This window comes from Uranotaenia lowii, chromosome 2 (assembly GCF_029784155.1).
Source record: "Uranotaenia lowii strain MFRU-FL chromosome 2, ASM2978415v1, whole genome shotgun sequence".
Lineage (NCBI taxonomy): Eukaryota > Metazoa > Arthropoda > Insecta > Diptera > Culicidae > Uranotaenia > Uranotaenia lowii.
Genome location: NC_073692.1, coordinates 154,895,422 through 155,009,436, shown reverse-complemented (window position 1 = coordinate 155,009,436; position 114,015 = coordinate 154,895,422). Strand labels below are relative to the sequence as shown.

Sequence of the window (114,015 nt, the reverse complement as noted above, 5' to 3'; positions counted from 1 at the left end):
AAGAATATGATCTAAATTACATCAGTTATATCTGTTACGTCAAGCGCAAAATTAGTGTATTTTCCTCATAATGGACAAGTATTCAGTACCTTCTATCTTTGGATTGGTAACAGAATTTTGTGGAGGTAAATGTCCGTTCATATAAAGATATTTAATTTTTAAAATTGCGTCATGGTTATTCAATCATTGAAGCCGTACAAATATCGATTCCGTGGAAAAAAAATTAAAAAAAAAAATTCTTTTAGGTTGCCAAAAGGCCTCAATATTCCCTATTAAATCAAGTTTTTGATCAAAACTGGTATCGCATGTCGACAGTCATATCTGTTTCACCTAATATATGTCACTTCTCTCGTATTGACTCATATTCCCTTAGCTTTAGAATGGTTATAGTGTGAAGAAGAGTCAAAGCTCCTTTAATATCGTACTCTGATATTTCGTATCATACGTCAATCCTGGTTCTGGAATCCACTGCTACAGCTTCGTGCAGTGTTAATATCGCTTGTTTCAAATTTGGCGTCACAGAAGCTCATTGTAGTCGTCTAACCAGAGCGCTAACTGGTCAGTTAAATAAAAATATATAAAATCAAGACTTTGTGTTCTGAATCTCCTGTATGGTTAAGCTATGATTTAGAGGTACTATTGTACCTATAGGGGAGAATGAGGATACTTGATCCCTGGGGATACTTGATTCCTTAGCTATATCTCGAAACTGGAATGTCTTACAAAGATCAAATGTTCTAGAAAAATGCGCCAAAATGAGCAAAATAACATTTCTTGTAGTTTAAAAAATTTTAACAAAATAATTGTTTGAGTAATTGAACTGAACTGAAAAATTTCATAAAATGTAACTTGAAGATCTTTTTTCATCACTTTAAAATGTTCCTTACATGGGAAAATCATGGAAAAAAATATTTGTTCCAATATATCAATCGTTCGAGCGTAAAATGAACTTCATAATGCCATATTTTCAAAGTAGTGGAAAACTCTCAACTTTTTTCAGAAAAAAGTTTTCTAAAATGTTGATTATGGGTACAATTGATCCCCTAGAGTTGGGTACAATTGATCCCCCCTTCCAAACGGCGTATTCTTCTTCTGAATTGATCGATATGATTGCTGATTACGAAATTGCTAATATTTATCCGAAAACTAATGTTTATCAAACAATTGTCTGAAGAAAAGAGCAAAAATAATTAATTTTCTCATAATTATATAAAATAGCGCCTTTAAGTATGCAATGTTATTAGCTTTGAGACAAAGTTATAGAATTTTCTTCTTATGTCTGGTATAAATTGTGAAATGAGAACAACATGACCAAAATAGTCAATTAACATTCTATCTTGGGGTTTTGTTTGATTTTTATACAAGGATTAGGGCTTCCTGAATAAAAGATCAAGTCTCCTTAAAAAGGGATCAAGTCTCCCATAACTTCAGAAAAATCGCATTTTTTTTACTCCCACGAAAATGCTTCTAGTTCATCAACGGGTTCAAGTATCGTTCTAATTTTTTGAGCATAGAAACTTGAAGTTACAAGCTGTCAGAAAATGTCAAAGTCGGCGAGTTGCAAAATTTTTCCAAAAAGATATGGTGAAAATAAGAAAAAGGGATCAAGTATCCCCACTCTCCCCTATTTATCTTCCACTTAGTGTGTACATGTCCCTCTTTTGCCCGACTTCATTTTTTTTAATGTATGTCAGAATTTACAAAGGAAGTTAAAAAAAAGTCCTTATTTCCAATATTTTGATTGAAAAAGTTTCATTGCTTAAAAATCCCTATGTGGACAGGCTAAATGCCAACTTTGCCATTATAAAATCGTTTATTTGCCCTCATTGTAGCATCCTGGTTAGAACATTTTCTGATCATTGTAAACTCAAATCTCCTGAATTTTGTAGTTGTAAATCGATAATGTATGATTCTTTTAGCTCATATATGCCTGTTTTTCGATTGCTAGAAAGCTTTTATGTACTCCCGCCTATCCTGATATAAGTGTATCTCATTCTAAGAATTTAAACTAAAATGACAATCTGTCATTTTTCACCCAACGTGGTTATAAGCTTCAATGCTTCAAAATTCCTACGTGGATCGGCTTTATGCCCTAAATATTTATTTTTTTTTCTAATCCTTTTATGGTTTTCAGGTTTCTCAGGTATATGATGAAATCTGTAAAAAAAAGGCTAGGCACAATTTTCCCGTTTGTTTGGATAACGTGCCGCTATCAAGCCTACCCCATTTCTGATACCTGATACCTGATACACAAACTTTACGCAACTGCATGGTAAGACAGAATGGGATTAGACAACAGGGGATTTTTTTTTATTATCTGACGGGTTTGCGCCGGGGGTCTTCAGATTTTCCCCAAAATTGAAAATTTGGTTCATTTTTGCGACTTAAAAACACATGTATTTTTTCAGATTTCTAACATTTTTATTTTTTGAGTTAGCTTCGGTTAGATTTTTTTGTAAATATAAAATAACCATTTTTCAAAGCTACATAACTCTGTTGTTTCTCAACGGAAATTATAAAATAGCACATCAAAATGCATTGAAATTTTATCAGCTTTCCAAATAGAATAGTTGAAAAAAATTAAATAATGACCTTCAACATGAAAAGTTGTAAATAAACTTTAAATGGCGTCTAAAAGTACCGGCTGCACCACCGAATATTTTGCAAAAAATACCATTGTATAGCTCGATTCATAATGCAACTTTCATCTGAAGACACCAAAGTGGGCCATTAACACCTTGAAGAGTTATGAAATAAATAATGACAATAAATCTCTTTTTTTGCATCGAAAACAAACAATGGTCGAACAACTGCACTCACATATGGAGATAGCAAACACTTCTAACAACATGGAAACAAAAGAACTTATCAAAGCAGGTAATAAACACTATTTTTTTATCCTTTTCAGACTGCCCCTACTCGCATAACAGTCCCATATGAATTTTCGTCATTTTAGGTCAACATAAGGCTTCAAAATAAAACACTAAAAAAAGAGGTTTTGTTCTACAAATTTCGAAAAAAAATATCAATTCGTGGCTGTCCTTTATGAAATATACCTGAATAACAGTCCCATATGTGAAATACCACGGATTTGGTTACTTTTCAATGGTTCTTTCGGCGAAATAGTCTTTGGTTTATTGCTTTGAATAATTTAAACATTTTTTAAAGTCACTTGATGTCGAATGATGCACACTAGTTTTCGAAGGCAGATCTGACTTTCTTAGGAATGACTTCCTGAGCGAAAAACTATCGGATGCAATCAAAAATCGTAAAAAGATTCAACTTACAATGTGGAATTCATGATATTTTTTTGCAAAAGTATGTTTCTTTTTCTGACAACTGCATTTAGAAGTTCAAAAATGATCAAATTTAAGTCTTAGAAAGTAGCTTGGTGAGAAAAATATATTTTGTATGGGACTGTTATGAAAGTAGATTCGAAAAAGGTTTCAAATATGGTCGATTAACAGTCCCATAATGAATAAAAATGGTGCTCTCGACCTTACCAATAACCCCATTTCGAAAATTTAAGGTCTAACGATTTATTATGACAACCTAGAAACGATTTTCGTCTATGCTGAAAGTGGTGGTCACAATTTAAAAATATATTCCAAAACAGAAAAAGCTGATTGTCTCGCTTGCTTATTTTTGTATATGGGACTGTTATGAAAGAAGGGGCGGTAGATTGTTGCAGCTTAACTGACTTCATGTTATATCCAAAAATCTAATAACGTATTCGTTTATACCCAGTTTTGCACCAGGTCACAACAAGTTATGCACATTTTACTGTCATTTTTAGAAGTTTATGCGCTAAGTTATGCATCCGTAATTCCCCAGATTTGATTTAAAATGGACGGTGGAATACTGAAGATTCGTGTGTGAGCGATCGAGGTAGCAAAACACTGACGACGAATTATGTTCGTTCTAGTATGGTAAACCTCAAAACTGGGCGAATGTAGAAAACAAATACGGTAAAAGTATCATATTTTCATCATTTTACAGCCTGGGCTGGCCATACTGAGCTCATTGATTATTTCTACAACATTTGTGCCACTTTCTCATACTTTTTTGATCAATGGGAAAGGATTTTGGTGTCCAGTGCTTAGCTCCCGATATAAAAACTATGTAAAGCACGTCATTTCATTTTTTTAATCACATTTTTGTGATCCCAAACACAGGGACTGAACCTTCTACTATTGGCATTGATTATGCTTCACAATGATCTTTGATTGAAAAATTAATAAGTTATATAGTATATGACCAGGTTGTAAAAGCAACATTCCCATTATTAGTAATATCACTTAAACAATACGATACTCAGAATTTTGGTTAAAATTTAAAGTCAGTTTTGCTGCAAACACTCTACAAAGCACGAAAAAGTAGTGTTTTTTACCAGCTTTGATAAGTTCTTTTGTTTCCATGTTGTTAGAAGTGCTTGCTATCTCCATATGTGAGTGCAGTTGTTCGACCATTGTTTGTTTTCGATGCAAAAATAGAGATTTATTGTCATTATTTCTTTCATAACTCTTCAAGGTGTTAATGGCCCACTTTGGTGTCTTCAGATGAAAGTTGCATCATGAATCGAGCTATACAATGGTATTTTTTGCAAAATATTCGGTGGTGCAGCCGGTACTTTTAGACGCCATTTAAAGTTTATTTACAACTTTTCATGTTGAAGGTCATTATTTAATTTTTTTCAATTATTCTATTTGGAAAGCTGATAAAATTTCAATGCATTTTGATGTGCTATTTTATAATTTCCGTTGAGAAACAACAGAGTTATGTAGCTTTGAAAAATGGTTATTTTATATTTACAAAAAAATCTAACCGAAGCTAACTCAAAAAATAAAAATGTTAGAAATCTGAAAAAATACATGTGTTTTTAAGTCGCAAAAATGAACCAAATTTTCAATTTTGGGGAAAATCTGAAGACCCCCGGCGCAAATTGTCAGATAATAAAAAAAAATCCCCAACAGTTAAGTTCGAATCCCCTACCGTTGGCAATGTTTTTTGGCTATTCCTATGAGATTTTTAATTAATATATGCTATCAGAATTGGTTATAATTTTGTTTAAATTATATCAACGCTTGACATGATTTAGTTATGATTGCATAGACTTTTTGATATAGTACTCATCAAGATAGGAAATAAAAAATATATAAATATCATCATGTATTGTTTTTTCTCCAATAACATTTTGTCAAACAATAAGAACGCTTTTAAGGTGCAGGGTTGGAAAAAATTAAATCTTTCAGTTAAAAAAAATGCTGCATCTGTAAAACATTAAGCTAACGCACGCATTAAAAAAAAGGAGTTATGGGTTATTTACCCTCAATTTTCTGAATTAATTTCAAAAACATTTTGGGAAATTGAGGGAATTACAGCCATAACTCCTGTTTTCAATGCGTGTGGTGGTTCAAATAGGCTTCGTTGGATTTCTCTGAAAAATCACACAAGATACGTACCATGTGGTTCAGAGTTTTCAAGTCCGAACATGCTTTTTACTGAAATAATTGAAAAATGTAGGAGAGTCGAGGGTAAAAACAGCTATAATTCCATTTTCCGAAGCGTGCGGTGGCTCATACAGCCTCTATTGGATTCCTTTGAATAAAATCGCATGAGATAAATCTCATTTAGTTCAAATTTTTTAAATCCGAGTATGTTTTTTCTGACTATTCGAAAAATGTAGGGAAATAGAGGGTTAAACAGCCATAACTCCTGTTTCCAATGCGTGCGATAGCTCAAATAGGCTTCGTTCGATTTCTCGGAAAAAATCACACAAGATACGTCCCATTTGGTTGAAAATTTTCAAGTCCGAACATGCGTTTTCTGAACTATTTGAAAAATGGAAGGGAATTGATGGTAAAATAGCCATAACGCCATTGATGGTTCAAACAGCCTCCATTGGATTTCTCTAAAAAAAAATTCGTCTATTTTTGTTCAAAATTGTTAAGTCTAAATAAGTTTTTTCTGAATACAAAATAACGGGGAATCGGGGGTTAAAAAAGTACTATAACTCCGTTCGCAAGCTTGTGTGCCGTCTGGAACTACGTCCAATCGATTTTCTGGAGATTTTCACTACAGGAAAGTACTTTTTCAAGGATTTGTTTCATGTACGAGGAAAAATATTGAATTTCTTCGCGGTTCATACAATTTTTTCCTCATTGTGCGATGACTTAATATATATGTATATTAGACTGCCCCAAATGACCCGACTTTTGAAAAAGTCATACGCTGCAGGCTAAAATTGATCCTGGGCCTAATACAAGATCTCATGCCAAATTTGGGCCAGATCGGACCACGGGAAGGGGTCGCTCAACGAGCCTGAAGTTTGTATGGGATTTTGAGACATTTTGTTCGAGAGGAACATGAAAAACCAGTTTTTCGTCAATAACTTTTGTCTCCTTCGACCGATTTCTTTCAAAAACGGGTTTTCTTAAAGCCTAAATTATGACAAACATTTCATACGAAGATTTTATTTCAATTGAAGTTTAGATAAAAAAGTTATTAAGCTTCAAAAATTGGCTAACTTTTTTAAGGGTGATATTCATCATTGTTTTAATGAGGCGGCTAAATGTCCGACCAGGACACTCAATGTGAAATGCATGCCGTTTCGTGAAATAATGACCGATTTTAACCATTGTTGTTGCGCCCGATTGCAACTTTTGATGTTTTTCTAATATTTGAGTTTGGATGATATTCACTTGATAGTTTGGAAAAAAATAAGGGCGGAAAAATGCTTGACAATTTAAAAAAAAATTGCATAACCACAGGGGCTTAGGAATATGACTGGACGATTTGTGAGTTATTGACGAAAAACTGGTTTTTCATGTTCCTCTCGAACAAAATGTCTCAAAATCCCATACAAACTTCAGGCTCGTTGAGCGACCCCTTCCCGTGGTCCGATCTGGCCCAAATTTGGCATGAGATCTTGTACTAGGCCCCGGATCAATTTTAGCCTGCAGCGTATAACATTTTACAGGTTTTAAATTTCCCATACAAATTTGGGGCAGTCTAATGTATATGTAGCATGTTGAGTTGTCTTATATGGAAAATGAATCTCGAATCGTTCCGAACGACATGTTAACCATTTTAATGTTTATGAAACACCATTCATATAATTTTTCACAAGGGTTTGCGATAGGTTGGTTATGAAATAATTCTAAAATAGAACAAACGACACAAATGTACAAAAAAAACAAAATTTAATTTTTTTGTTATTTTTTGTCATTTTTGTTATTTTGTCTAGTTTGTAATTTTTGAAAATTTTGGATTTTATTTACATTTTTTGTAGTTTTTTTTTTTCATTTTATTTATTATTATTTAGGTTATTTTGAGGATAAAGAATCGAAACTATGAGCTTTTTTAAGGCATCTTCAAATCAAATCCGATTGGTTTGAGCTAAAATTTTAAACAAGTCCGTTTTTCGGGCCAATCCAATTAATCAATTTAAAGAAACTTACCGAGGTTATCATCTTCCTCTGCAGTCCAAGCTGGTCACCCCAACTGCAAAACGTTAATCAGGCCCAGAAAAAAGCAAACGAACCCGGCCCATTATTTTATGTGCTAGGGTGTCATTATTATGGGCAACTGGCAGCATCTTAGGAGTGAGAGGGAGGCCATTTTGCGGAAAACGACCGCAGCTTAGTCTACATCCGTATAGGAACAACGAGCCGAATGACCGCACCACAATTTACACGTATGATGTGTTTATGTTGTTTTAAGATTCTTTATGGTGATATTAAATAGAAGTCCTATAATCATAAACGCGCACGCGGCCAGTCAGCCAAATTTCGGTGGAACATTGAACGGGAAAAATCCGACTGATCGCTGGATGTGGTTGTTTACTATTTACTCGGATGTGTGCTGTGAATTTCTTTGGGTATATGGCGACCATAATATTTTTTACTCATTTAGAGCCAATATTCTTGCTCCAGTCAGTCAGCCGCAGTCGTGACCCGCTCCATCGAACCCAATATCCATGGGCTGCGAGACACCCGAAAGGGCAAATTGGTTATTTTCCTGAGATTATTGGGGGCGCCTATTTAGTGCTAGAAATTGACCATTTATTTTGTCTCGTAAAAATATATGGGCGTCTAATGATTCAAATACGGTATGGCACTGATTGTGGATCATTAGTCAGTTTAGCGATTTTTTTATTGGAGGTAAATGATACATCCTGGGAATAACTGAACTAATCATACAAAATCACATGGGAAAACTCTTTTTCTGGTATATCGTATCCTAAATTATCAGTACTTATTTTAACGTTGATAAAGCATTCAACGAAATTTTCTAGCCTACAAAAACAGCAATTTGATTAATGGCGCTACTTTCGGTTAGGAAGATGCCTGTCAAGACTTAAACTTTTTTGAACAAAATCTTTTTAAAAAAAAATCTAGTTTGGTAGTTCGTTAAAAGCGGGTGTTGATTCACATGCCAACCAAATTCACAAACCTTTTTCAAACTTCATTGCTTTGAAAAAAATCATTGTGACGTTTTAACCGATTCACAGGATGTTTCTGTCGACCTATGGAAAAAAATAATTGTTTAAAAACATATAAATCACTCTTATTCTGCATCTACCAACTCAAACAAACCTCTGTTGTTTCTTTTCCAGACAACAATAAAATAAGCAATACTGACATTGTTGACATTCGCTATGCAAAAAATCACTTGAATTTTAAGTGATGGACAAGTGAATATTGGCTTAAGTGACCGGTCAAGTGAATTTCAAGTGAGCATCGAAGACATTCAATGCCGGATACTAAAAACTCAAGTGATGAGTAAGTGAATATTGATTCGGTCACGTAAAACTTAAGTGACAGACAAGTGAAATGTACATGAGCCACTTGAAATGAAGAAATTCACTGAGTTTTCACTTTTAAGTGAATCTTCTAGTGTTTTTTAAGTGTGATTTTGGGTTCAGTGTACACTTTTTTGAAGAAAAAAAACTCAGTAGAGTGTTACAAAGATATTAAAAATTAAGGGCGTTGGAAGGGCTCAAGGGGTCGGTGAGGTCGTAATCCACATTTTCACAAATCGCGAAACAACGAAGAGTTGAAATAACAACGAGTAAGTTCGATGCAAAACAATAAAATTACGTTACAGAACTAAACATTAGGTTTAAGACCAAAATATCTTTAACTTCACTGAGTTACAAGCACATTTTTGTTCCAGTATCTCATCTTTTTTTTTCTAAAAATGTATCTCAAAGATTTTTTTTAAATTGTCACAGATTAGAGCGTTTGCAAATTGTTGATCTTGTATTGTACAAATATTTTGGGTTGTACTAAAAAAGATTGATTTAAGATGGCAATCCTTGATAATCTTTAAAATGTACTGTCACAAAAATGTGTGATTTAGGGATAGATTTTTTGGATAGAAAATATGATTTTTTTTTGTCAGCGCATTTTTATTTTAAGTTCTTTTTGTTTATCTCTTTTCAATCGAATCAAAAATTAATTGTGATTTGCCATGGATGATCTTTTAATCTGTTCTGTTATCACTAACATTGCCGGAATTCAGTTATTAGAATCTAAAACATTGAGACCCGTGAATGCTGCATAACTTTGAACAGGACTCAAATTCAGATATCTAGAAGTAATACTATTTTTTACGTTATTTCACCGACTTGACAGTAATTAGTATTTATTCAATAATGTAAATTAATGGTGAAAATAGAATTTTGTTTACAAAAAATTAGGGTATTTGATTTGATATCTAAACAAACTAATTAATAAGTTTAAGTAATTGTCCAAGAAACTTTACATAGAATTAAGTGTTTACTGGAGGTTTGAAGCAATATGAGTTCCTCGGAGCCAAAAGGGTATAAATGCATAAAAGCTAGTTTGGGAAAAACATACTCTTAATTGTTATGTTGTTATATTTTTCGAAAATTTCATTTTTCATTTTCCTTTCGAACGAAGTAGTATGAAAATTAAATTCTAAAAATCTGAAAAATCACAAAACATAGTTTGAAATGTGAAGAATCGTTTAACATTATTAAATTTTAGCCGCCGACCGTGGCCTAGAGGATAGCGTTTAAGTCTTCTAAGCCAGATGTCATGAGATCGAGTCTCGGTCACGGCATACATAGTACTTTTTCTGTGGGCTGGTGGTGTTAGCATTAGTAATATGCTAGCCATTATATCCTTGAAAGATGTACGCTTTAGTCTTAAGTAGAATTTAGATCTCTTCAAAGAAACATGAAGTTTCACTGAGATCCTAAATGTGTGTGTTCTTTTTTTTAAATCAAAATCAAAATGTTATATTTGAAATACCTCCCACCCCTTTGGCTCTGAGGGTATCATATAAGTTTGTATGAATTTTGAGTTAAGTCTTACAACAACATAAAGCCAACAACATAAAAGGCAATGGTTTTTCAACGATCCAGATTATCGTTTTTTAAAGATTTTCTACAAATTTGCCCAGGGGGTGTTGGGCTCAAAAAGTTTGCAAAAGTAAGTGAGCAAAAAAAGTTTGAAAACCACTGATCTAGTTCATCAGGTGTAAATAATTGATTTCACTTCAAACGTATTGATTCAAATCAAGGCCGTGCGAACGGGGGGGGGGGGGGGGGTATTTAGGGGTTTAACCCCCCCCCCCATGAAGATTTTTTCCAAGTAAAATTTTCACCAAAGTAACAAAAATTACTTGATGTTAAAATGTATTTGAAAATAAGTGTTAACAAGGAATGCAGAAATTTTTCTCGCCTCCGGCGGAATTTAGTCTTAAATCACCCTTGGCTTCAGTCATTTCGATCTTTACGATCTCGACGTTTACGAATTGAAACTAACTTTTGTTCTAAATTGCAATTCAATTATTCTTTTGTATAGGAACTCAAAACTTGATATACAAAAACCCTACCTCGTCTTCAGAATTGGTTTTTATCAAGAAGTGTAACTAAATATGAACAGAGTTTGAAACGAACCATTTTAATATTTAAAAAAATCGTTATTTTAATTACAAATATTATGCTGATATGAAATATTCTTTAAGAAACCAATTTCGACTAAATTTTATTAGATGTTTTTTTTTTTAAATGCTCATCACAACACATAATTTACACAAGGCCACAAAATCTACATTTTTCGGAGGAGAAATGAATTAAAAAGATAATTTCGACTAATTTGGGTACCTTTAATCTTAATATGCAATATTTCTATCAGCTTTTGTTATTAAAATGACTTTTGAGAATAATTAAAAAGTGACCTCCTGAAATGTTTTAAATAGATTATCTTTTTATTTTCATATTTATATTTTGTTTAAATTTTCATATAATTTAACGGAAATTCAAGGTACAGTATTTTATTCCAATTCTTTTATTAACTTGCCGAATTTTTTAGTCGAAATTTTTGAATTTAGAAATAATTTTAACAAATTTGTTATTTTTAATTCTGAATTTTTGTGTACTTGACACATAAGCCCTTAAGTCTTAATTCAATTTAATAAGAAAACCAAAGTTTCAACCTTTTGTTCTTTCTAGGACCCAATATTTCAATCGAAAGTGAAAAAATACTCAAAGCTTGTAATTTTAAACTTTAAAACTTGTGATTGAAAATTTAAAAACTATTCATCATTTTTTTTAAGATAAAATCGTCTTTTTTTTAATCAATCATGATTTTTAAAATAATCTTCAAAAGTTTGAAACATGATTTGAAATAGGTAGCAATTTTAAACTTAATTTTAAAGCGAAATGTTAACTAACTTTGTATTTGCTTTGTTCATACGTTCGTTGTAACTTGGAGTTCCTTATCTTTCAAGTTTTCATTGATCATTCATGAAATTACGCATTTCCTAACATTTTCTTGTAAGTATAATTGAACATAAAGTTTTTATTTTGAACTTCAAAAATGCACTATTTAAGCCATTTATTTTTCTATAGATAGGTTTTTTCTCTGACTTTTTTCACTGGCACTTTTCAAATAATAATAAATACATCTATTCTTCTTTTTATCAAATTAATTTAAACCATCAATCTTTGAATAAATTCTCCAAAGTTCAAATTGGATTTTGCAGTTATCGAAAATTCACATTTTTAATCGCGATTGAATATTTTTTTGTTAAAATTGAAAATACTACAGCAGAATTTTTCAATCACCTTTTAGTTGGAAATAAAGAACAGAATTTTAATTAAGATGAATAAAAACTAACAATTATTATCATTTTCCTAAAACTAATCATGGTTCCTAAAACTAATCATGGTTAAATATCCTGATTGGATATTTATTTAAGAATCAAGATTTCTTTTAAGCTCTGTGTTTTGGAGACGTTTATTTTAAATTAGCTTAGAAATTCTTTTGAAACAAATTTCTAGTTCATAATAAAGAACATAATTTTGAAAAAAAAATCATCAATGACTTACCGAAAATTTAAAACTTTAATTCTGGTATGATTTGAAAATTTTGTTTTTTATTATCAGTCCAATTTATTTTTAGTTAGTGTGGTAATCATGAGTGAAAAACGGTGTTAGAAATTTCTTTCCTATTTTTTTTGCTTATTTTTGGTATTGCTATTATTTTTAGCTAAATTTGAAATTCGACCCCCCCCCCCCCCCCCCCCGCCCCTTCGCACGGGCCTGATTCAAATACTTCCAAACGCAATTTCATTAAAACAAGAGGGGATTGACAAAATCTGAGAAAATATTAAAATTCAGATCGCCCAAATGATGATGGTGAATCCGGAATTTAAGTATATCTATTTTAGAAGTCTAGGTCATCATTTTGTTAAACACATTGATTGAGGACCAAATGCGAAAGTTTTCGTGTTTCTTCTAGAATTTTAGATATTCATAAAATAAATTATTCATAACTACAAATTTGTAGCGGAAAAAAGTTTGGAAAAGTCAAAACAAACAAATTCATTCAACGTAATTTAACAAAGTAGACTTACTAAATCAAATTACATTACTAAATCGAAGTCAGTTATTTTTATTTTCAACTAGCTGATCCCATACGAACTCCGTTTCGCTTTCAACTTGGAATATGTCATGAACAGTTTGCATGAAAGTCAATTGCCAAGCATTTTCCAGATGCACTTTTGAATTCATTGTTAAGTAATAATTGCAAAAATATTGGACGATCATTTTGTCTGTCGTCTGCTACTAAATTTGAAATCAGGAATCAATTGACCGTGCCAAAAAACCCGTGTATAAATTTCGACTCAATCGTTGCATAACAACACAATTATTGCCAAAAAGTTAAACCCCTTTCCGAGGCTTTTTATACCATATTTGATATCTGAAATCGATTGCCCTTCCCTCAAAACTCCCGTGTGCCAATTTTCAAAGCAATCCGTTGCATAATAACGCCAATATTGCTAAAAACAGTGAACAATTAATCTATATGGACGACCCCTTTCGTCAACCCCTGGCAAAATATTTGACATCTGAAATCGATTGCCTGTCCCTGAAAACTACCGTGTGCAAATTTTCAGCCCAATCCGATGTATAATTATGACAATATTGCAAAAATATTGAAAGTTTAACATGGACGACCCCTTTTGCCGGACCCTTACACTGAATTTAGTACCTGAAATCGGTTGCTCGTCCCTCAAAACTCTCGTGTCCCAATTTTCATCTGAATACGATGTATATTAACAACAATATCGCATCAACAGTGAATAGTTAATATGGACGACCCCTTTGGCCGACCCCTGATTTTAGTTTGGATAAGTGAAATCAGTTGTTTGTCCCTAATAACACCTACGTGCAAATTTTCATCCCAATCCGATGTATAAAAACGTCAATATTACTAAGATACTGAAAATTCAATATGGACGACCCCTTTCGCCGGCCCCTTACACTGAATTTGATACCTTAAATCGATTGCACGTCACTCAAAACTATCGTGTACCAATTTTCATCTGAATACGATGTATAATAACGTAAATATCGCAAAAACAGCGAACAGTTAATATGGACGACCCCTTTGGACGATCCCTTGCACATAATTTGACATCTGAAATCGATTTCTCGTCTTTCAAAACCAGGGGTGCCAGGTGGTTTCATCCAAAATCAGGACAACGCAATGTCAAAAATCAGGATTTTTCAGGACACCTCTTGATTCATGAAAATAATAAGGATTTCTGCTTAGATTGCATAATTAAAGGCGCAATACAGGTGCTGTAAACACCTCAATTTATGCAACAACAGTGCTTGTTGGCTTGCCGATTGTTCATATCGAAAAACACCATATAAATATCATCTGTACCGAAGATTACCATCTGATAAATGGTTTTAACTATTTTATGACCTATTTGTTCGATTTTCTTATAGTTTTATATAGTTTTTTATGAAAATCAGGACAAATCAGGACATTTTAGGGGCAAATTTTCATAAATCAGGACAACTCAAGAGTTTTAGAAAAATCAGGACGGGCACTCGAAAATCAGGACAAATCCTGATAAATCAGGACACCTGGCACCTCTGTTCAAAACACTCATGTGCAAATTTTCAACACGATCCGACAAAAAATAACGTCAATATCGCGAAAACAATATTTGTCTTGTATGGACGACCCCCTTCAGAAGGGGTCATCCGAAAATCTGAAACCATTTTTCATCCTTCCTGGTCCTAATGAGCATCCATGCCAAATTTCAGCTCTCTAGCTCTTAAGACGGCTGAGTCTATAGAGGACAAACAAACAAACAAACAAACAAACATACAGAAATTGCTTTTTATATATATAGATTAGATAATTTGAAATTTTTTGCACCTCTCTGCTGGAAGAGCAAGTTTGACCCGTATCCTAAGAAAAATCTATTTTTATTCGACTCGGTGCACCGGTTGGTACTAATCTTCATCACTTCCATTCGAAAGCCTTTTGGAGCTATTTATATAACATTAAAACTAAAAAAACGAGAGTTTTTTCGCAACCGCTTTTAAACTCTAGACGTTAAATCGTTGTTAGAATTCATTGATCAGCATTTCTAGTTTCTGTGTGTGTTCTCAGAAATTTTTCCAAAATTAAAATTTAAAAAAAGTGGAGGAGAATGAGAATACTTGATCCCTGGGGATACTCGATTCCTTCGCTATATCTCGAAGCCGAATTGACTTACAAATACCAAATGTTCTAGAAAAATGTGCCAATTAGAACGAAACAACAATGCTGTTATCTCAACATATTTAGAAAATTTTAATTTTCGAGGTATTGAACTTTGTTTGAGAAATTTATCAAAATGCAAATTGAAGATCTTTTTTTATCACTTTAAAATGTTACTTACTTACTTACTTAATGATCCCGCGCCGATCCTCCGGTGCATAGGGCCGTGGTAAAAGACCTCCACTGTTGACGATCCGGAGCCAGCGTCTTCACCTGGTCCCAGTCAAGATTCTCGTCGACAGTTCGGATTTCAGCGGCTAGGCTTCGCCGCCACGAGTTTCTGGGCCTGCCTCTTCTTCGATGACCTTCTGGATTCCAGTCAAGCGCCTCTCTGCAAATCTCGTCTTCATCTTTTCGCAGCGTGTGCCCAATCCATCTCCACTTACGTTCCCGAATCTCGATTTCTAGCGCCCTTTGATGACACCGGCGATGTAGTTCCTCATTCGAGATCCAGTTGCCAGGCCACCAAGCGCGGATGATGTTCCGCAGGCAGCGGTTTACAAATACTTGCAGTTTTTGCGTCGTCACCGCATATGTGCACCAAGTTTCGCACCCGTACAGCAATACGGATTTGACGTTTGAGTTGAAGATTCGGATTTTTGTTCGTAGAGAGATCTGGCGTGACCGCCAGATGTTTCGGAGATTCGCAAACGCAAATCGGGCCTTTCTGATCCGGGTTTCGATGTCTTTCCTGGTACCACCATCAGGCGTTATCTGGCTACCAAGATACTGGAAGCACTCCACTTTCTCAACTTGTTGCCCAGCTACCATGAAACTGGAGGGATTTCCTGTGTTGATTTTCATCGACTTGGTCTTTCCGACATTGACTTTGAGACCTGCTGCCTTTGAGCTTTCGGTGAGGTCGTCGAGTTTGCTCTGCATGTCCGGTTGTGTTTGGGCGAGCAAAACAATATCGTCAGCCAGGTCAAGGTCGTTCAGTTGCTCAATTGTTAAAGGATTCCACGGCAATCCTCGGTTCGGTGCACAGTCGATCGATCCAGTCAGAATCTCATCCATTACGATAGGAAAAGTAGCGGTGATAAGATACATCCTTGTCTCACTCCAGCAGTTACCGGGATTGGTTCGGACAAGACACCATCGTGCAAGACCTTGCACGAAAATGCCTCGTATTGTGCTTCGATGAGATGGACTAGTTTCTCTGGGACCCCTCGTCGCCTTAGAGCCGCCCAGATGTTTTCATGATTAAGTCGGTCGAATGCTTTTTCGAAATCAACGAACACCAGCAGAAGAGAGTCCTGGAATTCGTTGATTTGTTCCAGTATGATTCGTAGCGTTGTGATGTGGTCCACACATGATCGTCCGGATCGGAATCCAGCTTGTTGCCGTCGGAGTGTAGCGTCGATTTTCTCCTGGATCCTGTTCAGGATCACTTTGCAGAGTACTTTGAGGGTTGTACAGATCAACGTTATGCCTCGCCAGTTACCGCACTCTGTCAGGTCTCCTTTCTTCGGGACCTTTACGAGGATACCCTGCATCCAGTTGGCCGGGAATGTTGCAGTATCCCAGATGTCAGCGAAAAGACGGTGCAACATTTGTGCTGATAGGGCAGGGTCGGCTTTCAGCATTTCAGCAGGGATGCAATCGATCCCAGGTGTTATGTTACGCACCTGAAAAAAAAACAATGAAAATAGTTATTCCAATATGTCAATCGTTTGAGTATGAAATGAATTTCATAATGCCATATTTTCAAAGCAATATTTAGTAAACTTTTATTTTTTTTTACAAATTTTCCAAAAATGTTGTTATGGGTTTAATTGATCCCTAGAGTCCAAAAAGATGTATTTTTCATCTGAATGGATCATTGGTTGTCACAAAATTACTAATATTTGTCCAATAACTAATGTTTATCCAGTAACTTTCTGTAAAATAGGACTCGAAATACTGTGTTTATCTAAAAACTAGAAAATTGCGCCATAAAGTTTTAGAATTCTCTTTGTCTGATACTTACAAACTGTAAAATGAGAACCAATATGGCCAAAAATAGTCAACGAACCTTTTATGTTTGAATTTTGCACGATTTTGCCTAGGGTCAGGGCATCCTGAATTAAAGATCAAGTCTCCTTTAGTAAAGGATACTAAAGAAGACTTGATCTTTAATTCAGGATGCCCTGATCCTAGGCAAAATCGTGCAAGTCTCCATTAACTTAAAAAATACCACAATTTTTTTTTGGTCTTACAAAAATGCTTCTAGTTCATCTACGGGTTCATGTATCGTTATAACTTTTGGAGCATATAAACTAGGATTGGTCGATCTTGGATCGATCTTTGCAAGATCGATCTTTTGAATTCAAATTTCCGATATTTTGGATCGATTCTTTAGCTTGGAAAATCGATAAAATTGGTTTATTTTCGATCCGATCTTTCGATTTTTTGAAGTTTTTTTTCTATTCATCCCGGATATTTTCAGAATCAGTTTCGTGCAGAAATTTGATACCTGGCAGGCACCATCCAAAAGACTACTTTCCCTAATTGGTGCTACCATGCTTCTAATAGATTCGAGACTAACTTAAAATATGACGTTTTTTACCTTTATTTCATTTCATATTGAACGGTCTCTCGATTAAATTTTAGAGACAAGTCCGGACCGGCTCGGATGCCCAGATATTATAAAAAATACCCGAATTTCGCTCGGTTTTATTAATGTTTTTTTTTTTTTAACATGGAACAAAAAACTAAAAAAAAAACCGGTTTGTTTGATTCTTCAAAGTATCAAAATAAACCAAATATTTTTTTCGGATGCCTCTTACATGAATTGAACATTGCGCAGATTTGCTCGGTTTTTGTTATGGAATATTTTAAATAATTTGCCCGGTTTTTGCTACATTTTCAGATAAATTGCCTGTAATTTCTCGGCCCAGCTAGGTGCGAAAAGAACTCTGGAATGCTTATTTTATATTTTACTCAGGTCAAGAATAAAGTTCGTATCGAAACTTTTAAGTTTGATAGTTGAAGCTTGATAGAAGTCTTTTCAGCGTTTTGAATGAGACCACAATAAACAGTATTTATAGAAAAACTAAGCGTTTATTTTCTGTCTACATTTAAATTATTATGATTTTCAAAATAATATTTTAATATTGCCTCTTTTTCTTAATGAATATTTAACAAATGTTATACTTCCCGCTTAAAATTTTAAGTTTTTAGTATGTCGTATGAAGAAAAGCATAGGGGAGAGTGGGGATACTTGATCCCTTTTTCTTATTTTCACCATATCATTTTGGAAAAATTTAGCAACTCGCCGTCTTTGACATTTTCTGACAGCTTGTAACTTCAAGTTTCTATGCTCCAAAAATTAGAACGATACTTGAACCCGTTGATGAACTAGAAGCATTTTCGTGGGAGTTAAAAAATTGCGATTTTTCTGAAGTTAGGGGAGACTTGATCCCCTATTGAAGGAGACTTGATCTTTTATTCAGGAAGCCCTAATCCTTGTATAAAAATCAAACAAAACCCGAAGATAGAATGTTAATTGACTATTTTCGTCATGTTTGTTCTCATTTCACAATTTATAGCAGACATAACAAGAAAATTCTATAACTTTGTCTCAGCGCTAAAACATTGCATACTTAAAGGCGCTATTTTTATAATTATGAGAAAATTAATTATTTTTGCTCTTTTCTTCAGACAATTGTTTGATAAATATTAGTTTTTGGATAAATATTAGTAATTTCGTAATCAGCAATCATAACGATCAATTCAGAAGAAGAATTTGTCGTTTGGAAGGGGGATCAATTGTAGGACCCAACTCTAGGGGATCAATTGTACCCATAATCAACATTTTAGAAAACTTTTTCTGAAAAAAGTTGAGAGTTTTCCATTGCTTGAAAATATGGCATTATGAAGTTCATTTTACGCTCGAACGATTGATGCATTGGAACAAATATGTTTTTCATAATTTTCCCATGTAAGGAACATTTTAAAGTGATGAAAAAAGATCTTCAAGTTACATTTTGTGAAATTTTTGAAACTAAGTTCAATTTCTCAAATAATTATTTTGTTAAAAAATTTTAAACTACAAGCATTGTTATTTTGCTCATTTTGGCACATTTTTCTAGAACATTTGATCTTTGTAAGACATTCCAGTTTCGAGATATAGCTAAGGAATCAAGTATCCCCAGGGATCAAGTATCCTCATTCTCCCCTATATATTTACTAGGGGGAACTTCTTTATGGCCGGACAACATTGATTCATCGAAAACGCATTATCCTAGTTAAGATTCATTTAACACCTTTGAAAGAAAGTAAATATTTCTAAATTAAAAATTTTTCAGAATCCTCATGAGGAGTCTGTTTTTATCTAGAATTTATTTTGAGTTTTTAATTTTGTATTATGTATTCTCGTTCTTCCGTTTCCCGTTTCTGAAGTTTTCAATTTTTTATAAACACTTCCATTTTCGATTTCAAGCTATTTGCGCTAGGTCGGTTAAATTGTTGTTAACTTTGAACCTTTTTTCCCCTAAAAAAAGCGCAAGCACTTGAAAGCATTTCTGGTTAGGACTAAATCTTGACTTCTGCACGTTTCAATTTAGATGTTTCGAGCTCATCTCTGTCAATTTAAAAGCTTGCATCGACCTTTAGCCAACGAAAAAAATGACACCATAAAACCGACCAATCCATATTGCCATATATTTTCCTACCGATTTTCCTGAAACGTTCTTTGGCGCGCAACTTTACTGTGCCGAGCAACTTGCACCATCGTCATCAATCCCATGTGGTATTGGCGCAAACATAACTAACCCATTCTGACGTGCGGACCCATTTAAGAATACATAAAATTCTCATTAAAAAAAATTCCCACCACCCAATAAAACGATAAATTCTTTCGGCATCAGGCAAACGTCCATCTCATACACAAACGGCAAGGAATTGAAAATAAAATATGAAACACGAACCCAATTCCATGGATGTGCCTGGAAGCAGCAGCGTTTGCCTTTATTTTTTCTGCCATCGTCGTCCGTCCGGAACACATGACCAGTTGAAAATTTTCCGACTTTTCATTTTTTTTCTTTATCGTTTCTCTAAAATTAACCCTCCTTCCGAAGAAATCACACTTCAATAAAATATTCTGGCTTAATCTTTCTGACGAATCATTATTTCAGCTGCTTTTTTTAATGTTTCGGCATGATTAGAAGCTTCAACCGATTGAAATAGCGCACGCTAGAAATTATTAAACCATTTAGGAATCAAAAATAACCATTTTTGACCTTTTCCCGGGAAATGCCATTTTATGAGTTCTCCATGAGAAGTCATAAAATGACTTCTAGGGGAGAAGTTCGGATATGGTTATTTTTCAACCGAATAAAATTTCTATGGAGATGTTGAAAAATGGTTAAAATTGAACCTCAATTGAAAGAGCCGTTTGTTTCGATGAACGAATTTAATGGAAATTCTGCAATATTTAAGAAAAACGCAGTAATTCGCAATAGTTTATTTTGTATATTGTGATGTACAATTTGTTGGGAGGTTGTGTTCGAGTTCAATTGATGCTGCCATCATCAGATGCATGTCCGGGATTGATTGATTGCGGGAAAATTTTTCTTCGAGGTGCAACCGAACTCTGTTTGAACATCTTTGCGTGCTTGTTGTTCCAATCCAACTGAGCACTAAAAAGCAAAATAAGGTGTTAAATTAAACTAAGAATCCTTTTTTGTTCTAACTTACTTGATGATATTGGAAAACGACAGGGCAAAAAATGATTCCCTAAACTGAATTTTAATGTTTCCGGAAACATACAACGAACGTAGTTTCGGATCCGCCAAATCAGTGGAGCTGAAAAGGAAGCAAATGGTCATGGTTCTACGGTCGATAAAAAATAGTAGAAAGACTTACTGGCAGATTGCTTCATGATGCCTTAAGAGTTGGTCTAGCCTCTTGAGAAAACATAACTCCGGATGCGGGAATTAGGATTTCGGTGTTCGCTGTGCACTCACACGGTATAATTCTGTTTGCTCTTGTCTGCTGGTATACATCCATCCATCCTGAACAGTTCCAAAGGTTGATTCGCCGGGTCGGATCCGGGAAATGCTGCTCGGCACCGGCTCGCCAAGTCTCTATTTGCTAGCTGGGTGGCTTGGCCGGATGATTGATTTCCTCCGGCTCCGAACTTCTTTCTTCTGCTCTGTTCTTCGCGTGATTGTTCATGACTTATAAGTTATCTTGTTATACTTTTTCAGAAAACACCACAAAAAACAAAATTTTGACTATTCAAATAATCGAATACAAAATAGGCCCAACAAGTTGAGGTTAAACTTTCAACCATTTTTTGGTTTACGCTCCGAAACTTCGAATATGGTTTAAATTTTAACCATATCGTTTCTTAAAAAATAACCATATTCACAGTTCTACAGCAAAACCCGAAAAATGGTTATTTTTCAACCAAATATGGTTATAAAAAAATGAGCGTGCGGAAACAAACGTGACGTGACCACCCGAATAGAATTGTACGATGAAAAAACCATGAATTCCATAATCACAAACCATAAGTTTTATGGTCTACACAATGCATATTATCGTCTCCGATACCGTGAATGTACATTGGAATTCATAGTTTCCGACCATACATTTCACTGTTTTGGCGAAAATAACCATGAAAAAGGGGTATTGTTATGCAGCGTGACCATGAAAAAAATGGCGATTTCCCATACATTTGGAAGCTCAAAAATATGAAGTTCATGGTGATAACAGCTTCCACTTTTTCACAATAAAACCATGAAAATCCGTTTATTTCCATTGTTTAAACGAAGATGGAAATCAAGGTTTTTCAATGGTATGTATGTATTGTTTCAACCATAATCTTTCATGGTTTACCATGAATAATTTATACTTTCATGGATTGGAATAGTTTGCTTAAGTTAATACTTATTTCAAGGAATTTTATTCATGATTAGTTATGCTTTGTAATAAACATGATAAACGTTTATTTAAAAGCACAACCAATCAGGAATATAATTCCTCAAAACAAGAATTAACTTAAGCAAACTGTTTAATTTAAAATAGAAATTCGAAATAATTTTATTTAATTTTAAAATTTTATGAATGCTCTATAATAATACTGTTTTTGCACTTTTCTAACACCAGGTGGAAAAACAAAACTCCTTAAATTGTCAAGAATCTATATATTGCAGCAAATCCGTCATCGTTCCCAATAACTCGCAAATGTCTGAGTTGCCGTCCATTCTCGGTTTTCTGTCGGGGTTTTTTTCCACCGTGGCTGGAAGCGGCGCATTCTCCGGTGTGCGTGATCCAGGTTTGAAGCAGTACGATACGGCGTGTGGTCATACCCGTTTCCGAGCCAAATTTACCGGAACTAAGTTGCCCGTCTTGGAATGTCCACTGTAAAACAAATTAATAATAAATATAAACAAATATTAAACAATTATTCTTGAAATGTACTCACCACCAAAGTTTTCGCTGTTCTTTCCGTTGACCAGGAGCTGAGCTGGGTTGAGCTAATACCAGGCAGTTTGGGACAAGGAATTCCATCAATCGTACCTTCCGATGGCATCTTCCCGATCTCACACTTCACCGAAAGCTTTTTCCGCTGCCCCAGGAACGGCGCCCAAAAGGAAGTACTATTTGTTTCACCTTTCAGAAAGAGAGTGAATACATTAATTTCAATAAACCTATAGCATATTCATAAAACGAACTTACCATACAGCATTTTCGCAAAAAATTATTTATCGAAAAATTGTAAGACAAAAATGGCGCGCGCTCGAAAAAAAGGTCTACACGATAAAATATATATGTGTAAAACTATCAAAATTTTACCAATGTTCACTTATGGTTTAGATTTTCATTTCACAATGAAGTACACTGTAACAATAATAATCACAAAAAAAATATTGTAATACCGTGTTTCTGTTTTTTTCGACAACTATGAAATATTTTATATTCACGATGAATTGTACGGTAACTTTAAAAATTATGGTGGTTTCATAATTAAAAGCGGTTGAAAAATATTTAGATACTACGATGAAATTCATTGTGAAATTGAAAATCATTGTACGTTTATTTTAATACCATGGTCTTTGCTATTCGGGCAGGGAGATGGCATCCCTATCCTTTGTCATTGAATTTGACAACCATCAAAATTACGGGCCCACGATTTTGTGGGCCCATAACAAACCTGACATTTTGCTGTCAAGGACCCGAACTAAATGTCAAATGCTAGAGAAGTATATGGTTGATAGCACACTAACACATCAATCATTCTGATTCCTCATTGGTTGAAATTTTGACTTTTTAGGCTTCGTACTGCTTTGAGAGGAAAACACCATAAACGTCTCTCCCGATGGATAGAAAAAAGAAGTAGATTCTTGTTCGAAAGAAGAACTAGATTGCCACCTCCCTGGACGTGACAGATTTCCTCAGTTTTTATTCACCTCATCACCTTTCCGTCCTTTGAATTTCAAATGGTCGACAGGTTTTAACCAGAACTAAATAATAGTTTATAAGAAGAGAAATCATCGTGAATTTGTTTTATGAAATTAATTCGCGGCTTTATCGATGAGGGTTAAAGAGTTGAAATGAAAGACGGATAGAAGATCATAAGAAAATTCTAAGGTGGTAAAAAGAGCGAAGAGCATTTGGAATAGAAGCTTGACCATGCACATACTAAACTCTTTGTCCCGCAGTTTTTAAGTTATACAAGAATGTTTCAGTAGATGTTCACGAACACACCTCCGTAAGATGTAATTAAATTCCAGACGTTGCTAATTCATTGAATAAGAAAATAATTAAATTATTGCCACATCAAACATAATAATTGAAATAACTATTTTTGAAATTCATTTCGGTTTTGATTCGAAAAGAAATATTTGATTCTGCATTTTGTATTATAATTCTCAATTCTGATTTTTTTTATCTGAATTTGTATTCTGAATTTCAGTTTTGAATGTGAACTCTGGATCTGAATCTGAAATCCAAATCTGAAACTTAAAACTGAATCTGAATGAATCTGATTCTGAATTCAGAATTTTAAATGCTGAATCTGAATTCTGATAAATTTTGTAAATTTTAGTTTCGGCAAGTCGGCGAAACTTTTACCGAAATGCCGGAATAATAGGAAATCTGAGTCTGAATTCTGAATCTGATTTCTGAATCTGGATCAGAATTCTGAATTCTAAAGCTGGATCTGAATTTTGATTTTTAAATATCAATTTGAATTTTGAATCTGAAATTCAAACTAAAGATCTAGATCTGACACCTTAATCTAAAATCTGAACCGAAAATATTATTTTGATATTGTGTGGGTCAAGCTCAATATGTGAACCGCAGTGCATATTGTATGGCACATCTACGGACACGGGCGCTCGTCATGAGTTCGTCGTTAGGTATCGCTATCATAATGGACCTCTCCCGTGCCTACACACAAAACTTTCGAGGCCGGAATTTAGCAAAATTTTGCTCAAATTTGACCAGCTAGAAACTTAGCAATCAATTTAGCAATATTTTTTAACTAAAATTTTAGCAAACAGGAAAAAAGTTAGCCGCCGCAGTTTTTACTCAAATTTCTAGCAAAAACCGGAGAAAAAGATTTCCCGGATCCGTAATTTAATGTTTTGTTATTTTTTCTCTGGAGAATCAGGGGAATGTTTGATTATTGAATAGAATACACAAATTTCATTCACTTATTATTTATTTTTCATATTTTTAAATTATATTTTCACACTTTTCGTAAAATGGAAGTTCCGATCCTGGGAACGCATGCCACCTTCATCAAAGAAAGCACCGGGGTGTTTGCCGGATGCAGCTTGTTGAAATTCCAGTTGTGGTTCTTCTTCATTGCCGGACTGTTGCGGGTTTCATGTTGCAGTTTTAACCTGGTAGAAAAAAAAAACAAACACACAAATTAGTAATTAAAAAATTGAAGAATCTGAACACATTAAGATCGGACCTTACCTGTAAGCATTCGGTGTTGATTCAGCTACAATTTCGTCGTGGAGTTGGCCACCACAAGAACCACCACCAACGAACATCCGGAACCGCACTTAATCGCGACAGCTTTTTGTTTTTCTCCCAACTGGCGCGGCGGCTGCTGTCTGTGAACAAAGCGGCTGAAAAACCTTCGTTTTACTAAAATAAAGTAAAATGACCTTTTTTATTACTAAAATGAAGTAAATGTAGCTTTTTGCTAACTGAACAGTAAAAAAATATTTTTGCTAACGGAAAGTAACAGCGAAATTTTGCTAAGTGGAGCCCCGAAAGTTTTGTGTGTATACACCGTGGACGTTCCATAATCGTCACTTTGGCATTATGTGGTTTCCACATTTGGCGATCCTTCCAGGAGCCGATTTTTGGGCCAAAATTGAGTTACAAATTTTTGTCATGTGGTTTAGTAACAAATATGATATTTTCAAATATCATTTGAATGAATTAAGCCATGTCATTGGCGGTAATGGATTGCGAGCCTAGAGAGCTGCGCCTGCGAGCAAACTGTGCTGCGCCCGAATTGCGAGCTGGAAAAGCTGCGCCTGCGAGCATACTGTGCTGCGCCGAATTGCGAGCTGGATAAGCTGCGCTTGCGAGCCGGATAGGGCTGCGCCAAATTGCGAGCTGGAAGAGCTGCGCCTGCGAGCATTCTTTGCTGCGCCGTATTGCGAGCTGGATAAGCTGCGCTTGCGAGACGAATTGGCTGCGCCAAATTGCGAGCTGGAAAAGCTGCGCCTGCGAGCAAACTGTGCTGCGCCGAATTGCGAGCTGGATAAGCTGCGCTTGCGAGCCGGATTGGCTGCGCCAAATCGCGAGCTGAAAAAGCTGCGCCTGCGAGCATTCTTTGCTGCGCCGTATTGCGAGCTGGATAAGCTGCGCTTGCGAGACGAATTGGCTGCGCCAAATTGCGAGCTGGAAAAGCTGCGCCTGCGAGCAAACTGTGCTGCGCCGAATTGCGAGCTGGATAAGCTGCGCTTGCGAGCCGGATAGGGCTGCGCCAAATTGCGAGCTGGAAGAGCTGCGCCTGCGAGCATCCTTTGCTGCACCTTATTGCGAGCTGGATAAGCTGCGCTTGCGAGCCGAATTAGCTGCGCCAAATTGCAAGCTGGAAAAGCTGCGCCTGCGATCATTCTATGCTACGCCGAATTGCGTGCTGGATGAGCTGCCTCTGCGTGCCGATAGGGCTGCGCTAAATTGCGAGCTGAAAGAGCTGCGCCAAATAGCAAAAGTTTTGCAACTGTGATCAAATTATACTTGCGAGCTAACTGAGCTGCGCTTAGTTGAAAGCTTAAGGGCTGTTCATAGATGTGGACGTATTGTGCCGCGCTTGAAAGCGAGCTACGTGTTGCGCCAAACGGGAGCCAAATAGGCTGCGCCTGAATGCGAGCTATGTGCTGCACCGTATGCGAGCCAATTGGGCTAAGTTTGAATGTGGGTTGTGGAATTGCCTGATAGCGAACTATACGCTGCGCATAAGCAATCCAAATGGGCTGCGCCTGAATGCGTGCTGTGAGCTGTACCTAGTTTATGCGTTGCTGTACTGTAAGTGCTGTGAGCTAAATGCACCTAATGCAAACTAAGTGTGCTGTGAAATAAAGCAGTCATAACAATTTATTGCGACTTCTCGGGAATGCGAATTCAATTATGTCGCGTCTGCTTAATTTTTACAAATTATACAAATAAAGTGTGTTGCGCAATGAAAGAGCTTTTGTTAACTGTTCAGATTTATATTTGTGGATTACGCTGCGCCTATGCAACCTTACCTGCCTGCGCCACGTGCTAGCACAGATTTGCTGTGACCGAAATTTCGCTTGGTTGATCAAGCACTAGTAGTTGCGTATGCAACCAAGCAGAAGTTGTTGCTCATCAATTCGAGTTTAACCAAAATGAAACAAAATCCCTAGCAAGGCAGGTAACATTTTGATTGGTGAACGTTGCCCAAATTATCGGCACAGAGAAATAAAAAAATCTGTAAAAAAAAATGCCAGAATTCAAAGTGAAATGAAAGTAAATGTTTTGCTTTTCGAAGAGAATATTTAAATCTTTTTAGGACGACAACATATGCCAACTGAAAATTGTTAGTTTGTGAATAATTGTTCATAACTTAACCGAATCGATCAAATTTTAAGAGAAATGGCAACTCTGAATGTCTGATTTCCATGGTGTCGTTTAGTTGAGGTGTAATTATTCTAGTTAGAAGACTAAAGCAGTGATAGTCATTCAATTTGAATGAACAATGCAACATACACATCTCATAAATCGCATATTTGAGCTTAAAACCCTATGCTCGAAAACCAGTGAAAATGCGTATAAAATATCTGTCTGATTTATTTTTTCTTCATTTTTTCCGGAGAGGAGGGTGAATGTGTGGGTCAAGCTCAATATGTGAACCGCAGTGCATATTGTATGGCACATCTACGGACACGGGCGCTCGTCATGAGTTCGTCGTTAGGTATCGCTATCATAATGGACCTCTCCCGTGCCTATACACCGTGGACGTTCCATAATCGTCACTTTGGCATTATGTGGTTTCCACAGATATCTAAATCTAAATCTTAAATCTGAAACTGTAATCATAAATAAGATACATACAGTGAGCGAAATAAAAATAGCACCACTATGTGTTTTGCTTGTTAAAATATGAATGTTTGAAAATCACCAAAATTTTCTTCTCTATATTGTTTTGCATTGTTTAACGGATAAATCAAGCATAAGTTTACTTTTTTTGGACTTTGCAATTGGCGTTGAGGACCAAAACTATGGAAAAAGGGTGCGAAATAAGAATAGCACCACTTGTGTTTTTCAACAAAAAACAAGATTATTTCTAAAAAATTACCGTGTAAAAGTGAATAATATTGCTTCTTATACTATACATACTATATAGATATAGATATACTATATATCTGCTCTCGTAGTCCCGCTCACGACTGAATCTTTCGCTTTTTCTGCCTAGCTTTCCTTGAAGCTTTACCGGTCGCGTAGGCTGTCTTGAGTTCTAATAGTTTCAACTTTTTTCGATAAAAAAAGTTTTTAAATCTAAGATATAAAATTTAGATTCAAAGATCACTAGAATCGTGATTCGAAGGAGTAGTATTTCTTTTTTGTGTCAACTTGGTACAAGTTTTTTCTGCGTGTAACATTTTTGAAAACCTGAACACGGAAAATAATAAATAGGTAAAATTTACCGAGATAGCCAAGGTAAACGATCGTGAAAGCCAAAAAGGTAGCTTCTACCTCTTCGAGGTGAAACTCACCTCACAGCGAGGTAAAATTTACCTGAATCGAGGTTGGAAAAAACGTACAATTCACCAAGGAAAAGGTAAAACCAAATAAGGTAAAACTTACCTCGTCGCGAGGTGAAGTTGACCTGGATTGAGCTTAACAAAACGGTACAATTCTTCTCGAAAAAAAGTGACTATTCGCCGAACCCGTTTATTGAGGTTAAGCTGTTTTGTCATTCAGGAACAAGTTATGCTTTGTGCATAATATGTGAAAATCGGAATAGAATGGTAAGTGTTTTCTTAGATATCATTTTGTTGTGCTGGTTCTCGTCATAATTCATTGCTTTTGTTTCAGATCGACCCATAGAGCTTATAGGTGTATTCCACGTCATCCTCCAGCCGGAAAAGCCGAACCTGACCGGATTAGCCGAACAGAGGATGTCATGAATGTACGCAACGGAGGAGTATTCAGCGGCCATGGCGGCTCGGAAGAACGCGAAGCCGAATTACCAGTCCCTTTTTATCTCCAATAAATATAATTTTTGATAGAATTTTGTATTTTTTTAATTCTTATTGAAGAAACCAATCAAACCAACCAGCATTTACCTTTTAAATCAGTAAATGGGAAAACGGTATTATTTACTATTTTGCTAGGTGAATGCGAAAAAGGTAAAATATACCTTTTTGCTAGGTGAATTGAAAAAAGGTATAATTTACCTTTTTGCTAGGTGAATGAAAAAAGGTAAAATTTACCTCGAAAGAGGGGTGGAAAAAATTCACCTCGCAAAAAGGTAAATTTTACCTTTTTTTTTATTTTCCGTGGAATAAAAAACAGTCAAAGATAGCTAAAAGTTTAAAAGCGTGTAGCCAAGCGTTCACGGTAAACAAAGTTACTCTGTTCTGTATAGAAATCCATACAGATTCGAGAAAAGTGTCTCCACTTAGTTTTATGTTTGGGCGCTTTACACAGAGCGTGAGCAAAAAGCTTTTATACATTCGAAAGCTTTCAGCCAGTTAGTCAATTCTGTATATTTTGACATGGGGATGTCCATGCATTTTGGAAATTTCTCTGCAAAAGTAAATTTGAAAAGAATTTCTTAGAAAAAAATTATTGTCGCAATAATTAAATCTTTATTTATATCATTTAAAGGTAATGAAAGAAACGATTTAAACGCATCCATAGCTTCGCTTCAGTAGATGCTTGTGAGTTTTTTTCTTCCGCCAGAAACTCTCAATCTTCTTTGACCGGGTACCGTTTGGATCATAAGCGGCCAACATCTGATGCAGAATTTCGGTCTGATCGAGAACCGCAGCGACCGTTCCAGGTTCGTTAACTCTGTTCAGCACCGGTTCCTGAAATCAAACCAATCAATTAGGTTCTGTCAATTGTTACAATAATTTTGGAAACAGATTAACTATCTTCTTACATTTTAGCCATAGCAGGTGTTTCTCTCCCGTTGACGGGTCCGAACACCAACTGTAACACAATTCGCCGATTCCGATGACAAAAGGAATAATGTACCTGAAATAGAAATCAAAACTTAATGATTGATTAAAATTAAAGCTTCAATTTGGTGAAAAATATTTATAATTTGAAACAATTTAATTGGTATAAACCTGTATAAACCATTCCAAGAAAATTAATTTTTAATAAAATGCGTTAATGTTTTCATGGTGGGTTTTAAATCTCGGTTTTGTTTAAAATGAACTAATTCTATTATCTATCTATTATGGGACTTGTTTAATTTACTAATACTCATATTTTTGTACGTATGGGAATGCGGTGCAGAGATCAATTTCTCGGTTCCAATTTGGCTCCCTTGTTTAGAATCCACCGCCGTCGCTCCCCGCCGCAGTCCCGTTCCGGGTAAACCTTAAGTAAGAGTTCCGAGAAGCCCAGATATTTATCGATGGTGCTTGGTGTAGTATGGATGATAAAATAAAATAAATTGTTAAATTCAGAAAAGTTCAGTTCATGAAAAAAATCTAAAAAAAAAACTGTATGGCAAATTATACAAGCTTTAAATCTTTTGGGTGTATCATCGGTTCAGTACCGTTTACACCGAGCGTCTAAAGTTAAATTCCAAGAGCATAAAAAGGTATAAAAGCAAACGTAGTTCCGGCAACAAGTCATTCGTTTACAGACAATGTTAGGAATAACAAGTCTTTCTCTTGAAGCGGTCTAGAAAGTCGTTTCTGGAGGTAAAGTGGAACACTCGGTAAACTCATCACATTTTGTGAAGAGTTTAGTGTGATGGGTTGCCGAGAGTTTTGGTATATGAACGAACGAAGAATACGACAATGGCGTAGCAGCTCCCAAGAACAATAATGTAAGGAAATGTAATACGCAAAAAGATAAGGTGCGAATTCCAACAGAAAAGAATGAGAATTTGGATTAAATCTACGCAAAAAAAAGTAAAGGTGCGTTCAATATTACGCAAAAACAAAATTAAGGTGCGTTTCAATGAACACGCAAAAAAAAATTAGAAAGGTGCGTTTTAGGTTAGACCGTTGATGTCTAGCTACATGCAACATATGGTCGAAAAGAACGGAATCCGGATTCGAAATATATACGAGATATTAAAGGAGGTACATATGTTGCTGTGAACTTGATAGGCCACGGCAAAGCGCTACCTCCAGGTCAAGTAAATTTGCATTGCGCGTCGGCAGTTGGAATGCAAACGGGCGGAACGGAACGGCAACGGCAAACGTCGGGTTGACCGACTGTGTACACAGTAAATTTTTGCCTCGATTTCCAGCAAAAAAAATTGCTGGAAATGTTCAGCAATCCAATTTTTTGCTGGAAACCAGCAATCGGTTTTCGAATTGCTGGATTTTTCAGCATTCGGTTGTGTTCTTGTCATTTTTGCTGAAAAACCAGCAATCGGTTTACAAATTGCTGGACTTTCCAGCAATTGATCTAGTTTGCTGGAAAATCAGCAATCGAATTGTCAAATTGGAGTCTGTTTGTTTTCGTACGCTGAAGCAAGGTGAGACTTTATTTCACGAACTTTGATAAGATTAATACAATTATTCTTCTTTTCTTCTATTTTCTATCAACCAGACATAGATAGATAGATATAGGTAGATATTTCATGAAAAAACTAATCAAAACTCTATTTCAGGTGACGGATGATGACCACCCCGGAGTTTGTAAATTAAAATAACATGTGATTTTGGGAATAAAAATGGAAGAAAATAATTCTTATTTATTTCTTGTCATACCACAGCCAGTATCCAATATTTAATTTCGAATTGAAATATAAATTTGGTACCAAATACAGCCGAATGTTCTGAAAGAAATAGCTGGTTTCCAGCAATCTGGATTGCTGATTTTCCAGCAATTTGAATTGCTGGAAACCAGCATTAACGTTTGCTGTTTTTTCCAGCAATTTAAATTGCTGGAAATTTTGCTGGAAAGTCAGCGGGACAAAAACCAGCAAAATTTAGCTGGTTTCCAGCAAAAAAAAATTTGCTGTGTAGGTTCGCGGGATTGGCCGTGAGCAAACGATGTAAATGCTGCGTGTATCTCAGCAACCAAGTGCGGTGGTCCGTTTGGGTTTTGCCACGTTGCTTTCCAGGAAACGCAACCGAGCAATTGGTAACACATCGAGATGCGGTGTAGTGTTGTAGTGGCCAATCTGTAACTACACAGCAATTTTTTTTTTGCTGGAAACCAGCAAAATTTTGCTGGTTTTTGTCCCGCTGACTTTCCAGCAAAATTTCCAGCAATTTCAATTGCTGGAAAAAACAGCAAACGTTAATGCTGGTTTCCAGCAATTCAAATTGCTGGAAAATCAGCAATCCAGATTGCTGGAAACCAGCTATTTCTTTCGACACAACCGGCAGTATTTAGTATGAAATTTATATTTCAATTCAAAATTAAAGATTAATATTGGCTGTGCATACAATAAGCAATAAAAACAATTATTTTCTCCCATTTTCAATAAGGGATTTATTCATTTAAAAAAAAAAAACTTTTTTTTCACCACTTTCTAACACCGGCTCTGGGGTGGCCGCTTTGTGCCAAAGTGTTGATCATCCGCCACCTGTAAAATAGTTTTGATTAGTATCTTCTATGGAATATCTACCTGTACAATAAAAACTTACCCTTGACTTGATGCCTGGTTGCTAGAATATAAGAGGAAAATAAAATAATTATATTAATTTAACCTAAATTCCTAAAATAGAATCTCACCTTACTTCAGCGTACGAAACAAAAACAAACTCCAAATTGACAACTCGATTGCTGATTTTCCAGCAAACTAGATCAATTGCTGAAAGTCCAGCAATTTGAAAACCGATTGCTGATTTTTCAGCAAAAATGACAAGCACATAACCGAATGCTGAAAAATCCAGCAATTCGAAAACCGATTGCTGGTTTCCAGCAAAAATTTGGATTGCTGAACGTTTCCAGCAATTTTTTTTGCTGGAAACCGAGGCAAAAATTTACAGTGAAGCAATCGCATAAACCACGATGTACGCGCAACAGAATGCGTGGATCTTTTCGTTCATGAAATATGCCTCATAAGTCGGATTTTTTTTTTAAAACATTCAAAAAAATAACATTTCTTCAAGTAAATCTTCAGGAGTAGAAGAGGGAGTGAATGTACACTGTAAATTTTTGCCTCGATTTCCAGCAAAAAAAATTGCTGGAAACATTCAGCAATCCAAATTTTTGCTGGAAACCAGCAATCGGTTTTCGATTTGCTGGATTTTTCAGCATTCAGTTGTGTTCTTGTCATTTTTGCTGAAAAATCAGCAATCGGTTTTCGAATTGCTGGACTTTCCAGCAATTGATCTAGTTTGCTGGAAAATCAGCAATCGAGTTGTCAATTTGGAGTTTGTTTTTCTTTCGTACGCTGAAGCAAGGTGAGATTCTATCTTACGAATTTTGGTTAAATTAATATAATTATTTTAATTTCCTCTATATTCTAGCAACCAGATAATAAGTTAAGGGTGAGTTTTTCTTGGACAGATAGATATTCTCTAAAATATTCTTATCAAAACTATTTTTACAGGTGGCGATCAACACTTTGGCACAAAGCTGCCAGCCCAGCCGGTGTTATAGAATATTTTTAAAAAATATCGTGTTTCTGGAAATAAATATATCCCTATTGAAAAGCGGGAGGAAATAATTGTTTTTATTGCTTATTATATGCACATCCAGTAATCAAAATTTAATTTTGAATTAAAATATAAATTTGATACTAAATACAGCCGGTTGTGTTGAAAGAAATAGCTGGTTTCCAGTAATCTGGATTGCTGATTTTTCAGCAATTTGAATTGCTGGAAACCAGCATTAACGTTTGCTGTTTTTTCCAGCAATTTAAATTGCTGGAAATTTTGCTGGAAAGTCAGCGGGACAAAAACCAGCAAAATTTTGCTGGTTTCCAGCAAAAAAAATTTGCTGTGTAGTATGGATGATAAAATAAAATAAATTGTTAAATTCAGAAAAGTTCAGTTCATGAAAAAAATCTAAAAAAAAAACTGTATGGCAAATTATACAAGCTTTAAATCTTTTGGGTGTATCATCGGTTCAGTACCGTTTACACCGAGCGTCTAAAGTTAAATTCCAAGAGCATAAAAAGGTATAAAAGCAAACGTATAGTTCCGGCAACAAGTCATTCGTTTACAGACAATGTTAGGAATAACAAGTCTTTCTCTTGAAGCGGTCTAGAAAGTCGTTTCTGGAGGTAAAGTGGAACACTCGGTAAACTCATCACATTTTGTGAAGAGTTTAGTGTGATGGGTTGCCGAGAGTTTTGGTATATGAACGAACGAAGAATACGACACTTGGTTTTTTCTAAAAAAAAAATTAAATTGATACCGAAATGTTCTAAATCTAAGATGACGAAATTGGGTCTCATCGAACTTATTTATTTTTACAGAACTGCTCGATGCACATCCAGCGAAAGTTCCGTCGGATGGCGATGTCCGGATAGGCTACGAAAATTTTCCAATCAGATCCATCATATCTTGTTCCAGCTCATTCACCAGCGTTTTCTGCAGAATCTGTCCCATGCCGTTCCTTTTTCTTGACGAGCGCTTTCTCGGCACTGGCTCGCATTTTCAGACGTTGTTTCTAACAGTTCGAAAAAAGTATATGGGAAAAATCTTAGTAAATTAAAGTTTCATGATGCAAGCAACATTACCTTTTTTAAATTTGGATTGACATTCCTTGCTCAGTCGAATTAGCTTCTGTGTCACCGGATTCGGTTGTTAAAATGATCCTCCGCGATCAAAAAGTTAAAATATTTTTTCTTTTTTCGCTTCGACATCCCTTCAAACTAAATTCCAACAACAGCAAACTTTTTATACAGAATTGACTAATCTAGTTTTAGTTCACATCTGCTTATTGGCAACCCAAAACTACTCAGATTTGAATAGGGGATACACAAATTTTGAACAATAACTGATTAGACATTATGAACGTGTAATTGCAACACATTTTATGAATAACTCTATTTTTCCGTGTTTATAAAACTACTGTTCAGTGACATCTATCCGTGAAGTTTGACCAACAAACGCTTCGAGTTTTCCACACACGGAAAATAATAAATAGGTAAAATTTACGGAGATAGCAAAGTGAACGCTCGTGAAAGCCAAAAAGGTAATTTCTATCTCTTCGGGGTGAAACTCACCTCACAGCGAGGTAAAATTTACCTGAATCGAGGTTGGAAAAAAGGTACAATCCACCAGGTAAATCTTACCTCTTAGCGAGGTGAAGTTCACCTGAATTGAGCTCAATAAAAAAGTATAATTCACCTAGAAAAATCCAAATAAGGTGAAACTTACCTCGTAGCGAGGTGAAATTGACCTGGATTGAGCTGAACAAAACGGTACAATTCATCTTGAAAAAAAGTAACTATTGTTTTGTTTCGTGCCAATTTGAGAAAATCGGAACAGAATGTTAAGTGTTTTCTTAGAAATCATTTAGTTGTGCTGGTTCTCGTCATAATACTTTGCTTTTGTTTCAGATCAGCCCAGCTTCGAGGTGTGTTCCACGTCATCCTCTAGATATTATTCCGGAAAAGTCGGGCCTGACCGGATTAATCGAACGGAGAAGGGCATGAATGCGTTAACACAGTGCAGGAGGATTCAGTGGCCATTATGGCGTGAAAGAACCGGAAGAACGCGAAGTCGAATTGCTACGAGCCTGGCGTAAAAAGGACTTACCTCAGTATTTTTTGTAAAACACGGTAATACAAATAAATCTAAATATCCCTGACCTGATACAATTTAATTTTACAAAAAGGTTATCGTCAATGAATAAAGAAACAATTACAATTACAAATAAATAAAATGAAAAGCCCCTATTTATTTCAAATTAATATAATTTTTTGAAAAAAAATTGTTTTCAATTTTATTGAAGGAACCAACAAACCAACTAGAATTTACCTTTTAAATCAGTTAATGAGATAACGGTATTTTTTACTACTTTGCTAGGTGAATGCTAAAAAGGTAATTTACCTTTTTGCTAGGTGAATTGAATAAAGGTAAAATTTATCTTTTTACAGAATGAATCAAAAAAAGGTAAAATTTACCTCGAAAGAGGGGGAAAAATCACCTCGCAATAAGGTAAATTTTACCTTTTTTTTATTTTCCGTGCAGAGATACCGATCTACACTCAGAAATAAATAAAATATCAAACAGTTATATTCTAGGTATTTTCACATATCTCCCTCTTTACGCACACGGATATTTCTCATGGTGTAATTACTGGGATATTTCTCACTGGGAAATATTTCTGCGATTAAAATTTATGCATTGAGAAATGTTATGGAACGACATCTGGTGGTCAGAAATAAAAGTTTGAGCCGTATGTAAAGGCAAACGCTTAAAGCAGAAATAAACAGAAAAACCACACGCTCGTTTTTGTTTAACCATTTTTGGTTCAAAAATAACCATTTTATGGCTTTGCCCCGAAAACTGCCAATATGGTTATTTTTTAAGAATTTTTCCTTCATAAATTTTAACCATTTTTGTAGTTCTAGGGCATTAACCATAAAATGTTATGTTTTTCATCGTAGCCATTTTAAAAATAATCGATGTGCAGACGAATGCGTTTTTTTTAATTCATAATACCGCGTAACTCGAGTTCTCATTTAAATCGGTCCCTTGTTATTCTGGAACATCAAATCTATTGACAATGATAAAAGGTAAACAATTTAATATAAATTATCTTCGAATAAAAATTCTAACCTAAACAAATATTTCAGGACACGGATTAGGAGGCTCCGCTTTAAATTGATCCGCTGGCAACCGGTTCATCGTAATCAGGCACAACAAACGAAAGCTGAAAAAGCATAGTCGTCGCACTATCTGGAAGCGGACTTCGCACAATTCCCCGGTAAGTTTTTATTTTCTCTCGAATATTTTTTAAAATAGAATTCAAAGGATAAATAAGGTTGGTTACTGAATGAAACATTCTTGTTTTAGGTTTTCTATCAATCGTTGCGAAATGCGAGATATTCTAACGACCAGTATTTTCACCATCCGGGAGGAGCTGGAACTGGCTGGACCGCCTGAAAAACATCATCCGCCGGTCATGAAGGAATCATTCAAACCTCCGTGAACGAACAGCAGTGGTGTTGTGATACTGATATGTTGGCCATTTGCTGAAGCTATACGGATCTACAAAATGTCACCGAGGCATATGGGATCACCACTTCCGGCTTTGTTCGGAACCGACATTAGGTTAGTTTTTTCATTTGAATCCGGTGGTAATCGTGGGGGGAATCAATTTTGCTGCTTCAAATGCTACCGGGTGTTTCGGCTGTCCTTATCACTTCCTGCTTCCGTCCATATATTTTCAAATATCATCTTTTGCCATCATTTCTATGGCAAATAGTACATACGGACAGAAATACAAGGAATAAAATAAACAACATACATATTTGTAAACCGTGTTTTGCTTAATTTTGTCGATAAGTCTATCATAACGTTCAATTCCGCAATATTGCTCTTTATATTTCGTTTAAAAAATAACCATTTTCTTACTTCTAGGATGCTACAATTTACGATTGAAAAATAACCATATTCAAACTTCTCCCCTAGAAGTCATTTTATGACTTCTCAAGGAGAACTCATAAAATGACATTTCCCGGGAAAAGGTAAAAAATGGTTATTTTTGAATCGTAAATGGTTTAATGATTTCTAGCGTGCAAACGAAAATCGTTTGATTTTCGTTCATGTTCTATCTATGGTCAATGTGCATAATTGACCATAGCATACAAACATGTGCATTTCGTTGGTACTTGCTGCAATTGAGTCCATCCTATTTAAATATGATTCAGTTAAATATTTAAAGAGAATGGAATCTGCATGCAGTCAAGTTGAAAGGCATTTAGCAACTGAAGAATCTAGCATGTGCTCATACCCGTTTAGTTGGGACTTAAACGCACAAAGCGTTTGTTTGAACAAAATAATATATAATTTCTCGGTTATTAAATTTTATGCATTGGATCATTACACGCCGAGAAATTATTCGGATGCATAAATTTAAATATCTGAAATATTTATTTTTTAATATTTCTGGATATTAATGTCAGAGAAATATCGGAGTTATTGAAATATAATAATTTTCATATTTTTTTCATTTCTGAGTGTATGCTTTGCCTGAAGATCTCGGTACAATTTGGAAAATTCAAACTAACTAAATAAAACATATACATTCAAATGTCAACAGATAAATTGCTTCTAGGGAATATTTAGAATTCATCAGTTTCTGGTTTGAAAACGTTTAAGGGGCTGTTCACTAATTACGTAAGCACATAGGGGGGGGTGGGGGGTTTCACATTTGCTTACGATCTCTTACTAGGGGGTAGGGGGGGTTTCCAAAAATCTTACGTAAGAAATATTACATTTTAAATTCATCACAGCCACAGCCATACGAAACCATATTACTCAGGATTTATTTTACTAACTACCTATTTATTGCTTAATTTTGATGTATGTTATTTATCTTTTAATGTCTTTTAGTTAATAAAAAAAAATTGCAGGTTCTAAGAAATGTATAAAGAATAAATTCAAACCAAAAACACTTAATCACATTTTTAAAAAGAATCGTCGCTTTTCGCTTTTCATCATAACAATCTCTCAATTGAGAAATTTATAAAAACAACAAGAAAAATGGCGCGTTGTGACACCAAGATTTTAATCCATCGTATTTCGAAAATGACTTCATTCATAAAAAATCTTTAAAAATCAATATAAGGCGCTTTAAATAGTGAATTTCTAGACTGTTTTTTCAGTGATAGTGACTATTAACCCTAAATTTTACAAAAGATTTACCAAAAAAAATCCTAAAACTTTATCACTGAATGAGTCTGAGCACTTAGGTAAGTTGAAACCGTGATTGTCGTTAAACATTTTTGCCCCAATTTTAGTAGTATAGATGATTTTTTTAAAAGGTTTTTATGATTTTCATAAAAATAAAAAGGCGCTAACCTGATCTTTCTTTTTGAAATCGGAATTTAGATTTTTTATCGTTTATTCGATTGTGGAAATTTATTGGAAATTATTGCTACCCCAAACATGTCTGGAATAATGTTTTCTTTAATCGTTTATGACATTTCATCTGTTGTTTTGTATAGATTGTGCTTTTCAAATACAGTTTTTTAATTTAACTTTAAAAGTGCTTTGCTTTGAAGTATGTGGTGAGCAGTGATTGATTATGAGAAAACTATGGTTTGTATAAACAGCCTTAACAAGACAACACTACGGGAATAGAGAACGATGGTTGGAAGGACAGGGAGAGTTACGTAAACAATGTTCAGAATAACATCGTGTACAGTGAGCGTTCGGGAGTTTGCTATAAGTGTTAAGTGGTTCCTTGGTGTCCGGACGGATCACTACTCGGGTACACACTGGAGGGTACCACAAATGGCGACGAGGATGGGATTCAGATGGCAACTGGATGGAATCAAGGTAAGATTAGAATAATGATTTGCGTGCTGATGTTGTAGCTTGTGAAAATGGCGCCGTAATTGATGACGGTAAGATTTGAAATAGCTGAGAAAAAAATAGGAACTTCTGAAATTGGCACGTAACGTGCATGATAGCTTTCGGTCTGCGTATCCGGTATAAAAAAAAAAAGAAGGAGGCAAATGAAATTGGCCAGTACTCCAGTACTGTGCAGGGAGCCAGGTTTAGGGTGTCTATCGAGTGAATTGGCCAGTATAATTTGAGTACTGTGGAGGGATACAGGAATCATCCTGTGAGAGATCTGGGCCCGACGCTAGTCCGGCAGATCAATTGGCCGGTACCGTGGGTACTGTGCAGGGTGACAGGAATTATCCTGTAAGAGATCTGGGGTTGGATTTAATCCGGCAGATCAATTGGCCGGTACCGTGGGTACCAGGGTGACAGGAATTATCCTGTAAGAGATCTGGGGTTGGATTTAATCCGGCAGATCAATTGGCCGGTACCGTGGGTACTGTGCAGGGTGGCAGGAATTATCCTGTGAGAGATCTGGGGTTGGATTTATTCCGGCAGATCTATTGGCCGGTATGTTGTACTGTGCAGGGCGATAGACACAACTGGCGAAAACACATTCTAGCATATGGTGGTGCTTAGAATTTTGGCCGATACGTTGCGGGTATCGTGCAGGGTACCGGTACGCAGAGTAAGCCTACAAAAGTGTTATTGAAAAAGAAGGAATAGAAAGAGAAGAATCAAGTTTCTTATTCTTGAGATGTTCAGAAATGTTGGCTTTTATAAAAAGGGAAAAAATAAATAAATTGGAACTTGGAACACATTCTTTTTGTGGTTTTATTTGCATTAAGAATCTAAAAAAAGTCGAGTAGATGCGATGATTAGTCTTAAGAATTGTAACAGTAAGAAAATCTTAAAAGGGTAGAAAGAAATTTAGGTTGAGTGTTTATTCGACTGGAGTCAAGGTGTGAATTCCGGTGTCCGAGGATTGTTTCTGTTAATTGACGTGTTAACAGCAACGAACCGCAAAGATATTCAAATATGACAGTTATGGACAAATATGGAGCTTCGAAATTCGCGGAACTTCTAGACCAATCTGTACCAATTTAAACTTATAGAATTTTTCCAAAGTGTCTCGTTTGATTTACATTACGCATTTGATATACAGTAACATTTCCATTTTTGAATTTAGAATTTCAAAGTTATTCTTGTTATAGGTAGTCGAAAAAAACCTACTTTGTTTTTTTTAATGTTATATTTTTATGAAACGGTACGATAGGATCTTTGATTGATAAACTGAAACGTGTTGGACAATGTTTCACAAAATTGGATGATAACTGATGGTATGCGGAGTTTTGGAAACGATTTCTAGTATACTCTATAGAGTGTAGAATAGGCAGATGATTATGTTCAATGAGTTGATTAAATCTATGGTGGTAGTTTATAGAACTGATGCTGTGAAGGATGATACCACTAAAGAAGGGTTCACATAAGGACGTCAACACGAAGCTCTTCATCACGAGTAAGAGAATTTTGGTCGCAAGAATTAAGCATGATGAGCTCGGGCCCAATATTGGTTTGGTCGTTGAGGCGAACTGGTATCTGGCAAGGGATGTGATTACAGAGCCACTGGCGCCAGTCCAGTCAGGATTTTTGTGCTAGAGTTGTCTAATGGGTAAAATACACTTGGTGTGGATAACCGTATGTATGGATGTATGTAGATGGCGGAGGTACTAATTAAGGAAAGAATTGTTATGCGCTTGGCTGTTTATAAGGTGGAGCCGAAAAAAACTTCGAAGGTCAATTTGACAGTAGAGTGTGTTACATGATTTTCTGACACGGTTCACGGGCTCATGTTTTTCATCGGTCTAACGTTAGAGAACCATTCTGATGAATGCAATTACGAAAAGCCTTGTGGAATGTTACAGTTATGTTGCGCATGAGGTTATTCGTTTGTCCAGTTTCTCACCGTTTTGTGCTCCGACATTAATATTTCTCAGTTTGATATTGTTTATATTTGAAACCATTTAATTTTTCAAACTCTTATGACACTTGTGTCGCTGCAAATGCTCGTCATCATTGTTGTTCTGTTTGTATTGAAATAGCTTTTGTTGCATGCGGAAGCAGTTTGAATCAAGTTCCAGTTTTTCTAAAGTCAGCGAATTTTTGAGGCTATCATCTGTGAAAGACAGACAGGACACGTTGGTTGTATCGACAAATGCCATAACCAGCAGGACATTACGTGCTACCATGGAACAAAGGGCAAACCAGAAGGATTGGTATCAGTTCCAGCTTAGCACTGGAATTAGGATGAAACAAGTGCGAACGGACTGTTCACAGATAGAAAAGAATAAGCTGCAGATGAGAAATCCTTCGAACGATGTACTTGAACGTGCTTGAACGACCATCGTTGACGCATATTTTGTTTTTTTTTGGAATAATCTTGATGAGTTTGCACCTGGTCAAACGATTGGCTGCTATTGCAAATGCCAACGTTTTTCAGAACAAATTGGCCGTTTTTTAATGTATTTATAGTGGTGCAAACGTTCTGCAGACTTGGATTCCTTTTAGCGACGACTTCATGTACCTACATCTTTGGTAGTTGATTTTATTATTAACACACGTACTATGCAGATGGAGTTTCTGCACAATTCGACTGATGCATAATTCACTCACTATGGGGATGAGGGCGGTGCATCCATGCATTCGTGGAAAAATTGGTGCAGGATATTGGTGACAGGTGATTTCCGAATACTTGATGGAGTATAGTAATAAAAAGATCTTAAAAAAAAAAAATAAATAAATAAAATTAAAAACCAAAGCCGCAGCAACAAAGGTCCTTAAACTAAACTTTTTTTTATGAGTTTTCAAAGGTGTGATCAATTTACAGAAGACAACATTATTTTTTATTATGAAAGTAGGTAAGTAGTAGATGTGTGTTTCTATTTAACAATGTAAAAGAAGTATCGGTTCATGGAAATGGAAGGATATGACCAGGAGCTTATAGAATCGCGGTTTTGGATCTATGTCAAAAGCGATCGACATGAGGAAAGAGTAAACTTTACATGACTGATTTATGCGAATCCGAATGGGCGTGAAGTCGTGGGACGAATGTGTTCTCTGTTGAGGCTTGTGGGTTTATGAGTTCTTCTAGATAACTTAAGCTCAGTACGAATTGGGTTGAGCTGGTAGCAGATTTATCGTTTAAGATAGCGTACATAACCACAGGACAATATAGTCTTGTAACTAGGCCTCCATTTAGAGCAATTCGACGGATTGCTCGAATATAAAAAGAAGAGGAAGAAGAAGAATCGTTTAAAATAGGGAGAAGGAAGATATAAAAACCCTGAGCATCAAGTCTTCATCATTGAAGGACAATCCGAAGTGTTTTCTATTTTGTTTTTGTTGTAATGAAAGTCAGAGCTGATAATTTTAAGCCTGGTTTATTTCAAGTCTGGCGGAAGAATGAAACTTTCGATAGAATGTATATTTGACAATGAATGATAGCAATCTTATCGATTGTTATGGTATCAGCTTCAGGCAGATAATGATGTTGCTGGAGTTTTCGATAGTGTAGCATGGGATTGAAAGTCTGATAGGCACACATTTCAATCTTTAGAGAAAAGGAGATGTGGTGAGCAGTGATTGATTATGAGAAAACTATGGTTTGTATAAACAGCCTTAACAAGACAACACTACGGGAATAGAGAACGATGGTTGGAAGGACAGGGAGAGTTACCCGCTTAACAAATTAAATGCTTGGAATGCTTGAAAGAATGCTTGGATTCCAAGCATTCTTCAAGCATTCCTCCCATTGAATTCAAGCATTAAATGGCCCAACCGATTCTACTTGGAATGGTTTTCCCGGTTCAAAATGACAGCTTACGCACACATATGCCATGCTCGGTTTGTTTTGATTATGTGCATATGTATTAGTGGACATGAAAAATGTACGTATGTATTTGTGAGTGCAGCTCAGCTCATAAATGGGAATTCTGAATAATAAAAAAAATCAAATTATTAAAAAAATAACAAACTTTATTTTACAATTTCACCCTAATTATACACATTTTCTCCACTTTTCCTTATCATGTTCTTCACAACTATCCGCTTGTTGCACTCCATTTTTATTTTCACATGTTAGGTACCACACTTAACTTTAATTCCCCGGACCACTACCACAGTTGTTATCCTTTGGCCAATCGTTCTTCCTGGATCAGGCCACCCGGAGTTTGTAGAATGTTTGATAACTCCGGAAAACAGAGCTTTTCGAAAGAAAGTTAAATTAAATAAATTGAGCTGCATAATTGCTCCGCGCTTTTGCAATCTCCTGTTGGGAATGCGATGAAAACCGCCTGGATGTTGTTGTTGCAGCAGCACTAGGCCACCATAACTGCAATAAACGAGAATTTAATTGACGATTTCTAGAACTATTACTTGGCTTACCTGTTTTTTTTTTTTTTTTGTTAATTCTTTATTTGAAACGGCTCATACCTTTAGGCTTTAAGGAGCCAAACTCTTTTTGTTTTTTTTTTACAATAGTTTGCTTACTTCTAGTTCACTTTTTTTTTTAAAGAAAAGAAAATAGATAGGGAAATATGAAAATAAAAAGAATTATAGACGAAGATCAATAGCTTTAAGGAAAAGATATATTTCGAACATGTAGTCCAAGTCTATCACTGCCAGCACATCTCTCACTGGAACATAGGGTGGTTTTCCTCGGGCCCGAAGGGAGTCTATGAAATTCGTTCTAGCGACAAGATGGACCTCGCACGACCAAACAATATGCTCGATGTCGTGGTAACCTTGGCCGCAACTACACAAATTGCTGCCAGCAATATCAAAACGATAGAGTACCGCGTCTAAGGAACAATGATTGGACATGAGACGGGAAAATATACGAATAAAATCCCGACTCAGGTCCAATCTATTAAACCATGGTTTAAGGCTTACCCTTGGGATAATCGAGTGCAGCCACCGACCATCCTCATCCTCGTCCCATTTGCGTTGCCAGTTGACAAGAGAGTTTCTTCGAACTAAAAAGTAAAATTCGTTGAAGGCGATTTCACGCTGATACGTGTCACCTTCCATCGCCCCCACCTTTGCCAGAGAGTCTGCCTTCTCATTACCCTCTATCGAACAATGGGAGGGAACCCAAACAAAGGTGATGGTAAAGCGACGTTTTGATAAAGCACTCAAACTATCCCGTATCTTCTCGAAGAAGTATGGCGAGTGCTTTCCCGGTTTTATTGAGTGAATTGCTTGAACAGAACTCAGACTATCCGTTACAATAAAGTAGTGCCCGACTGGCCTTGAAGCGATACTGTCCAAAGCCCAATGAATTGCTGCTAACTCTGCTATATACACAGAGCATGGTGACTCGAGGCTGTAAGAGGCGCTAGATATTTCGTTGAACACTCCAAATCCTGTTGATTCCTCTATAAGTGATCCATCAGTAAAGTACATTTTATCAGCATCGACGTGTCTATATTTAGCTTCGAAAATTCTTGGAATCAGAAGTGGACGATGCGGATCCGGGATTCCACGAATTTCCTGCTGCATAGACAAATCAAACTGGACAGAAGAATTATCGTAGTCTGGGCTACAAACACGAGCAGGAGAATACGAAGAAGGGTTTACCTGCATTGACATGAGGACATGGTATATAGACATAAATCTTGTATGAAAATTTTGCTCAAGTAACCTTTCAAAATTAACGATCACCAATGGGTTCATGACCTCACACCTGATGAGGAACCGAAGTGATAGTAGATTGAATCGATCTTTCAAAGGGAGTATGCCTGCCAAAACTTCAAGAATCATGTTGTGCGTAGAGGGCATACAGCCCAAAGCGATGCGAAGACAACGGTATTGGATACGCTCGAGTTTTATGAGGTGAGTTTTGGCAGCCGACTGGAAACAGAAGCTACCATATTCCATAACTGAGAGGATAGTTGTTCGATACAATTTTAAAAGATCTTCTGGATGGGCTCCCCACCAGGTGCCAGTGATTGATCGGAGAAAATTGATTCTCTGTTGGCATTTTCCTTTCAGATACTCAATGTGTGCTCTCCAGGTACATTTGGAATCAAACCAAACCCCAAGATACTTAAAACACCTCGATTGAGTGATCGTCCTGCCAAGAAGTTGGAGCTGTGGTTGAGCTGGTCTATGCTTTTTAGAGAAAACCACCAACTCCGTTTTCTCTGGAGAGAACTCGATTCCAAGCCCCAAAGCCCAGGATGACAATCTGTTTAAAGTATCTTGTAAAGGTCTGTGCAGATGTGACTCAGTATTACCTGTTACAGATACTACGCCATCATCTGCAAGTTGTCTTAAAGTGCAGCCTTCAGAGAGACAACTGTCGATGTCACTTACGTAAAAGTTGTACAAAAGTGGGCTTAAACATGAACCCTGCGGGAGACCCATGTAGGAGGTTCTTCTAATTGCAATATCTCCGTGAGCAAAGTTCAGATGTTTCTCACAAAGCAAGCTGTATAAGATGTTGTTCAATAGAGGAGGAAGACCCCGGGAGTGCAACTTGTCTGACAAAACCTCTATCGACACTGCATCAAAAGCTCCCTTTATGTCTAGAAACACTGAAGCCATTTGCTAACGTTTTGCGTACGCCATTTGTATCTCTGAAGACAGCAAAGCAAGACAATCGTTTGTCCCTTTGCCCCTTCGAAACCCAAATTGAGTATCTGAAAGGAGGCCATTTGCTTCTACCCATTTATCCAAACGAAACAAAATCATTTTCTCCATCAACTTGCGTATACAAGACAACATCGCTATAGGACGGTACGAATTCGCATCGGATGCTGGTTTTCCGGGCTTTTGGATAGCGATAACTTTCACTTGTCTCCACTCTTGGGGAACAATGTTGTTCTCCAAGAATTGATTAAATAAATTTAACAAGCGAAATTTTGCTGCGTCCGGAAGGTTTTTCAACAAGTTAAATTTGATTTGATCAATTCCCGGAGCTGAATTGTTACAAGAGAGGAGCGCAAGTGAAAATTCGACCATCGAAAAGCTGGAATCCAGACCACACCTATCAGAAGGCACGTTCCGGATTATTTTTTGCACAGGTGTAGAATCTGGACAGACTTTCCGTGCGAAGTTGGATATCCATCTATGTGTATATTCTTCACTTTCATTTGTAGATGATCGATTACGCATGCTTCGTGCAACTTTCCATAAGGTACTCAAGGATGTTTCCCTTGATAAACCACCCACAAAATTTCTCCAATACGCCTTTTTCTTCCCTTTGATCAATTTTTTGAACTGATTTTCAAGGGAAACGTATGATTCAAAAAGGACGAGGGTTCCATGTTTTCGAAAATCTTTGAATGCTTTTGATTTGTCCTTATAAAGCTTGGAACACTGCTGGTCCCACCATGGATTTGGGGGCCTTCGAAGAACAGGTGAAACTGGGATGGGTTTTGTTTGGGCGCAAAGTGCACTTTCATGGATCAAACGTGAAAGGAAGTGATACTCTTCCAAAGGAGGTAAAACATTCATAGAATCAATGGCATCTGTTATTTCGTCCGAGTACTTTTTCCAGTCGATGTGTCTTGTAAGGTCATATGCCATATTTGTTGAATTTGAAGTGCTGGCCCCATTGGTGATTGTAATTTTGATTGGCAAGTGATCACTACCATTGGGATCAGGGATTACCTTCCACTTGCAATCCAATGATAGTGAGTTTGAGCAGAGTGAGAGGTCAATTGCACTTGGTCTTGCAGGAGGTTTAGGAACCCGTGTTTTTTCACCCGTGTTCAAAATTGTTAAATTGAAACTGTCACAAATGTCATAAATAAGAGTAGAACGACAATCGTCAGTTTGTTCTCCCCAGACAGTTCCATGTGAATTGAAGTCACCCAGGATCAACCTTGGCTCAGGAAGCACTGAGCACAGGTCCTCTAGGTGATTTCGATCCACTGCAACTCTATGAGGCCAGTACAAACTGACAACGCATAAGTCCTTACCTCTTATAGTTGTATGACATGCAACAGCTTCAATTCCTCCTGATAAAGGGAGGTGGATTCTATAGAAGGAGTGGCGCTTATTGATCCCCAAAAGCACCCCTCCATAAGAATCGTTGCGATCCAGACGGATAATGTTAAAATCGTGGAAGGAGATGTTTGATTCAGAAGAAAGCCATGTTTCAGAAAGGGCAAAAATATCGCAACTAGTTTCATGAAGAAGAAATTTGAACGGATCCAGTTTAGGGATAATACTACGACAATTCCACTGTAACACAGTGATATCTCCGACCTCTCGGCGTAAATTAGCCATCGAGAGAGATAAACACTGAAATGAGGGGCCAAGTTTGCATCAATTGCTTCAAAAATGTCTTTAATACAGGAAGCATTGTTGTTACAATGCTTCTGATGGATTCAGAAACGTTGAAAAACGAAAACATTCCATTTAGAATGTCAGTCAACTTAAACAATCCTGGCTGGGAAGTTGATTCTGAAAAAACTGCATTCTTCAAAGGGGCCTTTGAGGTCCCTGCTGGAGTTGGATTATTTTGTGGTGAAAATATCGTGCGGAATCCAGGAGGATTTTGTTTTTGTTGTTCTGCAGCATTCGGCTTTTTAGGGACACTGATTGGAGGGCTCATTGTAGGGATTTTCTTGGGTATTTTGGGTGTCTTGGGAGTTGTTTTAGCACGTTTCCGGGAGTTCGCAACGAAAACAAAAGGGTTCTCCTCGTCAGTCGCCTCTTCGTTGTCAACTGGCAACACAGAAAAGATGTTACTCGAATGAGGTTGGGCCAGTGGAGAAGCGCTCTTTAAGATAGAGGCATAAGAACGTCTCGATCGTTCTTTTAAAGAGCGCTGGCTTACCTGTTCTGAAACCAAAAAAATCTGATGCTCCTGTTGAAAAAGCTGATAGGAAAATGGCCGTTGGAAACCCAGAGATTTCTTCAGGTCTGTTTGGGTTACTCACACTCACAAGCCGAAAGTCATTTATGCTCATGTATACGAGCAATCGGTGCAATCAGCTGACTGGACTGATGCACGTTTAGAGTTAAAACCCCGATTTATGGCATTGAACGCAACCCTACGCGCGAAATTGTTCGCTCAAGGTTTTAAAAGGGCCTGGGGGTACGTAAACAATGTTCAGAATAACATCGTGTACAGTGAGCGTTCGGGAGTTTGCTATAAGTGTTAAGTGGTTCCTTGGTGTCCGGACGGATCACTACTCGGGTACACACTGGAGGGTACCACAAAGTATGTATGTCACATTTTTAATATTTTTAAGCTATTTTTGAATAAAAAAGTGCCAATTTCTCTGACACCAATGCCATAATGCTGGTAAAGTGTCAAAAATAAAACCTAAAAAAAATTGTCAATTTCTCAAAGAATAAAAAACGTAAGATCTTACTAGGGGGGGAGGGAGGTTTTGAAAAATCTTACTTTGTCTTATCAGGGGGGGGAGGGAGGGTTGAAAATTTCCAAAATCGTGCTTACGTAATTGTGGTGAACCAACTTCACGAAACGCATCATTTCACCATATTACGATTTTTCACTTTCAAATAATCCCGAACCGAAGACTACAAATCGCACAAGAAACTAACACTCCATCCGTTCTAAAACTCGAATCTAGAATGAATCTCAATTCTTCAAGCTCCATCATTGATGCACTCAAAGACACTCATCATTCATTCATCCGTCTTTTGCACTCACACATCGCTCATTTTTTTCCACACTCTTAGCTCACATAACACATAATTATCATTAATCCATTCCTTTCTACACTCAGCAACTATTTGCACCACTTGACATTTTCTGTTTACGCATATGTTTTTTCAAATTAAATTGGGTAATCATGGACTAATTATTTCCATCCAATTCTTGTAGTTCATTTCAATCTATAGTCGTTGGATAAATTCTATTGTTATCAATTTTATAAACATATATATTTTCCTCGGGCCATACCTACCACAGTAATTAGTGAACGGCCCCTAAAATGCTAATTTGATAATTCGCTTAAAGTCCGTTTACTTTTTTTTATCGAATGTGACATGAGTTTATTTGTTGATTTAATCAACAGACCAAATATAGGTCCAAATGACGACTTAAAGTTAAAAAAACAGCAAGCGGATAAGAAAGATACCTCTATCCATAGAATCCTCTAACTGATGACGCTTAAATCTTTTGAATCAATTATTCATTATTATATAATCAAGTTTAATGTTTTTATTAGTTCCACATCAGCGATAAATAAAAATTATAACTTTAAAAAAAATTATCTAATATTGTAATTTTCTCGAATAACTAGATTCGCTTGCACATTTTTCGCCTGTCAAAAATTTGTATAAAATGCTTTTCTCACCTTGTTTTGTATGTTCTTGATATATTTGTTTACATATGTTTGATGACAAATTTGCAATGTCACAAAGTTTGCTCCATGAAATGACAAATGTGCAATCTGCAAATTTGCAATGTCACAAAGTTTGCTCCATGAAATTCCGGCCGCGATATCAAACTGCATTCCTTGGCGTTACCCGATGTTATGCTGACTACCAAATAAGAATTCCAAACTATCATAAAAACCCCCTATTTCAAACGCAATATTTGATGATGTTAGAGTCAGTTTAACGAAAAAACGAAAGTAAATTCATACAATTTCAATTTTAACGCCATATTTATAAAACCAAACAAAAAAAGTAAAGTTTTTCAAAACCGTTAAATCAATATTCAAAATCTGGTGTTTTATATGTAATTTTTTTATTAAACCTATTCATAACTTTCACTTCCGACTTCGGTCCACACAATCCGCGAGCTCTAGTGGAAATCAATGTTGATCTGTATAGATGTGGTTACTCGAAGAGAACTACGGGAACCATATGCCTGAAGGCCATCAAGAAGACTCTAACACCGGCAGTCAGGTAACATTGCGGGGTACCCAAAAATCATGCTATAGGATAAAGATTCTCCGTTTTTTCACCAACAGCTTTCCTGGAACCCAAATATGTTACTAAATAGTGGTTCCATAATTTAATTTAATGATACCCACTCAGCAATTTTAGCTTAAATATGAATAATTTATGCAATTTTTCTTCGTAAAATTTTCTGACTTCTCCTTAGCAGTTTGTTATGAAACCTGATAACTGTTTATTTTGCCACTGGTTACCATGATTGCCTAGGAATGTATTCAAGAGGCGTACAAATATGACGGTGAGAGAAAAAAGCGAAATTGTAGAGCGAAATTTGAGATTGCCGAAATTTTTGTGTGAAAACTCTAGCGCGAAAAGAAAATCGCAATATGTAGTGAGAGTTTTTATCAGTGCGTTATTTAAAAAAACATACACGGTCAATGCAGTTTCCCGCAGAAATTTTTAATTGTTACCCACAAACGCTTCCCCAACTCCTGCAGAAAAATGATTCCACCCTGTGCTGTTCTACCCGTCGTTTGACGTTTGTCGGTAAATGAATTCGAGCTCCGAACGTGTGTAGTTTTGCGGGTAGATTATTTTGCAATTTTCTTCCAATCGACCTGGAAAAAGTTCAGATTCCGACGACTCACCGGCAAGCATACCATCCGCAATGGATACCAGCGGCGATAGCATTGAAAAGTTGTACAAAAACTATGAAATCTTAACGGAAGCAAAGGAGAAAATCGGTGAGGTATGTACGATCGTTCTCTTGGGGCGAAAAGAAGAAAAATGGATGCCGAAGAATGGCGTTGTTTGATGAGTGCGGCCAAGTTGATGCGGATGCATATATTGATTTTTTTTTGTTTTGTTTTCGTAACCCTTCTAGCATGAACTGGAGTACCGGGAAATTCTGGACGCCGTAAAAGGAACGGCCAAGGAAAAGCGACTGGCTTCGCAGTTTATTGGAAAGTTTTTCAAACATTTCCCTACCCTTGCTGAATTGGCCATCGATCGGCAGCTGGACCTGTGCGAGGATGAAGACTCGCAAGTGAGTTTCCTTAATTTTTTTTTACTTCTTTGCCATGTTCAAAAAATTTCAAAAGCAAGTTTGACAATATTATGTTTCAGTTCAATAACTTAAGACTTCGGCGTGTTCGTAAATTGATTATTTCTATCGAAGTGATTAAATTTTTTCATCGATGCTGGCGTTCGTTAATTATAAACGAACGTATGCAAAAGCATTGGAAAGTTGTTTGGCATCCACCGAAAGAAATCAAATCGGTGATGCATCAACCCAAAACATCAATAATTGATTGATTGACATAATTATTAAGTCAATTATGCAAATTCTGATAGTAATTTTTTTTATTGATTTAACGTCAGCACATCGATACAAAATCATAGGTCCAAGGTCAAGGAAATAAAGTTTATAATAAATAATTTCTTCCTAGATTCGGAAGCAAGCCATCAAGGATCTTCCCCAGCTATGCAAGGATACCAAGGAGCATACGCCTAAGATAGCCGACATACTGGCTCAGCTTCTAGTGACGGAGGATGTGACCGAGTTGCAACAGGTTCACCAATCTTTACTCACCTTGGCCAAGGTTGGTTACCACACTTTCATCATCATTTGATTGAATTGTTCTAAACTATTTCTTATCTTGCAGTTTGATGCCATTGGAACGTTGACCGGTATCTTTAGCCAGATCGTTTCTGGGGACGAGCAGACTCGTTATCGAAACTTTCAGTTTATTTTGAACAAACTGATGAAATTGGGTTCGGAAATCGTTACAAAAGAAGTCGAGGAATTTGTAATTACCGAAATTAAAAAGATTCTTTTGGTGAGACTCTTAAAATGAGGTTTGAACTTCTTTTACTAATTCACTATCGTTATGTGTTCCTTCTTTAGGATGTAAGCGCCGATGAGTTCCATCTGTGTATGTCTATTCTCAACCAGACCAAGCTCAGTAAAACGGTAACCGGCCATTCCGAGCTGGTTGCGATCGCAATCGAACAAGCCGACCTGGACGCTGATCTAGGAGCGCTGGCTTCCGACGATGAAACCGTAGAACGATTCATTCAATGCTCTAGCGAAGCGATGCCGTATTTTTCGGTAGGTTTTGAAAGGAATTAATTGAACTTTTGCTTTTCAAAGTCTAACTCTTTTTTACTCTTCTAGTCTCAGGTCGAATCTACCCCGTTTATTAAATTCATGTGCGACAAGTTGCTTCCACTCAATGTGTGGAACCTTATTGGAGCCGGAGAGGAACAGCACACTACTCAGCTGAGATTGCTGAAAGTATTCGCCGAAATGTGCGCTTTCAGTGGATCGTTGGAGAACGCCTCGGATAAAGTGGAATCCATTTATAATGCTCTTCTGGTATGCTCGAACTACTCGGTCTTTATAAAACGCATAATTTATCAAGCTTATCGTTTATATATTTACAGGAGTATATGCCGCTTCCGCCAGCGGACGCCGACATGAACGAGACGCCGTCGTTCCAGTTCTCCCACACCGAATGTCTGCTGTACGCGTTGCACACCCTGGGAAAGCAGACCGCCGAATATTTGACATTCCCCAACGATGCCGCCAAGCTGAAGGATTTCCGTTCTCGTTTGCAGTATCTGGCCCGTGGAACACAAGGGTATTTACCGTTTAATTTCTGTAACTTTCAAGCAAATTTGTAAAACGTTCTTAAGAAACAGCGGCTTCTTTTCTCGACGTTTTCCCAAAAATTTAGAATAATCTAACGTATGCAAGTTTCCCTCCAACAGATACATCAAAAAGCTGCAGGAAGCTGTTAAGGGTAAGACGGCAGAAGAGATGAAAACGGAGGAGAATCAGATCAAGGCCACGGCCCTCAAGACTACATCCAACATCAGTACTCTGATTCGTGATTTGTTCCACTCGCCGCCAAGTTTCAAATCTGTCATCCAGCTATCGTGGATTGTTCCGAAAACTAAGGGGGTTAGTATTTACAAGTTATTGTTAGCAGTAATAACCTTAATAACGGAAAAATCTACCTTCAGCCGGACGCTAAAACACCTTCGAAGAGACATGCCGCAATCACATTCGACGAGAACGGAAAGTCTAGTGATTCTAGAGGGCCCAAACAGCCGAAGGGTAGTTCTGGCAGCCAGAAAATGTACACTCCTCCCTCCGGGAAGTATTCGGCTAAGGTACAAAATTATTCGGCCAAGAGTGGAGGTGGCAGCGGAGGAGGCAACAGAGACGGACGTCGCCCTGGTGGAGGCGGTGGATTCCGCAGGAATGGCTTCGGTGGAAGAAGCGGAAGTGGTGGAGGCGGAGGTGGACGAAGGAGATACTAGGAACCTCCACCCACAACACCGCTAAGGAAAGTATCACTCGAGTGAGATCTGAATCGGGATAACAGAAAGAGTACGAATTTTTTGTTTGGTTGATTTCTCCCTTTTTATTTTTTGCTTCCTTTTTCTGCAACTTTTTTTCGCCCATATTTAAGATAATTCCTGCGTCAGCAATACTTTTTCTTTTGTGACGCTAGTATATTTACATCAGATGAGGCTTATGTTCATTTTGCTTAAGATGCATCTCACCTAAGTTTTATGTTAATAGCTGATCATATTTTTATTTGAATTTTACGCGACTAACGTGTAAATTTGCCAATATAATTAGGCTTTACTCTAAGCAAAATGACCGTTGGACAGTCTTCCACTTTCCGTACATCCAGGGAAAAATTCTATTCATTATTTATTTCAGGTTCGAAACTTTTAACTATCCATTCGAAGGCTACTATAATGCTCCCTCATTATTCAAAACTTACGCACACATTCTTGTAAAATGAATTCAACTTTTTTTGTAAGCCCAATCCGATAATTATAACATTATTCTTGAATTTCCAAGCATTTTCCTACCAACACGATATTCGTACTCTTTTTGGAAAAATAACTCGAAATTAGATTACATCATTTAAAACCCTATTGAAAGAAAAAGGACACCGCGGGAAATCGCCATCGTGGGATGCTCCAAAATGTAAGCTGATTGCGTATGAGTTTTTTTTTCAAAGGTATCATTCTTCTACATATTATATAGTTGGTGTCGAAGATATCAAAACATATTTTTTTCCGTCTAAGCACATGTGACGAGTTTTAGAAATTTCAACAAAAATTACAAAACCCGTCTTCATTAAAATGAACACAACCAGTAAAAGTTGCTTCGAAATGCAATAAACGAGTGAGTTTAATCTGGCTGTTTCTTCAGGCAAACACAAAAACCTGTGCAGCTTTTGTCATGAACTTTGTCAGAATATTAAAAAAAAAAGTTAAATAATAATATGAAACATCTTCTGTTGGAAATGTCAAGCAATTTTCCTAACTTTTCGCTGTTTCACGCTATTTATCGGGAATCACAAACATTCGAAAGCATTTTTTCATCAACCGAACTTAGTATTAAATACGAGTGAGATAAATAACCTGAGATGGAGAATGATTAAAAGTTGTGAAGCATCTCCAACAAGGAATGCCTGCCTATTTTCGATTCTGGATGTTTATTCAGAGGTTTGGCATAAAGTTGAGACAAAAAACGATGAAAAAGTGAGCCGGGGCGTACCGATACAGTTTAGTGCTTTGATCGAGAAGTGTTTTTTTTATTGGCCAGCTATTCGTTGCGTTGTCGATAGATGACCAAAAGCAATTTATCCGTACCGAAACAAGTGAAAAAAAATTCTATCAAAAATGTTGCACCACGATGCAAAACTAATCTACTGAACACAAACATTACATACGAAAAGTTCCCCTTGACAATTCTATTACCAAATACATTTTTAGTGAGTAGAAAAGCGGCAACGGTCTTCTGTCTGATCCGAAACATCCCAGACTCATAATAAAAGTACAAATTCAATCAACAAAATATAGTAAGAATAACGGGTGATTCAACCCTCTTAAGAATTTTTTTAAATATAAAAAGATTTATTAAGCCGTACCCTAAGTTGCAATGGGTTAACGGCTGCGGTGTGTATGTTTGTGAAAATGATGGATCAACCCATCATTTTCCTGACAGTGTCGTTACACACAATCTTGTTAAACATGGTGTCATAATATGGCCTAAATTAGAAGAGGAGCTGGACATCTTTATTTAGTTTAAATTCAGCAGTAGGTTCAAAGATGTCTATTTTTTTTTTCATGATCCATGTTGATAAGATGAATGGGAGTTGAAACACTTGCCCTCCCTTCCGCAGAACAATCGCAACATTTGGTAGTGAAAGTATCACAATTTACCATAATAAAAGTTGATACTTTCAATAGGGCATAATTCGTTTGGTTAGGTAGTTAGATGGTTTAGTCTTGTAGAATTAAAAATAGAGAAAACGTGTGAAAAGTATTACGATGTTAGGTAAAGGTTATGGTATTCGCCTCCCCAATGCTCTAGTAAGTGTGTATTTGCGGTTTATGAATTTCGTTGGCTTATTCTTAAATCAAGCATTTTACAAGAACTAGAGGCTCATTGGATGGGAATGCTGTTGTTGGAAAATGTTATATTTCATTTGGTAAGACGTTTTTTTTGCTTTTTATTTAATTATTCATTTTTAGCAAATCTTTACGTTTTTCGGTTTAGTTTGAAATCCATCTATGGAAGTATATATTAGAATGTACGGTTTTGAAGAATAACAATGAGTAGGTAGTCCTAATTACTGATTTCGGGCATTTTACAATAGGCATGCGGTATATTTTAATAGAACCCCTATGTAGATTTTTTGTAAATTATGATGGATTTTAACATTCAACTATGTGAGGTAGGTAGGGTACGGTAAGATGTGCTCTTATATCCATATTCTGGTAAATTTTCATGATTTTGTGATGTTGTGATAGGAATAAGGTAGCTTACTTCTACTATTAATTTGAGCTAGAATTTTTATTAGTTTGAAATAGGCTTGCTCCAAAAAGCAAAACAAACTCTCACATCCATATTTTGGTAAAATAGTATGATTAGCAATGAAATGGAAAAACTCTAAAAAGAAAAACAAAAATTTCAATATTTAGAAAATGAAAGGCAAAAAATTAGGGAAAAACAGCAAATAACACTTCAATTACTTCATGCAAGAACTAATTCCTTCCTTTATATTTCTCTTTCCTCTCCTTTTCTCTTTCTTTTATTTTCATATACCCCGGCGCATACGATTCGGAGTCATATGATGACTGGACCCCGAGACAACTATCACGAAACCCATCACACATACCAGTGGAATTGGGGCGGAGACACGAAGCAGACGTTCAACAGACGACGACGAAGGAAGGAAAAACATATAAGATAAGTTAAAATGATTCCTTTAATAACACAAAAATTAAATGTAGTTAGATGCGTGGGGAGTATGTAGAGGCCAGTCTCGAACCCGCCCATGTCCTTCCTCCAACTGGTATCGGGAGGGGTTGGTTTATTATCTTGAACTGCATTTTATCCATATTCCATGGATATAATGAAGTGCTTGATGGTTTAACCAACGTCTCAAGATCGCTTACTATTCTACGCTGCCTTCTCTAAACTTTAAATTTTCTTCTCCAAACTATTCTAATTTTCATTTCCAGCGTCAGCTCCCCGAGCTATTTAAACGCCATAAAAAAAAAAAAAGATTTATTAAGGCCTCTAACTCAAAGTTTTTGTGTCTACTATTCATCTACTTTTGTTGTGTTAGTATGTAATACTCTCATAAGAATGGTTTCTGATATGTGAACAGTGATGGCGACACGATGAATGCAACTCTTTCGAGACATACGAAGATCCCTCACTCTAAAGAAAAGCTGTGGGAATTGTACAGATGAGATGAAGGATATGCAGATAATAAATCAAATATTTGATAAAAAATGAATAAAATAAATTCCTATGACAACGTTTGTTATTTTGGCAACAAAAGGCAAACAAACAAAACAATGTCAGTCATTGATCTATTCTTGTGAGCGACAGATTAACGAAGCAACGACGAGCAACAAAACTTCATGATTCTCAACTGGCAGTTTTACTCAGTGTTCTTCTTCTTCTTCTCCTCTTTATGGCGAGCTAAACAGCTAAACTGCCAAAGGTTGTCAAGTTGAAGGGGTGTGTTTGGGCCTCAAGCGGCCTCTTGTTTTTACTCGGTTTTTCGTTTTGTTTTTGGCGTTTCGCTTTCGTGGCACCATCCAGGTAGGTGGTGATTGTTATTATTTTATAGTTGGTAAAGAGAAACTTGTGTTTGTATCGTTTTTATAAAACAATGCCGTTAACTTTAATAAATTCGCCGTTAAATTAATAAATAATTTACTCAGTGTTAAAACCTTGAGAGCGTGAGCTTATGAACGCGCTCCAAGAATCGTTCCTGGTCTCTGACTAGTACATGTGCGCATCAAAAATAAACAAACCGAGTTCGAAATACAAATTTTTATTTTTAACCCAGTTAATTTATAAAATATGCCTATTTTAGCCGAGGTATTACGGTAAAAATTATGTTAATCAATGAATTGAAATATTTTAACCGTTTTCTAGCTCGCCGGTGATGAGAACACAGGAGAAAGTTCCCGCACATTTGTTTTCGAAGATGAGGGTCATACATTGGGAAATGTGCTGAAGAGTATTATTTGTAAATAGTGAGTATCCGGTTTAATCATTCATTTTATAATATTTAAACACCTCAAAATACTCTTATAATTTCAATCTGCAGTCCGGATGTGAATTTCTGTGGTTATACGGTACCGCATCCGGCAGAGAACAAGATGCACTTCCGCATCCAGGCAGCCAAAAACGTGAAAGCCATCGACATCCTGCGGCGAGGTTTGGAGGATTTGGAACGGGTTTGCGATCACACGATCGAAACGTTCGAAGCGGCAGTGGAATCCCATCGAGACGGTCAACGATGAATGTTTACCTACTTACCTACCTAAATATATTTTTTACGAAATTTCATTATTTTTCTAGGAATAACAGTAGGTATCACGTCCCTTCGCATAAATCTGCTTCACGGCTATTTACATCACTGCATCTTTTCGGAATCTGTTATAATATGGCTGGAATAGACAGATTAATTTTTATAATGGACTTTATTTATGATGTTAATTGATACTTTTTTACAAATTTCGAATTTATACATTTATTCTCGGTATCGTTTGTTAAATTTTTGAATGAATTATTTTAAGGGGTTTAAAAATTAGTCATCTGTTTTGGCAAATAGTGAATGATCTATTTCACGGAACAAAAAATGTTCACAATAACTTCAACCTTAGTGTTGAGTTCAAAACACGTTTTGAATTTGACACACAACGCTTTAAAATCCATCCCTCTATTCTCTTCTTATGAAGCCAAATGTTGTCTTTGGCCGAGCGTCCGCCAGAGGCTGTGATATTCACTATCGTGAGTGCAACAACATATCTTTATATAACGTGGCATTTAATTTCCCTTCTTACTATTTACAGGCAATAAGAACTACAAAACCTATTCTTTCACACTGATCTCAGCGCGCAGAATTTCTAATATATGTATGAATGTATAATGTTCAGAAAATATACGTCCATATGTACTCGCAAAATGCGTAAGTATGTTATAAACTTATCACTTGTAGGTATATTACATACATTTATAGCTAAAAGCTTAAATCGTTTTAAACTAAAAAAATATGAATCCCCTAAGTATGGTTTGTGTTAGTAGTCGTAGAACCCTAAGTTTGTATCGACAATGAAAAAATGCGCTTACTGTCCGAGTAAATCGTTTCTCTATCATATATTCCATATGTTTAGGTTAATGTTAATCGCATAAGCGTAAGTCCTACAAACTAAATCCGAGCGGTTTACGAAAAACGTAACACGTCCGGCCAAACCGCTCGGATTGGAATTTTGTCTTTTCAATCGAAGCGTTTTTCATCATCCGTTAACAGTATAAAATATTGCTGATATTGTTATTTCAATCGTTCGTTTGTATTTGTTTTGCAAATCCTCATTATTAGGCACCATTCCGATTAGCAACGAAAAAGATCACTCGCTTTCAGCGTGAAACCGAAAAATTGATGTTGTGTGGTAATCTATGTCCAGTATAAAACGATTCAGTTCAGTCACGGTTCTTTAATTCGTTTGATTATTGTTTTGTAAGGCCTTTTCTTTAAGGAATACTGCTTTAATATTAGTTGTGCATTTTATGCGTCCCGTTATAAAATCAAAAAGAGTTGTGTTAAGTTGACCTTGAGTGAAGCAAAGTAAAACCATTACAAACTGAACAAATCAGAGATACTATACTAAACGAGTTTCATTGGAACTGAAGACGATAAGCTATACGTAACACTAGAATAAACTTTTTTGCAACTCTCACTTTTTGGAAGGTTCATATTGATACTAATGCAAATTTTCAGGCGGGTCCGAGTAGTTCCGATAACATCTCCCGACTGGAGAAAGCATTGGCAGTAATGCCTGTGCGGGATCGACTCCGGTTCAATTGTGCGCGCCGTTCAGCCCCGGCCGGTCTCGGCCCTCTTCGTCGACGCTGATCTCGATTGCCAAACGCAGAACCCGTTTGAAGGGCCTCCAGCAAGCTGTCCATAACGCCTTCCTGCGTCTGACCGGCATCGATGTCGACCAGTGCCAACTTTCGTTGTTGTCGTTCTTGCATTTCTCTCTGGGCCCGTTCTTTCGCTTCTATCGTTCGCCGTTTCTTATCCTCTTCGTCGCGGATTTTCATGTTTTCTGAGTGGGCCTGGACGAAAGCATCTTTAAATGAGCGGATGTCATTGAAGAATTCTTCCATCGTGTACTTTGCAGGATCAAAGCAGTAATACTCTGAAAGAGCCTGGAACAAGGTTTCCATTTGTGTAAGCATTCTGCCTAATACTTCCACCTGCATGCGGCATTCTACTGCAAATTGACCCATCACTTCCAGGAACCGATCGTCGTCGCTTTGTGGGATTTTGTTGTTGTTCAGATCGGATTCTAGGTTTTTGAGAGAGTTGTTCATCTGGCGCATCGTTTTCTGGACGTTGTCTAAGCTGACCCGAGAAGCTTTATCGACATGGGATAGATCTTCATAGAAAGTGAGCGCTTCGGGGAACTTTCGCTCTACTACGTCTGCTATGTAATGCAAAAGAGTCTGCTTGTTTTCATAATCTTTTGTATTGGTTAACTTAGGAAGGAAACTAATTTCAAACCCGAAAGCAGCTTCTTTCTTGGAGCCCGAGTTCATGTAGTTGCCAAGGAGCAGAATAAGTTCCAGAACCTTGGCAAACTTTTTACTCGTTTTGACCTCTTCGCATGCTGCTGTACCGGCCACAATGTCTGGCTTACAGTCTTGCACCAAATCGGGAAAGTTGATCTTGAAGCTTAAGCTCTGCAATCGGGCTCCAAGCCGTTTGATGTCCCCAATAGTCGCTGCAAAGGCTTCTGGACCTGCAAGTTGTTCTCCGCGGGCTCGAATTTCTTGCAGTCGTTTGAGTTGATCCGGTGGCGGCAAATATTGTATAAGTTGCTGCAAAACACTTGGCCCGAGTACGGTGGTATCGCAGCGAAGCAGGCAAGAACGTATGTTTTCATGCGACATATGTTTAAGAGATCCTCCCAATAAAATGGATAGGTTCTGTGCAGCCTTTCCATCCAACACTCGCAGATCGACATTTTTCTTAGACGACGGTGGACGGTCAACCGAATCTTTGTCCGCTTGTTTAACAGGTTTAGATGAGAATTTCATTGCTAGACCTGCCAAAATATCGTCGTCTGCCAATTTATCTTCTTGAACTTTAACCCAAAAGGAGTTTTCGGCCAGCTTCTGCGGTACGATGGCTTTCCAGTTGGCTCGCTTCATGGGACCGTCTGTGTCCCATTTTTTCTTGGGTTTCAAACCGTGTGGAAGAGGAGCAGGCATCATAGGAGCCATTGGGCGGAAACCAGGCATACCTGGGGGCATCGGAGGACCCATTCCTGGAATAGGAGGTGGCGGTGGACCCATCCCTGGCATTGGTGGAGGTGGTGGTCCCATTCCAGGCCTTCCCATACCAGGCATCGGTGGCGGAGGAGGGGCTCCACCAAACATTGGAGGGGGCGGCGGTGGTGGACCACCACTTCCTGGAGGCGGCGGAGGAGGAGGTGGTCCCATTCCTGGCATTTGAGGCGGTGGTGGGATACTGATTTGAGGTAGCTTACTTTTTCCTTTCGGCGAAATGACACCCGTCGCTTCGATCTCCTTCAAACGATCTTCTAGAGCAGAAACTCTAGCTTCAGCTTCTTGTTTTGCAGTTTGTAGCTCCTCCATTCGTTTTTCGAAATCTTCACTTTTTTTCGATTCCATCTCCTTGGTTTTTTCTACCATATCCTCCAAAAGTGTAGATGTGTCTATGTGAAAATCTCGACTCTCAAAATTGGGATCACATCCACTCTTGTGCAGCACAATTTGCGAAATGCATTCTTCTATAAGTTTAAAATAAGCCGGTCTATACGCATGATCATCTCTAATAAATAACAAATGCTGTAAAATTGACAAAAAGTACGGTTCACAACTCGTATCTGCAACCAAATTCTTCAGCAGTCCAAAACAATCTTGCATGTCGTCTAACTCTAATCGAACATTATCGAATCGGTTACTAAACTCCTCAAAGTCATCTTCTTTGAACGCATTGAAGATCTTGAAATGCTTTTCCAGATTTTCGTTGTTGCTTTTCTCTACTATTTCCGCAAGCTGGTCAAGTCGATCATGCAGCCCCGCTCGCATCAACTCGCAACGTAGATGCAGGCGGAAATTCACATCAGTGGGGGTATTGATGATACTGTTGATGAAGATCATCGTATTGCTGGCCAATTCGAGATTTCGGTCATTTTCTACGAACAACCCCTCGACAATCGGTCGAAACCGTTCACTTCCAGGTCGTGCCATCATCGTGGCATTGGTTATGGCCTTCAGCATCTTTTCGTAGCCGTTACGTTCCTTGACCAACCCTATGGCGGCCAGCAGCTTTACCGCCTCGCACATCGTATGTGGCTTGGCAGCATCCACACTTTGTGCTAGCAACAGCACCGCCGCATGTTGATCCGGTGTCAGGATAACGTTCAATCCCCAGGAATTGTTCATAATCGCCTTCAAACACCGCAGACATTCGTACTCGATTTTCTCGAACCGTCGAGGGTTGGATTTGCAGTGCCGCAGCAGGTTCACAATCTCGTTGATTCCGTCCTCGCCGAACTCCCGGATCCAACTGAGGGGATTGCTGGTCAGGGCAACTCGTAGGCTTTCTACGCATTGCAGCACTTTCGGGATTCGGCTGATGAAGTCCCCGTCTCGCAGATACTGGATGTAATCGATGGGTTTCTCGTAGCGAGAGTTGGCACGATGTTCGGTGTTCGTTTTGCCTGAAGAAAGATAAAAAAGAATAGTTAGATAATTGTTCATTGCTGCATAAACTTATGAATATAATTTAGTTCTTAGTTAGAAAAGGCTCAATTAATTTGATATTGTTTGAAAGGGTGCCATGCGCAATTTCGATAAGGCACCCTGTATGAAAAAGAACGACGTGAATGTTAATTAGAAGGATCCGCGTGCAAACTGTGCTAGCCAGCAATGACCATCAGGAAAAAAAATTCTTAGTTTTATATCAAAATCAGAGCTTCAAAAAAACTGTAAAACAATGTGTAAAAAATATAGTTTTAGAGCCACGAAAGCCACAACCGTGGTAAAATGTCTATAATAAATGAAAAAATAGGCACCCTGTTAGGCTGTATTAAATCCCAACGTAGGGGAGATGGGGGCATAATGGCCACCTTAAGGAAAACGCTTATTTCACCATAGAGAACAGCTGTAATATGTGAATTACATCATTGTTTCGTGTTCAGACACTCACCTAGTCTATTGCCTAATTGGATGAAACTTGAAAAAGTATATAAAAACGTTTAAAAATGCATTTTAAAAAATTTTGCCGAAAGCTGAAAACCAGTCACTGTAGAGGCATAATGAGAAACCCCCGAGGCAGTATGAGCACCATCAATGAAGGCATAATGAGCGTTTTCTGCCGGGGATTCTAGCAGCAAATTCGACTCGATGAAGTCAACTGAGTAATAGAGCTACAGCTTGACTTGAATCGTCTGACGATTTGGCCTATTGGTAAGATGTCGGAGAGGTAATCAGTAGGCTCGAGTTCGATTCCTGGTCGAGGTGATTTTTATTTTTTTTTTTCATTTATCATTCATGATCATGATTGCACTAAACGGTGAGGCGTAGATTCATCAAACAAAGCAATAACAAATAATCTAGGTCTGTTTGTAGAATTCAAAGGATTAACACATGCTCATACATTATGTTTCTGGTGTTTTATTTGACGGATGATGCTTTGATGCTATTAGCCGTATAATGTAACAATAAAAAAATCGATCATGAATGGTATGTGCAAAAAAAAAAATCCCCTCGAACAGGAATCGAACTCGAGTCTACTGATTACCTCTCCGACACCTTACCAATAGGCCAAATCGACAGACGAAACACTCCAAGCTGTAGCTCTATTATTCAGTTGACTTCATCGAGTTGAATTTGCTGCTAGATTCCCCGGCAGATAATGCTCATTATGCCTTCATTGATAGTGCTCTGTTCGCCTCTAGTGAACAAATAAGAGTAAAAAAGCGTTTTAAAATTGATTTTAGTGAAAAATAAAAAAATTTATGATGTTGAAAATTGAAAAACAATGTGTAGATGATGTTGCAGTGCGTACATTTCTGTTGAAGGAGTAGCAATCCATGATATCCTTTCAACAAATTTAGTTTTTCCATAGCAACAGTGCTTAGTAACGAACTTTGTTTATAATGAAAAACATATCACTTAGTACCAGAACTCCGCTTAATAAAGACGTACTTTTATATTAGTCTGAAAGCCTTTTGGATTCTGGTTGTTCCTGTCCCTGCCCCAATTCAGCTATCTCAACAGGTTATGGGCTCTTCAGGAAGAGAAGCAGTTTTACACGGCATACCGTTATTCTGTGGTGGAAATGGATTCCACAATTGGAGCTTCCGGGTTAAGATGCATCTGGACGCATTGGGATTGGCCCACACGTTGGCGCAGGATCCACCGGAAGTGGCAGCAGAAAGGACGAAATTTCGTGAAGCGGACAGGAAAGCGAAGTCAACGTTGATTAGTTTCCTCGGAGACGAATGCCTGGAAATAGTTCGTGACAAGGCAACAGCAAAACTGATGTGGTGTGCTCTCGAAAATTCGTTTGCCAAGAAAAGTCTTGCCTCGCAGAATCTTTTTCGGAAGCAACTTGGTCGTTTGAAGATGAACGAAGGTGAATCCATGCGGTCCCATCTAGTGAAATTTGAAGATCTTGTTCGGCAGCTACGTTTGGCAGGAACGAATATGTCAGAAGCAGATGTTGTGGTGATTCTTTTCGGCACCCTGCCGGAATCATACGACCCCTTGATCACAGCCTTGGAGAACCTGGACGACGATGAAATAAGCCTGGAACTCGTAAAGCAACGTTTGCTAAGCGAGGAGATGAAGCAGCTGGATCGTCATAGGGTTGTGCAAGATCAAGAGCAATCAGCAGCGTTTCTTGGGGCTGGTTTTCCTAAGAAAGTCACGAAAAGGTTCAACGGAAGATGCAATCGGTGCGGCAAGAAGGGACACAAGAGGGTCGATTGCCGTGTCAAACTGGATGGTGAGGCTAACGTAGCATCAGGGAGCAAATCTGTGTGCTTCATGGCAGATCAATTTTCGGAGCAAAGTAAACGCGAGAAAATGCTGTGTTTCAAGCTCGACTCTGGATCCAGTGAGCATCTAGTGAATGATAGATCGGTTTTTGCGTCGTTATCCAAATTGAGCAAACCGATTATCCTAGAGGTGGCGAAAGATGGACAGACCCTTGAAGCAACTCAAACCGGGACGATAATTGGAAGCAGTAACACCAAAGTGCTCGTCAATATGAAAGATGTGCTGTGCTGTGTGCTTCATGGCAGATCAATTTTCGGAGCAAAGTAAACGCGAGAAAATGCTGTGTTTCAAGCTCGACTCTGGATCCAGTGAGCATCTAGTGAATGATAGATCGGTTTTTGCGTCGTTATCCAAATTGAGCAAACCGATTATCCTAGAGGTGGCGAAAGATGGACAGACCCTTGAAGCAACTCAAACCGGGACGATAATTGGAAGCAGTAACACCAAAGTGCTCGTCAATATGAAAGATGTGCTGTACATTTCGGATCTCAGGGACAATCTGATGTCGGTCAAGAAGCTGGCAAAGGCTGGAATTTCCGTGCTGTTCTCTCGCACCAAAGCGACGTTGAAGAAGGATGGAATGACAGTTGCGGTCGCATATCTGAATGGTAATCTTTATGAACTGCAAATCAAGATAAATTCAGATGGTAACCAAGTCACAAGAGAGTGCGTAATGGTCACCCTACCTATCGAACCAGAGGGGGACGAAACTGATGGTTCGAAAATAGTCACCGGAGCTCAAGGTTCGTTAAATGCGGTTGACAGTGAATTGCCCGATTCGCTTACTGGTTCTGAAGAATTCCCTGAGACGGATGAATGTGCAACTGATGTTAGCAGCAACGGAGAGCCATCCGCGCTCCCGCCGCATCTAGAACACCACGAGCCCTTAAAGCAAGCATCGGTGAGGCGTAGCGGTAGGGAGCGCTCGCTCCCAGGTAAGTCCTGGTTTATTCCGTTAAATTTGGTGCAGTTTCTGCTGGTCCTCTTTCTTTTGATGTTCCAGAAAGTTTTTCCGACCTTGGTACCGAATCGTACGATGCCAGTGAAAGATGTGAGGAGCGAAACTAATTCATTTGAAAAGAATTATTCTTGGGACCTCACAATGTGCCCCGATGGTATGAAGCTCTTGAGTCCGGAATGGACGTTTCGCCTTAATGAAGATGACCCTGGTCGACCGTTGCACTACGAGGCTCGATTAGCAGCGAAAAACTATCTACAGCAACTTAGGCAAGACATCGAAGAAACCTACCCTGCCGGAGGTCGGTTAGCAGCGATCCATGTGGTTTTCGTTGATGGAGTGACTTCAAGGAATGTTGAAAGAGACGGTTTACATGGAGGTTCCCGACAGTCAAAACCCCGTCGAGTGAGGCGTTTGGTCCGGTCGTTGTATGCTGTAAATCGGTCCATCGGATATCATTTTGCGTGCGATCATGAGGCCTCAAGATTGGTGAAAATAGAAGCTATCGAGAAACAAGATCAACTTGCTGATGTCTCAACCAAGCTGCTGGAATTCCGTTTGGGACCCGAAACGGATGTCGGCCTACATGAACGAGAGGGGGTGTTGAAGGAGTAGCAATCCATGATATCCTTTCAACAATTCTAGTTTTTCCATAGCAACAGTGCTTAGTAGCGAACTTTGTTTATAATGAAAAACATATCACTTAGTACCAGAACTCCGCTTAATAAAGACGTACTTTTATATTAGTCTGAAAGCCTTTTGGATTCTGGTTGTTCCTGTCCCTGCCCCAATTCAGCTATCCCAACAATTTCAGATCAAGATGATTTAAAGGTTATAAAAGCTTATTTGGTGGTGCTCAAATTTTTCGTCACTTGAGAACCTAGCTGGTTATTATTTAATATTTCTGTAAAGATGAAAGCGATATTTCTTTTTTGGTGGAAAATTAATACTATGGGTAGTACGAAACAAGTCCTTATGAAAATTTGTTTAAGAAAATACGTACTTATGTAGAAAAAAGGAGTGCTCATTATGCCCTGGGTGCTCGTTATGCCCTCATCTCCGCTATAGATCATATGAACATATTTCTCATGAGGAACGCCATGTATGAACCTAAGTTCATACGTATAATGTCTATAAAAATTGTGTTTTATATGTAAATCTTCGACAGCCTATTTAAGGTAGAATAAATATTTAACTCTGATAAGAGCAATTCACGTGCGCTCTTAGTTTCGTACGAGTAATTTCGCATGGCTGGAAAATCAGTTGGTCATTGAGAAAAAATCAGATCCCTCGTTCCACGATTAACGGTTTGCATCTTGACATTACTTTTATCATAAAAATAGGCATTTCAAATGGTTTGACACGTATTTTATTGTGATCAGGTTAAAACGCTCAGTTACTGTAATTTTTTTTTTAATGCCCATGAAATCGGAAGATAAGAAAATTACAGTTTGAGCTATTTAAAGTTCAATCTCTCAGGCTCGAAGTCTGTCAGTCTTGCAGTATCTTTGACATTGTTCAGAAGGATTTCGCGTTTTCAAGAAACAAAAAATAAAAATGAAAGCTAAACTTCTACTTCTGTGCATCATAATTGGTTCCATTGAAGCCGGACCTATTTTTCCATTCTTATTTCCAAGTTCCTCAGGACAATCCAATCCAGTGGGAGGAGCCTTTCTCGATGTAGCCAATCAGTTCATGGACACTGTGTATAAAATGTTAGAGAGAATAGAAAAAGCTATTGCTGCAACGGGAGAGAACGTCAATAAACAGAATGCTGCGATAATGGAACTTCGAAAAAAGCTGGAAAGTTTGCAACAAAGTTTGCCTCCCATCGCTGGTCCTGAAGCAGGATCAGCAGCGCCTATAGTAGAATCAGCAGCACCTGTAGGAGGATCAGAAGCACCTGTAGAAGGATCAGCAGCACCTGAAGAAGGATCAGCAGCACCCGTAGAAGGATCAGCAGCACCCGTAGAAGGATCAGCAGCACCTGTTGCTGACTCAAATTCGACCGCTGTTGAACATCCATTTGATGTTGCAACAGATCCTACGACCAAAGAAGCTACCGCCAAAGAAGCTTCAGCCAAGGAAGCTACGACCAAAGAAGTTACTGTCCACATGATCAAAACATGATCACTAGTGTATCACAGAAGGTATCAATCGGGAAATAAGATTCATCAGTAAAATGAGTGTTTAAATGTTAATAAGTGTAATAAATTTAAATATAGGTATATATCTATGCTGCAAAACTAAAGTCCAAGCACATTTCAGGGTAGTAATTGTGGTTCCAATTATTTGAGAAAGAACATCAACAGTTGCTAGTAATGTAATGTCTACGTGCATGAAATTTGGTGACAATCTGTCAAGAGGTTTTCGAGATAGCGTCCAATATTCAAGTTCATGGACAAAATTTTGTGTGCAGGATCGAACAAATTTCAGAAAAGTCCCAGTGGGAGATCCAAAAACAGCTGGAAATCAACTATTCGATCGAATTTCACATGGTAGATCGTTTAACAATTATTAGAGCACCCAATAGTGAGCTGAAATTTAGATAAAAGTGAAGATTATTGATTCCATGAAGTGAAAGAGGTTTTTTCGAGCTTTATCCGAATATATGAATAGTTTAAAAAAAGTCAAATTTTTCTGACTGGTTCGTCTAGCTGACTTATAAATAGGCTTGACTTCATTTCTACAAGGTAGAAAAGCTGCCCACCAGAAAAAATGAACAAAATACGGTGGTCAAATCGTGCACAAAATATTTGGACTGCTTGTGGGGAGATATTTTTAAAAATTTCGTTATGGACTGCAAAACGAACTCTTTAACGGTCACCTGGCAGGTTTCCAACCAAAAACTTTTCGTTGACAAGTCTCGCCTGTACTTCCCGGAAATAAAAATGGAGAAAAAATTGAAAATTGTATGCCTAGGTAGTACTTGAAAAGGCTAACGATCTGTGGAAACTGCAAATTTCTCAGTCTTTCATAACGATTGACACGATGAATGGCTAAAAATACAAAAAAGACTGCCTCCAAATGTGACCGTTATCTCTGCAAAGCACTTCAATAGGTCTCACAAAGTTTATACTCTGTTTAAGTTGGATCTGGAATCGTGCCTTACGTAAAACGGTGATAGAGTGATTAAAAGCCAAATATGTTGTTTTGAGCCGAAAGAGGACCATTGGCTAAAATTGTTATAATTTCAACCAAATTTCAAATTTTGAGTTATTTTGAAAGCCAAGCTTCAGGAATCAGCAAACGCAATTAAAAATAGCCTTAATTTGAAAAAAAAAAAGGTAAAGTATATGCATTCTAGATGACGCACGTGTTGCCCAAAAATTAAAGTCGAAAAATTTCTTTATTGGACGCTATCCCAAAAACCATTTGACAAAACATCACAAAAATTTGCATATGGAAACATTACGCTATCGAGTAACTTCGCTGAAAAAGACGCTGGATCCGAAATCGAAACGACGATACCAAAGGCTTCAGGGTATACAATCCTGAAATTCAAGACTTCGTCATAAGTCGAAAAGTGGCTATTTTCCATTAAGGTGGATGTGAAGGATTAAAGGACAAGCGACATGAACCGGTAATTTTCCTTTAAATTGACTTTTCTGAGCCAGCTGTTGTAACCAGCATAACCTGTACTGCCTAGTAGTAGGGATCTTTGATTAAAGCGCGTACCATGCAAGGAAGCGCCTTAGTGAGCAACGAAGGAGGACCACCTGACATTCCTTAGCGCACCACCAACCAGCGCGATTAGGTCAACGGGAGCGTATTTGGCGGATAGATGGTGCTGTACGTCTTGGTAGCACCATTACCAAGAATGACAAGAGGGCATGATGGGAGGAATCCATGGATGCACCACAAAGCCTTTGACCTGGATCGGGGTCAAAGACCGCATGCAAGATCCGCTTCATTTGGATGGAAGATCTCGACGAAGCCACACAATCCTGTGAACGCCATCAACCAGCTGTGAAGAGCGTTGCCAGCGTCCGTCAACCAGTGCTGGCCGTTTAGGGCTCATTCCTTCGCGCCACCTTGGCAGCATCCGTTTACCCGTGCTGGCCATTCTAGGGCTTGAACCCATTGGTCGGATTACCGGCCTCAGTCAACCTTGCTGTACGTCATTAGGCCCGTGTCGCACCTGGCCTGGCTTTTCGACCGCCCGTACACTGACCGCGTGTGTCGACCATTTGCACTGGAATTCCCCCCAGAGGTGTTCGGAATTTGTGTAGTGCAATCAGGCAGCCATCAACAACCGACGGCCAGGACGTCAGAGATGGGCAAGCCGTGCACGCAGTATCAGCAGTGACCCGTTGACCTACCTGTGACCCACGTTCCAGGGGTCCTTCCGGCATCCGTTCCGGGGAGAAGCCCTTCCTTGGCCCACGTGCTTCGGCTGTACCAGCTCGCCACCTGTAAGACGCCACCCTAAGGTAGGACAACCCAGCTTAACCTAGGGAGAGTTCCGGTGACCATTTGTGTGTACCCCAAGATAGGGAAATAAAGGTGGGATTTCTTTAATGCGCATTTAAGGTGTTTCCTTGTTCCGAAAACTTATCGAGTGTGCCGACCCTGAGGCTTAGAGGGGGGTTCTTGCTCGCCTGAGCAGTCTGGGGAACCGTTGGTTACACTGTGACAGTCATTGAGGCAACTGCGCTCAAGTTTCGGAAGAAACCTCAAGCTCGTCGGCAGAAAAGGATTTTTTTTACAACACCCGGTGGCAGATCGCGCGCTAACACCGCAATCTGGTAGACCTGCTGAAAAAGAGCATGAGTTTAGGCGCAGCGGTCGGGAGCGCAGGTACCCAGGCAAGTATAACGATCACATTTCTTATTCGACTTATACACGGCTAAAATGTCTCCCCATCAACGCAAACGACTGCATGTGTGGACGATCCTACGAGCTATGAAAAGGTACTCGGTCGGCCGTGAGCTGTGGATTGCGGCGATGTGTGAGGAAATTGCAGCTGATGGCTTTGGCGAAACTGTTCAGGAAGCGTTGTGGTGGATGATTTGTGAAGCAACGAAGCTGAAGGTTTTTGAGATTTGTCCAATCGAAGCAATCGATGGGACAGATAACAATTAATAAACAAGTATTATATGTAACCATAGAAACTGTTTAGTATATAAGGTAGCGAAATTAGTTAAATAAAGTGTTCCAGTTTTTACCACCAAGTAGTCAAGGTCTCTCCTTTCCCCTGCCCAAGAGCTGCATCAACAGGTTATGGACCCAGCACTAGTGGAAAGGAGGAGAAGAAGCGGAATCAATAGTGGACAATCATCCAGCTAGGAAGCCGATGGAAGGACAACGAGCCGAAGCTAGAGAAAGTCAACGAGCTGGGAACCGTGGAAGGTTGTAGGACCAGGATGTTCGTCGGACCGGGAAGCCAGGTGGAGGTCGACAAGCCAGGAAAACGGTGGTCGTCGGACAAGTTCCAAGGAAGGTCGTTGGGCCGAATCCATTGCGAGCTGACCGGAATCCATAGGAAGGTCGGCGAGCCGGGAGCCAGAGGAAGGTTGTCGTGCCATTGGTGAGGCCTCGGGCCAATAGAAGAGCGTCGAGCCGGAACCAAACAAGGTCATCGGACCGGAGCCATGGAAGGTCGTAGGGCTGGGACCACGAATGCGGTCGTCGAGCCAAAGCCACTGGTAGGTCGTCGAACCAGAAGCCATGGAAGGTTGGCGGCCGGTATCATGGAACGTCGTCAAGTCAGGAACCAGGTGGTGGTGGTGGGTCCAGGAGCCATTGGAGGACTTACGAGCGGGGTAACACGGAAGGTCGCCAAGCCGGTGCCATGGAAGGTCGTCGGACTGGAAAGCCTAGTGAAGGTCATCGAGCTGGACCACTAGAGGAGTCAGGCCCAGAAAAGGAGTCGAGGCGAAGGAAAAAGCTTCCAGCCACAGAAAGAGCGCTGAGACCAGAGCCATGGAAGGTCGTCGGGCCAGAGCCATTGGGAGGTCGTCGTGCTAGATCCCGGTGGAGGTCGTCGAACTGGTTCCATGGAAGGTCATCGAGTTGCAACAGGGGCGAGAGCGTGTTCAGGTGCGTGCGTTGAAGAGAAGAAGCCCCATCTTCAGGAGAAGCCGCCGGAGGCAGTTAAAAGACTCCGAATGTGTATGTTGAGGAGGAGTGCTGAGATTTGTCCAATCGATAACAACATACACATAATTAATAAACAAGTATTATATGCAACCACTGTTTAGTAATAAGGTAGCGAAATCTCCAGCCTGTGAGCTCAGGCAAGTATGGCCCTCCTGACCGTTTTCCTCCGCCTGATGGTTCCTCTTCTTCCAGCGTTCGAGGCTCTAGCTCTGCGATGGAATCTTATGATTCACTCACCATGTACTACCAGAATGTCGGGGGTAAAAACTCCTGTCTAGCAGATTATCTGCTTGCCAGCTCTTGTTCCTGCTACGACATCGTCGCTTTCACGGAAACATGGCCGAACGACCGTACCATCTCGAGTCAGATATTTGGACAAGATTACGTTGATTTTTCGTTGTGAACGCAGTCCCCGTAATAGGAAGAAGAACACTGAAGGTGGAGTTTTAATTGCTGTTAAATCCAATTTCCATGCACTGCTCATTGACGATGACTCCTGGCACGACTTGGAACTTGTGTGGACCCGCACCGATCTTGGCAACCGAAAGCTCTACGTAAACGTGCTGTACCTGTTCCTGATATCAAGCGAGATGTCACCCTGGCGGAGTCTTTCTCTCGCTTCATATCCAAAGTGAGTTCTCTCTGCGCCCCCGAAGACGATATTATCGTCATTGGTGACTTCAATATCCCCGGTTTGAAACTCTACATTCTCGGCGCCTTCAAACATCATACTAGACACCCTGAATACGGCAACCTAGCGTCAAATTAACAGAGTTACTATGAAAACGGCCGTATGTTGGATCTCTGCTTTGCTAGCGATGGGTCTCGCGTTCCGGCTATTGGTTCGGCTCCTGCTCCGTTCGTTAAGGCAGTTCAGCATCATCCAGTTTTACTGGTCTCGCTCGAGGTCACTGGATTGCATGCTTCTGTCGAAAAATCAGCATCTTTCTATCTCGACTTCAAGAAAGCGGATTTCGACGCTATTTCCCATAACCTGGTGTTGAAGTTCTTTAGCTTCACTCCCGGCTAGCAATGGGGGAGGAAACACAAATCACTAAAACATACATAAAAAAACGCCACAAAACAAAACCAAAACAAATTTGTTGCTTATCATCTATTTCAATCTAATTCCGCTTGTTTTCCAGACCGCATAATATCTCGTCCCTTTTCTTCTTCAACTCCCGCTCCTCGTCATTCTCTTCTTCTTCTTCCATTCCGCCTCTGCTCTTCTTCTTCCATTCCGCTTCTACTCTTCTTCTTCTTCCATTCTGCTCTTATTCTTCTTGCTTCTTAACTGCCTGTTTCTTCTTTTTCTTCTTACTTTACTGCAGCATCTTCTTTTCTAATTCACTTTTCTTCTGACTAGCGCTAGTACTTACTTGTTCTTATTTTTGTTCTTCACCTTCTTCCTTACATGCAGCGACCCTTATGTCATCAGATGACCAGGAGTTGAGCACCACCGGCAGCAGCTTCAGCTTCCGGGAGAAGACGGCACTAGTCCTCGGACGACACAATTTTCAGCTCCGGAAAAAGACCCTTAAATAAACATTCATCACCAACTTTGCCTTCTTTTAATCATCTGTCGTACTCACCCTATTTGGGGCCTGGGAGTGGTTGAGGCTTTGCTCTTCAGGCTGGTATGCTCACGCTCGTATGCCTATGGTAAACAAAGTTTTAGCCTGTGCACTACTATGCTGGAACTTCAATCTTACCAGTTTCTATTTGCTCGTCCGAAAGGTGTGGCTTCACCCAATAACAGTCATCTAATTATGTCGGCTCTCTGGAAAAGTGGCTCGTATGTGGTATGTTGTTTACAGGCTAATTAACTAGTATTTACCACAATCCGACCCTTTCGTACGATCCTTTTGGCCCTGTGGATTCCTTTGATCGCTGGTTCCTCTGCTGGTTCATCCAACTTTAACTCCCGAAGAATCTTTGCAGTGCTATTGGGATTAGAATGGCAAAGTTGGATCGTGTCCGTTGATCAACAGCAACAACAACTAACCTTCCAAGGGAACGGCTTCCTGTGCCACAAGGTTTGGCCTCGCTCTGGAAAACTGCACCGTTTATATCTTCCGGGGAACAGCCGAACTCACGGGAAATAGCAGCACACTCGCGCAAAATCGACGGAAAAATGCGATGGCGACCAGGATGATGACTAATTGTTAATTTCGTCTTGTTATTATTTTCAGCTGCTGGACGATGATGACAGGTACACGCAACGAATATTTTAGCCATCAATTGTAAAGTTTACTCAAATGATGAAGATGACAGGTACACGCAGATAATAATTTAACAACAAATACGTTAAACAAACTCAAATGCTACACTGGTCACCATCGACTGGGAATCTGAACTCGATCTATTGAATCCCAATGCTGCGGCCGAAACCTTTTTTTTTTTTTAAACAATTCTTTATTTGAAACGGCTCATACCTTTAGGCTTTAAAGAGCCAAAATCGATTTTGTTGTTTACAATTGTTTTCTTAACTTAACACTTTGTGAGAGGAGAAAGGAAGATAGAAAGGGAAATATGAAAATAAAAAGGAAATTATAGACGAAGGTCGATAGCTTTTAGAAAAAGGTAGATTTCGAACATGTAGTCCAAATCTAGCATAGCTAGTACATCTCTCACTGGAACATTAGATGGTTTTCCTCGGGCCCTAAGGGAGTCTATTAAATTCGTTCTGGCGACAAGATGGACCTCACACGACCAAACAATATGCTCGATGTCATGGTAACCTTGGCCGCAACTACACAAATTGCTGCCAGCAATGTCAAAACGATAGAGTACCGCGTCTAAGGAATAATGATTGGACATGAGACGGGAAAATATACGAATAAAATCCCGACTCAGGTCCAACCTATTAAACCAGGGTTTAAGGCTTACCTTTGGGATAATCGAGTGGAGCCACCGACCATCCTCATCCTCGTCCCATTTGCGCTGCCAGTTGACAAGAGAGTTCCCTCGTACCAAGAAGTAGAATTCGTTGAAGACGATTTCACGTGGATACGTGTCGCCTTCCGTCGCCCCCACCTTTGCCAGAGAGTCTGCCTTCTCATTGCCCACTATCGAGCAATGAGAGGGAACCCAAACAAAGGTAATGGGAAAGCGACGTCTTGTTAAAGCACTCAAAGTATCCCGTATCTTCTCTAGGAAGAACGGCGAGTGCTTTCCCGGTCGTATTGATCGTATTGCGTCAACTGAGCTTAGACTATCCGTTACAATGTAGTAGTGCCCAACAGGCCGTGAGGCGATGCTGTCCAAGGCCCAGTGAATAGCAGCTAACTCTGCTATATACACAGAGCATGGAGACTGGAGGTTATAAGAGGCGCTAGTTGTTTCGTTGAACACTCCGAATCCCGTTGATTCCTCAATTAGAGACCCATCGGTAAAGTACATTTTGTCAGCATCGACGTGTCTATATTTAGCTTCGAAAATTCTTGGAATCAGAAGTGGGCGATGCGAGTCCGGGATTCCACGAATTTCCTGCTGCATAGACAAATCAAACTGGACAGAAGAATTATCGTAGTGTGGGCTGAAAACACGAGTTGGAGAGTACGAAGAAGGGTTTACCTGCATTGACATGAGGACATAGTATACAGACATAAATCTTGTTCGAAAATTTTGCTCAAGTAACCTTTCAAAATTAACGATCACCAATGGGTTCATGACCTCACACCTGATGAGGAACCGAAGTGATAGTAGATTGTATCGATCTTTCAAAGGGAGTATTCCTGCCAAAACTTCAAGACTCATGTTGTGCGTTGAGGGCATAGAGCCCATTGCGATGCGGAGACAACGGTATTGGATACGCTCGAGTTTGATGAGGTGAGATTTGGCAGCTGACTGGAAACAGAAGCTACCATATTCCATCACTGAAAGAATGGTTGTTCGATACAATTTTAAAAGATCTTCTGGGTGGGCTCCCCACTAGGTGCCTGTGATTGATCGGAGAAAATTTATTCTTTGTTGGCATTTTCCTTTCAGATACTCAATGTGGGCTCTCCAGGTACACTTGGAGTCAAACCAAACCCCAAGATACTTAAAACACCTCGATTGAGTGATCGTTCTGCCTAGGAGTTGAAGCTTCGGTTGAGCAGGTCTATGTTTCTTAGAGAAAACAACCATCTCCGTTTTCTGAGGGGAAAACTCAATCCCAAGCCCCAACGCCCAGGAAGACAATCTGTCTAAAGTATCTTGTAAAGGTCTGTGCAGATGAGACTCGGAAGATCCTGTGACAGACACCACGCCGTCATCTGCAAGTTGTCTTAGAGTGCAGCCTTCAGAGAGACAACTATCGATGTCACTTACGTAAAAGTTGTACAAAAGTGGACTTAAACATGAACCCTGTGGGAGGCCCATGTAGGAGGTTCTTCTAATTGCAATATCTCCGTGAGCAAAGTTCAGATGTTTCTCACAAAGCAAGCTGTATAAGATGTTGTTCAATAGTGGAGGCAGACCCCGGGAGTGCAACTTGTCTGACAACACCTCTATTGAGACTGCATCAAAAGCTCCCTTTATGTCTAGAAACACTGAAGCCATTTGCTCACGTTTTGCGTACGCCATTTGTATCTGTGAAGACAGCAAAGCAAGACAATCGTTTGTTCCTTTGCCCCTTCGAAACCCAAATTGAGTATCTGAAAGGAGACCATTTGTTTCTACCCATTTATCCAAACGAAACAAAATCATTTTCTCCATCAATTTACGTATACAAGACAACATCGCTATTGGACGGTACGAATTCGCATCGGACGCTGGTTTTCCGGGCTTTTGGATAGCGATAACTCTCACTTGTCTCCACTCTTGGGGAACAATGTTATGCTCCAAGAATTGATTAAATAAATTTAACAAGCGAAATTTGGCGGCGTCCGGAAGGTTTTTCAACAAGTTAAATCTAATTTTATCAATACCCGGAGCTGAATTGTTGCAAGAGAGGAGGGCAAGTGAGAATTCGACCATCGAAAAACTGGAATCCAGACCACACCTTTCAGGAAGCACATCCCGGATTATTTTTGTACAGGCGTAGAATCTGGACAGACTTTCCGTGCGAAGTTAAATATCCATCTATGTGAATATTCCTCACTTTCATTCGTAGATGATCTATTACGCATGCTTCGTGCCACTCTCCACAAGGTACTCAAGGATGTTTCTCTTGATAAGCCACCCACAAAATTCCTCCAATACGCCTTTTTCTTCCCCTTGACCAATTTTTTAAACTGATTTTCAAGGGAAACATATACTTCAAAAAGGGCGAGAGTTCCATATTTCCGAAAATCTTTGAATGCTTTTGATTTGTCCTTATAAAGCTTGGAACACTGCTGGTCCCACCATGGGTTTGGAGGCCTTCGGGGAACTGATGAATCTGGGATGGGTTTTGTTTGAGCGCAAAGTGCACTTTCATGTACTAAACGTGAAAGAAAGTGGTACTCCTCTGCAGGAGGTAAAACATTCGTAGAACCGATTGCTGATGTTATTTCGTCCGAGTATTTTTTCCAGTCGATGTGTCTTGTAAGGTCATATGTCATATTTATTGTGTTTGAAGAGCTAACCCCATTGGTGATTGTAATTTTGATTGGCAAGTGATCACTACCATTGAGATCAGGGATTACCTTCCACTGGCAATCCAATGATAGTGAGTTTGAGCAGAGTGAGAGGTCAATTGCACTTTGTCTTGCAGGAGGTTTAGGTACTCGTGTTTTTTCACCCGTGTTCAAAATTGTTAAATTGAAACTGTCGCAAATGTCATAGATAAGAGTAGAACGACTATCGTCAATTTGTTCTCCCCAGACAGTTCCATGCGAATTAAAGTCACCCAGGATCAACCTTGGCTCAGGGAGCACTGAGCACAGGTCCTCTAGGTGACGTCGATCCACTGCAACTCTATGAGGCCAGTACAAACTGACAACGCATAAGTCCTTACCTCTTATAGTTGTATGACATGCAACAGCTTCAATTCCTCCTGATAAAGGGAGGTGGATTCTATAGAAGGAGTGGTGCTTATTGATCCCCAAAAGCACCCCTCCATAAGAATCGTCGCGGTCTAGACGTATGACATTAAAATCGTGGAATGAGATGTTAGATTGTGAAGAAAGCCAAGTTTCGGACAACGCAAAAATATCGCAACTAGTTTCATGAAGTAAAAATTTGAACGGGTCCAGTTTAGGGACGAGACTACGACAATTCCACTGTAAAACAGTGATATCTCCGACCTCTCGGCGTAAATTAGCCATCGAGAGAGATAAACACTGAAAGAAGGGGCCAAGTTTGCATCAATTGCTTCAAAAATGTCTTAACCATAGGAAGCATTGCACTAACAATGCTTCTTATGGATTCAGAAACGTTAAAAAACGTGAAAATTCCATTAAGTATGTCAGAAAACTTGAAAAGTCCCGGTTGATGAGTTGATTCTGACAAATCCGCATTAGTAACGGGAGCTTTTGAAGTCCCAGCTGCTGTTGAATTATTCTGTGGAGAAAAGGTCGCGCGGAATCCAGGAGGAATTTGTTTTTTCTTGTCTGTAGCAATCACTTTTTTGGTGATGTTTATTGGAGGGCTGATTGTCGGGATTTTAATCGGAATCTTAGGGGTCTTAGTAGTTGGTTTTGAACGTTTTCGCGAGTTCGCTACAAAAATAAACGGGTTCTCCTCATCTGTTGTGTCCTCGTTGTCAACTGGCAGCACTGTGAAAATGTTACTGGACTGCGGTTGGATCGGAGGCGTCGCGCCCTTTAGTATGGCGGCATAGGAACGTTTTGACCGTTCCTTCAAAGAGCGCCTTTGACTATCCCAGCGGCTCTTAAACGCCTCGCACAAGGAGATGTCATGAGGTGAGCCCCCGCAATAGATACATTTCTGTTCTATTGCTGAGCATGCTCCATCCCCATGAACCTCCCCGCATTTGGGGCAACGCTTCTTGCTACAACAAAGGGAAGCTGTATGCCCCAATTTAATGCAATTTTTGCATTCCATCGGGCGAGGCACGAAGAGCCGCACAGGAAGCCTCAAAACTCCGTCAATCAAGACGTAGTGAGGGAGGGCGGTACCCGCAAAGATCACTCGAAATGAAGCTGAAGGCGAGTACTTTTTAACTCCTTCTACGACGGTGGTAGTATTGAGTTGGCGGCAATCCAAGATTTCGACCGAAGTCGAATCAAGGCTCTTAAATTTACCAACGCCGTGGGATTTAACGTACCCAGCCTCCAGACTCATTTCTGAGATCACGCCCTCTATCTCTACGTTTCGAGACGGAATGTAGACGTGGTACTCTAAATTAATGAATTTGCTGGCAACAATTTCATTAGCGGATTTATGATTGTCCACGACAACGCGCAACTTGTTTGGTCGCACCTTAGTAACGCAGGTTACGGAGGGCCACCTCGCCAGATCTTTAGTGATCTGCACTACGTTTAGCTTTGGGCCGGATGAAATCCATCCATGGCCCAGAAAAAGACGAACCATCTGTGTAGGTTCGGAGTCGAGGAGCTACACTATCATCTGTGGGTGATGAAGAATTATTGGACGTACGAGAATGATTAGCACTTGAGGGACCAGCATCGTCTGAATCCTCCAAATGCTCTTCATTCTCGTACATGGCTTCCTTTTCGTCCACCGATGAGGAGTTTAACCCCCCGCCTTCGTTCATATTTTTGCACGGGAACACGAATGTCGCCCGTGTTTAAAATATGACCGAAGCAACCAAAATTCAAAATATGTACAGGGAAATAAATAGACGAGAGAATAGTGAAAAAATGAAAAAAGAGACTTACAAAGGTTCTTGCACTTTTCAATTGCATGTATCTTCTTTTGTTCAGCAACCACGTGGTCCTCTTTGGAAGAAGATGGCGACCAAGTTGAGTCTTTGCTGCTGATGACACTCTTGAACGCAAACGACCGATCCACCGAGACGTCCTGTATCCTGCTACCCACGGCAAACAGCACCGGAACCAACGGTAACAGCTCCCACGTTATCCACACTCGGGTTTGTCGGGGGAACAATTAACACTTCCCCGATGGCGACAACACTCGCACCGATGATGATGGCCAGATAAAACTCACACCAATTTCAATTTCGTGTCTCTGGAATTCGGCAAACGATTTGGTCGGTAGAAAAACAAACCACCACGTTCGGACTAACTGCACTGTCCGATTTCACAAAAGCAGCGAGTTATAATAAAACACACTCCGATCGAAACGTTGGGAGAACACAACCGTTCAGCTTGAGCGATTGAGTTGGAATGTTGGCCGAAACCTTTTCGCATACCTTAAATTACGTTATCGACCGCCAAGTGCCAAAGCGAACGACTTCCGGGAATTTGCGGACTCCCTGGTTTACGAAAGAACTGCGTCGACCGAAGACGGAGATGTGCTCTAAGAAATTACCATAAGCTCAAATCTTCCCAAACTAAGTTTGTGTATCGAAGACTGAACTCCGCTTGTAAAAAAGCCAGTAAGCGTTGTTACCAAAATTATCTTTTTCGAGTACAACGTAACCTCAAGTCCAACCCAAAATCGTTCTGGAAGCATGTCAAATGTCAGCGGAATGAACCTGGTATTCCAACTTCGAACTCTGATTGCGGAATCTGTGCTCCCTTTGCTCAAAAATTCTCGAGTACCTTTGCTACTGCTTCAACATCCCCAGAACATGTGGAGAGTGCTGTTAGGAATGTTTCGCCACTCGGCTTCTGCATGAGCACGGTTGTAGTAGAGGATGCGGTCATATCTAAAGAAGCGGCAAAGCTCAAAAATTCCCTCTCCACTGGCCCAGACGGTATACTACCTACCTTTTTAAAACGATTAGTGCCTGTTTTACTGACACCTGTTAGACTTATCTTTCAAGCTTCTCTTGACAGAGCCACATACCCTTCACTGTGGAAGGAAGCTTACATGTTTCCAGTCCATAAAAAGGGAGATCGGAGAGATATCAACAACTATAGAGGAATTTCTTCTTTATATGCAATCTCCAAACTAATCTCAAAATGACGCCATTCAAACCGATTTGTCAGCAGCGTTTCCTAAGGTGAACCACGAAATCGCCATTGGTAAGCTTGGACGCTTAGGATTCTGCGGACCTTTACTAGGCTGGTTCCGCAGTTACTTAACTGGACGTAAATTGACAGTTCGCACTGGAGACACTCTGTCCAGCCAGCTCTCTGCCTCCTCCGGTGTGCCCCAAGGTAGTCACTAAGTACCGATTATCTTCTCAATCTATTTTAACGATGTGCTCTCACTCCTCGACGGCCCGAAACTTGGTTATGCTGAAAACCAGTTCAATCTTTTCGCACAGAGGTGCGACATCAACTGCCTGCCTTTGAATCGCAGTAAATGTGCAGTCATCAGTTTCTCTCGAAAACGGCAGCCTTTTTGCGCGGAGTACTTCTTAGGAGATGAGTCCATTGCGCGGGTGGACCACATCATGGGCGTAATAAAAAAAAAAAAAAAAAAAAAAAAAAAAAAAAAAAAAAAAAAAAAAATACTGGACCGTAAGCTGGAATACGAACTGCATCGTCGATAAAGCTTCTAGAAGCCTCGGATTTTTAATTCGAGTGGCCAAGGAATTCAAGGAATTCAAGGAATTCAAGGAATTCAAGGACCGTACCCTAAGTTGCAATGGGTTAACGGCTGCGGTGTGTATGTTTGTGAAAATGATGGATCAACCCATCATTTTCCTGACAGTGTCGTTACACACAATCTTGTTAAACATGGTGTCATAATATGGCCTAAATTAGAAGAGGAGCTGGACATCTTTATTTAGTTTAAATTCAGCAGTAGGTTCAAAGATGTCTATTTTTTTTTTTCATGATCCATGTTGATAAGATGAATGGGAGTTGAAACACTTGCCCTCCCTTCCGCAGAACAATCGCAACATTTGGTAGTGAAAGTATCACAATTTACCATAATAAAAGTTGATACTTTCAATAGGGCATAATTCGTTTGGTTAGGTAGTTAGATGGTTTAGTCTTGTAGAATTAAAAATAGAGAAAACGTGTGAAAAGTATTACGATGTTAGGTAAAGGTTATGGTATTCGCCTCCCCAATGCTCTAGTAAGTGTGTATTTGCGGTTTATGAATTTCGTTGGCTTATTCTTAAATCAAGCATTTTACAAGAACTAGAGGCTCATTGGATGGGAATGCTGTTGTTGGAAAATGTTATATTTCATTTGGTAAGACGTTTTTTTGCTTTTTATTTAATTATTCATTTTTAGCAAATCTTTACGTTTTTCGGTTTAGTTTGAAATTCATCTATGGAAGTATATATTAGAATGTACGGTTTTGAAGAATAACAATGAGTAGGTAGTCCTAATACTGATTTCGGGCATTTTACAATAGGCATGCGGTATATTTTAATAGAACCCCTATGTAGATTTTTTGTAAATTATGACGGATTTTAACATTCAACTATGTGAGGTAGGTAGGGTACGGTAAGATGTGCTCTTATATCCATATTCTGGTAAATTTTCATGATTTTGTGATGTTGTGATAGGAATAAGGTAGCTTACTTCTACTATTAATTTGAGCTAGAATTTTTATTAGTTTGAAATAGGCTTGCTCCAAAAAGCAAAACAAACTCTCACATCCATATTTTGGTAAAATAGTATGATTAGCAATGAAATGGAAAAACTCTAAAAAGAAAAACAAAAATTTCAAAATTTAGAAAATGAAAGGCAAAAAATTAGGGAAAAACAGCAAATAACACTTCAATTACTTCATGCAAGAACTAATTCCTTCCTTTATATTTCTCTTTCCTCTCCTTTTCTCTTTCTTTTATTTTCATATACCCCTGCGCATACGATTCGGAGTCATATGATGACTGGACCCCGAGACAACTATCACGAAACCTATCACACATACCAGTGGAATTGGGGCGGAGACACGAAGCAGACGTTCAACAGACGACGACGAAGGAAGGAAAAACATATAAGATAAGTTAAAATGATTCCTTTAATAACACAAAAATTAAATGTAGTTAGATGCGTGGGGAGTATGTAGAGGCCAGTCTCGAACCCGCCCATGTCCTTCCTCCAACTGGTATCGGGAGGGGTTGGTTTATTATCTTGAACTGCATTTTATCCATATTCCATGGATATAATGAAGTGCTTGATGGTTTAACCAACGTCTCAAGATCGCTTACTATTCTACGCTGCCTTCTCTAAACTTTAAATTTTCTTCTCCAAACTATTCTAATTTTCATTTCCAGCGTCAGCTCCCCGAGCTATTTAAACGCCATAAAAAAAAAAAAAAAAAAAAAAGAGTGGCCAAGGAATTCAAGGACGTGTACTGCCTAAAGAGCCTGTATTGCAGCATAGTTCGATCCATCCTCGAATACGCATCAGCTGTCTGGTGTCCTTACCAGGGAATCAAAAAATCGTTATCCTCCGATAGAATTTGCCGATCAAAACACCCGTGAGAGAGATTTTCATCCTCAAGAACACTATACCTAGCACTTATCAATTTCAATTTTGCTCCCGATAAGTTGTGCTTTCCGATTCAAATTTATCGTCTCTTGTAACGTTAAGGATAAGCAACAACAATTTGCTGGCACCCAAGGAGGACACCAACAATTGCTTGATGCACAAGGTGCCGGGCCGACCCGACTGGTAAACGCACCAACAAAAAATACCAACAATTGCTTGATGACGCACAAGGTGCCGGGCCGGACCGACCGAGGTGTAGATGCACGAACAAAAAATACCAAAAATACCAACAATTGCTTGATGACATACAAGGTGCCGGGCCGACCCGAGCACGGGTCGGGTCGCACCATCAAAAATTGACGCACCAGCAAAAACACCAACAATTGCACGGGGCGCACATCAAGAAATCTGATGCCCACTAGAGCAAAGTTCGAACGAGTTATCCTGATCGGCATTGGAAAGGGATGAGAAGTCATCAGTTTTTAAAATTTATCGCTAAGTGTTACACAAGTGATAAACCAGTTATCATTATCAGATCGGTTCGATTTGTTTCCCTGGTCCTTACTACCAGAACGGTAACGAGCGGCTCGAGGCTATCCAGAGGCGCTTTTTACGTTATGCTCTCAGACACCTTAACTAGCAAGACCCGTTCCACATGCCAAGCTATGAACATCGATGTCGTCTCATAGACATGGATACTCTCCAAGCCCGGAGAAATGCAACACGAGCTTCTTTCGTCGCCGATCTGCTGACATCGCGTATCGATTGTCCTACGCTATTGGAAGCTATTCCTCTTAGGCTGATGTCATACTCAGGCGACAAGCAGCGCGTTGATTTGCAACACGTTCACACGGCATACCTGCTCTCATTTGATCTCCATGGAAAAAGCGCAGACCTGTCATACTGAGCGCATTGGAAAGCGCGATAAAGCTGATGTCAGGGTGTTTTGAAGCGCGACAAGTAGGAAATTCAATGGGAATATTGTTTTTTCTCGGTTTGAAGCAGTGATTCCGGGTTTAAAGCACAATAGTATAGAAGATCCGTCTGAACTTGTGATAATAAACTAAAAAATATTTTAATCGGCGAGAAAATTTTCATTAATTCTTAGTTCCGGCTAAAAAACAAGGGATTTTGTCGGTTTAAATTTCGGCATTCTTGCAATCCGGGTCATGATTTGATGAGTTTTTAATGGCTCTTCGACTTTGACGATTTGAGGGATGTTTTCCGAAGAAAAGTTTTAAGAATATCAAGAATTAGATGTAAATTTAGTGTAACTTTAACTTTAAGTTGTCATTTGGACAAATTGCTTCCAGCAATATTTATACGATGTACGATAAACTGTTTGGGTACCTTATTCACTGTTTAAACCAAATCAAAAAGTGCGCGGCCATTGGTACATTTGTGAGCGGCGATTGGAACAAGCATCATAAGCGTGCACAGTCATTGGTACACCAACACTTTTTACAAATTCGCGTTTTTTGTGACGTTAGAATGAAAAATCTCTCACTTTTAAATTTTTCCCTTAAAGAACGTAAGTTTGACTACGTGTCAGTGCTTTTGTTTTCGCAATCGCACAAAAAACGATTTTTGTACGGCACAGAGAACATTCATCATAGCTTAAATGCGCGGCCATTGGGTCCTTCACGGTACCGCATTCAAAAAATAATGATAGGACATAAGACGGAAAAATACGTGCTAGATGCCTTTTGCATGTAGAATTTTTGCAACCCTGATAAATCAGATCACTGTGCGAAAGCGCCTGCATTTATACTATCCCGAGGGTGCCGGATATTTTCAAATCAAAAGCGAACAATGTCGAGCGCCTTTGTATATGCAACACATTGATTTGAGTACATTTTATTACAATAAATTAATTCAGAATAAATAAAAAAAAAAATGATTACCGTATTTTTCGATCAAACTTCGATAATAGATCAGTGCATTAATAACGAATTTTGGGCAATGTACACAAGTTTCAATAAATTTCAGTACTGCCCAGATTTGCCAAAACTGAAGCTGAATGCGCTGGCAAGCCTTTAATGCTCTTCCACGTTTACGCTTATGCATGTACCTATTAAATAAAAGAAGAGACAAAAGTGCAACTGCTGATGATTGTCCATCAAAGTGGTTGATCGATTTCCTTTCTTGTCCCATACAGTACTACGACGACCATCCAAGTGTGAATACACAAAACAACAAATATCAAATGACGTTTTTTTTTTTTTTTTTTTTTTTTTCTTTTTTATGGGAGTTTAACACGGAGTGTCATTCTTCCCTATTTTCGCTTAAATTTCGGGCAGGAGGTTTGTACTTGCAAGGAAACTTATTAGCTTTTTCTCTTCGTCGGGGCAATTGGCAAGTATTTGCCTTAAGCTGCTAGCTAATTGATGCTCTGCTCTGTGCTCTTCGTATATAGAGCAGTCAACAAGGATGTGTTTGACGGAGACAACACAGCTGCACGAAGGGCAGATGGGAGGGTTGTCCCTATCAAGAAGATAGGACTGAGTTAGCCTGGTGTGGCCAATCCGTAATCGGGTTAGGGCAGTTCTCTCTCTGGGGTTTTGCCGGTCGATCCATTTTCGGGGGCAGTTCTTCACTTCCCTTAGTTTGGCTGTCCGGTTGTTTGCCCAGTCTCTCTCCCAGGCTAGGGAAAGTTGGTTGGAGGTGTAACGATAGGCATCTTGTTGGGGGATAGATATTTGTGATGGGGTGAGATTGGCACCTATTGAGGCCAGCCGGTCTGCAGATTCGTTACCGGGTATACCGGCGTGTCCAGGAATCCAAACTAGGGTTGCTTTTTTGTTTAAAGCTTCGCTAGCTATGGATGAAATCCAGGGGTGTTTAATATTGCCCTTGGATACGGCTTTCAGCACACTGGCTGAGTCGGAGAAGATGGTTGGAGGTGTTGAATGGTTTTGTTGGGTATTCTGGAGGGCGTTCAATACGGCATATGCTTCGGCGCTGAAAACGGAGCACTGGGTTGGTAAGGCGATGCTTCGTTTATCGGAGGGGTCATCAATGCCACAACCGACTCTGTCATCAATAGTCTTAGAGCCGTCGGTGTATATGTGGGTGGTCGTCTTGTATTTTCTGTCGAGGAGTTGGTAGAAGTGGGGTAGGACTGTGCTAGAGTGTTGACCGGCTTTGATATTAAGGGACAAGGACAGATCGACGGATGGTGTTTTCTCGGTCCAATACCGAAAGGCGGGGGTTCTTCTTTGGCAGATGGATGGAAGGGTAGAGTTAGTAAGTTCTAGGAGTAGAGTGTTGGTGCGAGATACTAATGGAGCATCGCTGTTACCTCCGATGGCGAGCCAGCGGAGAGATTTGGATGTTAGATGTTTGGCCACTAGATATCTGAAGGGAAGCTGGCCGCTTTCAGCCATAATAGATACAATTGGGCTTGTGACAAAGGCAGAACCAACTGTTCTTATGAATCCATTGTATAAGGGTTCGAGTTTATTATAGAGACGTGGGCCGGACCTACTGATGAAACCAAGTCCGTAGAGTACTGATGGGAGTATCCATCCATGGACAAATCTTAGGAGGGAGTCGCGGTTGGCATGACTTGGGGTTTTACTCAGGATCCGAAGTATGTTGGTCTTGTTTTTTGTGCTTTTTCTGACATGATTGAGATGAGTTGAGAAATTCAGTCGATCATCAATCCAAACACCCAAAAGTCGGATGGAGTGGACGAAGGGAATGGCTTGATTAAGAAGTTTTAAAGGAGGGAGCTTTTTGAGTTTCTTTCTGTTAGGGCCCAGGTGGAGGAGTTTGGACTTGTCAGGAGAGAATTGGAAACCCGTTCTGGGTGCCCAGCTGGCTATTTTGTCCAGTGTTATTTGTAGTCTATTGCGTGCTAAGCGTGCGAAAGGAGATATCGAGACTAATGTGATATCGTCTGCGTAGACTAGGATCTTAGTGTGATCGGGGATGATTTTGAAGATAGAATTGATTGCGATAAGGAAGAGGGTGGGAGAGATTACTGATCCTTGTGGTACCCCTGTGAATATTGGCTTTGGGTTGGAAAGACAGTTATTGATAAGGACCTGGATAGTGCGGTTTGATAGGAAGCTTTTTATGTATTGGTATAGTCTACCGGCGAGTCCCCATTCTCTTAGGGCTGTAAGTATGGTAGTATGATCGACCCGATCAAACGCTTTGGATAGGTCCAAGGATAAAAGATCGATATGTTGGCTACGACTTAAGGCATCATCCAGAATGCATTCTAGGAGACAAAGATAGTCGTCAGTTGATCGGCCGGGACGAAAGGCGTATTGGCGGTCGTCTAAGAGGTGATTTTGGTCAAGAACAGTATTGAGGCGGTGATTGACCAGCCTTTCCATAATCTTACCAGCACAGTCTATCAAGGTAATGGGGCGATAGCTATCGATATTGCTTGGATCTTTTTGAGGTTTGGGGATGGGTACTATTAGGCCGCGCTTCCAGATATCGGGTATGGATCCTTCATTCCATATGTGGTTAATTATATTTAAAAACTTTATATTACCAGATAGGGGCAAGTTTTTTAAGAACGGATATCCAATGTCATCGGGTCCGGAAGAGAGTCCTTTGACTTTACGTAGGGCAGTGTTAAGTTCTTCTAGGGTGAAGTCGGAATTGTAGGAGGAGTTAAGAGGAAGATTTTGAATAGGGAGTGGGGCTTCTTCGGATAGGGTTAGATTTGGTTGGATATTGCTGGTGGAAGAAAAGTGCTGGCAGAAAGCTTCAGCAAGGAGAGGTGGGTCGTTGGTATAGTTGTGGTTAAGGAGCAGGTGAAATTGATTTTTCCGGGGCTCTCCATTGAGGATTTTGATTTTACTCCAAAGGATTTTGGATGGGGTGTTGGGATTTATTTCTTCAGTGAACTTTAGCCAGCATTCGTTTTTTGCGGAGCGGACGGCGGACCTTGCTGCTGCCCTGGCTTTTTTGAAGGCTATCAGAGCATTTTGTTTATTGGGATGGTCATTTGGAATTCGTCTCAGGAGTCGCAAGGCCTTCCTACGTTTTTTCAGAGCTTCTCGGACTTCAGGTCCCCACCATGGAACCGCTGTTTTCCCTGGTATCCCACTAGTGCGGGGAATGAATTGTGTACCCGCGTCCAACAGAATGTTATTGAATTGCTCGAGAGAAATGGATTCATGCATGGAGATTAAGTTGTCGATATGTGTTTGGTAATCTTCCCATTTGGCTTCATCATATCGCCAACGAGGTCTTGTTGCGGCTATTGGGGAGGGGTGTTGTAGGTTGATTAGGAGGGGAAAGTGATCGCTTCCACCATTGTCTTCTAGGGCTTTCCAACCGAATTTAGGACCAAGAGTCCATGAGACCATGCTTAGGTCAATGGCTGATGTGTTGCCCGTGCGAGGGCATAAGCGTGTAGGGGAGCCATCATTCAAAATGGTAAGACATTGTGTTTGGGCTAAGTCCTCAATAAACTCACCCTTTCGGTCAACGGTTTTACTACCCCATTCCGTAGAGTGGGCGTTGAAATCACCGAGTAGGATAAAAGGGGGCGGTATTTGGGGAATAAGGTCTTCAAAGTTTTTAGTGTAGTCTTCATAAGACAGTGAAGGCGATGCATAAAGAGATACTACGGAGATTTTGATGGGGGCATCAAGCCGTATACAGATGACGTTGAGTAGGGAGTTAATGTTTACTGAGGAGTATGGGGTTCCGTTTTTTATTCCAATGCCTACGCCTCGGCTGTAGGGGTTCGAGGGATTTTTATGTGCCAAAAAGTGATATCCGTTTATTATATTTGTCTTAGTTGTTGAATGTGGGGAGAGGGTTTCTTGAAGGGCGAGAATTATAGGGGAGAATTTTGAGACAAGGAGTTGTAGTTCGGGTAGCCGGGTTCTGAGACCAAATATATTCCACTGTAATGCAAAGTTGGTTATGGTTTTTCGGGTGGGGCTATTGCGACTGTTTTGGGCCATGATTATAGAAGGAAAAGTGGTAGATAGAAGTGTTCAGAGAGTGGAAATAATTGGAAAGATTTTTAAATATGGAATCTATGGTTGGTTTGACTTACCAGTCTTCAGAAAATAAGATGGGTTTACCGGTGGGGTTGGATGGGATTTTTGTTGGTTGGTGTTCGCAGTCAAGTTTTTAGTTGGAAGTGTAGTATGGTCTGGTCTGCGTTGACATTTCTTTTTGGGACGGTTCGGCATTTTGTTGTCATCCAGTTGTTTATTTTCTGTTCCGGTAGGGGAATCGTCCGATGAAGTCCTCCAGAAACGCTTGGTGTTGGAAGCCTTGCTGATGGCAGAGTTGTTGCTTTCCATACTGGTGTCACTTTCGGAGTTGTCCTGAGATTCGTTGATTTGCTCTTTATTCTTCACCAGTTGAGAAAAGGTAGCTATTTGTGCGGTGAGGAATGCCACCTGTCTGCGTAGTTCGGCAATTTCACGGTCTTTGTCATCGGTGGAGCAGCTGGGGTTGATCCGGATCTGATTCAGTCGTTGTTGAATGGAACTGGTCTGATTTTGGTGGGTTCTGTACTCCTTAACAGCGTCGCTGTGAGAGATGCCGCGGTCTGTTCTGATCTTGATGATTTCAAGTTCGTCCTTGAAAGCAGGGCAGGCCCGGCTGGTGGTGGGATGGGGATTTTGGCAGTTCAAACAATTTGGAGGAAGCTGACAATCCGTGTGCAATTTGTTTTCTCCACAGATAAGACAGGTCACATCGTTTTTGCAGTGCTTTTTCGTGTGCCCGAAATTACCACACTGCATACACATCATGGGGCGAGGGTAGTATTGGCGTGTTGGGGTTTGTAGGAAACCAAATCGGATGCGAGCTGGGACTGTGGTGCCTTGAATTGTCAAGACTAGTGTGTCCGTGGGAACCTCCTTGCCGTCCACTTTTCTAAGAAACCTGTAAACATTTGTGACCCCTTGACTGGCTAGATCACTTGCTAGTTGTTGGTTCGATGCACCAGCTACCTCTTTACATGTTACGACACACTTACATGTGTTGAGGGTTGGATGCAAAGAGATGGTAACTGGAGTGGAATCAATCAGCTCGTTTATGGTGAGTAATTTTTCCACTTGTTTCGGAGATCTTACTTTTAACAGGTAAGATTGTCCTTTGTCGTAGGGATGGCCACCAGCGATTTGACCGACAGCCAGTTCCACAGTCTTGGAAATGATGAAAGGATAGGCGGGCAATTTGGCAGTGGAGGAAGGTTTCAGCAGGAGGAATTGTATTTCTCCGTGTTCGCCTCTTGGGTCCATCCATTCAGGTAGTCTTCTCCGGTTTGAGCTGCTTGGCTGCGGGGCAGGGCCCCATGGAGGGGGATTTTCCCCCATAACAACGAAACACTGATCACTGAGCACTTTTAATTTCCACTACGTAAAATCCTTAAGATGAGATGTCCGTGATAGCGAAGGTTAGAATAAACGCGGCGATGAAAATTTTCAGCAGCGAAAACTTAGCACTTGTTCAAAAGCGTCCTATCTCAATGGCGGTTCGAGATTGAATGATCAAATGACGGTGACGAGGTAGGCGTCATATGCGCTTGGTTTGTTAAATTTGTGCTGGACACGGGACAATATGGTTCTCATTGATTAGCACATCTTTTTTACTGGTAGCCAGGGCCGTAGGAAGAACCGGCTCATGGGGGGGGGTTTTGATAACATTTTTTTCCTATAACATTTTTGCTTGAACATTGCATACACACGTGAAAATAGTATATGTTCTGAGTACTAATGACTCAAGCCATGGCCGTAGGAAGAACCGGCTCATGGGGGGGGGTTTTGATAACATTTTTTTTCCTATAACATTTTTGCTTGAACATTGCATACACACGTGAAAATAGTATATGTTCTGAGTACTAATGACTCAAGCTAAAGTTATTTTGCATGAAAAGTTATTTAATTTTTAGAATAAGTCCTAGGAGATGCCATTTTTTTATGAAGATTTAAAAAATATAGGTACTTGTGATATAGCTCAGTTGGTAAATCAGTTGCCTTCTGAGCTGATGTCAGTGGGTTTGAGCCCAAGAATAAACATCGAACACAGTTGTTCCAGATAAGTGACTGGTGTACCAACTGTATTGTTGAGAAAAGTCGCGAATAGCGCAATGATGTAAGAACTACTATCATAATCGAAAAAAAAAGGATTTTGAACGCTCCATTTAGAAAAAAAAACTTTTTTACTCATTACATGAGGGAGATAATTCTTTTGAACCACAAGAATAACAATTTTAAGTATGGGTGAAAATGTTTCAGATATTCAGCAATAAAAGTAAAAAAATAGGTTAACTGTTCAAATAAGGTTTATTTTTTACTTTTGTAAATTCGATTAAAAATTAAGATTTAAGGTAAAACCATTGATTTTTAAGAATGAAGAATCTGCAATATATGTGATTAATTGTAAATAAAATTACCAGCTGAAATTTTACCTCAGAATAAAAAACAAGTTCAAAAATTATCATTAATTTTTTTTTTATATTTCATAATTATAATCCTGTGATCCTGTGAAAATTTAAATCTATATTTTTGAAAATACACATTCTTTGAAATGAATCTACATCTTAATTTTTATATGTGATTTTCATCAGATTTGTGTTTCCTAACTGACTTTGATTAAATTTTAATTTTTCTTAAACCAAGAATCGAAGTTATGAAACTGCGATCTCCTCCAATTTGAATACTTAATGGAATTTAAACATCTTACTTAACTTACTTAATGATCCCGCGCCGATCCTCCGGTGCATAGGGCCGTGGTAAAAGACCTCCACTGTTGACGATCCGGAGCCAGCGACTTCACCTGGTCCCAGTCAAGATTCTCGTCGACAGTTCGGATTTCAGCGGCTAGGCTTCGCCGCCACGAGTTTCTGGGCCTGCCTCTTCTTCGATGACCTTCTGGATTCCAGTCAAGCGCCTCTCTGCAAATCTCGTTTTCATCTTTTCGCAGCGTGTGCCCAATCCATCTCCACTTACGTTCCCGAATCTCGATTTCTAGCGCCCTTTGATGACACCGGCGATGTAGTTCCTCATTCGAGATCCAGTTGCCAGGCCACCAAGCGCGGATGATATTCCGCAGGCAGCGGTTTACAAATACTTGCAGTTTTCGCGTCGTCACCGCATATGTGCACCAAGTTTCGCACCCGTACAGCAAAACGGATTTGACGTTTGAGTTGAAGATTCGGATTTTTGTTCGTAGAGAGATCTGGCGTGACCGCCAGATGTTTCGGAGACTCGCAAACGCAAATCGGGCCTTTCTGATCCGGGTTTCGATGTCTTTCCTGGTACCACCATCAGGCGTTATCTGGCTACCAAGATACTGGAAGCACTCCACTTTCTCAACTTGTTGCCCAGCTACCATGAAACTGGAGGGATTTCCTGTGTTGATCTCCATCGACTTGGTCTTTCCGACATTGACTTTGAGACCTGCTGCCTTGGAACTTTCGGTGAGGTCGTCGAGTTTGCTCTGTATGTCCGGTTGTGTTTGGGCGAGCAAAACAATATCGTCAGCCAGGTCAAGGTCGTTCAGTTGCTCCATTGTTAAAGGATTCCACGGCAATCCTCGGTTCGGTGCACAGTCAATCGATCCAGTCAGAATCTCATCCATTACGATGAGGAAAAGTAGCGGTGATAAGATACATCCTTGTCTCACTCCAGCAGTTACCGGGATTGGTTCGGACAAGACACCATCGTGCAAGACCTTGCACGAAAATGCCTCGTATTGTGCTTCGATGAGATGGACTAGTTTCTCTGGGACCCCTCGTCGCCTTAGAGCCACCCAGATGTTTTCATGATTAAGTCGGTCGAATGCTTTTTCGAAATCAACGAACACCAGCAGAAGAGAGTCCTGGAATTCGTTGATTTGTTCCAGTATGATTCGTAGCGTTGTGATGTGGTCCACACATGATCGTCCGGATCGGAATCCAGCTTGTTGCCGTCGGAGTGTAGCGTCGATTTTCTCCTGGATCCTGTTCAGGATCACTTTGCAGAGTACTTTGAGGGTTGTACAGATCAACGTTATGCCTCGCCAGTTACCGCACTCTGTCAGGTCTCCTTTCTTCGGGACCTTTACGAGGATACCCTGCATCCAGTCGAAACATCGATATTTTGATATTGATGGGATTTATTTCCTAGTCTGAATTCTGCATTTTGAACCCAATATCAAATCCTTAATCTAAATTCGAGATAAGAAATCCTAAGAATTTGAAACCAAAAAGCGAAATTTGTATCAGAACTCTTAACCAGAAATCTTTTATTTGATTCTTAATTTATGGTTTTCAATATTATTTTTTTTTCAATTATTTATTCGTAATTGAACTTGTAAATTTAAACAACATTTTGAATGATGAAATTGTTTCACATTTTTCAAATCTGAACTTTCTTATGTTTCAACTTTGCATAAAAATTAAGGAACAAAATTTCAGATCCAAATCTTAAAAATGGTTTGAAATTTATTATATTTTCTTTTCATATTCCGAAATTATGAGTTTCGAATCTTAAAAATTCATCATATTTTAGATTGAAATGCATAACCAAGGTTCGAAGCAGGATTCTTTAACAAAGATGATGCAAACTGAAAATCAAGAACAATAAACTAGATACTTACTAAATATTTTTCCGCATGTATCTGGGCTGGGAAAATCCAGGCAATTTGTTTTCAAACCCTTGCGAAATGAGGACATATTGCTTCATATTTTTCCCAAAAATCTGGCCAATATCCATGCGAATTACAGAATTATTCCATTGAAATAAAAAAAAAAAAAACGTGGAAAACTGTTTTTGTTTAATTGAAACACTTCAATCGTTTCAGAATCATATTTTCCAAAAAATCGTTTATGTTTATATTGGCAAAATTTGTTTAAAACAAATTATTTGAACGCAAGATACATAATTTTGAATTACGTTTGATTTTGCAAATGAAGTGAGAAATTCTGGTCAGAATCCGGACAATCTGGTAAGCGTAGTCTAACTTCATTGGGATACAATATTTGGTACTGAATTACTACATATCAACAAGTGAGAAATTTTTTGAAAAACTGATGTAGAATTGTGGTCCTGGAATGAGATTTTGGGGTTTTGGAGTCGAGATTATTACATTAATGTTACTCATAAATCACTTAATTTGTTCATCAAAATATGATAAGAAATTTCAAATATAATGTTCAGCCAAAAAATTTCTCTTGGCATTTTTGGACCTTCATGGGGGGGGTTTAACCCCCAAAACCCCCCCCCGTTCCTACGGCCATGCTGGTAGCTATCGTGGATCCCTTTTGATCTTTTTTAGTATGGATAATAATGACTTTAGAAGGGGATCCGAATTTTAATTATCTCAGACTTTGTACGTACATTCCTTTAAATATTCATGGGAAGAAAAAACAAACTAACAATATACAAAAAAGAAACACTAAACAATAGATGCAATATTAATAATAATAATAATAATAATAATAACAAACACTGGCACAGTATCCGCACGCTTTCATGGAAGCAGCCAAGAAATTAGCAAAGGGTTTATAAAGAACTTCCTCTCCGTGAGATAATTTCTAAAATTACCTCCCTTTCTTCCCAGTTCGTACAAGTACAAATAACAACAGCATCATCAACCATCATCTTTCTAGCCAAAAGGTGCAGCCAGATGCTGTTTATTAATAAAATTTTCGCATCGTTCTTCGTCCGCCAAAGTGACAGGATACAAGTCTGATTTAGGACTTAAACGAAAATCTATTATTTTTAAATGATGATCGTACAGTTAAATCGATGATCCAACAATTACAGCGGCGAGTCAACGACTTGACCGATGCGATGATGAGTCAAGTTCATCGGAAAGAATCCATTCAGAGAGTAGCCACACACACGCCGTTTTGATTCAGCTGTGACTGCAAGAGACCTCAAGGCCGTTTTAACAAGCTAGGTAGTATTACAAAGAAAATAAACAGTCTCTCCCGCTCTTTATGGTCAACGTTTGATCCCATGACTTCCGCAAAATATATTCCATTGAAGATTCAATTTGGAAGAAGAAATTGTTTGGCCCACTTGTTGAGCCTGTGATTAATCACAATTTGTGTACAACAACAAACTACTCACCCTTCACATGCATCAGAATCATTTTCTTCTTCTCGTCCAGCGGTTTCAGCAGCAGTGGATCTCGTTTATCCTTGGGGATATTCATGTCCTCTAAAATCTCCAGGAACTTTTGGTTAACCTCGGCTTCGGGCATCCTCTTGAGGGCCAAACTCAGCTCGTCCAAGACGGCCATTTCCGCCTCGGTTCCCGACAATGGGCGGTTCCCATTGACACTTCCGCTGCCACCGTGGCTTCCGCCTGACCCATACCCTAATCCACTCGTTGACCCGTAGCCTCCTGTGCCACTACGGCTTGCTTTCTTGTGTGGCCGACTGAACAAAGTGTCCAGAAGGCCGCCCGATTTTGCACGGTCATGTTTCGACATTTTTTTAAATTTTATTTTCTTCTATCACTATCACAACACACCTATTTCTAGGCCAGAGCCACCAGCCACGGCCAACAAATATATAAAAAAAAGATGTTAGCCACCAAGTACCAGAACGCCACGATTAACTTCGGAAAATAAACTACGAAACTATAGGTTCGCGCTTGCACACTTCCGGTACCCAGTCACAATCCGTCGGGATGCTTCCACCACCCCGAGGGAGAAACTTTTCGTGATAGCAAAAGTTCGTAATCCAGCAGGCGATGACCATCAAACGTTGACATCATTTCACACTGCTGCTGGCTGATGATTCCGTCGCTGTCGTCGTCGCCAACTTTGCCACTTTTGACATTCTTTTTTCCTTGTCGTCTCTCTGACTTTGATTCCTTCGCTCTTTTTATTTCATTTGCGATGTCGTGCGATGGGGAGCGCTGGAAGAAACAAACACAAAAAAAAACAGGTTCGCACGATCCCTTACCGATGGAATTTATATTTCAATTCGCTCGCACTTGTGGCAGACGCAATTAAACTATAACGTACCGATTTTCTTACTTTACAATGATTGCTTGCGCTGAACTAACTAATGGTGGTCGACAAACTTTGCAGAACGGACGAATTTCGTTACGCGGGTGCTGTTGAATGTACTAACTTAACAGTAATTTGCAATTCGATGATGGTAACAGCGCAGTCTACGGATGCGATGATGCTTTGCTTTCTTAAATTTTTTTGAAAAACATTCCGCAGATTACGTCAACGCTAGGGTTGTACTCGAAGCTGTGCGTTCATTTTTGTTTTCGAATGTTCGAAAAACACTGACATACTTTGCTATGCATTTTGGAACGAAAATCCCTAGTAAATTACGGCGTATTCGTATTGTAATTTTCTCGAATAACTAGATTCGCTTGCACATTTTTCGCCTGTCAAAAATTTGTATAAAATGCTTTTCTCACCTTGTTTTGTATGTTCTTGATATATTTGTTTACATATGTTTGATGACAAATTTGCAATGTCACAAAGTTTGCTCCATGAAATGACAAATGTGCAATCTGCAAATTTGCAATGTCACAAAGTTTGCTCCATGAAATTCCGGCCGCGATATCAAACTGCATTCCTTGGCGTTACCCGATGTTATGCTGACTACCAAATAAGAATTCCAAACTATCATAAAAACCCCCTATTTCAAACGCAATATTTGATGATGTTAGAGTCAGTTTAACGAAAAAACGAAAGTAAATTCATACAATTTCAATTTTAACGCCATATTTATAAAACCAAACAAAAAAAGTAAAGTTTTTCAAAACCGTTAAATCAATATTCAAAATCTGGTGTTTTATATGTAATTTTTTTATTAAACCTATTCATAACTTTCACTTCCGACTTCGGTCCACACAATCCGCGAGCTCTAGTGGAAATCAATGTTGATCTGTATAGATGTGGTTACTCGAAGAGAACTACGGGAACCATATGCCTGAAGGCCATCAAGAAGACTCTAACACCGGCAGTCAGGTAACATTGCGGGGTACCCAAAAATCATGCTAGGATAAAGATTCTCCGTTTTTTCACCAACAGCTTTCCTGGAACCCAAATATGTTACTAAATAGTGGTTCCATAATTTAATTTAATGATACCCACTCAGCAATTTTAGCTTAAATATGAATAATTTATGCAATTTTTCTTCGTAAAATTTTCTGACTTCTCCTTAGCAGTTTGTTATTAAACCTGATAACTGTTTATTTTGCCACTGGTTACCATGATTGCCTAGGAATGTATTCAAGAGGCGTACAAATATGACGGTGAGAGAAAAAAGCGAAATTGTAGAGCGAAATTTGAGATTGCCGAAATTTTTGTGTGAAAACTCTAGCGCGAAAAGAAAATCGCAATATAGTTTGATTTTTTTTCTTCTATCGAATGAATATTTTTCAACATGCTGGTGTTCGTAAATTATAAACAATCGTATGCAAAAGCATTGAAAAGTCTAGCGTAACATTTAATAAGGGCGACACTAGAAGTTAGCTCGAAACGAGAAAATCGCGTTTGAAATTTCGGAACATCTAATCAAATCTTATTTTAAAAAAATACAAGTTTTTGTTCAAGAAAATCAAGAAATGTGCATTATATTAACTTATGTTTGTTGGTTATTAAAGCTTTGACTTTTTTCGAAAAATTTCGGATATTTGAGAGTTTCGCCCATTTTTTTGTTTTCAGTTCCAGTCACGCCTGCGAGTTTTGCCCGATTGAACGGCCCTTTTTGTTCTGGTTTAAAAGTTACGCCCTGGTCCACTCAGATACGCCTATTGGCCCTACCCGAATAGAAAAATTAATCCCATTTTGAATAGGAGTATCTCACGTTCCAACGAAAATGCATCATCGGGAAGTTCCACCCAATTGCACCCAAATTTCCCCCCAGATTGATCGTTAACTCGATTTATTTACATTCGGCAGTTTCGCCCTTATGAAAATTAATGATCTCTGTATAAAGAAAGATGAAGTTTCTTTGAGTTCCTATGTGTGGGTGTGTTCGGTTTTTGTGAAATTAATTTTGAGTTTCACCTGCCTATACTGCAAAATTTCCACACATGGGATAAGTGCATGATAAAACTAACCAAAATGCTAAAATATGATAAAATAACACAATAGACAAAAATAAACATTTTTTTCCCTTTGGTCCTCTTTAGATCATTTTTAAGGGGAAAGATCGAAGCTTTGAGCGCTTTCGGGTTACCTTAAACCAAATCCGTTTGATTATGCACAGATCAGGTTTTTGGGCCTATCAAAAAATGTTATTTTGTTGTTTTTTTTTCTTAATTTCGATAATTTTGCTCAAGCATCCATTTTTAGCTACTCATTTTTTTTATAAGATTTTGAAAAGAAAATGTGCTTCGGTGCATAAATCATAGGTTTTATAGCGAAACCAACCCTGCGCAAAAATAAACACGCTATAATTTCGAACATCATGTCGTCCAAAATGAACGCCGGAGCCATAAAGCGAAGTTCATCCGTAAGAATTGAGCACGACGGGTGATGTGCAGATAAGTGGGCTGATCAAATCTAGCATTTATCGTGTTTTATTAAAATAGTTGCATTGTACGTATTTCCAAACATTACTTTCAAGTGAAAAACATTTAAAAAATCTAATAAAAGTGCGCTATTTGTCAAATTTCAGTTCGAGCAAGAGGTTCGTGTTTTGCGTAACACCGAAACATGGCACAGAGTAAACTGAATGATTTGGCCGGAAAGTTCGGCAAGGGTGGGCCACCCGGATTGACCACCGGACTGAAGCTGTTGGCTGCCGTCGGAGCAGCTGCCTATGGCATCAACAACTCCATGTACACCGGTAAGTAGCTTTTATTCGGTAACATAAACCTGTTTTAGCTATTAGTACATAACCTCCAATTGGGAATGTTCTGATTGTTAAATAAAATATCAACAAGCGATTTCACAATTGAATAAAAGTTTGCAACATTTTAAAGTTCAACATATTTCGGTGCAAGAGTCATTACATGAACGAAAATTTCCATATTGTAGTTAGAAATATCAAATCGAAATATTACAATAAAATTGACGTTGTTACATAACGTCTGATAGGCATGGAACGCCGAATCACATTGCACAATGGGATAGAATGAAGAATCATCTTTACAATTGACTAGTAATGTTCATTTATGTAAACGATTTTATTTAAATTGACAGGCTTCCTGCCGTAAAATTGGAAGAAAGTAGTAGTTAAATTTAAAATTAATTGTTTTTTGTTTTATTATTCTGAAATGTTTACAAAACTTGATCGGGCCAAAATAGTATTTTGAAGTTGTATAACATCCCAATACGTTGAATTTAAGAGAAAAGGCTTCCGTAACTATTGAAAATTTTGCAAGAAAGTCTTTATCAATGTCGATATTTACAAAGAAAATGTTTAAAGTCTTTTTGATTGAATATTGTACATATTGTACAATCAGGATTTTGCTCTCCTATGTTGCATAAATAAAGGCGATAATAAAACAAACCGAATTACATATTTGGTTATAAATAACATCGCCTTAATTTATGCAATCCAATAAGGGATACAACATATGTAATTTTTTATGATTCAGTCGATATTTTTGTAGATAAAATTTTAACATGGGCTTGTACTCAAGCATTTAGAATTCTTACCAATAAAGAAAAACATAACGAAGTTTTGTAATGAAAACTCAGAACAAAGGTTTTTCATAATAATTCACAATTTAGGAATTTCAAACAGTAACGTAAAATCACATGACGATTTACACAGGAGCCATCATTTATGTAAATGTAAATAATTTAAATTCATTTTATGGTAAAGTACAATGGTACCATAGAATCCCGCTTATCCGAGCTCCGATTTCGCGCTTCCACGTCATCCGGGCCACCGGCTTCATACCTGAAGTAACCGGTTTATTTAAGGTTTTCCAGTTGATATCTCTTATCATTTTATAATACAACAGGGAAAAAGTATTAAAAGGGGATTTCTTGTAGAAATATTAAAACAGGTCCGGTTAGGTTGGTTGTCAGGTACAAAGAGACAGATTCCTTTATTCAACTCATTATACAGAACTTCGCCAGCGAAGTTCTTCTCTTCTCAAACATACAGAGTTCCCAGAATGGGATTTGCCTTAAGTGTCGAATGTCTATTTAGCGGATACTATAACTCCTCCATCCTTTAGTTAACAAAATAAAAAACTGCTCCTTTATCATATTTTTAGACTACGCGTTACAATATTTTTCGACTGTATTTTACAATACACATACATTTATTTTTATTTAAAATTCGGAACACGAAACCTATTGATAGGTATTAAACAAGCACTTTTTGCATACACATTTAAATTTTTCCTAGTTATCATGTACACTTAACACGTTTATATTTTCATTACACTTATTCTTCTTTATAAAGCCTTCGGTGAAACCGTAAAAATTTCCTTCCGAAATCACACCTTCATCTCCTCCTTCAAAAAAGTAAAAGGCGATCTTGCTACGAAGAAAAGAAAATAAATACTCAGAAAAAATCATCGGATTTCTCCAACAAAGGTTAGAAAAAATTCTCATCATCTATATATATAAAAATGAATTTCTGTCTGTCTGTCTGTCTGTCTGTCTGTCTGTCTGTCTGTCTGTTCCCTATAGACTCGGAAACTACTGAACCGATTTGCGTGAAACTTGGCAGGTGGGGGTATCGGAGGCCGGGGAAGGTTCCTATTATGGTTTGAGACCCCTCCCTCTCTCATCAAGGGGGGGAGGGGCCTCCAAAATAATAGACAATTTTTTGCATAACTCGAAAACCAATCAAGCAAATGGTATCAAATTTGGCATGGGGTGGTATTTGGGAACGGAGAATACTTCAATGAATATTAGGTACCCCTCCCTCCTCTCAGTGGGGTGATAGGAAGGGGGCAGGGGGGCTACCTTGCAATTTTTCATATAACTCGAAAATTATTCAAGATATTTGAACCAAAATTGGCATGAGAAGGTATTTTGATACGAAAAATATTTCAATGATTATTTGAGACCCTTCCCTTTTTGCAGTTGAAAGAGGGAGGGGCCTTTTGCATATTTTTTTACATAACTCAAAAACTTATAAAGCAAATGGAGCCAAATTTGGCATGGGAAGGTATTTGGATACGAAAAATATTTCTATGATTATTTGAGACCCCTCCTTCTTTCCAGTAGGGAGATATAAGGGGGGAGGGGCCCTCTTTTTAATTTTTACATAACTCAAATACTAATCAAACAAATGGAACCAAATTTGGCATGGGCGGATATTTGGGAACGTGACATGTTCTAAGGATTGTTTGAGACCCCTTCCTTCTTTCAGCGGGGAGAAAGGAAAGAGGGAGGGAAATTTCATACAACTTTTACTGCATAACTCAAGAACTACAACAGCAAATGGAACCAAATTTGTTATGGAACGATATTTGGGTACGAGAAATGCTTCTTTGAATATTTGATATCCCTCAATCCTTTAAAAAGGTGAATGAAAAGGGGGAGAAGAGGTCTCCCTTACAATTTTCAGTATAACTGGAGATTTGATCGAGCAAATTTGAACCGTATTTGGCATGTGAGGGTATTTGGATACGAGAAATGTTTCTATTTTAAATTGAAGCCCCACCTTTTTCAGCGGAAAGATATAAAGGGGAAAGGGGGGCTACCATACATTTCTTTTGCATAACTTGGGAATTAATAGAGCAAATAATATAAAATTTGGCATCAAAAATTTTTTGAGTACAAAAAATACTTTTATGAATATTTAGTTCTCACCGATCCATTCAATGGGGCGAATGGAAGGGGGTTGATAATTCCTTTCCAGTTTATGCATAACTCAAGAATTTACATCGCAAATAAAACCAAATTTGGCATGAGGTGGTATTTGGGAACTGGGAATATTTCAATGAATAATAGGTACCCCTTCCTTCATTCAGTTGGGGGATAGGAAGGGGGAGGGGGGCTACCTTACAATTTTTCTTATAACTCGAAAACTAATTAAGATTTTGGAACCAAATTTGGCATGGGAAGGTATCTTAACACGGAAAATATTTCTATGATTATTTGGGACCCCTCTCTCTTTGCAGTTGAAAGGGGGAGGGGCCTCTTTCATATTTTTTTACATAATTCAAAAACTAATAAAACAATTGGAACCAAATTTGGCCCGGGAAGGTATTTGAATACGAAAAATATTTCAATGATTATTTGAGACCCATCCCTCTTTCCAGTAGGGAGATATAAAGGGGGGTGGGGGCCACTTTTATATTTTTTTACATAACTCAAAAACTAATTAACCAAATGGAACCAATAGTGGCATGAGCAGGTATTTGCGAACTTGACATGTTCTAAGGATTGTTTTAGACCCCTTCCTTCTTCCAACGTGGAGAAAGGAAAGAGGTAGGGAAGTTTCATACAATTTTTTCTGTATAACTCAAGAACTACAACAGCAAATAGAACCAAATTTTGCATGGAACAATATATGTGTACAAGAAATGCTTCTTTGAATATTTGGTATCCCTCACTCCTTCTTAACCTTCCAAAGCCGTTCGCTAAAAATCCGTTTCGGGGAAATTTGAACTGTGGTTTGATTTCGTTCTCCTGGCTGCAAATGTTAACCGATTTTGATGATATTATATTCATTGTCTAGGTAATTTATTCTAATTACTCAACATTTCAAAATAAAGTTGATAAGTATTACCAGATTATCAGAAACTGGTCCAGAATGTAAAAAGTCCGAAAAATCTATTTGATTTTTAAAACACTCATAACTTTTGACAGCTTCTCTGTATTTAACTGTTTTATTAATGTTTGAAATCGTCAAGAATCCATCTATCCAACAATGTATAGATATGTTGGGGTCCAATGAAAGTGTTGACCGCTATGACTAATCTTACGGTAGAAAATAATCTTACTTTAAAAAAACGCCATCCAATTTTGGCTTTGCATAACTGTATTTCATTTCCCAATGAACCGATTTCCAAAACTCAAATTTTAATTTTTTGGCGTTGATTTGATCATTATTTTCATAGAACATACTTGGTCTGTCAAAATTACCAGTTCACCAGTATATTGGAATGATGATAAAGATGTTTGAAATGTGCGCTTCGGGTCATATTGACCCGAACGGCTTTGGAGGGTTAAAGGTGGATGAAAAGGGAGAGAAAAGATCTCCCTTACAATTTCCAGTATAACTGGAGAGCTGATCGAGCAAATTGAACCATATTTGGCATGTGAGGGTATTTGGATACGAGAAATGTTTCTATTATAAATTGAAGCCCAAACTTTTTTCAGCACAAAGATATAAAGATGGAAAGGGGGGGCTTCCATACAATTTTTTTGCATAACTCGAGAATTAATAGAGCAAATGAAATAAAATTTGGTATCCAAAAGCATTTGAGTTCAAAAAATACTTTTATGAATATTAAGTTTTCACCCCTCCATTCAATGGGGATTACGGAAGGGATGGTACTTCCTTTCAAGTTTATGCATAACTGAAGAATTTACAACGCAAATAAACCAAATTTGGCATGGGATCGTATTTGAATACGAGAAATTGTATTGTGTTGCAATCTGAAACTCCAGCTGCAGCTCTCATTTTATAGCGGTTGCTTATGAATTACGTTATAATTTGATTTAAAATAATGCAAATAAAACAATAGAAATTTGAATAAATTCTGAACATATCATTCGATTTTGAAAGGTGTAGCAAAGCACACCGGGTCAGCTAGTGAGAAATAAAAATCAACCTTTTATTTTTCAGAAAGAATCCATAACGTCTAGGCTCCACAGCAAACTGAGAAAATCTTTTTTTTTTTACTTTAGGGCAAAAAATAAGATTTTCATTGTAGTATACAAACAAAAAACAATCAATTTTGTTCCGGAGAAAAACTATGTCTTAAAGAAGGTTCTACAAGCTCGTTCAACCACTAGATACAAAAACCAAATAACTATCTAAACCAAATCTTTCAAGTTACTACACCAAATGATTATTATTTATTAATTTACTTATAGGTTATTTACGGCCATTTGCTAACAATCATCTGAATTTATTTCTCTGAAGATACTTAGAGACTTATTTCTGCTAATTTGCAAAAATTATTCATGTTATTCAAGAACTTTAAGTTCTACTCAGTCTCATACTACATACTACAAAATCATTATTATGCTGAAATAAATTAGTCTAACGACCAGCAAAAAACTTCCATTCAAACAAACACAACCATTTAAAATCAGAAAATATTGTTCAATGCAGTTTGAAAGAAAATTTTAAACAACCAAATTTTAATTTTGGTCAAGCAGTGAAAACAAAAATCAAATTGTTAATGACAAAATAACCTTTCATAGAACTACAACATTTATCTTTATTTTTTTAATAGATTTGTAAAACTTGTATTTCAAACACTATAAGATTATACCAATGTGTGTTAGAAAACATAATGAAAAATAGTGTTCTGATTTGTGTTTTTCATTTCTGTCGATGTAAGTTTGTTGTAAGTTCATGAACGATTTGAACTGCACTTCCATTTCTAATATTTCTGTTTCTCATATTTATCGTACAAAAAATTGACGAAAAGCTAAACTTATCGCGATATCTCAATAAAATCTAAAATAGGTTTTGGAAAAAATAATAGAAAATTAGGATGAATTTCAAAACAACTGATTGATAACAGAACAAATCAAAAGCACATAGTAGGCAAAATGCAATAATGCAAATTAAAAAAAAAGTTTTGTTCTGATGAAAATATAGCCAAAAAAATCACAAAAAGGAGAAAAAAACATACCTTGCTAAAATATGTTCTACCGGTGTTCATACTGCAAAAACTGGATACAAAAACACATCAGGCAAATGATGGTAAACAAAATTAACACCACCGGAAAATCTCCACAATACAGCAAACTTTTCCGTCGCAATCTATCCGCAACACAAGCAGCCCATCTCTAGTCAGACACAACCGATGCCAAACCCTGGTCCAGCAATAGCAGCACATCCTCGGAATGATTCACAAATCCACTTAAAAGTTTAACCTTTTCGAAAAAATCTAGGTTGCATCCATCGTGCTTCTGTTTTTCTAGGGCGCTCGACAACCAAATCAAAATCACACTGACATTTCTTCTCTGAGTGAAGTGAGGTCACTCACCGACAGTGTGTCCAGTCCAGGTTTTCATGATCGGAGAGAATTTTGTGAAAAGCATAAAAAAAGCTCTCACAAAACCAGATAGAAGCTGTCCAGGAAAAAAAATATTAGAAAATGAAAACTATAAATTGGCATAAAGCGGCATGATTCAGCCGAAAAAAATGCGTTTTCCAAAGTAAAAAATACACAATAAAATCTGCAAAAATTCATTGCTCATAAACAAATACTTAATCAACGCGGGATTGTTTGAAATAAAAACTACTTATGAAAAGCCGAAGCAACCATTATTAGTAACACTTTCAAATCCCGCAACAAAATTGTACCATACACACTCATTTGGCGCAACACCTTAAACTTGTAAAATTGACCCATTATTGCGAACAGCCGAGATCTGTCAAAAAAAGTGTCGTTTCCTCGAGTCAATTTTACACATTATTTAGAAAAGCTGGCTTACTAAATAAAGGGTAGTTTTTTAACTTGTCATTCAGAATATAGAACTCTTTCTGCCGTAACCGATCTCGTTCGACGATTCAATGAATCGGTTAATGCTGAAAGATCAGTTCAATAGATTGAGTTGATTGAATATTTTCCTATTCTATAACAGGAGCATGAAAATGATTCCTTGCCGAATACAGAAATTCAAAACTAACTGATTTGTTTTTATTATTTTCTTTCCATACTTCTGACATTTTAAGGGCTAACATCAAAGGGCTGACATCGCAGAGCGGGCTTCCAAAATAATGTGTAGATTTTACATGCTTACATTACTAATTTTCACCTCTGCTTTGACGTACCTGCTGTGTACACTATAAGGGGTACAAGGACTTTACATGAAAAAGGAGTTAACCCAGTCTTTTCCGATAACGGGTCAAAACTACACTATAAGGGGTTGCGCCAGATGAGTGTGTACTTACAATGCGGCATTAAAATATTGAAAATTAAAATTTTTACACTTGCCGCTCCCGTTCCAACCAAAAATCCTCCTCGTCGCCATTGAAGTAACCGGTTTATTTAAGGTTTTCCAGTTGATATCTCTTATCATTTTATAATACAACAGGGAAAAAGTATTAAAAGGGGATTTCTTGTAGAAATATTAAAACAGGTCCGGTTAGGTTGGTTGTCAGGTACAAAGAGACAGATTCCTTTATTCAACTCATTATACAGAACTTCGCCAGCGAAGTTCTTCTCTTCTCAAACATACAGAGTTCCCAGAATGGGATTTGCCTTAAGTGTCGAATGTCTATTTAGCGGATACTATAATACCGAATTCTCACTTTTATCGAACTTTGCGACCGGATGATATGCAAAATCGAAGGAACAATATTCTCCCTAGGATAAGCGAGGTTATCTTGTATCCTACTATTATTTTATAAAAATTCTTAAAAGTAATAGTATTCCCAGAAAAAGTTCTAAATTTTAAGAAAGGTAAACATGCTTCATTAACACTCTCATACGTTATTTATCTCGTTCCAGTTGAGGGTGGTCATCGGGCGATCATTTTCAATCGGATTGGCGGTATCGGCGACGATATCTTCAGCGAAGGTTTGCATTTCCGCATCCCCTGGTTCCAGTACCCGATCATCTACGATATCCGGTCCCGGCCCAGGAAGATTTCCTCCCCGACCGGTTCGAAGGATTTGCAGATGATTAACATCTCGCTTCGAGTGCTTTCGCGACCTGATGCCAACCGTTTGCCTATCATGTACAAGCAGCTGGGTCTGGACTACGACGAAAAGGTGCTGCCATCGATTTGTAACGAAGTGCTTAAGAGTGTGGTTGCCAAGTTCAACGCCTCGCAACTGATCACCCAGCGTCAGCAGGTTTCGCTGCTGATCCGTAGGGAACTTGTCGAACGGGCAAAGGACTTCAACATCATCTTGGACGATGTGTCATTGACTGAGCTTAGCTTCGGCAAGGAATATACGGCTGCGGTCGAAAGCAAACAGGTTGCCCAACAGGAAGCCCAGCGAGCGGCTTTCCTCGTTGAACGCGCCATTCAGGAACGACAGCAAAAGATTGTCCAAGCCGAGGGTGAAGCCGAGGCCGCGAAAATGTTGGGTGTTGCTTGTAGTCAAAATCCAGGCTACCTGAAGTTGCGAAAAATTCGGGCTGCCCAAAATATCGCTCGGACGGTAAGTTGTTTTGATCGAGTTGGAGAGAAAGTGCCAAGTTTTTAACAATTTAATTTTATTCCTCAGATTGCCAACTCTCAGAACCGTGTCTACCTCTCTGCCAACAGTTTGATGTTGAACATCTCTGATGCCGAATTTGACGACATGTCCAAGAGAGTCTCAAGTAAGAAAAATTAAATTGTTTTCATTCTGATAATTTCATTTCTAATCAACACATTGAGATAGTACCTATTTTAAAAACAAAGTTAGTAACTATTAACATTTCATGTAACAAAAAAATATCCATTTTAATTTTTCTGTCCAAATTTTCCATAAGATTTTTTTGGAAACCATAGAAAAAATGCTGCACAGCAGCGCCGAATTGGAATAATCATGGATAAAATTTGTCTTTGGATTCCATCAATTCGCTGTGATCATCGTTTGGGTTGTTGAAGTTCTGTTTAAGACAGGTTTTTTTTATAAAACTTCAAATGTAATAAGATTCAGTCACAGGTCAATAATTTTGTTCTAGAGCTAGATTCGTTGAAATTATCTTTTATCAGTTCTTTGATAAAAAACAAATAAAGACTAACATGAATCTGCAACTCTTCGTCTGTTCCTTTTTTTCTGCTGACAAACCTTTTTTCAATGAAGATCATAACAGTTCAGAAATTGATGAGTTGGATTTATAAAATCCTTAAATGGTATGTAACAATTTTTATTCATTGAAGCTTTTTGCTTATCCACAAATTTGAGTTTCATATTCCAGCCTGAAAACTTTCTTTATCTATTGTGTTATATATGAAATCAGCTCGCATTCGCAATGCCACACTAATCGATTCAAACTTCCATCAATGTTTCATTTTTTTTCTTCCTCTCTTCTTAAGACAAAAAATAAATTGGTAATCACTACTGCCCATCTACTGCGATCACTGCTTGCTGGAGGAGAAACCCAACCGTTAATCGAAGTTTTCTGTGGACCGGAATCCGGAAACGCCAATTGAAATTCGACTGAATCATTGCGAATGTGCGTCCTGTTTCCAAACGTGCAGGAAGAAATTGTAGCTTTATGGGCTGTACATCATAGTATCATAGTCAAGAGCAGATTCAACGTTACACATCCCTGCATTTAGTAGCTAAGCAAGTTAAAAATTCCACAATAATAAACTTCCCTTCTTTTAAGTTTGGTTAATTCCCAATTCATCGCGCTGGTGCTCATCTGGATCAGCAAATGTTTTCTTTGGTTAACAAAAGAATCGACTTCATTAATTCGCAACAGCTTTTCAACCCATGTTGGCATTGATTGATGTTTGTTTTTGTTATGTTTCATTTTATTGCGGTTTCTTTGACAAACACCAAAACTTACCCGATCCAGACGAGGGCCAGAGCGGTCGAAGCGTACGTTTAGTTCAAATTCCGAAATCCTCCCTCAACGAAGGCTACGAAACTCCTGACGAACCTGACACCAGTCTGATTAAGGTTATTGCCGAGGAAACGGCTGGGCGCATTAAGGGCATTTGAAAAAAAAAATTGTTTGATGAAAACCTTTGCCTTTACTATTAACGATTTGTTATATTTAGTATTCCGATTTTATTATGTCTTATATTGCATATAGATTTACGTCTCCATTTTGCTAATAAAAGTAAAGTTATGATATGAAAAAAAGTTAATCACCGACATCCTTTGTCAATAATATAAAATAGTATGTGGCGTCTTGAATTCTGGTAAAAGAAAGATTTTTAGTTAGTAAAGAAAATAATCCCTCGAGAACAGAAAATAAGTAAAGAAAATCGGCATCGGTCTTAGCCGGATTCAGCGTAACTTCAAGCAAAGATCTCATAGTATCAAGATAGTCGGGCTGTTTTTCTCTCGAACAAATCGTTGGTGACGAACAATAGTTCGAATAGTGTTGTGATCCGTATAAGAAAGAACAACGCAATGGATTGACAACTGGAGCTTTTATTTGGGTACTGAACTGAACAGTTTGGAGGTTTGATAAGAACTAACTTAGTAGAGGGAAGCTTGAAAAAATTACAGCTCGATTGCCCGATTGCTTAGATTCAACACCCCCTCTCAAGAGGTCAATCCCAAGGATTTGAGGGAACCGGCCGATATCTTAAGTCTTCGAAAATACACTCTTTTGATTTTCTCCTTCCAGCACCGGAAGAACAGCTTTCCTTCAAAAATGGATTTCCGGGGGTCTTCGGGTATTGACATAAAAAAACTGTTGATTGAAGATCCTGAACAGAAACGCCGATCCATCATCGAATAGATGGAAACTGGAACCATCATGTCCAACCAGAACAACAAGAGTGTGACCAGCTTGTTGATCAGCTGCATGCGGGAAACCAACATGGGACGAAATTGTTTCACCTTCCTTGGACACGACATCAGCTGCCATACGTTGGTTCCCATCGATGTGATTCGATCCTTTACCATTTGAAACGACATCTGGGAGTGGACTTCGGTTTCACCATTCCTCGTCGGTTCATCTGAGAGAAAAGTACTACCGGTAGTTGCCTGGTTACTAACATAATAATCGGTAAACTTACCGGGGAGCGAGCGCTCCCTTTCGCTGTGCCTCGCCGATCGTTGTCCCAGGGACTCGTGGCGTTCTAGGTGCGAGGGGAGCGCAGGAGATTCATCGATGATTTCCACTCGAACTTGTTCAAAGTTCTCGCCAACATTAATTTCGTCATCTTCTACAGGTATCCATTCGGAACAAGCTTCAATTTCTTCGTGCCAATCAACTATGGGCGAGTCGATTTCACCAGTTTCCCCCTCTGGCTCGTACGTAGTTGGAACAATCATTCGGTATTCAACCAACTGTTGGATGTTTCCGAGGTGGGGATCCGCTTGACACAAATTTGCCACTGCTACATCCGCATCGATTTCCATCTCATAAAGATTTTCCTTCCAAAATGCCGTTGCCACGACTACGTTGTGCTTCTGCAACACTGCTTTATTATCGCAGAAAGTAACGGTAATCCCTGCTCTGGCCAACTTCTTAACGGACAAAAGATTTTCACGGAGCTCCGGAACGTAGAGCACATCACGAATTTCAACTTCGACACCTTTGTTGCTTTGGCCTTCGATGGTTCCTTTTAATTTCGATATCAGAAACTGTCCATTTTTGGCGACGTTGATTTGGACAGGATCCACGAGGCTGCTTGTCGACTTGAACCATCTGCAATCGTTGATGAAATGGTCACTCGATCCTGAATCGAGTTTGAATATTAACCGTTTTCCATTCGATCTGCTCCTCCGAGCCATAAAACTAATGGCTTTGGAGCATTCAGCTACTGTAATTGCTTCCTTGGCCTGGCAATCTTTATACAGGTGGCCCTTCTTTCCGCATTTGTAGCAGGTTCTGTTGAAAATCGATTTCGGCTTGGTTTTAAAATTCAACCGGTTTCCGGAAAACGCAGTTAAATTTTCCTCGATGGTTGTTTGGAGACGTGTTTTTTCCTTCACTTCCTGTCCTAGTAACCGTTGCTTAGCTACCTCCAGCGTTAGTTGGTCGTCATCGAGATTTTCCAACGCTGTCACCAACGGATCATATGTCTCCGGAAGGGTACCAAAGAGCATGATTACCTTATCTGCTTCGGTCAACGTTCCTCCGGCCACTTGCAATTGCCGGACCAGATCCTCATACGCCACCAGATGTGAGCGCATGGAATCACCTTCTCGCAACTTGAGGCTTCCGATCTGCTTCCTGACAAGGTTCTGTGTGGCCAGGGACTTTTTCGCGAAAGTGTTTTCCAGTCCCTGCCACATTGTTCTCGCCGTCCGTTTCTCCCGAACGATTTCTAGACAATCGTCCCCCAGAAATCCAATGATGAAGCTTCTTGCCTTCCGGTCCTCCTGTGCAAATCTCCTTGCCTCTGCCAGTTCCGCTGGTGCTTCTAGCTCCAACACGTGGTCGACGCCCATCGCTTCAAGAAAGGCTCGAACACGAAAACTCCAGTTATGAAATCCGGGACCTCCGGTATATTGGGGAATACCGTGAGCCGGATTGTTCTGGGTGCCCATAACCTGTTGTGATCCGTATAAGAAAGAACAACGCAATGGATTGACAACTGGAGCTTTTATTTGGGTACTGAACTGAACAGTTTGGAGGTTTGATAAGAACTAACTTAGTAGAGGGAAGCTTGAAAAAAATACAGCTCGATTGCCCGATTGCTTAGATTCAACAAATAGAATATAAAACGACACTTCACTCACACCATGATTTTTTTTTATATTAGGCCCTATTACATAAGACGAATCACGAGTCATTTTACTCGAGTGAGCCATTTTGAGTCGAGTCGAATTTCAGTCGAGTAGCTCGACTGAGTCGACTGCTTGAAAGTTCGTGACTCGGCTTTTTCACTCGACTATACCGTAATATGACATTTCGCTCGACTCGAAAGTGACTGGAGTAGAGTAGAGTAACTCGACTCGTCTTATGTAATAGGGCCCATTGTTTACAGTCTTGTAAATGGCTCTGGTGCACGAGTGTGCGTGAAAATTGGTTAAACTCAGAGGACTGAACTCACTGAACCAGCTGCCAAATCGCATACAAATGCACCGTACCAAATTTTTGATACCAGAACGTCAGTGTGGTTCCCGATATTAAACACTTCACCCCATAAAAGATTCGAAATAGGGTAACATTTTGGTTGCCAAACGCATCTGTTGTTGTCATACTGCAGATTTAGAATCAATTTTAACAAAGATTATGCTGAAAACTGCATTTTGTGCCCAACCATAATTTATTAATGTTACCAAAGATCCCTTTGATTGACATTCCCGAGCCGCAGATATCATTTTAAGGATTATTAAAAAATTGCCTCTGGTTGAAATTTTAGCAAAGAGGACGCCATGTTGCCCCTATACGTGTTTCGCTCGTTTCATTTGTCTTCTTCCTGCGGGTTTCTTGACTGAAAACTTGGTACGGGAATTTTTGTTTTCTTCAGCCCCTTGGTTAAACTAGAGGTTGAACCCCAATCCGTAAACCTTTAGTTGGTGGTAGTGCAATGTCGCCATAATTTCAGGGAAGCCGATAGGGTTTGCTTCCAGGCTTATTGCTTTCGACAATGTGAACATTGACATTGCCATCGGAAGCTCCGACGTTTAGGAACGGTGATTGCAAAGTTCCTAACTGGACATAAATTGACAGTTCGTACGGCTGACTGATTCACCAACCAGTTCTCAGCTTACTTCGGCGTGCTCCAGGGAAGTCAGCTAGGACCAATTATATTCCTGTTATATTTCCACGGCGTACTGCTGCTTCTCAATAATGGTCTAAAATTAGAGTTAATATGCCGACGACGTCTATCAATGGCCACCAAGATGTAAACTTCCTGTTCAGGATCGCCCCTGATGGCTTGGATCGATAGCATCAGATATTCCGAGAATAAATAAAACCGTACTCATTTCGAAACATTACAAAACATAGTGGACTGTATTATAACTTCAAACAACTTAGACTTACACATATTAGAGTGAAAATGTGGAATGGTGCCCAAAAAAAAATTTCATCACTTTGAGCGGATTTTCCGTTAGTTTAAAGTAGCCTGATTTTGCCTGATTTTTATTTCACCAGTTCCCTGATTTTGGAAAAAAAATATGAGCAACCCTGGGCTGGACCCTTCGAAAAACCCGAGGCTCGAGGAAAACCGATGATATTTTGGCGCGCAACCGTGAATGCTAGCAGCATGGTGATGCTGCTACTGAGCCTTTTCTGGTATTAGGGTGGCTCAATGGAGCTCGTTAGATCCAGAACACTTCCTACAGAACTACTTCGCCTCCTGGTGTGATGCCAATCGCCTACCCTTGTAACCTTGTTACCGTAGTAAATTCAATATTACTACGAATTCGTTATTTCGTTGGAAACGTGCAATCTTCCAAATTGAACACGTCAATTTACTTGGTGTGATGCGGCTGGATTTCAAAACTCATGTCGACAAAGCCTCCAAAAGCCTGGGTCAAGACAGCCATCAACAGCGTTGCGAATCGGGCATGTGGACCGAACTCGACGGAACGACTGGTTCGACGAGAAGTTTAAGAGAGTGATGAACGAAAGAACGCCGCGCGGTCGGCAGTTGTGAAAAGAAGCACCCGTCTAAATGTGGAAAATCACCTACAGCGAATGAAGCAGGGAGTCCGAATTTTTCAGGAGAAAAAGCGTCGTCTGGAGGAGGGGGAGCTCGAGAAGCTGGAACAGCTACTTCGTTCCCAATAAACACGAAAGTTCTATCAGAGGTTCAACGTACCCCACAAAGGCTTCGTGCTGCAAGCCGAAATGTGCCGGGATAAGGACGGAGGAATCCTGACGGACAATCGTGTTGTGATCAAAAGGTGGATACACCTGAACGGCACAAATGCAGGAGACCACAACGGTGGGGAAAGCACATTGCCGGCGCGCGGCGTAGAAAATGACATATAGAAGCCTTTTTTATGGGAATTGAACACCTCGATCATTCTTCCCAAAAACATAGAGGGGCCACTCCAAACGATGAGTGCAGTAATGGAAGCCATTCTTCAGCTGAATCTCCAGTAGGTATGTGGTAGTTGTGAATCAGACGTGAAAGATTCCTTCCATCGTTACATAGTCCCTCATTTGCCAGATTACGTACTCTGGGA

The 114,015-nt window shown here is 38.8% G+C and overlaps 7 protein-coding genes and 1 long non-coding RNA gene across 12 annotated transcripts; 3 read left to right on the top strand and 5 right to left on the bottom strand.

Moving 5' to 3' along the window:
• Window positions 1–22,163: 22,163 nt before the first annotated feature.
• LOC129747168 (uncharacterized) lies at window positions 22,164–22,895 on the bottom strand. Its single transcript, XM_055741215.1, has 3 exons — window positions 22,770–22,895; window positions 22,516–22,703; window positions 22,164–22,451 (listed from the first exon to the last, which is right to left on the bottom strand). Exons 1-3 carry the CDS (start codon window positions 22,777–22,779, stop codon window positions 22,215–22,217), a joined length of 435 nt encoding a protein of 144 aa, XP_055597190.1. The 5' UTR covers window positions 22,780–22,895; the 3' UTR covers window positions 22,164–22,214.
• Window positions 22,896–43,271: 20,376 nt separating this feature from the next.
• LOC129747657 (uncharacterized) lies at window positions 43,272–44,991 on the bottom strand. The gene is made up of 2 exons (XM_055741959.1): window positions 43,655–44,991; window positions 43,272–43,601 (listed from the first exon to the last, which is right to left on the bottom strand). Exon 1 carries the CDS (start codon window positions 44,942–44,944, stop codon window positions 43,823–43,825), a length of 1,122 nt encoding a protein of 373 aa, XP_055597934.1. The 5' UTR covers window positions 44,945–44,991; the 3' UTR covers window positions 43,272–43,601; window positions 43,655–43,822.
• Window positions 44,992–50,636: 5,645 nt separating this feature from the next.
• LOC129744658 (apoptosis inhibitor 5 homolog) lies at window positions 50,637–54,913 on the top strand. The gene is made up of 9 exons (XM_055737291.1): window positions 50,637–50,846; window positions 50,982–51,143; window positions 51,547–51,699; window positions 51,763–51,936; window positions 52,005–52,208; window positions 52,275–52,475; window positions 52,544–52,740; window positions 52,871–53,063; window positions 53,126–54,913. The coding sequence occupies exons 1-9, from the start codon at window positions 50,766–50,768 to the stop codon at window positions 53,423–53,425; spliced, it is 1,665 nt and encodes a 554-aa protein (XP_055593266.1). The 5' UTR covers window positions 50,637–50,765; the 3' UTR covers window positions 53,426–54,913.
• A 2,371-nt stretch (window positions 54,914–57,284) lies between these two features.
• LOC129745973 (probable DNA-directed RNA polymerases I and III subunit RPAC2) lies at window positions 57,285–58,004 on the top strand. The gene is made up of 3 exons (XM_055739385.1): window positions 57,285–57,530; window positions 57,588–57,688; window positions 57,763–58,004. Exons 1-3 carry the CDS (start codon window positions 57,513–57,515, stop codon window positions 57,956–57,958), a joined length of 315 nt encoding a protein of 104 aa, XP_055595360.1. The 5' UTR covers window positions 57,285–57,512; the 3' UTR covers window positions 57,959–58,004.
• Window positions 58,005–58,467: 463 nt separating this feature from the next.
• Window positions 58,468–96,380, bottom strand: LOC129744195 (protein diaphanous-like). Of its 2 annotated transcripts, none has more exons than XM_055736604.1 (3): window positions 96,189–96,380; window positions 95,285–96,079; window positions 58,468–62,413 (listed from the first exon to the last, which is right to left on the bottom strand). In XM_055736604.1, the coding sequence occupies exons 2-3, from the start codon at window positions 95,646–95,648 to the stop codon at window positions 59,433–59,435; spliced, it is 3,345 nt and encodes a 1,114-aa protein (XP_055592579.1). In that variant the 5' UTR covers window positions 95,649–96,079; window positions 96,189–96,380; the 3' UTR covers window positions 58,468–59,432. The 2 variants fall into 2 exon arrangements, with proteins under 2 accessions (XP_055592579.1, XP_055592580.1); XM_055736605.1 differs by having other exon boundaries at window positions 96,201–96,380.
• Window positions 73,427–74,060, bottom strand: LOC129744197 (uncharacterized). Its single transcript, XR_008736849.1, has 3 exons — window positions 73,823–74,060; window positions 73,530–73,760; window positions 73,427–73,474 (listed from the first exon to the last, which is right to left on the bottom strand). It is a non-coding gene; the product is annotated as an uncharacterized LOC129744197 (long non-coding RNA).
• On the bottom strand, window positions 74,465–75,299 carry LOC129744196 (uncharacterized). 2 transcript variants are annotated; one of them, XM_055736607.1, is made up of 2 exons: window positions 74,707–75,297; window positions 74,465–74,569 (listed from the first exon to the last, which is right to left on the bottom strand). In XM_055736607.1, the coding sequence occupies exons 1-2, from the start codon at window positions 75,217–75,219 to the stop codon at window positions 74,549–74,551; spliced, it is 534 nt and encodes a 177-aa protein (XP_055592582.1). In that variant the 5' UTR covers window positions 75,220–75,297; the 3' UTR covers window positions 74,465–74,548. The 2 variants fall into 2 exon arrangements, with proteins under 2 accessions (XP_055592582.1, XP_055592581.1); XM_055736606.1 differs by having other exon boundaries at window positions 74,472–74,615; window positions 74,707–75,299.
• A 2,212-nt stretch (window positions 96,381–98,592) lies between the features above and the next one.
• On the top strand, window positions 98,593–108,973 carry LOC129744999 (prohibitin-2-like). 3 transcript variants are annotated; one of them, XM_055737824.1, is made up of 6 exons: window positions 98,593–98,732; window positions 98,812–98,982; window positions 106,751–107,409; window positions 107,476–107,572; window positions 108,043–108,092; window positions 108,276–108,580. In XM_055737824.1, the coding sequence occupies exons 2-5, from the start codon at window positions 98,850–98,852 to the stop codon at window positions 108,078–108,080; spliced, it is 927 nt and encodes a 308-aa protein (XP_055593799.1). In that variant the 5' UTR covers window positions 98,593–98,732; window positions 98,812–98,849; the 3' UTR covers window positions 108,081–108,092; window positions 108,276–108,580. The 3 variants fall into 3 exon arrangements, with proteins under 3 accessions (XP_055593799.1, XP_055593798.1, XP_055593800.1); XM_055737823.1 differs by lacking the exons at window positions 108,043–108,092; window positions 108,276–108,580 and adding an exon at window positions 108,764–108,973; XM_055737825.1 differs by lacking the exon at window positions 108,043–108,092.
• The last annotated feature ends 5,042 nt before the right edge of the window (window positions 108,974–114,015 follow it).

What these genes read in the sequence shown, in the direction of transcription:
- LOC129744196 (XM_055736606.1), bottom strand. Translation starts at nt 75,219, where the DNA reads ATGTACTTTACCGATGGGTCTCTAATTGAGGAATCAACGGGATTCGGA. An exon ending in TCCACTCGATTATCCCAAAG is followed by an intron (nt 74,616 to 74,706) that starts GTAAGCCTTAAA and finishes ATTATTCCTTAG; the next exon opens with ACGCGGTACTCTATCGTTTT.
- LOC129745973 (XM_055739385.1), top strand. An exon ending in AAGAGTATTATTTGTAAATA is followed by an intron (nt 57,689 to 57,762) that starts GTGAGTATCCGG and finishes TTCAATCTGCAG; the next exon opens with TCCGGATGTGAATTTCTGTG.
- LOC129747657 (XM_055741959.1), bottom strand. Translation starts at nt 44,944, where the DNA reads ATGAACCCATTGGTGATCGTTAATTTTGAAAGGTTACTTGAGCAAAAT.
- LOC129744195 (XM_055736604.1), bottom strand. Translation starts at nt 95,648, where the DNA reads ATGTCGAAACATGACCGTGCAAAATCGGGCGGCCTTCTGGACACTTTG. An exon ending in GATTCTGATGCATGTGAAGG is followed by an intron (nt 62,414 to 95,284) that starts GTGAGTAGTTTG and finishes ATCTTTCTTCAG; the next exon opens with GCAAAACGAACACCGAACAT.
- LOC129744658 (XM_055737291.1), top strand. Translation starts at nt 50,766, where the DNA reads ATGGATACCAGCGGCGATAGCATTGAAAAGTTGTACAAAAACTATGAA. An exon ending in CAAAGGAGAAAATCGGTGAG is followed by an intron (nt 50,847 to 50,981) that starts GTATGTACGATC and finishes TAACCCTTCTAG; the next exon opens with CATGAACTGGAGTACCGGGA. An exon ending in AAGCGATGCCGTATTTTTCG is followed by an intron (nt 52,209 to 52,274) that starts GTAGGTTTTGAA and finishes TTACTCTTCTAG; the next exon opens with TCTCAGGTCGAATCTACCCC.
- LOC129747168 (XM_055741215.1), bottom strand. An exon ending in GAACAGCGAAAACTTTGGTG is followed by an intron (nt 22,452 to 22,515) that starts GTGAGTACATTT and finishes TTTGTTTTACAG; the next exon opens with TGGACATTCCAAGACGGGCA.
- LOC129744999 (XM_055737823.1), top strand. Translation starts at nt 98,850, where the DNA reads ATGGCACAGAGTAAACTGAATGATTTGGCCGGAAAGTTCGGCAAGGGT. An exon ending in CAACAACTCCATGTACACCG is followed by an intron (nt 98,983 to 106,750) that starts GTAAGTAGCTTT and finishes ATCTCGTTCCAG; the next exon opens with TTGAGGGTGGTCATCGGGCG. An exon ending in CATGTCCAAGAGAGTCTCAA is followed by an intron (nt 107,573 to 108,763) that starts GTAAGAAAAATT and finishes TACCCGATCCAG; the next exon opens with ACGAGGGCCAGAGCGGTCGA.